The sequence below is a fragment of the Marmota monax genome, unplaced genomic scaffold (genome assembly GCF_021218885.2).
Source record: "Marmota monax isolate L192 unplaced genomic scaffold, Marmota_monax_Labrador192_F-V1.1 WCK01_AAM20220418_F8-fsc00017, whole genome shotgun sequence".
Lineage (NCBI taxonomy): Eukaryota > Metazoa > Chordata > Mammalia > Rodentia > Sciuridae > Marmota > Marmota monax.
Window position 1 is genome coordinate 23,859,765 of NW_026695241.1, and position 119,313 is coordinate 23,979,077.

The following is a 119,313-nucleotide window of genomic DNA, read 5'->3' on the forward strand; positions in this document are numbered from 1 at the left end:
AAAGTTCCTCCACTCATCCCATCCCCCCCCACACACACTATGGATTAGCATCCACTTATCCGAGAAAACCCATTCAGCCTTTGTTTTTTTTTTTTGGGGGTGGGGGGTGGGGGGATTGGCTTACTTTGCTTAGCATGATATTCTCCAATTCCATCCATTTACCTGCAAATGTCATAATTTTATTCTCTTCTATTTCTGAGTGATATTCCATTGTGTATATATACCACAGTTTCTTTATCTATTGAAGGGCATCTAGGTTGGTTCTACAGGTTAGCTACTGTGAATTGTGCTGCTATAAATGTTGATGTGGCTGAGTCACTATATTATGCTGTTTTTAAGTCCTTTGGGTATAGATTAAGGAATGGGATAGCTGGGTCAAATGGTGATTCCATTCCCAGTTTTCCAAGGAATCTCCATACTGCTTTCCTGATTGGCTGCACCACTTTGCAGTCCCACAAGCAATGTATGCGTGTGCCTTTCCCCCACATCCTCGAAACACTCACTATTGTTTCTTGTATTCTTGATAACTGCCATTCTGACTGGAGTGAGATGAAAAACTCATTTTCTTTATTAGTAAATGAGATTAAAAAGAATATCTGTTTCATAGGCTATTTTTTTAAGGGCTTACTATGTTCTTAGTACTGCCCATGTATACCTCGCTCCTTAAAACTACTTTAGAAGGTACATATGTTCTTCCCCCATTTTGTACTCGAGAAAACTGAGACTTAACAGAAAGGTTAGGTAGATTGTTCTAGACCACACAGCAAAGCCGTAACAGAAGTGAGATTGAAACCTAGGCAATGTGGTTCCAGAGTCTGTGTTTCTAATCACTATACTAGCACCTGTCTATAAAAGTGTCTCCTAAATTGTGAAACACAATTTGAATGTTGGCTGCTATTACAATCAATGGTACACTTGGTAGGTAGGTGGCTTCATCTTTGTATACATTAATTGAGGGCACGAGTCAGCGCCTAACCTGTGGCCTGCTACTCAATAAGCTCTCAGTGGCTCTGCCATCCCATAATAAAATAATAAAGAAGCATATCCCACGGCTGTAAGCAATTGCACCCAGAGAACAGGCAAACATCCTAAAGGTCTGACTAATGCAGGAGACTCAGTTCTTAGATCTATGAGCAAAAAATTAACAGCTTTCAACCAGAAGAGACAGAGCCATTTTAAAAAAATCTTCTTTGGGTAGAAATATTAAAAACTACATGCTAAATTGGAAAATATTTTTTTTATTTGAGTCTAAGTGTTTTCTAATCATTATTGTGTGCATGGTAATTTTGTGGAGTTAATGTCTCCAGTGACTCCACTATTATTACTCAATAGTTCTTGGCTGAACTCCAGACTTTGGTAATCTACTGCCTCCCTGACATCTCCACTCAGAGGTAGAACACTGACCTCTGACTTAGCACGTCCCCCACATCAACTTCTCCCCATTCTCCATTAGTGGTGATATCAGACTTTCAGTTGCTCAGGCCAAAAACCTTTTGGCCCCTTTCAGATGGATCAGCAAAATGGGTTGGTCTACTGTTAAAATATATTTTAAAATTCTAGCCTCCTTTCATTATGCCTCATTGTCCCCTCCCTGGTCTCTTCTGCTCATATTTTGACAGGATTATTGAATAGCCCGTCTCAGTTCCTGTGGTGGCTTTCTAAAGTCCACTGTGAACCCAGTAGCTGAGGATCCTGGTACAGCCGTCTGACCACACCACTCCTCTGCTAGGAGCTTCTCAATGGCCTGGCTCAATGAGAGCAGATGTCAAAGTCCTCCCTTGACCTGAAAGGCCCCCACATGAATGAGACCCCCCAAAGCCTCGTGCAGCTCTTACTACCCTTGAGCTCTCATTCTGACTCTATTTTTTCCCCTGGAGCATTTTCCTGCTCCAGGGTCTTTGCACTGTTCTGCAAGCTTGCCTGAGTGGTCTTTCTCCATATCTGTATGGCTGGTTTGCTCAATTCTTTCAGGTCTTATTTACCTCATCAAGGAGACTTCTCTGGTCACTCTGAAATGTAACTCCTTCCAGCATTTCCTATTTCCCTTCCCCATATTTTTTCCTTTTTTATATTTACCCCTTTCAAATGTTATATTTTGCATTATACTTGCTTATGTTATCTATTTCCCACATTGCAACATGAGTTTTATGAGGGGTTTCTTGCCTATTTTGTTCACTATTATAACTGTAGTGATTTTCTTTCTTTCTTTTTTAGGGATTGAACCCAGGAGTGCTCTACCACTGATCTACATCCTCATCCCTTTTTTACTACGATACAAGATTTCACTGAGTTGTGAGGCTGGCCCTCAAACTTGAGATCCTCCTGTCTCAGCCTCTCAAGTTGCTGGAATTACAGGCATGCACCACCTCTCTTGACTAACTCTAGTGATTTTCTACACATAGTATTCATGTGTAAAAATACCTGCTGAATAAATTAGTGAATAAAAAAATCAGGGACTCCCAAATTAGCTATGGACCCTTTCTTTAGCAAGTTATATATCCTGTCTAGACTTTGTTTCTTTGCTTGTGAGATTGAGGAGCAGATGTCCCTGAGTTAACCTGAAAAGTTGGGAGCAGTTGTAGTGCGAAAAGATTGAAGATTTTGGTTCAAAATCCAGTAGTATCACTTGTCTAGGTCTTAGTTTCCTAACAAATTGAAAGGGTTCCACCCAGCGACCACTAGGAAAAAATGTGAAATCAAAGAGGCGCCATACTTCTCAAGACCACACGGTGGCGCATTTGTCTACCATTGTCTCTAAGAGGGTTTTGCTGTGCCAAGTCCATTACCAAACTGCTTAGGCTACTGTAAAATAGTACTGTTCAGGGACAACGGTAAGCCTTTCTGCTATCTCAGATTTTATTGGTTAGCTACATAGCAAATAACAAAAATCTCTGAATTGATATTGTTTCAGATAAGAAGGCATATATCTCAGAAACAAAACAGTGAGTTGAGGTTTGAGCTTAAGGCTTTCTTACCAATATGATTTAATGCCCAAGGTTGAAAAGTTGAAGAATCAAAAGAGGAAGTCTTTCCTTGGTGCTAGGAGAGCAGCACCACACTATGTGAAATTAGTCCACAAGTCTGTCTGCACCCAACCAAGAAGTTCCTTCCACGAGGTAGGAGGGATAGGGAATGCATGATATATTTGGATTCCAGGAACCTATGTTTGCTTAGAAGAAGTTTGAAAGCACTGAAAGATTAAAAAAAAAAAAAAAAGACCATGAACAGTTCATGACACCCAGTGAGCCTGCAATTAATAGTAGCTGTTATCATTATTATTATCACTGTTATCATTATTATTATCACTGTTATCTTGAATCTGGGTTTTTTCTTTCCTCTACTATCTCTTCAGATAACAATAATGCTTTCAGTTGAAATTTATGTCATAGTTAAAAACGATTTTGTAGTTCTTTATTTCAGTTACAGAAGTATAATGTGGTTATGTTAATTATATGAGAAATAAAAGTAAAATGAAGGAAAGAAAAATTGCCCATATTCTACCACTTTGCCCAGACAGTTAAGATTTTGATGCTACACACACCTACACTCACATTTGTGATCATATTGCATAAAAGCTTTTCCACTACTTTTTCATTTACCATTATATTGTGTGAATTTCCTCACATTGAAAACTTTTATACTCATGGTTATTAACATACTGTTCTTTTTTGGGAGCCTCTTTTATTATTATTTTAATTGACAAATAAAAATTGTATATATTTATGCTATAATGTGATGTTTTGGACATGTATACATGGTGGCATGGCTAAATCAAACTAATGAACATAGTAATGACTATGTTTATCTCCATAGTTTTTTTTTGTGCGTGTGTGTGTGTGGTGAGAATGCTTAAAATCTACATTCAGCAATTTTCAAGTTTACAATAGATTGTTATTAATTATATTCATTGTGACATACAACAGATCTCTTGGGTTTATTCCTCTTTCCTAATTGAAATTTTGTGTGCTTTGACCATCATCTCCCCAATCCCTCCAGTCCCCAGCCTCCCACCATTTTACTCTATTTCATGAGTTCTTTTTTAGAATCCCAATATAAGCGAGATTGGTATTTTTCTTTTTGAATCCAACATACTTTTCTAACTAGGACATTTGTACATTTTAATAGTAGACGATACTAAATAGCACTGGGCAAAGAAAATCATTCTTCTAATCCTATCATCTCAATTGGAGTTGATTGCTCTTTGCATTTTGATGTATTTCCCTCAATAATGTTAATGCACATATATTCCACAAAATTAGGACTACATTACATGTGTATTTTTCCTCTTGATTTATCCAATTTATATTTTAAAATTATTTTACTATTATAACAAATATGATTTTTTTTCTTTTCACTTTATGTGATTATTTTCCCAGTCATTACACAGCCTTCACAAACCCTAATTATAGGGATAATCACTTTAATGGAATCTCTCTCATTTGATTGACCTTTTGGGAGTCCTTGACTAAAAGGCTTAAATGAAGTCCTTGCAGACCCTGCATGGTCATAAGCAATGTAATTTCATAGAGAGCTGTCCCAGGGGCTCACTCTGCCACCAGATTGGCTGAAGCAGAAATTCTGTCTGACCTCACTTCTTGATTAAAGACTCTGACCATTGTTAAGCTGGCTCTCTAGAGACGCGACATTCTAAAAGCCCCCATAGTCTGTTCCTTTTCTGAACAAGGCTTTCATGGGAGCTAGGAGGAGAAGAAAGGAGAGAAGATTTCTTAGCATTTTGATGGTAATTTTTAAAATTTATTATTATTATTATTATTTTAATATGGTTGCTGAGGATCAAACCCAGGGCCATGCGCCTGCTAGTCAAGTGCTCTACCGCTGAGCCACAACCGCAGCCCAATACTTTTTTTTAATACCTTTATTTTATTTATTTTTTGTTTTTTTTTTAATGTGATGCTGGAGATCAAAGTCAGTGACTCACGCATGCTAGGCAAGCACTCTACCACTGAGCCACAACCCCGGCCCCAAGCAGTATTAATTCTGAACAGATAGGAATTAAAATACTATCAATTGCAATAAGCACATTTACAAATTAATTGAGCACTTATACATTAAGTACTTCCAGGAGACCCCTTAATTCATCGAATCCTTGCAACAATCCATTTTACACACCCTTGTTTTATGAACAATGAAGTGGAAAGATGGAGTAGCTCACCTAAAGACATGCATGCCTAGGTGGTCAGGAATCTGAACCTAAGTCTGTTTGGCTCCGAAATTTCTATTCCATCAGCCCCACTGCACACTCCCTCAAACTATTCACTTAGAATTATATTTGGTGCAAATGGATTTTATGAATTAGGAACTAGGACTCTTTTCCTGCAATGAGGTGGGTGGGCTGACTTCTTTGGAAAAGGTCAATGTCTGTTACAGGAATTTTAGGCCAAAGTGCTGATTTAAAATATTTCCCAAGGGAACCAAGGGGAGAGTGACTTTCATTTACTAAGTCATATTTTAGGCCAAAATAATATTAAATAATAATAACTAGGTGCTAGATTCTGCACTGAGCACCTAACATCTATCATGCCCCTTAATCATTCCAAGGAGGCCAGAGAGACAGGTATTATTATCCCTAATTTCCCAGATGAGGGATCTGGGGCACAGGGGGGTAAACTTGTCTAACAGAGCACAGTAAGATGGATTTAGATTAATCAGAACCCAAGGCCCCACGTTTGTGCCCCCCAGTCTATATTGCTGCTAGCTTTCTCTCCCTCTCTCCCTCCCTCCCTTCCTGCTTCTTTTTCTTTCTTCTTTTAATTTCCTTACTCCTTTCCTTCCTTTCCCTGTCTTCCTCTCCTTTCTTTTCCTTTTTCCTTCCTTTTTTTTCAGGTGGAAAATGCTAGTTTAACTGCCAGTCGAGAGGCCTCTGATGACTTTTAGGGTACAATTAAAAGGTTCTGGGGGTGATTCAGGAAGGAAAGAAATACACTGAATATTTACCGGGTACCAAGCAGCATGCTTTTGTATGTCTTGTCTCATTGAATCCTATACACATCCATAAAGAGCAGGCTCTTTTATTACAGCTATTTCAAAATGAGGAAATTGGGGTTCGAAATGGTGTCGTGCACAAAGTCACATGTTTTTTAAAGGCTAGAGCCAGGATGCACCAAGACCGGCTCACCTAAGTCTACCGCTAACTTGCATCACGATTGCCATTATTTTCTCCTTGCTCGGTGCTATACTTTTCAGGGTAGTGGAGAAAATTTTTCTTTTTTTGGATGACACTTGTCAACCCCTTGTCTCAGGAACCTAATAAGGGTCCACCTAGATTTCAAAGTCTCTTAATAACCTGTCCTTCCGTTATTTCATTCGTTTCAGCCCTCCTCCCCCCACTCTCTCCTCTCCACTGGCTGGAATTGCTATCGCTCCACCTTTTACATTCATTTCCATTCTCAGGCCTCCTAGTTGACAGACATCGCTCAACTTCAGCATCTCATCATTCAGGTTCCATCTATGCCAGTCCTCACTTGCAGCCCTGATCAAAACCTTTCATCCATAACCCTTTATCTGCTCAATGTACCCAGACTTCCCAGGCTGGCATTCCAGCCAGTCATTCAGTTGCAAATATGTGCTGAGAGTTAATTATGTGCCAGACACTCTCCAGGTGCTGGGAGAACCACCAAGAACCGGACAGACCGGTCACTGCCCTTAAGGTGAACACACTGGTATTAAATAATTACAAATAATCAATTAAATAATTACTTGTATGAATCAAGTAATTACCAGGCCCTCTACCATCTGGTCTCAGCCTATCTTTTCAGAGTCATCCAAATGGGCTGACCTTTCCAGGCTTTCCCACCTTTGAGGCTGTGTCTGCTCCCTCCTTCCTTTTCTGAATACAAGCGCTTTCCTGCTTCACGCAGAATCCCTCCAGGACCAGTTCTGATTCTGCCTCTTCCAGGAAGCCCTGCCAGCCAACTCAAGACTGAAGGATCTCCCCTCATTTCAATTCCTAGCACTTATCCATTCAACAAATATTTACTGAATGACTTGCTGGAATGTTTGATGAGTGACTCTTCATGAGATCCTAAACACATGCTAAGACATTAAAGATTTAAATGGTACAGGGAGTTACAGTTTTCTTATTCATAGGGATCACAGATTATTTTCTTCTTTTCCTCTTTGCGGGGAGGGGAATCCATGAAACTATGTAGTAGATCATATGAGATTACAGATGAGCAAAATGATAATAAAAAATTATTCAGTTACTCGTAATCCTACTAAAGAGACCTACTATTGACATTTTTCTTTCCAGCATTTTCTCTTGCTATTCTCTCTGTCTACACCCAGTTTGTAAAATTCCTTTCCCCTCCAGATTATAATTTTATCAATAAATCTTTTTTCTTATGGTCTTTTTAAAAACATAAAGTACCTTTACCTGAATCCCTGACTTTTTTCTACTTGGGTATGAAATGGTTTTTGTCTTAAACAAAACCTAATTGATAGACATTGTTCAATGCAGTAATACATACATATAATCCTAGCTAGATTAGTGGTAGAGGATCCCTTGGTTCAATCCCTAGTACCAGGGGAGTAAAGTGGGTGGGCTAGGGACATAGCTTAGCGGTAGCCTATCATGTTTGAGGCCCTGGATTCAATCCCCAGTACAACAACAACAAAAACCAAAACGAAAACAAACAAAAAACCCCCAAACCTAGATAATCTACTGAGACTCATCCATCTTTTCCAATTCATTGATCCTATGTACAGTAAGAACTAAAACATTATTTCAGAGCATTTATTTCAGGAAACCTTTCTCTTGACTTTTTCCCCTCCTCTGGTGGTACTGGGAGTTGAACCCAGGGCCTTGTGCATGCTAGGCAAACACTCTGCTACTGAGCTATATACTTAGCCATTTTTATTTTGAGACAGGTTCTCCCTAAATTTCTCAGACTATGTTCCACCTGAGTAGCTAGGATCACAGGCATGTGCCACGCACCTGGCCCAGGAATCTTAAGACCCACTCTGGATGCTCTTTTGTTTTGTGGTACTGGGCACTCATGGCTTTGTGCATGTTAGGCAAGTTCTCTACCACTGAGCCACATCCCCAACCTGTATGCTCTTTTGAACAACACCATTTCACCTCTTTTATTTAAGACTTATATGTGTGGATTGCCTAGGTCTACAGTGTAGCCACATTCATGGGTGAGGAGCCAGGTTCCATCTATGCCAGTCCTCACTTGCAGCCCTGAGCAAGACCTTTCAGCAATAACCCTTTATCTGCTAAATGTACTCAGACTTTCCAGAATGTGCAGACTAGAACACAGGGGATCTTCTGGTCCATGCCCCCACCTTAAGGATGAGCGGGGGCAGTACATGTTAAGCACTTGCCTAAGCTCATGCTCTGCCTGGTTATTTTTCCAAACTGTTTCAGTTTTTCTAATAATAAACTCCATACTAAATTTACACAAAAGAGTAGTCAGTGAAGCACTAACTCTTGCTAAATAAATCCTATCTATCTCCAAAAAGGAAACAGTAATGCAGTTTGGTAGATACCAGGCTTGTTTTGAAATAAAAGAGAACTTTTCTTCTTAGAAGTCAACATTGCTATGATAGGATTAAAGCACAGAAGAAACATTAGGGGCCACCTATCTCATTCTTTCTTTATGTTTGAAAAAACAGTATAACAAAGGGATGTAGGGAAGGGTTGGCCTTTGAGAATGAGTGGCAGCACAGGTTTTATGTATGTTCTGCTTGATCTGATCTCTTTACATGTCACCATGATCCAAGATGGCAATTTTACTAATCAAGAGAAATCCAAGGATTGTCGAAAAGTTAATTATCTTCAGAGACACCAACCCCACTTCATGACTGCTTTCCCAGCCGCAGTGTGAAGCCCCAGTAAGGTGGTCTCTCACCTTTCTTTTCTTTCTTTAAATTTTGAGACAGGGTCTCGCTAAATTGCTAAGGCTGGCCTTGAACTTGGGATCCTCCTTCCGTAGCCTCCCAAGTACCTGAATTACAGACCTGAGCCACATCACCCAGATAGTCTTTTGCCTTTCTGAATTTTAAAACAATAACGGTATTGGAATCTCTTCTTACAGGAACCCCAAAGAGAGAGCCGTGCGCAGTCTTCATTGAGGCGAGAAGTGTAGTTTCAAGAGTTCTTCTAATGAACATTCCAGTGGTCCTGAAAGGCTTAACTAGGAGATGAAAGGCTCTGGGGTAGGGGTGGTGGGGGCGGGTTTGGGGTAGTATGAAAGCTGATCCACCAGGTTGCACTAGGGTAGAGGCAGATCTCAAGAGGTAGAGAATCAACTGAAAAGGAAGCTAGAGAAGATAGCTCTCTCCGGGGGTGCAACCCAGTTCCTTTCTCCTCTGCTCACTTTCAAAAGCCCCTTTAGGATGAAGAAAACCAGTGCTGCCCAGTGGGGCCCCTATCCACCCTTGGTAAACAATGGGAGCGTCTTCCCTTCCAGCCTTTTCGCTCTGAATGAACTCTCAGCGTTACCTTTTAGGACCCACCTTCCCTCCTCACACACCCAATGAGGCCGGAGCCTCTTCCTGCCGGTGTTGAACTCTCCCAGGATATGGACAGGTGCCGTGGACCAATGGTCGGAGCGGCGGCGGGCCAATGGGAGAGAGCGCTGGGTCAACCTGGGGTTTGAGAATAGGAGAGCCCGCAGAGGGGGGCGGTGCGACAAAGGCGCAGGGGGTGGAGGGACCTGCGAGGCGGCTGGCGAGGCTGCCCCAACCAGGGGGAGAGGAACCTGTGGACTGGCCGCCGCCGCCAATGGGAGAGCGAGCTGGTACGGGGGCGGGCCCGGGGCTGACGGCACCGCCCCCCGGGTCCGCAGGGTTGGGGCGGAGCCAGACCCGCGTCAGGTGGTCCCGGGCGTGCGGGCGGCGCGGGGGGCGGGGCGCGGCGCGGGGCGGAGAGGGGAGCGGCAGCCGGCGGGCGGCGGCGGGCACCGGCAGCGCTAGCAGGTACCGGCGGCTGAGGTGGTGAGGCCGCCCCCGGGGGCGAGCGGGCAGGCGGGGAGTCCGGCCCGCCGCGCCCCTATGCTGCGGTGAGCGTTCGTGCTCGGCGCACTTGTCTCCCCGCCGCACCAGCCCGGGCCAGCCAGCTCTCCCCGCCCCGCCACCTCGGGCCCTACCTGCGGCCGCCGTCGGGGGAGGGGGGTCCCCCCAGCTCTGCGGAGCCGCATGAACAATAGGCGGCGGCGGCTCCTGCGGGCGGCGACAGCCCCGCACCCTATGGATCGGCCGCTCCATGGAGCCCTCCAGAGCGCTTCTCGGCTGCCTGGCGAGCGCCGCCGATGCCGCCCCGCCTGGGGAGAATGGAACTGGGGCCGGGGCCGAGGAGGAGGAGGAAGAAGAGGAGGAGGCGGCGGCGGCGGCGGCCCCCGGGGAGCTGGGCTCCGAAGCACCGTTGCCCTACTGGACGGCCGTGTTCGAGTACGAGGCGGCGGGAGAGGACGAGCTGACCCTGCGGCTGGGCGACGTGGTGGAGGTGCTGTCCAAGGACTCCCAGGTGTCCGGCGACGAGGGCTGGTGGACTGGGCAGCTGAACCAGCGGGTGGGCATCTTCCCCAGCAACTACGTGACTCCGCGCAGCGCCTTCTCCAGCCGCTGCCAGCCTGGAGGCGAGGACCCCAGTTGCTACCCGCCCATTCAGTGTAAGATGAAGGCGGGGCTGGGGATCCGGCGGGGAGGTGGAAGGATGAAGCCCTGGGTGGTCGAGGAGGAAGGGGAACCCTTCAGGAGGTTTTTAGGGGTGGGGAACCTGGATAGATAATGATTGACCGGGGTATGGGTGGATGCGCGCGCTCTGGGGCTTGGGGTCTTTAGTTGATGCGGTGGATAAGCTAAAGAAGCCCCAGGCTTTGCCCGGAACTCAGGGGATTGGACTTCTTAACCTTCATCTGACTACCTTAGCAGCAGCTTCTGTTTTCCACATCCTGAAACCCCAGCATGAAAGTCTCCCCATTTCCCGATCCCTTCCTCTTCCAACTTGCCCTCCAAATCTGCAAAGATTTCAGACAAGCTGATGGTTACTGTCTTAACCTTAGTTTCCAAGTCAGGGACCTTGCCGACCTCTTCTATGGGCTGTCCCCGCCTCTTAAAGGTATTTGCTTTGAGAGAGATGGAGGTGTCTCCCGAAGGGCTGGGCTGGCTCACAAGACCCGGAAGCGTGTGTGAACTCAGGGCCAAGTGCCTCCGAAATGTCGTGTTGATTTCTGGGATCCTAATCCTGTATCTCAGAAGTTGTACCTTTAGGAGTCTCACTGAGTATTGTGCTAAGAAACAGGGGAGGGCAAGTGATGGGTGGAGAAATGATTAGAAGGAGAAAAGTATGTCGTTCCCCTTGAAAAGTTAAGGAGCACAGGTACAGTGGCTAAGTCCCAGTCACTCTTTAGACAATACATTTTCTGTTTTCTTCTCACCCTAGATCCTTGCCTATATTTGGAATTGGCTAAATCTCAAGGGGTCCATACCCAGGGTTCCCTCCCAGGGCCTTTCTCCCAGTGTCCTGGTTTTCATCAATTTCCCAGGAGCCCCCCTGTTCCACACCCTGTAATGAAATTTCCTTTGTTTTTTTTTCCAAAGGAGTTAAATTGCTATTAAAATCCCTTAATCAATTATACTTTGTCATTTTAGAAGGAAGGTAAATACCTCCTAGTGCAGTTTACACTGTTTTGTATTTGAGAATTTACATAATTTCCTCCCTGTTACAAAATATTGCTAATATATATTGATTACTGCTTATTCCATATTTTATATACTTAGCATCGTAGTTGACTTAAAAAATCATTACCAAGGGCTAAATTTGAGTAGTCTTAAATTTTCATTCATAAGTTTTATCTTCTTGTCCTGTAACTTATTTTCATCTGAACACTTGTGTTACTTTGTCTTAAGATGTGTTTTAAATACTAGCACTTAATGTCAAAAACATAACCTCTTTCCTTGTTTTTCTGTTTTTCTTTTGGTGGTTTGACTGTTAAAGTAATATTCAAATTTTCACTTCTTGTTCTTTCTTTTTCCCTCTCATTCAATTTAAAACTTCATCTTGATCTTTATAATGGCTGTAAGTGGCAAATTACTTTAAATTTTTTCTGGGTGCTACATCTTCTTGGCTCTGGTATTGGTAAGATGAGGGCCATGCAAAGGTCCTGGCATAGTGTTTTCAAATAGTGTTGAAGATGAATGTGGCCATATGTTGGAAGACATACAAATAGTCTGGCATGTTAGAAAACAGTGTAATTTTAAATGTAAGTCAAATTTTGTGAGTTAAAAATTCTATGATTTTAATTTTAGGGACAGCTAATGTCAGAGTAGAAGAGTTCTATGAAAGTCATTGAGCAGGAACTCAGTTTCTTCAGTGTCTTGTCCTCATGGCTGTCCACACTTAGGAGTGAATGTGTCTTAGAGAGCCAGACATGTCAACAGTGTTCTTACCTACAGGAGCTCTTTTCCTGAAAGGTGGCCTGACCTTATCTTTTTTTGTAGCAAAAGTTACCTTGGATAGAATGGATTCCTAAATCTAGAACCCAAATGATGGGAAAGAAGGCATCTTTCTCTTATGCTTATTGAAAGAATTGACTTCAAGAACATGGTGTTTGAAAGTCCCAGTAAGTGCTCTTATTTGGCCTCATTTGGATCTCTTATCTTGACTGAAATTAATTCTTGATAATTCAGAAATCTTAATTCCAGTCAAAAACTGATTATTGAGTATCTAAGGAATGATAGATACTATGTCAAATGCCAGGGAATAAAGAAATGATAAGATATGAGGTGCTTATAATTTACATGAGGGAAATTGGTGGTGTAAATGTAAAATGTCAGTGTGGTACTTTGATAAGGAGATGTACATCTCTTATCTGCATGCCCTGTCCACCAGTTCAGTTGGGGTCACTCAGAAAATAAAGGTGAATGACAAACCTTGTCTCCAAAGACTCAGAATAAAATTGAGCCACTGACAACTCTTCTTCAGAGTTGCCCTTTTAAACTTCCCTGGGGCATGTATTTTAGCATTACATTCTGGTTCATAAATGGAACACAGGAAGTCAAGCAGTAAAGTGTTCATGATTAGCTTCATAGTATTGTTTCTCAAAATGAGAACTTTGTTTCAAACTTTATTCAGAACTAAAGAGAAAATTACTAAATCTTGCATCAAAGAAAAAATATGATAGTGATAATATAAACCATCTTTCATTTACATAGTGCTTTTATCCCCTCCAATGTAGGTCTTAGAGTTTAGCTCTGAATGGATGACAAATGTAAATAACCTGGGAACACATTCTTCTCTATTTTAGTAAGTGATTTAAAAATGTACAGTTCCAAATGTATCATTCTGGGAAATATAATCCTAAGTATTTTTTTTTTAAAGTTTCTCTTAGGAGAGTATGTCTGCTTTCAAGTAGGGCATACATTAAGGTCAGCATTGATTTACATTATGAATATATGCTTCTTTTTCCTACATCCTCTAGAAATAGAAGGATATATTTTCAGGTGTTCATATGATTTTTAAATGAACAGGATAGATACCACTCACTTGCCTCAAACCCACCAGAATGTGCCTATACATTGTTTCTAAACATGCAATTGAGAGGGAATAACATCTTGACACCAAAAATGAAATAGGTCTTTGTTCCTGGTATTCCTTCTGAGGAAGGATATTCCTGGAAATATCCTTCCTCAGAAACTGAAAAATGTGCTGAATGCAGGTTGACCTGATTCTTGTTTAAAACCAGGTCTTGACTGGAACAGAAGCGAGGAAGAGCCTCACGTACTCACTGCTGCAACTGAAGGTCCGGTTCCTTAACTCCCATCCAGGGGGACTTCTTGGCAGGGAAGCAGGAAAGAAAAAAACAACCTCATTTCCCATCTTCTGTCTTTTATGTTTGAAAGCTGAACTTCTGTTCTATACTTTTCTTGAAGGCTGGTCATAAAGGTTCCTTAACTAAATTAAAAAAAAAAAAAAAGCCTGAGATTTTATGTTCTACCCTAAGAGGTTTCCTGCCTTCTGTGAGATGCTGTTGGAGGAGCTGTCCTTTCAGCACCTTTGTCCTGAATCACATCTTTTATAGCCACACGCATTTAAATAAATATTGAACACCTACTTTGTGTTGACAGTATGTTTCAGACCAGAGGAAAGAAGGAAGACTATATAAAAAAAAATACAACAGTTCCTTCAGGAGAATTCAAAGGCTCCGTTGAGGAAATAAGATAATAAATACTAAGTTGAATACTAAGTTGGAGATGCACATAGCTTTATCAGTGTGAATGCTGGTATGGGGGGAAAAAAAAGAATGATTCCCTCTTTGACCAGAGACTCTAATATATTTCTCCAAGAGGAGGAAGAGGAGGAGGATGATGATGATGATGATGATGATGATGATAATGATGATTGGCACTACCGATTGAACTCAGGGGCATTCAGTCACTGAGCCACATCCCCAGCCCTATTTTGTATTATATTTAGAGACAGGGTCTTACCAAGTTGCTTAGCGCTTCACTGTTGCTGAGACTGGTTTTGAACTCACAATCCTACTGCTTCAGCCTCTTGATCTGCTGAGATTATAGGCATGTGCCATAATGCCCAGCTCCAAGAGGATTCTTAATCTCTCATTAACATAGGCATGTTTTTTCATTCATATAAATGACGTCAGACAAAAATTAGTAATCAGTCAAGATTCATTTTCAGGACTCAGAAATACTCATTTTAAATAAGATAGGGATTTAGCATAGAAAATTAGGTGCTCACGGAATTGTTGGAAGGGCTGGGAGAAGAGGCTTTTGGCTGGACCTCTAGGAAGAACTTCCAGAACATTGCAGAACTGGCCTACCAGGAGACCTGCCACTTCTCTCATTGGGAAGGTTACAGAATCTGGAGCTGCCATGGAAGATGTTGACTTCAAGAACACCGTGCTGTATCTGCAACCAAGAGATTAGGCATCCATTTGGCTATGAAACATTCCTTCCTCCATCTACAGAGCTAGTGATTGAACACTCACACTCGATTGCAGAAAGCCATACTCACCAGAAGGAGCAGTGAGAAGATGGTCTCTACCTCACTTCTGCCTTGCAAACCCTGTGCATCCAGTTGGTGAATTTAATTTGCACCCAGAACTTTAGCTATAAGGGAGCCTGGGAAATGTAGTTTTTTAAGTTTCTGGCATATGCATGCTAGAAGGATTTTGGAATGGCTGCTAGGGGCTAGATTTAGTGTCTTCCATACCATTTATTTTTCAGGGAAACTTCCAGATGAAGTTGAAACATTTTTGTGTGTGTGGTGCTGGGGACTGTACCCAAGGCCTTGTGCATGCGGGGCACCACTGAGCTCTATCCCAGCTCCAAGACAATAACATTTGGCACTTTGGGGGTCAAGATGCTCTCTACCTTCTGTATACCTAAAGGCAGTTACATCTAACATTTCCTCAGCATTTCCTTTGTGCAGACTGTCAATTGTATTGCAAAACACAAATGAATATCAGCTCCAGATAGGATGGAAGTACTATAATTAAGCAAGAACAGATTTTTGAACACCACCAGCATCTGAATGGAGAGCGGGGGTGTCGTGGGGCTGGCCAAGTAAGGAAGGGAACAGCCAGCAGTGGGCAGTTCCTCCATTGGTCTTGCCAAACGTTCAGAAATATATATTTGTTTTCTTAGTTTTTTAGTAAAGTGTGATGATTCTTTGTGTTTGTTTCAGATGGCCCAATTTACTTTTACAGATCAGAATTTGGTTTATTTTGTACTGAGATAGATTAAAAAAAAAAAAATATATATATATATATATATACACACACACACACACATATATTAGTTGTTGATTGACCTTTATTTTATTTATTTATATGCGGTGCTGAGAATCAAACCCAGTGTCTCACTCATGCCAGGTGAATGCGCTACAGCTTAGCCACAGCTGCAGCCCCTGAGGTAGATTTTTGTTGGTGTTATTTTCATTTTATTTCAGTGATCTCTTGGTCACCTACTAAATGTTTGGCACGGTGAATACAGTAGTGAAAAAGGCTAACAGAATATTTGCTCTTTTGAATTTCATGATCTAGCAGGAAAACAGTCATCGGACAAGTATTTAAGTAATTTATAACCTTGATGATTCTTGCAAAGTGGAGATTGTTATCAAAAGTCCAATGGGGGAGGGCTTGACTGCATTGGTCTGGGGGCTAAAAGTTCTTCTATGAAATTGACATTTGAAACTGGAGGAATGAATTTAAATCAGCCAGGTAAAGATAAAAGAGATGGAGGGGACAGAGAACAGGGTTTATGAGAGAAACAGAAAATAACATTTTGCTCGTAACAGCACTTAACACCATAACTAGCCCAAGATTTATAATCACTGGTAGCTATTATTATCTACCCATGAAAACCTTTACAAACAGAGCAAAAGGTATAATCAAGTACCTTAGGTTCAGACTCTGGATTTGGGAAGGAGAATGAGTGTTTGGGTGATACTGGAAGCACTGGGGATTGAGCTGGGGGCAGGTGTCTCTGGAGTAAGATGTCTCCTGTGAGGCTCCTTTCCCATACATGTCAATCATCAGGTCCTGGTAGAACCAAATTCTGCCAGTCTCCCAGGTGGACTCAGTCCTCCCATCCTCACTGCTGCTGAGAGTCAGCACGCTTGAGTCCCCCACAGTGGCTTTCTCAGTGGCCCTTTGCCTTTCAAGTTATACTGTACATGGCTGCCAGAGTTGCCATTCTTCCTAAATCACAGGTCAAACAGCCCTACCCTTCTGAAAACGACATGACTCCTGTTGTTTACAGTGTGACATTCAAGCCCTTCAGATTGGCCTGAAAGCATTTCACTACCTGGTTATCCCCCAAAAGTCTTCGAGCCTCATCTCCTATCCCAGTGCATATGATCCAGGCACACTGGACTCCCTCGGGTTCCTAATATATCATGTACTCTCATGTCCCATGTACTTGCTCATGTTCTTCCCCCTGTCTGATTGTCCTTCACCCTGTTCTCCTTCATCATCTGATGAGATGCCTTCCATGTCAAGTGTTATCTTCCTTGAGACTTCTTCTTCATTCACCTTCTTACTCTCCTGTCCTGTTATGAGAGTCAGTGTGATCAGATTTCTACAAACACTTTTTCTCAAGCTGTGGTAAGGCTGTAGTATGTCTGCCCTGGCCCTGGGTTGTGTGCCTCTCACCACCAAGTACACAGTGAATAGGTCCCAGCTAAGGATCCCTGATGTTCCCTTTAGTTATCGTGGTTGGTCTTAGAGGAGGCTCCCTGGTTTTCCATGTAGAATTTATTCTATGAATATTTATTGAATGTCCACTATGTGTTGCTGGTCACTAAGAATAGTGCAAATGAAAAAAAGAGGTTGATCCCAGTTCTTGCTCTTCTGGAGTTTACTTTATAACGAATGGGGAGACAGAAGAGCCCAGGGAAAGGACAAACTTGTTACGTTCACCCATTGAGGTAAATGAACGGCAAATGTGTTGAGGATGTTCTTGACATCTTTCTTTCTTCCTTTTCAGTGTTAGAGATTGATTTTGCGGAGCTAACCCTGGAAGAGATTATTGGCATTGGGGGCTTTGGGAAGGTCTATCGTGCTTTCTGGATAGGCGATGAGGTAGCCGTGAAAGCAGCTCGCCACGACCCCGATGAGGACATCAGCCAGACCATAGAGAACGTTCGCCAAGAGGCCAAGCTCTTCGCCATGCTGAAGCACCCCAACATCATTGCTCTTAGGGGTGTGTGTCTGAAGGAACCCAACCTCTGCTTAGTCATGGAGTTTGCTCGCGGAGGGCCTTTGAATAGAGTGTTATCTGGGAAAAGGATCCCCCCGGACATCCTGGTGAACTGGGCTGTGCAGATCGCCAGAGGGATGAACTACCTACATGATGAGGCAATCGTCCCCATCATCCACCGCGACCTTAAGTCCAGCAACAGTGAGTAGTAGGAAGAGCTGGGCTGGAGGGTTAATGGCACCTTCACTCTGAGGCCGTGGCCTCAGTAGGAGTGGATTCCCCGTGGAACCTTGCCTGAAATATTCCATTATTGAGTGGGAGGGGATGCGGGAGTGGAATGAGTGCCAGGGAAAACTGGTGGGATAAGTTTGAACTCCAATTAGCAGGAAAGGTTGGCAATATGTAATTCTGATACGTGCTGCAAGAACACGTTTATTTTTCCCACTTGAGGGAAGTTGTGTAGGTAATCAAAGACGGATTTCCCTCTTTGTGGAACAGCAAGTAAAAGCAGACCTGTGCCACCTGCTTGAATTTCTGCCTAAACACCTCAACTTAAGGTACCCACCAGAGAAGAGACCATCAGAAGAAGGGGCAAATTTTTTAAATGGTGAGCTGATTGAGATGACAGTGCCAGTTTGGAGAACATGACCTGGCTGGTAGTGTTACAGACCTCTGGGTAGCCCAGAGATGGCATTAATCCCAAAACTACCTGGTATTTAATAGCAGGGAACTGAGAAGTAACTGTTTATTAAACACCCAGTATCCATAAACTGGATTGTAAAGCAAGTGTTAGGTATAATTAAATAGCAAGTTGGTAGTGATTTCCGTAGTTCACCAGGGCTGAATCAGAGGACCTAGGAATACGCTTTATTTGTGGGATGGTTTGTGTTGTCTCCTGCCTAACCTGACTGTAGACAGCATACAGTTGCTTAAAGGTATATGCTTAAGATCACTTTGAGCATCCTGTCCCAGAGAGCTGGGCATTTGAGTTGAAGGACTTTGGGGGTGACATGGGCCCCAGGGACTTCACTCTCTCTGTGTTCTTCTGTTTTAAGCCCAGAAATCCTTCAGACCTTGTTTTGTTCCAAGTTGTTCCAGATGTGGTTATTTTTCTGTTAATGTTCTTGTGAATCAGTTTACTTTAAAAATTGCAAATTGTTGTAGAAAACTTAGAAAGTACACATAAACAAATAGAAGAGAGAGCTAATTCAGTATTTTCCTTTAGCAAGATCAATTCTTACATTTAGCATATTCTTCCAGACATTTTAAAATCATATGGGGTTCATATATATACAAATCATATAGGGTTCATATATATATACATGTGTGTATATATATGTATATCTATATACACACATATATGTATGTATATATTAAACACATATATGTGTGTGTATACACACACACACACACACAGATATACTTTCCAATTTACTTTAAAATAGCCTTTGTTACTTTTATCTTTTCTACCTGTGTACTCTTCACCCCCTTAATATAGAATCTTCCTTCTTGCAAGAGTATGGAATGTTAGATATTCATTTTAGGTATGATATGTGTAGAAGTTTTTAGTTACATAAAATAAAATCTGTTTTCTCTTTTTCCCTTAACCATTATTTTATCTCTTTATCATGTTCTGAACCTTCTTCCCCAATTCTGTTCTTTAAATGTACTAAATAAATTCAAACTTTTGGTGACCTCTTTCAGAGTACTTCTACCTAGAGATTGCTTTGGATGATGGGATAAGAAGCAGCAGATGTGTTGGTAGAAAATGTGTTATAGAAGCTGAATTTTCTTTATTATTATCATTTTTTTATATATCCTTATCATGCTAGGAGAATTAGGAAAAGTGCTTTAATGTTGCATAATTGAACCTGTTTAGAAAGCTGGGCTAGGATAACCAAATTGTAAAAGTTTATCAGTTTCTTGATGAAGTTTTAATTGAGCCTAATTTCAAGCTAGCCTTACTTTTATAAGGTTTGTGTTTTGGACTCTAGGCTCTTGGAAAGGAAAGGCTGCCCTGCCAAAGTGCTGCTGTTGGTAGGAGAGGGCAGGAGACTTAAATGCCACTCTCTTTTCCAGAAGACAGTGCTTTGATCCTTTCTTTGTCCTTAAGTGTGTTTCGGGATTGCCATGGGAGGACCCTCCAGGTGGCCTGTTGTGGAGAGAGAGGATTTTTACATAGGGTAGTATTTTGAAGGACCTTGTCAACACATGGCCAGAAGTGAGTCTGGTACAGTGTACCTTATGGTTGGTGCTGATGTTTTTTACCAGCTGTAAATCTCACATGTGAGTTGGAGTAGCCCCTTGACATTAGTCTGTGGGTGGATATTTGCCTAGGATTCTATATATCCAATGGGTACCTCGTTGACCCTCATTATTATTTCACTGCAATGTGAGCATGATTTGGAAATGATTTTAAAAATGCTATGCCATTCCTTGCCCATCGCCTTCAATTTGGGAATCATAACTTTGTGTTTTGTAGACCTAGGGACACTGTCCTGTTTCCCTTAGTTTTTATTAAGTATTCTGGAGAGTTGGATTTTGGTCACTGCCATGTAAGGGTAGAATACTAAGAATTGTGTGTTAGCTGACTTTGAACTGATAGAGAAAAAGAGTATGAATATATGGGGACCATCTTTGTGGGAAAAAGAAGGTAGTCAGTGATAATATACAGCTGTTATAAACTCTTAGTAAAAAGTAACGTGTTTAAATGTTTTATTGGGGCTGGGGTTGTGGCTGAGTGGTAGAGCACTTGCCTGGCACGTGTAAGGCACTGGGTTCGATCCTCAGCACCACATAAAAATAAGTAAATAAAATAAAGGAATAAAAAATGTTTTATTATCCTGATCACCTACTTGAAACAGTCATTTTCCATTTACCAGCAGTGAAATGTCTATGGCACACAGTATTCTTTGTGTATATATAATGCACATTAAGTTTAGGTCTGACTGTATATAACCTAAGAAACAAAACAAAATAACAATGACTACAATGAGGTATAGGTCTGGGGACATAGCCCATGGGTAGAGACCTTGCCTAGCATGTGCAGAGCCCTGAGTTTGAGTCCTAGTGCTGCAATAAATAAACAAAAAAATAAAATAAGGTATACATTTATCTTTGAAAAGAAGTCTGAGGATTTTAGGGTAGCTCCATAGGGTTATCAGGGCCCCAGGTTCCTATTTTTTATTCTATCATCCCAGTATGTGGAGGACCAGATATCTGATCCAAGTACAGGCCTGAAGGAGGTGGAAAAGCAGAAGTGCAGACTGAGGTGCTCCTAGTGACTGGGTCAGCTCCCATTAATTTCTCAGAGATCTAGTACAACATGATCACATAAATGTGACTAGCAGCAAAGGAGGCTGGAAATAGATGCTTTTACGCTGGGTGGCATTGAGTCCCACTAATAATCAAGGTATGATACCAAGGACAAACACATCTGGAGGGGAGGCAGCCAGCGGTGTTCATGGAATCTTTTTGTTTATTTTGTGTACTGGGGATTGAACCCAGGGTGCTCTGTCACTGAGCTATATCTCCAGTCCTTTTTTTTTAATATTTATTTTTTAGTTATAGTTGGACACAATACCTTTATTTTACCTATCCATTTTTTTATGTGGTGCTGAGGATCGAACCCAGGGCCTCCTGCGTGCAAGGCGAGTGCTCTACCACTGAGCCACAACCCCAGCTCCCCCATTCTTTTTTAGTTTGAGACAGAGTCTTGCTAAGTTGTCCAGGCTGGCCTTGTACGTATGATCCTCCTGCCACAGCCTCCTAACCAGCTGGGACTATAAGCTTGTGCCATCAGGCCTGGCTTTGCCATGGAATCTTTTTTTTTAAAAAAATTTTAAAATTTTTTAGTTGTAGCTGGACACAAAACGTTTATTTTACTTATTTATTTTTATGTGGTGCTGAGGGTTGAACCCAGGTCTCGCACATGCAAGGTGATCGCTCTACCACTGAGCCACAATCCTAGCCCTGCCTTGGAATCTTAAGGCAGGATATGTATGGGGAAAAACAGTTTACTCCGATATTTAGCATCATACAACCAAACAAATTTAGCTGGGCGCTGGGACATATGGCTCAGACTCCTGGTTTAACTAATGCCTTACACTGCTTTACCACATCAGATCATTAACTTAAACATCGCATCTTAAAACTACTTGTAAAAGGCCACTGGCTATAAAAATGGATTTATGTCTCCCTGCTCCATCAAATCTGGGGAAAACCAGTTATTTGGTTGTTAGTAAAGACATTAGTGAAGGATATCTTTTAGTGGGAAGATTGTCTTTTTTGGGATAGGTTTGTGGATTTTAGGATTTTGTATAGCAGGTGATTTGGCATGAAGGCACTTGGCAGAATAGCAGTTTAATAGTTCTCTTAAAAGTTAAATTAGGCTGGGTGTGGTGGTGCACACCTGTAATTCCATCAGCTCTGGAGGCTGAGAAAGGAGGATCCCAAGTTCCAGGTCAGCCTCAGCAACTTAGTGAGGCCCTAAGCAACTTAAGTGAGACCCTGTTTCAAAATAAAAAGCACTGGAGATGTGGCTCAATAGTTAAGTACCCCTGGGTTCAATTCCTGGTGCAAAAAAAAGTTAAATTGGTGGGACTGGGGGTGTGGTTCACTGGTAGAGTGCTTGCCTAGCTTGCATAAGACTGTGGGTTTCATCCCCAGTAATGCCAAAGGGAATATAAATAAATAAATAAATAAAATGAAAAAAGAGAAAAAAATCTAAAAACTTCCCAAAGGAAAGGTAGTATTATTAACTTTTATTTTTATTATCAAGTAACTGATAGGTATTCCAGAGAATTGTATTTGGCCCCTGTCATGTAAGGGTGTAACACTAGGAATTATATGTTAGTAGACTTTGAACTGATAAAGAAAAAAATATGAATATGTGGGTACTGTCATGGGGGAAAAGGAAGTAATTGGTGATAAACCTCCAGCTGTTATAAAGTCTTAGTAAAAAGCCTCTCCTTCTGGGGCTGGGGTTGTGGCTCAGCCACAGTGCGAGGCCCTGGGTTCAATCCTCAGCACCACATAAAAATAAATAAATAAAATAAAGGTATTGTGTTCATCTACAACTAAAAAAAAAAAGAAAACACAGGAAATCATAAAGTAAATAAATAAAATAAAGGTATTGTGTTCATCTACAACTAAAAAAAAAAAAGAAAACACAGGAAATCATAAAAGTAAAAATTATGTTTTTCTGTGCATTTACATGTATTTATTTTCACTGCTCACATATCCCAATAAACATATTGCTTGTAGCATGCTCTTCTCCACTGATCGTGTCTTGTCAGCGTATGTTCCTAATCGCTACACCATAGCCTGCACAGGGCTCTTAGACAGCTGTGGTATTTCAGCTGTGTTATTTGTCTGGCCCGGTAGTGCTTTAGTTTCAGATAATTAGAAATAATGTTGTTCTGCTCACAAGGCCACAGCCTCCAAGTTTTGTTAATTTTTGATCTCCTGCCTATACCTTCCTTACCTTTCCAGTAACTCATTCTTAATTTATAGCTGAAAAGAGCACAGGTGGTGGAGACCTGTATTTGATTTGGGACTAGCATCACCTGCCTTCCTCTTCTCAGATGTCAGCCTGAAGTTGTTGTGAGGTCTTTGCTGCCTTCTCTTCCTCCTCCTCTAGGGGTGCTTTCCCCTTAAGCCAAGCCTGTCTCCTCTTTGTCCCCAACACACCTGGTGGGTCCAGGCCCTAAGGCTCACAGCAGCCCTTGCTGTGGGAAAAGCCCTGCTTGCAGGAGTGCCCTCACCTCATCTCTCTGCCTACCCAAACCCTATCCAGATTTCTGTGCTTAATCAAACCTGGCTGCACCTCCTCCTGAGAGCCCATTACAGATCTTGCTGTAGCCTCTGCTCAGTAGCTGTTTGCTAAATGCACATTACCTGATGGTATGTGAAAGAATATTTGAGCAACAAGGGACTAGAGCAGCTAGTATAAGGCTGCGATATTTGGTGACAACCATGGGGGAGTGCATGTTCTCCCCTGTGGTATTTATAGAATAGCCACATAGTCACCATGCTGCACTCCTTGGCCTCCTCTTTTTCTTGGCCATGATTTTAGGAGCATCCCTTAGGTTTCCAAATAGATTTTGTGTCTTTTGCTCCTAACATGGTTCCAGGTGCCCTCAGTGAATGAATGTGTAGAATACATAGAATAAATGAATGAATAAATGAGTGAATGGGACATCACTTCAACTGGTTTACTATAGGATTTCAAAATGTGAAAACTCACTTTTTCCCATCTAAAGATGCTATTCATACCTTACTTGTGTGGAATTTGCTTTTCATCCTCATTATACTCCCCAGGCCCTTGATCCTTCGTGAATGTCTTGAGTCTGTCAGTCTGTTTTGGATGCCCACGTGTGGCATTTAACAGTGCATTTCTTACCAACCTTGAAGGCCTCTGCTTCCTTCTGTCTCCACACTGTTCCCAAATGCCAGCCCTGGGAATGGCAGGGAGACATCACCACCAGCCGATATTTTCACAGCAGCCAGATGGCAACTGCCAGGAGTTGTGGGATCAGGCCACCACACTGTGCACCAGACTCTCTGCCAGTCTGCTCTGCCCAACTCAGAGCTTCTTTTGTTCCTAGCTTGGGAATTGCCCCTCATGGTCTTCAGAGTACTTTTCACATTTTCGTTGAGTTGATTGATTGGCTGCGCCTCTTGTAACTGGAGGCCCATGTAGCACCCCTTTGACCCCTAGTTTGTGCCTCCTGGGCTTTGTGCCCATCTCCAGCCTTCCCTTGGAGTTCACAAGGTCAGAAAGCTGGAGATACCTTTTCTTGCAACACAAGGGTGAGAGAGCTTCCATCTTCCTCTTGGCCCCACCTGGCTGGTTCTATTGCTTTAAGCCTGGAGCATACCTGGGCTGGACATTGGCCAAAGCTCCCTCCTGGGTTTCTGGGTAGGATTTCTCATGGCTGGGAGTTTGCTGGCTGCCAGGCCCTGGTACTCTATGACCTGCTGGATCCTGCTCTCTAGTGTTTTCTTCCTGCACGTGTGTCAGAGTGCATTCCTGCCTCAGATAAAGCAGCTAAGGCACGGGTGTGCTGGCCAGGGGCAAAGTGGCATCAAACTTGCTAGAAAAAGGTGGAAGAGCAGCCATCAGGACAGTTTTCCCCATAGGTGAAAAAAATAAGAAACAACAAAACATTCCCAGAGTATATCTGAAAGGCAATGAAGTGTCAGCTAGAGAAACCAGTTTTCCCATCTTGTTGGGAGGTGGATGATGACTTTTTCTGTGCCTCCTGAAAGCATCCTCAAATGATACACTTCCGCTGTACTTGACTCAGCTCCTTCTGACTCTCTTCCCCCATTATTCTCCTCATGGGGTATTGTGTCTCACGACAAACACTCAGGGTCACTCCAGGTGAACGGAGCTGCATGAAAAATCACACAGAGACAGAGAAATACCTTTTTCTTTGGGTGTTGTGATTGCTCCTCTGACCTTAGGGGTCTGTGGATAGAGAGGGGGCTGGGGAGGAAGCCATTCAAATGAGGCAGGGGGTCAGGCTTCAGGGGGCTGAGTCTAGCTTCCTGATGTCTGCTGTCAGCAGGTTGACTAACATCTAGGAAGGCCACACCCAAAGGCAGAACAAGAGAAGTGGACACATAAAGGGAGTTTCTATGGAACATTCTATTCCAAACAGGGCAAAGGGGTAGGATTACAAAGGAATAGGTGAGTGTAGCTCAACCCTAGGGGTATGCCTGCTCCTAGGGCCACACCTTGTTAGCCTTGTTATCTGAGGAGGGAAAAGACCCAGTCACAAGTCACGAGTCATGGCACTACTGTGCCAGACTCCAGTGATCTTTCAGATCCTCATGGTGCATCAGGACTTAAAGGTACTTGTATTTGGAGTGGCTCCCCACAGTGGGGGTTCTTTGCAAGTTCCTTCTTATAGAGAGTTGGAAGATGATGGATGTGTTTTGAGGATTTTTCTGGGCAAAAGTGATCAAAGAATTGGAATTATTTTTTGGTTGCAGGAGACTGTACCTAAGGTTAGCTGTTAGCCACCAATCATTGCCCAGAACATTGTGTTCAGTTGATGGGAAACATTTTCTGTGAATAAAGAGCCAATGTAAATACATACGTGAATAAAGCCACAATGAAGCAAGCAGTCAGCCAGGTGAGTGTGACTCTGCAGAAGAAACCAGTGAGGCCACAGGGCCTACTTACAAGCCTGTCACCTTAGCTCTTCAGTGTGGCCTGGGAAACTCAATTTCCTCTTGGGCCCCCCTGGCCTGCTCCTTTCTTTCTGTATTTACACTTCTATCCCCAATGGCTTCCTTTTGTGTGGAGTCTGACTGAGCACGTGGTGTTAGAAATATAACCCTCAGCAAAACTAGACACAGGACCTGCCCTTAAGGAGCTCCCTGTGAGGTCAGGGAAAAGGATCAGAACACAGTGAAACAAAAATGTCAAGTCAGGACTGATCAGAACCATGAAGGGGAGATGTTGGTGCCACAAGAATGACCGATAAAGGGACGCACCGCAACAGGGACTGCGGAAGGGCTGCCTGAGCACACTTTGTTTCAGATGTGATCTGAAGTGGGGAAGATGGGTGTCGGTGAGACACAATGGGAAGGGAGAGTGGGGCAAGGAGTTTCTAGGCAGAGATCCTCTAAATGGCATCCTCAGTGTTCCCTCTGGATTCTTCCGCCTCAGCCTTTTCCTGTGGTTGGTGGAGCTGAGGGACCATTGAGCAGGGTTCATGAGGGAAATTGAACTTTTTGTGGGACCTTTGCCTTTATCTCTCCAGGGCTGCTCTAGAGCCCTGCCTACCTTTCCATCCTATTTGGTCCCCTCAGGGGCTTCTCTGAAGTTTACAAAGTGGGGCAGGAAGTGACTTGGGACCCTGGGCATGTTTTAGGCACTGATAGAGCTTGTGATGATGTCAGAGCAGAAGCTTGTGTCATGTGAAGGACACTGGGAAGGATTTCTGGACTATGATTACGCCTCAGAGAGTTGTCCAGTTTAGCACAAGGAGACTTTGAAAGGTACGCAGGCTTCCTGGGGATTGAACCCAGGGCCTCATGCATGCCAGGCAAGTGCTCTATCATGGAGCCACATCCCCAGCCCTCCAGACAAATCTTTAGTCTTCCTGTCCTCTGTTTCCTCTGACTGAGCTACTGTTGCTTTGAGAGTTAAACACATTGTTATGTCTTTCCTTGCCAGGTCCCTCTACAAGCAAATGTGGCAGTAGCTAATAGTGATCACCCCTTGCAGGCTGTGGCCCTGTCAGCTCAAGGTCAAGATTTGTACTTAAGGATTCCTAAGCAGACAAAAAAAGAGCCTGCTTTCTCTCCTTTCCTCCACATCTCTTGGAAAAATTTCCTTAACCTGGTGCTTCACCTCTTTCTAAGGAGGTAGTTCAGAATTGCTTTTGGTTAGGACACAAAACCATGATATCAGTGGTCTGGCGGAGCCAAGAGAAGAATGTAGCTTCTTCCTAGGGTGCATGGGTCATCACATGGAGTCCCCTTCAGTACTCTGGGAACCTCTTGTACAGCCATACTTTGTTCCTTTTTGAAAGAAAGGATTGTTAACACAGAGGCTGTGCACACCATGACACCATGGAATCCAAGTAAAATGTGGGCTGGTTCATTTTAGAGGGAGAGGGCCAGAACTTTTATTAATCTACATCTCAAAGAAGGTTATGAATCAAGATTGTTTGTTATAAGAGAATTTAAATTGGGTGTCCGTGTAAGAGGTGGACTGGAGTGGTGGGAGGAACGTGGGCCTAAGTGCTGTCTTTGACACCATCTGGCTGGGTGGCCTTGGTTGCATCTTGTAATCTCTCTGAACCTCAGAGTCTTCATCTGTAAAGTGAGAGATTTGGAGGAGATGGTGTTTATTCCTTCTGGGACTTAAAGTTTGAATGTCAGTGTGTTTGGGATCTGGTAGTGACAAAATAGTTTGTCTGCATCTGTGTGTCAGGCTTCAGTATGCCCAGGTTCCCCTATTCCAGGCTGCCCCTTTCAGGGGCTGAACCTCTGAAAGGGACTCTTTGCCTAGTGATTTAGTGGAGAAATAGTTGACAAGAACCTGCAGGTGCTTCCCATCCCCCATTGCTGCCCAGGCTGTGACAGATGGCCTTGCTGAGGGAAGATGCTCCCCGGTCACATGAATCATGACAAAGATTCACAACAGACCAAGGACATCCTTCATCCTGGAAGCAAGGCCCAGTTAGTTGAATGCTACTTCTGTCCTTGGAGCTAAGCAAAGGGCATCCGGGTATCTTAGAGCTTTGTTGCTTCTTTGACTTACACTTGCCTCTTGCCCGCTTTTCTGAATAAACACAGAGCTTTTTCAGATGAGGTTCAAGACCATGCAGGTGGTTTTGATTGTGCTCCTCTATATCCCACTCACTAATAAAATTGTAGGAAGGCCTGGTATCCTGTGCAGGGTACATACAGAGATGTAGAAATTAGCCATATTAAAACCTATGCATTTCATGTTCCTTTCCCTGACCTCTCCAGGGTTTTTGCTCCTCCTAAGAAAGTTGAAGGTTTTGGTTTGAGAAATAAGTAGTTTTCTCCTTAGGCTGGGTTTTGGGAACCATTATGGTCTCATGGAAAGGACACTGGCTCAGGAGTTTGACAGCTTTGGATTTAACCTACTTTCTTCTTGGGCATCTGACACTGGGCATGTGCTCAGCCTCTCAGAGCTTCAGGAATCTTATCTGTAAAATGTGGACAACACAGAAAAGAGCAGTGTTATTTTAAGATGATGTGAAATGGTGTCAGCCAAGCGTTGCTCAGGCACTGTGTTCAGTAGTAGATGGTTGCTGGGCTTTCCCCCCTCTTTTTAAGGAGTACGAGAAACTTTGTCCTATTCTTTGTTAATTTAGGTGTATGTAGGATATGGTTGGATTTCACTTTTTTAAAGTGCGTGGGGGATTTGGGGGAACCTTCTCCTAAGCCAGCCTGGCATATTTTTACCCCCTCCTACTAAAACAGGCATGTTTATTTTAGCTGAAGCCACTGAAAGGGCTCAGTCCCCACTAGCTTTTTCTAACTGCAGCAAGAGTGTCTTGTGCAAGAGGCCTGTGCCTCTCACTCCCTGGGGACCCCGCCTTCAAGTGCCTGGGCCCATGGAAAATGCTGCCTTGCCCTGTTAGGGCCTTTGGCCTGATTGAATTGGACAGCTGGCCAGTTTATGGCTCTGCTGGACTCTTAGTTGATAATTGAAATGCGTTTGCCCCCGGAGGAAGGCAGGACATTTCTCTCCCTCCCTTCCCTGGTGCAGCAATCTGCTGCTGAGGCCAAAGGGAATGTCTGTCTCTTTCATATTCCTGCCTGGCTTCCCCACAACAGCTCTGCATTCATGTTGCGCAGTCTCTTTTAAGACTCCGGAATATTCAGGGTGGGCTCAAGAGCTCTTATTTTGAGCTTTGTGGTCTTGGTTTGGAAGGTAGTGGAGAGTTAGCCCTATTTGCACTCTCCCAAGTCTCTTGTTCCCAGCACTTAGTAGGTCCTCCTGAAATGTTGGTATGATTTTGATCACTGTGGATTCCAGCACTGTGTCTTTTCCCATGCCATCCCCCTTCTCCCCACAGACATTTTCCAGACACTGCAGAGCCCACATTTAGGCTGCGGACCCCTGTTTCCATTGGAGATGACCCACAGAGCCTGGGTATGCGTACTGCCTGGCTGTGATTTGCTAGCTGGGAACCTTGAACAGATAACATGTTCTCTGTGCTTGAGTATTTGCAAATGTAAAATGGGACTAATTAGAATACCACTTATCTCATAGAAATGAGGATTAAATAAAACAATCTAGGTGAAGCTCTTAGCAGTGCTTGACACTTAGTAGGTGCTCAGTATATTGACCATCATGAGTAGACTTCTGGCTGCTACCTTTGCTCTCTCAGTATTTAGATCTCAATTTGTGCTGTGCTTTTGGTTCCCTTTATCTTTTGTTTGCATGTCCTTAATGTTTTAATCATATTCTCTTCAATTACACTGTAGATTTTAACAATTAAAAATGTAATACACTTACATGGGTAAAAGTAGTACAGAAATGAAAGACAAAGAAAAGTCTCCTTCCCACCCTAAGTTTCTTTCTTAGAAGTAAATGTGGTTGAATTTTTTTCTTCTTCAATAACTTTTTTTTAATGAAAAATAAGAAACTCAATAGGACTCTTCTAATATTCTGTTATTTTCTTTTTTTAAAAAATTTTATTTGTAGAATTTTTGACATCAAAAGTTTTACTATTTTTCTTCCTTTTATCTTCCCTTACTCCCTGACCTCCCCCGACCCACATCGTACATAATATAGGACTTTGTGTAACATAGTCTGTTTGTCAGCAGTTCCACTGTTACTAAGAAATCTTGCCCTTACTTTGTCCCTAGTTCCTTTCTGGATGGACTCAAAGTCTTCTTTTGAACAAGTTGCATTTATTTGCTTTAAGCCTTTGCTTTTATTTATCCATTTCATAAACTTTTCAGGAGCCTGGGACACTAGAGGAAAGTGTTCCTTAGAACAGCTTATGTGATTGGAAGCCTGTTTGCCTCTGGAATTTCCCAGCTGTGAAAGCTCTGACTGTCCCTCCTCCCTTAGAGCAGATCTGGGGGCACTGGAGCAGCAGGCCCTGCAATGAATGATCTTATAAGTTAGCCTTTTTTCTGCAAATCCTTTAGGACTGTATGCAAGCAAATGTGCATGATAAAGCAGTGTAATAGGAAACTGTCACTGAAAAAAAAAAGTCCCAGATTCCATTGTGTGAACATAACTGTTTTTCGTCCTTACATTTGGTTCTCCTGTTCTTGTAGACATAAGTTATCTCCTCCTTCTATTCAAGTCACAGTGTGTATGATGTCTGGACACTTACAGCATTTGGTTTCTGCATTCCATTAACCTTTAAGAATCTAAGAGGAAGGAGAAAAGGAGCATGGTTAGGAAAGATAGTAGTCGCCTTTAGTCTCCAGCCATTCTTAACTTTGTGTTGTGCTTTGAGAGTTTACGGAACCTTATAGCTGTAATCAGGAGAAGTTGTATGACTTGCCGAAGGCCCTGCTGATGGGAAGCTTGTCTCATGAGGATGTTCTTTCTTTCAGCACCTGCATCCCGCTACTCTGCCCAGTGCTCCAACTGAGTCCGAAGTATTGCAAAACATAGTGGGATAAGGATCTAGACCCCACCTGAGGAATCAGGACTATTTGCTCATAAGCCCTGGGGTTAAAGTTTGGGTGTGAAGTCTGCGTGTCTTTCTTGATTACTAACATGAACTTCATCATTTTCTTTTTTGTGCTATGTAGAAGGAAAACATGTTCGTTCTCTTCCAGATGGTATCGTTTTTAGGAAGAGGGGAAAAAAAACAACAGTAAAAACAATTTATTTCTCAAGCACTGGACTCCTGGCTACCTGTGCTTAGGGACAGGAATTCTGGAGTGGATCAATAATAATGTGCACACTGTTGTCACAGTTGTGTGATTTGTTTTCTCTCTCCCTGCCATAGGAGACCTACCCTTTCTAATTACTTGGGTTAAGTTAATAACAAAATTGGTTTGCCCCTCCCAAATGCATGGCAGCTGGTGACAAGGAAAGACATTCTGTCAAACCTAATAATTAGTGGTGGAAAATCAATTAAGGATGTAAGTTTTCCCCATGTAAGTTTCTCTCAGATAATTTTGTTAGAATAATGTGACTTTATCTTAATTTTTCCTTAGCTAATTTTTCATAGGGCAGTAATAAATGGGCCTCATCCTTCCACCCATATTCCTAGAGATGGAGATGAAGAATAATCATGTTTTATATTGGATGTTTCAGAATTTTCTTTTAAACAGCAACCGAGGTTCTCAGGCAAAGGTAGTGGCATCCCCATTTTACAGTAGAGGAAACTGAGACTTAGAGATCTTTAATGCTTTGCCTAAGAATAGAGCTAAAGAACGATGGCGCCTAAACTTGCATCCTGGGCCTTTGAGTACTTATGTGGTGCTCTTTGTACTTTGGACACACACCATAGTAGGAAATGCTTCTCTAGCACATTGTTCTGCAGGGCGGACCCTGAACTCACCAAAATCTGGGTGTGATGGGGCTAGACCTGACTTTCAACCTGATTTTGGTGTCTTTGTGGGGTATGTCATTCCCACATCTGGAATCGCAGATGGGGGATCCCTCACTGCTCCACCCAGGGGCTCTGTCACCTAAAATATACAGGACCTGGGAGCTAGTGTCTCATTTCCCCTTTCCCAGGCTCTCTCCAAAAGCACAATTCGAACCTCAGCTTTACTTCTTGTTAGTGTTTGTCCTAAACCAAAATCATCATGCTTATACAGCTGTCCAGAAGTTGGGCTCTAATAAAAGTTTCTACTTCATTGCGCTCTTGATTTTACTTGTGTTTGTGTTGTGGTTTTGTTTTTGTTCAAACAGAGGAAATGCATACAGATTTCACATAAATTCGCAGATGATTGTTTATAGAACTTTACATTTTTTAACAAAAGAGTGATGTTAACGTTGAACAAGGGTTTGGACACATTTGCTAATGGCAGAGTCCTCTGTGGTTATTCAGATGCCACAACTTTCAGCTCTGCGTCACCTTGGAGGTGAGCAGGCCCTCCTGGGTAATTGCCTTTGCTGCTGAGTGTATTGCCAGATGGACCATGTCTGACTAGCGTGACAGTGTCATTTCCATGAAGGGCAGCTAGGCATGCTGTGTGGTGCCCACTTAGATTTTTAGATTAATAGCATGAAAGATGCTTTTGACTTTACCATTAATTCCTGTTTGAATTGATGACTGGTGGAACAGCACCCCAGCTATCAAAGAGAAACCTGTTGGCTATTTCTTTCTGCCCCACAATGAAAATCTTGACCATGCTGCTACTGGAACTTTTGTGGTGGATGGAAAGGGAGGGGGCAATGACTGAATCTTGCAGATTCAGTCCAGGAGAAACACTCTTTTAAAAGGAATTTTGAGCATGAAGTTTATGAACTCCTTTGTGTAAGGGCAGTGAGTAGGATTTAAAAGGGGAATTTGAAGAAGTGTTGTTGTAGACCCTGTGATTCCCCCTGATTGCTGAAGAAAAATAAGAGTCAGACTAATTTTAATTTACTTTATGATGTTGTCATCCCCCTTCCTCCTGATTGGACACAGTTTTGCCCTGGGATTCTGACATGTGAGCCTTTGATTTTATGTGCATGATGTTAGGTTGCAGAGGCCAGGAATCTGGCCAATTTTAGGTTCCTATTAAGCTTCTTGGTGCTTTATTTGATATTCAGTATATTGGAGGAGACCCTGGGAACAAGAAGAATAAGAATGTCACTGCTCAGGAAGGAGGTATTTAAAGACCTTTCCTCACCTGGGGGTTTGCCGGGAGCTGGGAATAAGGCGTTTGAGCATTTTCCCAGCAGTTTCTAGGTATGCCTGTTAGGCCTGCCTTCCCAGGTAGCAGGGAGGGAAAGGAACAGACTGGCTCTCCCCTGGAAACAGAGGTGTACCACCATGAAAACTGTGGTTTTTAAGTTTGCCCAACCATGGTGAGATCCTTAACTCTCATGGGGAAGAGAGTTTGTGGAGTAACCTTTGAAACAGGTTGGGAAGGTACAACCTTGTCCTCCTCCCTAGTGGGCATGGAGGCAGGAGAGAGGAAATGAGGCCTCCATGGCATAGACTGAAAGAGTGAGTCAGAACAGAGCTAGTCTTAGCCTGAGGAGGTGCCCTAGGTTGGTCCCTCCCTGCTTTTAGACGGAGAGGTTCAGGGTGACTCATAGGAAACTTTAATCCGTGTTTCATAGCTTTCCAGTGCCATTAAGGAGTTGTGGTTTGGAATGGCTGCTCCCAGCGTTTTGAGCCTTTATGGTCTGGGTTTCCTTGACTGCAAGGTGCTGGGATAGAGTTGGTACCTGTGGCAGGGGGTGTTGTTTCCTCTTCTGCCCTAAGAGTCTTTCTCTTCTCTGATACCCTGTGTGAGGTGCAGGTCGGAGAGTCTGCAGTGTTCGGGTTGTGTGTGGGTTATGACTCTCAACCAGTTTACACGCCTAGCAGGTCTTCATGACAACAGGATGTAGCCACTGTTGTACAGATGCTGTAGGAAATGTGATACATCAATCATCTATGTAATATAGACGTCGTTTCTACTGCATTCTTTCTGTTATCAGGAGCCGTATTATGTAAACACACACCGACCTGGAAAGTATGGCACAATATGGAATAACAGACCAGGGACAGGCAATTTGGGGTTCTGGAGAAGGGAAGGATTACTGGAAGGACTGGATGTAGGAGTCAGGCCTTAAAATATGGGTAGGATTCAGGAGGTCCTGGTAGTTGGGCATTTGGGGCCATATCTGTGACTTTCTAGGGAAGGGGCCTGCTCCAGTTCAGTCAAGTGTTTGTTGGTGTTATGCCCCATCACCTGGCTTCTTTTGGAAATTCCCAGGCATGGAATATCGAACAGAAGCACCATGCCTCAGGTGGGCAAGTCTTTGATGTAGAAACAGTTCCCCTATCTATGTGGTCAAAGAGCGAACCATGGTATAGTGCTATTGGCTCTGTATCACTGCTTTGGGCAAAATCCTCAACCTCTGAGCCCATTTTCTCTTCTGTGAGATGAAGACTGCTGGGTTTCTGTTCTCGCGACTAAAAGGCTCAGGGGTCACTCTAGTTAAACTGGCCTAACTGGGCTGCACAAAATAACCACGCAAGAGACACAAATACCTTTTTCTTTGGGGTTGCTGTGATGGTTCCTCTGACCTTAAGGGTCCGCAGAAAGAGAGAGAGTGAGAGATCGCGCTAACCCCTTTTATTGAGGAGAAGCTATTCAAATGAGGCAAGGGGTCAGGTTTCAGGAGGCTGAGTATCTTCATGATGTCTGCTGTCAGCAGGTTGACTGACACCTGGGTAGGCCACACCCAAGGGCACAGTAAGAGAAGGGGACACACACAAGGCACTTCCATGGAAGATTCTATCCTAAACATGGCAAGGGGTTATATTACAAAGGAACAGGTGAGCATAGCTTCACCCATGGGGCTGTAGCAAGATATACCCATGCACGAGACAGCAACCCTTGCACCCAAGAAGGGTGGGGAAAGCTCTGCCACATTTCTGTGACTTAGCACCCAACCGGGGAGTGTGACTCAGTCACGTGTAAGGTTGGTCTCCCACAGAAGACAATCTTCCTGTTAACTCAGAGCATTATAATGAAGATTAAATGAAGTTATGCATATAATAAAGTTTTGCATTAAGCCCTTAGCATGAAGCTGGTGTGAACACTTGGTGAAAGGTGACTTCTCCTTTATTAAAAATTCTATTTCAAAGAGCAGCTGCTTCTCTGGTAGCAGCAGACATGACTAGATTCACAAATTTGTCACCTACTGTTTCCATTACTCTTGCTTCAGAATAAACCAATCCGAATGAGAACCTTTTTTATGATGCTCATGGAGACTGTGGGTCAAAATTTGGAAGGGGCTCAGAAGGGATGGCTTGTCCTGGTTTCTCAACATCTGGGTCTCAGTTGGGAAGAGGTGAAGGCTCAGAGTAATGCCAATAGATGGAATTAGGAATTATCTGAAGGTCATTTACCCACATGTCCAATGTCTGGACTGGGAGATCTTGAAGGTTAGCACAGTGGCACCACCCACCTGCAGTCCTTCCATGGACTGGCTATCTCAGAGCTTTGGCCTTGTGTGGTGGCTCGAGGCTCCAAGCACTAGTGTTCCAAGGAACAAACAGAAGCTGCACCATCTTTTTAGCTTCCATTGGCTAAAAGCTCATAGCATGGAAGGCGTCTCATATGAATCTGAAAGTATATTCTTCCACTCCCATCAACGGAACTGGAGGCAGAGCTTGGGGATACAAGATCCTAGGGAAATGTGCAAGAGCCACACCCCATGTCCACCACCAGAAGAACTGATTTCTGTGGACAGAACCATCAAGGGTCTAATGTGCCTCCTCTTTTTAGATTATTTTTGTCTGGCACATACTGGGTGTGTTCCTTTTAGTTAATGTGGGCTGGGAAGGTGGGAGAACTCTAGGCAGGGAGAACTCTTTAGTAAGGACAGTAGCTGCACCAAATCTCTGCCTCTGGCTGTTTCCTGCTGGTGACATTTGTGTCTGGCCGGGCTCAGGGCTCAGCTGTGTTATCTGAGCTTAATTTGCACAAGATGGCAACAACTGTAGGTGTCCAGGTGGACGTCTTTTGAAGTAGTCATATTTTAGGATGTTAGAGCAGGATGTCCTGCAAACACATGCTGGGAGATTCAGTCAGGGAAATGGCACCTATTTTTCTGTTTTAAACACAAGAAGCTTTTACTCAGCAGAGCAGCATGGGAGCTGTGGGAAGGGGGCACAGTATCCAAAAGGAGATGAGAGTGAAGTTCCCATGGGAAGCTGGGGCTGGCTAAAGGAGTCATTCTTCAAGGCAGATGAATAGAGGCCTATAAATATGTTAGTTTCCCATCATGTCTTCTTCCATCCTCCAGCCCGATAAGGCTGCAGACATCCACACCTCACTGCTGCTGAATCATGTGGCACACAGAGGCGTGGGCGCATTGTGAAGACGGTTAGTGCTCTGATTTGTTTCTTGTGTTCTGGTCCACACGTATACATCTGGTTTTACCCTCACTCTCCGAGGCACATATTTATGGCCACCCAGAATTGGGAGTGGCCTGGAACCCTGGACACTCTTGGGTTTGAACTGAGGCCCTAGTGTCCCAGTCCCGTTAAGTACCCAGCATTCCTGGGCACTGTGTCTTGGAAAGCTCTTCTGTCCATGTATCCTCTCTTGTGTCATTCTTAGCCTGTGCCATTCCCTGAGTTGCCTGCGGGTCCTTGACTGACATTGTCAATACAATGCGCTGATGATCTGGGGGCTCGCCAGTTGTCTTAGATGACTGCAGGAGGAAAACAGTGTCTGGTCTTAGCCTGCGGAACCATGGAACTGTATCCGGTCCACTCAGTACTGGCAGTAATGTGGGAGTTGGTGGTAGCAACCGAAGGTGAGAGAACTGTGCTCCTAGGTGGTTGTGGAGGCTGGAAGGATGGGAAGTTTTAATGCCTGTTGGAAGAGATATTAGCCCAGAAATAGGGAAGTGGGACCACTAAAAGTCCCAATAAATGCTAGTACCTTCTATGCATCAGGTACCCAATTATAGTGAATAGGTGAGGTGATGCCAGAGAGATTTCCTAGGACTCAGTGGTCACTCTCTCTCTCTCCCTGTGTGTGAAATTAATTACTGTCAGATTCTCCCATGACCCCCAACCCCATACCGTAGTGACATGTCTTTCATCATCTTCTGGACAATCGTGTTAGGTTACTTACAGTGTCCTTGCTGCCAGCATTGTGGTTGTTTTGCTGAAACACAAACAATCACACCACTTTCCTGCTTAAAACTGCTTGGGAAAAGTCCAAGGGTAGATTCCAAGCCCCTTGGTGCCACCTGCAGTCTCTAGTCCTGTCCCAGCCCTTCAGCTCCATCTTCCTTCTTTCCTCTTCATATGGATTCTATTTCAGCTACAACAGACTGTTTCCTAGATTTATCAGTCCCTCCCTCTTTGGCCTGCCATCATGTTGTTTCCTCTACAGAGAGTGGTCTTCTCCTGATTATCCTCCGTGGGTCAAACCCTGTCCTTCCTTGAAGGCTCAGGGAGCGGCTGTGTGTTCTGACTGTCTTCTGAGGCACTCCTTTCCTCCGTACATCTGTTACTTCCATAGCAGGTGTTCAGACAAGATGGGCAGATGGGATAGAATAAGGTCATTGTGAGGAGCACAGAAGCCAAAGCCCGTGGTCCCTGCTTGACCACTTGCTGGCTGTGAAACCTTGGGGAACAGCTCAGCCTCAGCCTTTGCACCTGTCAATAAAGGTTAAAGCTACGAGTCCTGTGAGGTTTTTAAATGAGGTAGTGTGCAAAAATGCTTAGCACGGCGCTTGACGTGTAGTAAGTGCCCAGTAAGTGCTCGCAGTGGTTGCAGGTACAGTTGGGCCAGTGTGAATGGAAAGTCCCATCCTATTTTCCTTTGTGGAATCATCTGTAAGTCTCTCTTTCTCTCCCTGCTGCCTCTGCAGGTGAAAACGCTGACATCTTCCAATAACTAAAGCAGTTGACATCTTTTACTTGCCACAATCTGTAGATTCTCAGGCATGAGTGTTGTCTGGGAGGAGTCTTGATTTCTTGGAGTAGCAACATAGATTCTCTCTTGGTTAAAATTCTGATCTGGGATGTGGGTAGTATTTTAGAGGCTTTATCTAACCCCACATTCTTTTCTACCAGGGTGCTGGGGCCTCTTTCCCCAGAGCTGAGTGGAGGCTACAGTCAGTCAGGGCGGGGCCTCGATGTCCTGATAATATATTTCTGAGGGTAAAGCCCAGTGTCTCAAAGGTTGACCTGCTGGGCATGGGGTTGCCTGGTCAGTATATGAGCCTTGTGCTTCAGGGGTCCACCCTGACCACTCCAAGAGCATCAGACTAGTCGAATAGGGGAACCCTGGACTTGATGGAGAAAGGAGAGTCTCCTTTTATAAAAGAACTTTTCCTCTGTTTGGGGGTGAGAAGAATGGTTGTCCTTTCCTGGGGAGAACAAGCAGCGAATAATGTTTTCCCCAAGGTTGATGGAAGCCACCTGTGCACAATGGAGCCAAAGTCTGGAGGTTTGGGAGTTGACACATGTTGCCTTTCTGGTGTGTGAGTCTCAGCCTTTCTTACCAGCTCTAGAGGCCCTTTCTGTGGATGGATCACTGGGTAAGGCACACGTTTTAGAAAAGAAAAAAGATACATGGGTGCTGATTTGGTATGGGTGGAAGCAGAGAGTCTCAGTGAAGGGAGTTGTGAGATAGGCCCTAGGCCAAGTCACAGGACCCTAGTGATGGGTAGGATGTGAAAGGTGGGTTGGTCCAGGCATTTCACAGTTCTTAGAGCTCAGTGTCTTAAAGGGCTGATGGGAGAGCATTCTGGAAATTAAAAATAGAGATTCTGGACCGAGAATGCTTGTTCTGCCCCCATCAGCTGCTGCTAGAACCAAATACTGTGAATACCTATCTTGAGGGTGGAGCTCCAACGGAGAGGGCAGAGCTTTGGGATCCTAGGGAGTCCTCTGCATTATTAGCTCTCATCTTCACACTTTTGAGCACTTAAGTTTCTACCTCTCAGCCCTCCTGCTGACCTTACTGGTGGTTTAGCTGGATATGACAGGTAAAGCATGTGGATCAAAGATCATGGGTGGTATTTGCAAGGTCCAGCCTGTACACAATCTGAAGCAAAACTCAGAATTTCTAAAGAGGATTCAGACCTGGTGTAAAAGGGTTATTTGTCCTGTCCATCAGAACCCTTGCTCCAACCCTCACACTAATGCACTGTCTCAGCCACTTATGCCCATGGAGACCCTGCTGCCAGGAAGCTTTTACCAACACAACTTGCCAGAGCTGTCCTGTTTGATCCTGAATATCTGTGAGTCTCCCAAAGATTTAGTCTTAACTTCCAAAGCTTGTCATTTAACTATAAAAGGTTGGTTCCCTTCCCTAGAAAGATTTATAACAGCACTCTAGTACTAGTTTGTATCAGCCAGAGACACCCAGGGTTCCAGGGGAAAGGGCTGCGGAGGTAGATTGGGTTTGACAACTAGCTTTGGTAGCTTCTCTGCCAGTTCTCCTCTGTTACAAACACAGATTTCCTTTCTTGGCCCTGCCAGTGAGAAGAATCTATCGACTAGTCTGTGCTCTATAGAAAACCACTTTGGGCTGGGTGCAGTGAGGCACGCCTGTAATCCCAGCGGATCAGGGAGCCGAGACAGGAGGATTGTGAGTTCAAAGCCAGGCTAAGCAACTTACCGAGGCCCTAAGCAACTTAGGGAGATCCTCTCTCTAGATAAAATATATAAAGAGCCAGGGACGTGGCTCAGTGGTTCTGTGTCCCCTGGGTTCAATCGCTGATACCAAAAAGAAAAGAAAACCACTCTGGATAAAAAGAAAGGAAGAAAACCACTCTTAGTGCTGCCTCTGTGTCCTGCCGTGGTGTGGGCACTGGTCTATTCAGGACATAGGATGAGGGGAGGTTCCTGCCCAGCTAATTTACAATCTGAGACTTGCCCAAGACAAACAAAAAGAAGATGTATTTCCTACACTGTGGTGGGGAAGAGACCAGTTTTGTAGAGAAGCAGAGGGGATTGTGGAGATGTAACTACTCGTGGAAGGGCAGCGTGGACTAAGGGAAGGAGAGTGGGCTTAGGAGCCAGAGGAGGGGTCCAGGGTGTCCAGTCCGGGCTTTTCCTCTTCCTGGATGTGGAGGAGTTACTGAACCTTCAAGCCCCAGCTTTCTCACCCGTGAAATGGGGATACTGCCTGGCTTGTAGGATTGCCAGGGGGAGTGAGTGAGGCAGCACATGTGTGCAAAGTTCCTAATGTGGTGCCTGGCATGTAGAAGGGACGTGAGAAATAGTAGCCGCTGCCATTATTACTAAAGGAGTGAATTCTCGATCTTCACAAACATGCATGTTTCAAATGTAGATGATTTCAACAGTACAGATGAATAAAAACAGAAAAAAACTTGTTACTTATAATCTCATTATCCAGAGATCACCACCTGTTAGCATGTTGGTATATAGCTTTCAGGTGATTTTTTTCATCCGATAGAATATCCTAAAAACAAACAACAAAGACATGAGATTAAACTATGTATTTTTGAATACTACTGTTTTCTTATAGTTTTGTCACATACATTGTTAAAACTGGCTATTATATATTTTTGATATAATTTTCTTTGAAGTAAGCTACACATAATATAGTTTTAAAAGCCAAATATATTACAAGGTTTATAATAAATGAAGACGGGCCCCTGCTCTGTCCCTTCTTACTCTCCGACTTCCTCCTGCTGGTTAGGCATCTTCCTGAGGGGAGGTACTGGTTTAATTTCTCTTTGAACAGCCAGTGTTTCACGCAGCGCCTGGTACATATGGGCTTCTTGTACACGTGGGCTCTTTTTTTGAACAGTTTAAGTCAATACTTACTTATTATAGAATGTGATTTAATACTTTAAAAATATGCTGCTGAAACATGTTTCAATTTGGTTCATTTTATAGCAGCTCAGGGAGGCTGTCCAAACCTTTGGCTATATTGACTGAGATCTTATTGCCTGGCTGTATTGTACTGAGATCTTATTGCCTGGTTTAGATTTGCAATTTTAGTACATCTATTTCTCTTTTGCCTTAAAGAGGTTTCGTAGTGTTAGAATTGAACCTTGTATTAATTAGATGAGGTTTGCTAGGAGAAACAGACACCTAAAGTAATAATGACTGAAATAAGAAAGAAGTCTGTTTCTCTTGTATGTAAAAATCTGGTGGGAGGTCACCTGTAGTTGACACGACGTGTCCGTTCCATGACATACTCCCCCCTGTGCACAACTATGCCAACTCTTGGGCTTGGTCCTATCCCACGGTCCAAGGTGGTAGCTAAACCTCAGGCCATCACCTTAGTATTTCAGGCAGCACAGTGTACAAAGGGAGGAAGAAGACCAAGAGCCAAAGGGCCTGAGTGGTATCTTTTAAGATGGGTTGCAGAGAGCAGCCACATGTCACTCCTTAGTTGCCTGGCTACATCTTGGAATAAGGAGACTGGGAAGAGTCATTACTGTTTGGCCTAATGCCCATCTTTTTTTTTTTTTTTTTTTTTTAAACACTTTTAATTGTAGATAGACACAATACCTTTATTTTATTTATTTATTTTTATGTGGTGCTGAGGATGGAACCCAGTGCCTCATGCATGTTAGGCAAGCGCTCTACCACTGAGCTACCACACCAGCCCCCGAATGACCGTCTTGAAGTCGTGGATGCTGTTACTGTGAGAGGAGGGGAGAAAGACCATTGTGACTAGCAGTCTGGGTCACAGATTTCAGGCTCTTTTCCTGTGGATAATCCCTTGTCAGTCCTTCCTCGATGTGCCGCTGGGGCTGCAGGCCATTCTGCTGTGTTTTCAATTTGTTCTTTCTCACAAACACTGATGACTTGGACCTTCTACTTTAACCCTTACTTGGAGATTTCTTCCCTGTTCACTCCTCTGGAATTGGAGGCCTTGGGATACCTTCTTGGATGTGAGAAGACAGCAGACAAGTAGAGCCCTTCCCCAGGAGTAAAAATCTGCTGCCTTCTGCCTAATGTGCTTCTGGTTGCAACATTGAGATCAGAGGTCCCCCTGGAGGGACTACTATGCGAGTGTGTAGTACTTTCGTTTTTCAAATGTGCACGGGTGTTACTGTGTTGATAAAACTCAAATTCAGTTGCAAGTCTTCTCTTGAGGCTGTGTGATATGGCATGTTGATCTTTGCCCAACTGTGAGTTCATTCAGACCTAGATTCTATCTGGCCTCTGCCTGTTAAACCTGTGGATCAACCAGTCTGAATTTCAGTCTCCACATTTGAAACTGGGTACAGTAATAGTACCTACCTTCCAGAGTTGTTGAGAGCTTTGAATAAGATCATGGATGTAAATCACTTAGCCCAGGACCTGACACTCAAGCCTCCATAAACAATGGTTGTGGGTATTTTTTTTTCCTTTTCTCAGCCAATATATAATGTAAAAGAACAACTAGGGTCATAGTTACTTTTTTGTTGTTGTTTTTTAGCTGAAAGGATATATTTTAAAAGGTTCAAAATCATTCATCCAGCTTCTTATAGAGAGCTCTTTTGATATAAAGCCCTTGAACAGGTGTTTGGGGACCTGTGCCTGAACTGATCTAATCAGACATGCTTTGTGATGGCTTGCATTCATACATTCAAGACAAATGTTTATTGAGCATCTATTATTGCCTCCTCAGGTTACAGATGTAGATAGTCCGTGACAGTTTAACTTTATTCTGGCTCGGGCACAGGAAAAGGTCACCGAATTGAATGCTTTCTGCCTTTGCCAGGAGCGCTAGCTTTGCACACATCCATTTGCTTTGGTTCGTCATCTATACTAAGAGCAGATGGGTCCTAAATCTGCCCCCAAGGACCCAGTTTTCTTCACCTTTCCAGAATTCTTCTGAGGGACTTTTGCCTGCCTTTGCCTGAAAGCTTGTGGGGAAGCACAGCTTTGCTGGTTGTGCCAGTGAAACACGGTGCAGCTCTGCTGACACCACGGAACCCAGCTGGGGCCTCAGCTGCTGTTGGCATCTCCCAGTCTCCAGGCGACACCACACCTCTGCTGAGGCCCGGAGTCTGGGAGTCTAGGTGGTGAATCATTTGCCTTAGTAAGCAAGTCTGGCCTCTCTTGGCCTTGCCCGGAGGGATGGTGTGGGCAGAGGGCCAGGGCCAGGAGAGGCTGGGGGATGCCTGCCATGCTCTCGTGCCTGGTAGTGGCCCATGAGTCAGGCTGTCTCACGTGGCTCTTGCTGAGTCAGCTCCCAGGGGCCTGCTCTGTGCAGCAGTTGCCCTGTTGGCACTGGGGCTGCGGCTGGGAATGGGGTTGGAGATCATCTTCCTTCCTTCACTGGAGACAGCCTGCTGCTGCCGCCGGAAGCAAACCTCTCAAGTGCTGACTCAGGCGCCTGCAGGCTTCCGTGACTGGGGAATGGGGCTTTTTTCTGGGGTAGAGTCACCTTGCCTAACTCTTCTTTGCCTTTGGGTTTAGTTATTCCTCAGCTCAGAAGAGAGGTGGAGCTGAGCTGGCCCCAGGGAAAGACTGGCAGTGATTTCAGGGAATTACAAACTGTGAGCCCCTCAGTAGGGAGACCACGTAGATGGGGAAGTGGACCCCAGGCATCCCGGCCCACAACTGTTGGTGTTCTCTTGCTGCCTTGTTACAACTCAGAGGAGAAGAAGCTGTACCTTCCTCTGTTACACTCTCCCAGGACAAATTCTGTCTCTCAGGAAAGATGGAAGAACCACGCTCGAGAAGGTGGAAGCCTTTGCAGATTCTTTGGATGCAGATGGTTCCAGTTTCTTTCTTTCTCCTCCAAGAAAGCTCGAAAAACTGAGGCAGGTTCCACATCAGGGTGGCAAATCGAACATGCACAGATGGTGCATCTGCCTTTGCCGTCTCCTGAAATGACAGCAGACTCTCAGATGAGGCACCTGAGACGAGGCAACAGCAACTGAGGTTTAGAAGCTGGAAAACAGATGGAAGGTGCTAACAGATGTAGGGCCTTCAAGAAAGGGACTTTTAAGCTGATGGCCGGGAAACAAAAAACCAATCAATTTATACCACAGAAACCTAAGAAGTCTAGGCACCAGCTGGAATTGGGGGAAAGAGGGCGCTAAAATCAAAAAGACTGGGTAGAGATCATATGCAGTATAGTTGGGTCCCACAGATCTCTTCCTCCTCTGCTCCATGCGATTGCCTGACTGCCAGTTCCTTCTGGAAGAGGTAAAACCAGATTTCTACACTGCAGACACCAAGCTCAGTAGACAATAAGGCAACTATATTTAAAAAATAGAGAGAAGAAATAACTGTTCATACACTGAAGCCTTTGTGCTGGGGACTACCCCACCCCCCTCATGGCCTGATTTCTACTCATATTTACAATATTTGTAAATATTTCAATCCATGCCTTTAAAATGTTAAGGATTCTTTTTTAAACAGAATAACAGTTATGATACTCCATCATGAACAGACTACCAAGGATGACCATACCTCTAAGCAAAAGTATATTAGAGACCAAAACACAAATTGAAAAAAAAAAAAAAAACAGCTGAAACAAACTATACTGGGAGAAAATGAACAAAGAAATAAAAAAGAGCTATTAGTAATACACGTAGGCAAAGGAAAAGACATTATTCCGGTATTGCAAAAACAGATGTAACTTAGCTACATTGGTACTTCCCACTTTAAAAAAAAGTAGAGAATTAAAAAGGAGCTCTCTTGGAAATGATGAAACCATGATAGGGAAATTAAAAAATGCAGTAGAAGAGTTAGGGGACCCCAAGAGTTTGGATCTTTCATGTCCCCTGATGTATTAGGCAATGCAGGAATGTTTAGAAGTGAAATGATGACATGATGAGGGTTGTGACCTCATCTCTGGATTAATCCATTTGATGGGTTGATAATTTGAATGGGCTACTAGGTGATAACTGCAAGGCAGGCTGGGTGAGGCTGGAGGAAGTAGGTCACTGGGGGCATGCCCTTGGCAGTTGTATTTTGGGCCAAGGCATTCTCTCTCTCCCATTCTTTCTCTCTGCTTCCCAACTGCCAGGAGCTGAGCAGCTTGCCTCTGCCACATCCTTCAGCCTCACCTTATGCCCAGAATAAAGGAGTTGGCTGATTATGGACTAAACCTCTGAAACCATGAGCCCAAAATAAACTTTTCCTCCTGTACCTGGTTCTTGCTGGGTATTTTGGTCACAGCAATGAAAAGCCGACTAACACAGAGTGGTATTTCTCAGAATAAAGAGCAAAAGGAAAAAAAGAGAGAGAGAGGAGAAAAGATAATTTGTCCATGTGGAGACGCTCCTCTGTAATCCCAGCAGTTAAGAGGATCGAGAGTTCAAGGCCGGCCTCTGCAACTTAGCCAGACCCTGTCTCAACAAACAAATAAGCAAAAAACACCCCGAAAGGTGTGGGGAGTGTAGCTCAGTGTTAAAGCACCTCTGGGTTCAATTCCCAGTGTCCAAAAATAAAAATAAAAAGGTAATTGAAGAACTAGTCTAGAAAGCAAGGCACATCCCTTTGACATTTTAAAACACTGGGGACCAAGAGAAGAAACTGAAAAATTCCACAGAGAAAAAGACATGTCACAGAGGATCAGAAGGGAAAATGGCTCAGGGCATCTTAGCAGTGTTGGAAGCAAGAAAATAATGCAGTTATAAATGAAAATCTCCAGTCATCTTTATTCCAAACATGGAAGATAGACACTTTCTCACACACAAACATACAAAAATACACACACACACACACACACACACACACGTTCAACTTCTACACATGGAGAATGTACTCTGAGAGAAGAAACCGAGGACCTTGAGGGGAGGTGCTGGGGAATGGCTGTGCCCCAGGCAGGAGGATGAGCAGTTCAGACCCCAACAGCATGACTCAGGCTGTCCTCACCACCTCACCCCCTGTGGGTGTGCCATCGACTTACTGAGGACTGACTTCCCGGTCAGGTTGCTGTCTGCCCTTGGCTGTCTGGCCCCTGGGCTGAGGACAGGCCTTCCTTGCCGCACTCACTAGATGGACACTCATTTTACCTTTACAGAGTGTTTTCTTTGCCCAACCCTGAGAACTAGAGGTAGACCAGAGTGAATTTAGAAACAAAATACTCGAGGAGCCACTGCCCCAGCCATATTCCTGATGGAGGTCCAGCATCTCTTCCTATGGCCAGGCACCCACACTGTGGCTACCTTGTTTCCCAGAACTCATTCATGATCTTGCCTAGGGACTTTCCCAGGGCTCTTATAAATTCTCTGGAACCATAACTGGACACCTGGTTAGCCTGCTTATTGCCTTCCGTGAGGCTCCGTCTGAGAAACTAATGTGACTCCATTTTTAAAAATAAATAAATAACAGCAGCTTCTACCTCAAGGCCTGTCCTAAGGAAGGGGGCGTGACCCTTGTCCTTGGAAAAACCCCCAGAGCACTCCTAAGCACATACCCACCCTGCTGAGTTGTTTGTAAATAACAGGAGAGGTCTGCAGTGCCAGGTGTCCCTGACTCAGTTAGGCTAGGTGAGGACCCATGGCAACCCCCCTAGCAACCTCCAATCAGCATGAGACAGGGAAAATACCTGGGATGCCAGATGACCCCCAAGTAGTTTATGGTGGTTGATAACATGTTGGGAAACCATGTAGTTTAGCACGTACACCCCTCATGGCCTAAACCAATCAGTTCAAATGAATCCTCCTCTTATATTAACCAATTACCCTTACCCAACCTGTTCCCACCAGTGAATGTGCTAATCAATGTTAAGAGTTGTTGTTTGATTTTCCCGCGGTATGGAATGATTTGCTGTGTGATGTTGTGGCACATAAAGTATCCCCCAAAAACCTATAAAATCTCACTGAACAAAGGACTGGGACTCACTCCCTGGGACCGCTGCATCGGGAATGGTTGTGAGTCCAGGCTCCAGCTTGCAATAAAGACTTGTGTGATTGCATCGGATTTGGCTCCTGGAGGTCTATTGGGGTCCCACGAATCTGGCATAACACGTCTAGCCAAGGCAGTATTTTCACTCATACGTTGAACTGTGGATGGAATTGTATCTCCCTGCCACCTTGCAGAAAGTATGCTGAGGTCCTAACCAGTGAAGTTTGGAAATAGTCATCGTGGATGTAGTGAAGATGAAGTCATTTTGGGCCAGGGTGGGCCCTAATCCAGTGACTGTATCCTTATGAGAAGACGCAGACAAACAGAGCATGCTATGAGGACACACAGACAGACACAGAGGGAAGAGCACATTATGAGTCTGGGGGCAGAGATGAGTTATGCTGCCCTGAACCAAGGAGCACTAAGGACAGATGGTGGAATTCTCCCCCACAGCCTTTGGAGGGCGCATGGTCCTGCTGACTTCCGGCCTCCAGAACTGTGAGTGAATGAATTTCTTTTTTTGTAAGCCACCCAGTTGGTGTTAATTTGTTATGGTGGCTCTAGGAAACAAGTGCACGCAGTTCCATTTTTGCTTGCCACTCTTTTTGTCAACAGTAAACCTTATCTTACTTAAGGATGTATACTTAGGTGGTAAAATCATAAAGAGAAACAAAGGGATGAATCCCAGAGGTTGGCATCGTGGAGCCAGGGTGTAGCTCTGTGGTAGAGCATGTGCTTAGCATGACCAAGGGCCTGTGTTCCATCCCCAGCACATACAAAAAAAAGAATGAATGAAGAAAGAAAAAAAAATTAACATCGTGGGGCTGCTGGATGGCATTACATGGGCTTTTAATCTTATTTTTAAAAACCATATACACATTTTACGCACTCTTCTCTATGTGCAATATTTTAGTACATTTAACAGATTAAAAAAGAAAAGACCCAAACAATACAATTGTCAAAACAGATTAGTTGCTTAGTCTAGGAGAGAGGGGGCCAAACAAATCATGTCAACCTAATGAAAGCCTGGGGACGGGGGCCTTGGTGCCAGGATGAGCATTTAGCAAATCAGGGCCCCCTGTGCTAATGGAGATGAATAATAAATAAGAAATCTCAAATTGATAAATCATCTTCCAAAGCTAAGTTTACCATTAAGACCTAATAGGACCACGTCCTCAGCTATGTCAAGTTTTGAGAGCCAGGCCTTTAGCCCAGTGGTATTAGATCAAGCTCACAAAGCCCTTGTGGACACTTTAACCCTCCACCCTGCATTTCTTCCTCAGGGGATGGCCTTGAGTCCATTTAGGCGGTCTGCATTAAATTATGTTGCTCCCATAGAAAGTCACTCCGCTGCCTGTGTCTGTGGAGGATGGGTGTTGTTTTGGTGCTGGTTTGACTCTTCGAGTCTTCCCTTTCTAACAGAGAAAGCAGACTCCGAACTTGGACCAGTAAGTAGTAAGGTCTACAGAAACTCAACATTTATTTATTTACATCATGTTAGAAGAATACTTGGCTTTCCCATTATCAATAGTAACCTAAAATTTCTTTTCTAAGTAATTTTTTAAAAAGTCAGTTTCTAACGAAAAAATTTAAGTAAAAGGCACTAAGGAGTGTTCTGATCTGAAAACAAGAACAATGTTCTTGGATTATTGAACTTTGGAAAAACCATGATGATCTATCGTACTAGTAGTTGAGTATTGGTTCTTACTGGCGCGCTCTTGTCTTGACATGATATTCAGTTTTGTCACACGACTTTCCTCAGAGAAGGTGGAAGGCCCTTGAGGGCAGAATCTCCAGCTCATCCTTCTTTGTGGAACCCCCCCACCCCACCCCACCTTGCGCCAGTGGGATGTGTTAGTCACTGGTGAACCCCAGCTGGGGGTACTACTCATTCTCTCATCCCCGAGACCCATGGCTCCCCCTAATGCCTGGCAGCAAAAGGATGAGGAAGTCCATAGTCTCAGAAGATGTGCAGGTATTCCTTCAGTCCAGTCAGTGGCCAGTAAGGGGAGCCGTCTTCCAGAAACCTGGGTCCTGTGCATGGTTCTGGGTGGGGCTGTGGCTTGGGTTCCAGATGAGAGGGAATGAGCTGCTTACTACCTCCAAGTCAGATCCCGTCATATTCTAGAGCCGAGAATGAGACACACTCAGGTGCAGCGGTTGGGAATGGTTAGAGGAGTGTGTATGGTGTTCAGCTGTGTGGTGTTGGTTTCTGCTGAAGGAAGAATCGAGGAAAAGGGAGAGCAGAGAAGACTTATCAGGACCGCGTTAATGTTGGACAGAAACCGAGGAATGTGTTAAAGGACACAGAATGTTTCTGGCCCCTGGATTGCACAGCATAGAGGTGAAGAATGTGGCTCTGAGACCAGAGGGATCTGAATCCAGTTCCCATCCTCATCCCTCACTGACTGGAGACAACTGGATTGACCTTTCTGTGTCTTTTGGCATGGGTCAGGTGGGGAAGGTAATTACACCTGTTTCACAGGTTGACTTAAGGATGAACAAGGACTTTGTAAGTAAACAGCATTATGCAGCTATAGAGTAAGTAACAAGCTAGCATTAATAAAACATTCCATTTATTTATACAGCAAAATTGATTGTATGGTTATTATGTGTCAGGGACTGCCAGGCTTTCCCCATCAAATACTTGATCGCAGAGTCCCATGTATAGTATATTTCTTCGTAATAATACTAGCTAGCATGTTCTAGGTACCTGTTTATGTGGCAGGCACTCTGCTAGCTTCGGTGTTACTGTAATGCATTTAATTTTTATTCCCATTTTCTAGAAGTAGAGTTTATGGATTTGTCCAGAATCACATAGACAGAGTGTCAAGCCTGGGACTTCAGTTATCTACTCTCTTTGCCTGTTTCCTATGACTCTGGCTACTATCAGCCTAGACCTATAGTCCAAAATTGAACTTGGCTTCCTCAAATGGGCTTTTTCCCCTCAACTTCCCAGTTGGACTACTACCATTCTTCTTGCCACCATAAAAGGCTAGAGACTCTTCTCTTCTCCATCAAGCTCCTGTATCTGGTTAATCACCAGGTCTTTAGTTCAAGTGCATCTTTTTCTTTTTTCTTTTTTTAGTTCGCCTGACCCTGGCCAGGCTCCTATTGACTTAGGCCTGGGATCATTCATTGTTCTCAGTATTTTCTCTACTTCCCTGCACATGAGAGGTGAGGGCTGCACAATATACTCTCCTGGATATGGTTTCTAAGACATGAAAGCACAATTATTTGTTATTGTCACAGCTGCTCATCAGTGGTAGAAACTCATAATGGGCTCACTACAGTGTTACTGATGTATAAACTATTGTGACTATAACCTTTCCCACCTGCCCAGGATAGCATGTTGGAAGAAAACTGTACTCTTTATGTTTTAAAGCTTTCCTCTTCAAATAGTGCTAGGACAGCTGGATAGCCACATGAAGTTGGACCCTTATCTCATATGCTACATAGAAGTTAACAAATAATGGGTCAGTGTAAAAGCTAAAAGTCTTAGAAGAAAACATAGAGGTAAATCTTAATGACCTTGGGTTTGGCATTGGATTCTTAGATATTACACCGAAAAGCATGAGCAACAAAGGAAAATATAGATAAAGTGGACTTCATCTAAATTAAAAACTTTTGTACATCAAAGAAAACTAAAGTAAGTGAAGACAACTTACAGAATGGGGAAAATACTCACAAATAATTTATCAGATAGCAGTTTACAATATATAGAGAATTCTTACAAAAAAAAATCACCTGCTTAAAAAATTGGCTAAAGGATCGAATAGACATTTCTCCAGAGAAGATATGCAAATGCCCAACAAGCACATGAAAAAAGGTTCAGCATCGTTAGTCCATTAGGAAAATGCAAATCCAGATCACAAAGAGACTCTACTTCATATGCACAAGGATGGTGATGATGATGATGACAGAAATATGTGTTCTGAGCATGGTGAGGGTGTGGAGAAATCGGAACCCTCATATTCTGCTGGTGAAAATGTAAAAATGGTTCAGCTGCTATGGAAAACAGTTTGGTAGTCCCTCAAGAAGTCAGATATAGAATTGCCATGTGACACAGCAATTCTATTTCTAGGTATGAAAATTGAAATTGTCGCATAAACATATCTATACGTATTCAACACTGTTCTCAGTAGCCAGAAAGCTGAGATGACTCAAATGTCAACAGATGAATGGATGAACAAATTGTCACATACACACACAAAATGGAACATTATTCAACCATAAAAAGGAGTGTCAAATGCGAGATACAGTGGGGCACAGCTGTGATCCCAGCTACTCAGGAAGCTAAGGCAGGAGGATTGTAAGTTTAGTGCCACCTAGAAAGACTCTGTCTCAAAATAAAATAGAGGACTGGGTATGTAGAGTACCCTTTTGTTCAGTCTCCAGGACTGAAAACCAGATGAGAGCTGTACTGATATAAGCTGTAATACGGATAGATCTTGAAAACATTAAGTGAAGTAAGCCAGATGTAGCGTATTGTGTCTCACTTACATGAAATATTCAGAAAGGTAAATTGAAGAGACAGCACATTGGTGGTAGCTGGGACTGAGGGGAGGGAAGAACAGGGAATGGGTGTAAGACTTCCTTTTCGGGGTGATAACTTTTTTTTTTTTAATATACCCTTATTTTATTTATTTTTATATGGTGCTGAGGATTGAACCCAGCGCCTCAAACGTGCTAGGTGAGTACTCTACCCGTGAGCCATAGCCTCAGCTGCATAAAGATGTTTTTTGAAGGCAGATAAGAAGTGATGGATCTACAACATTGTAAAAATACTAAATGCCACTGAGTTATCCACTTTAAAATGGCAATTTTATATCGTTCAAATTTCATCTCAATAAAAAAGTCAACAAAAACAAAAAGAGGAATGCTTTCACAAATTTATGGGCTTTAATTATTAATAACTGATGCTTTGTAGTTACCGTATTTCAGGACAGTATTGTCTATGACCCTCTGCCAAGATTTCTGGGTGGTTTTTGATTACACCCTCTCTCTTTTGATAAGGTTAGGACTCCTAAACCATGCATTCCTAAAGCAGATACCTTTAGGGGCCCTGAGCAGTTGAGCAAGTGTTTAAGGTCAGCTGGGTGTCAGGCAGCAGGGGACAGTGGCAATTAGTGGAACCTAGCGTAGCCATCCTGTATAAAGGCATTCTCATTCAGACAGACTGTCCCTGGCTTGTTCTTGGCCCATCATTCTGCCACACTTATTAAGCCAACTCTTAGACTAATATGAAACTTCATCCTCCTCCCGCTGTGCCCTGTCCCAGTCACGTTGGGGGGTGGGGTGGGGGGTGCCAGCCACCAACCCCACTGAGTATGAAAGGGGAAGGGAAGGATTCCCTCTGAATCTTCTGTTTATGGGTGGCTCAGAGACAGTCAGCAGCTGGTGGCTGCCTCTGGAGAGGGAATGCAGGGTTTCTTTAGTGTCACTTGCCTGCAGTTTGAATGTCTACTTGACCATTATCTCTGCCACAGAAGAGTCTGGAAAGATCTTTTGTTAATAGATGAGATGGAGAAAGATTTTTTTTTTTTCCTTTCCTTTTCTTTTTGAAAACCTGCCCAAGCATTTGGAGGCCTGTACTCACTCAAGATGCTGGAAGCCTGGGGTGGGGAGGGGTGCATCCAGGGAGGAGGGGGAGGGTGTGGAGGAAAGAGCCTTTGTCCATTAGGTCTGGGGAGTGGCTGTTTTCTTTTGTGCCTCCAGCTCTATAGCTGCTGGTAATCCCTCTGAGCTGCTGCTTTTCTGAGAAGCACGTAGGACACAGATCTTTGACCCACATTCTTTCAATATATAACAATTAAATGGACCTTGATCTGGGGGACAGGCTGTGACTTGAGGCCCCTGCCTCAAATCCATGCCCTGAACTATCTACCCAAAGGAATCCACATGGATTCCTTCCATATAGATATGGAAGGGTTTGAACTCTCACAGAGTCTGCTAATGCAAATACCTCTTAGGAGGTAAAGGTTCAGCCTTCTGAAGGCTCTGTGGGATAACTGGAGAACCAGCCGAGGGAGTTAGAGCTAGTGGGAAGCCCTTTGGAGTACCCTGGCACACATAGGGCTGAGAACTATTTTGTACTCTCTTTGCTGTTCCTTTAGATAGATCTGGCTGGATGGAGCTAAGTCAGCACTTCTTATTGCTATTCTGTCTGCATCAGGTTCCTTTGCCACCCTTGCCATTTGGGCTTGTGTGGCATGGACGAGGGGGGAGCCTTCCTCTTTTCTCTAAACAGCAGCCTGTTGAGCCCTGAATTCCAGGTGCCCTAGTGTCTGACCCATGAGCAGCAGTGCTTGCATGGAGCCTTTGGAACTTTACCACTTGTGAGGATGGAGGCTTGGCTTCCACATGGCCAAAGAGCTGGCTTGCTGGCTGCCCAGTCAGCAGAATTCCTTGGTTTACCTTACAGTACTCTAGTCAAGTAGTGTTTTGGGTCTTTTTAGCAAGATTGGCTCCCACAAGGGCACATTTATCACTGGGATTAGCAACAGGAGGGGGAGGCTGCCTCAGCTGCTGCCCTAGGGGAACCAAGATGGAGCTTCCGTGTTCGAGTTTGGCACCTGTTAGGAACCAGAGTATAACTGCTTTGGTGCACTGGTTCCTCCTTCCTGGGGTACGGTCACAAAAGCATCCGGGGTGTGAACTTGTTTGTGCCTGTAACCTTGCCAACTCATCACTCATTCTCTATTGGTGTTTGGGGGAAGTTACTGGATTATGCCAAAATCTCCAGAGCCTAATAGATGTGCTTTCTTAAGAGTAAAGTAATGTGATCACGGATGCTGTCCAGATACTGTCTGAAACCTTGAAAATCCAATATGTGCCTCCAACCCCTGTGACCTGTGAGTGGTTATAACCTAGGGGTACCCTGGCAAACAAGTAGCTACTCCTTGGAGGGTCACCTGTGATTCATAGCTCTTCCTTCACAAGATGGGATCAGGCTATAGGTGAAGAGAGCAGTCTCTGGAGTCTGGCTGCCTGGGACTCAGTCCTGGATTATTAATTGGGTGACCTTGGTGATTTGTTTAATAATGCTATAGCACAGTTTCCTCATCTGTGAAATGAAGATGGCAACACTGGTTGAGTATTAAAGGTACTTAGGGGTTGGGGTTCTGGCTCAATGGTAGAGTGCTCGTCTAGCACATTTGTGGCTTATGGGTTTGATCCTCAGCACCACATAAAAATAACGTTATTAAAAAATTATTTTAAAAAAGTACTTGGGTCCAGAAGTGTTTCAGATTTGGGATTTTTCTCAGGTTTGGGAATATTTGTTCAGATTTCACTGGTTGAACACTCCTAAATCATACTTGGATTAGGGATGCTCAACCTGAAGAAGCTACCTTTTAAGGTAGTTGTGGGACATCACCTCTAATCCTCTACTGCATTTATGTTTGTACCAATAAAACAGGGGGCTCAAAGGTGAATGCAGTGTAGGTGTTTAAGAGATGGTGGCTCCTGCCATCAGGCTCTGGTAGCACCATGAAGAACCTACAGAAGAGGCCAAGAGGACGGCAGGAGGGCTTTGTGTTTAGTGGTTTCCCTGTGATTAATGTAGACTCTGGTTTCTTCTGTCTTCCTTTCCTTGTCTAGTACTGATTCTGCAGAAGGTGGAGAATGGAGACCTGAGCAACAAGATTCTGAAGATCACTGATTTTGGCCTGGCTCGGGAATGGCACCGAACCACTAAGATGAGTGCAGCAGGGACTTATGCCTGGATGGCTCCTGAAGTCATTCGTGCCTCTACGTTTTCCAAAGGCAGTGACGTGTGGAGGTAAGGACCTGAGGTGCAGAGGTAGTGTTCCCCAGGACTGTTTTGGCTGCACACATTTCAGGACTTGGAGATCTTAGGTCACCCCAAGTAGGCATCCCAAGTAGGTCTGAGTGACACCCTAAGGGCAATCTGTGTTAATTTCCATGGTGCCCAGAGACAGTTTTGGTAGATGTTTCCATCTAGCAAAAATACCGGGTGCAGTGCTGCACGGCTGTAATCCCAGTGACTTGGGAAGCTAAGGCAGGAGGATCACCAAGTTCAAGGTCAGCTTCAGCAACTCAGTGAGACCCTAAGTAACTTAGTGAGACCCTGTCTCAAAATTAAAAATAAAGGACTAGGGACTCAGTAAAGTGCCCCTGGGTTAAATCCCCAATGCCCCCCAAATAAATGAATGAACAAATAGATAGATCACCTCCTTCTAGGCCCCTTTATGTTGGAAATTGCTTCCTGGAAAGGCCAGTAGGTTGCAGGGGGCACTGTGTTCTCTCATCTCTGACCTGGAGGATGGTAAGGGCACTGTTCACGCTTGGAGATCTTCCCCAGGGTAAGCCTAGATTGCTCAACTTCAGTGGCCATTACCGTGGGACTTGGGGAGGGTTTAACCCAATGTCCTCTCTGTAATTTCCCTAGCCAAGGAGTATTCTTTGTGCTGTCTCTTTTTTTTTCTTGGTAGCTTAAAAATGATCCTTTTTTTATGTTATCCAGTTAATCTTTTACTCAAGGCTGTGTCTACTGGACATTGATCTAGAAATGGGAAAAGATGGCCCCTCAGTGTACCCCACGAACTGCAGAGTTACAGACTAGATATGACCAACTATCTCCCAAGTAAAGCGTCAGCCCAAGAGGCATAAGGACATGGATCTAAAAGGTCTTGCCCTGATTAAGGAAGGAGGAGCAACTGCAGAGTACATACACATCTCATGGCCAGGGGATAGTAGTATTGCCTTGTATTCAAAAGCAAGGACTACGGTTTGTCAGCACCTGTCAGTCTATGAAGTTAGTTCTTCCTGATGTGTTATAAGCATCTGTGTGTGTGTGTATGTGTACGTATTCTTTAAAATGACAGCTTTATTGAGGTATTATTCAATACAATAAAACTCACCCTTTAAAGTATGTAAGTCATTGATTTTTAAAAAAATTTTATTTGTAGTTGTAGATGTACAGAATACCTTTATTTTATTTGTTCACTTATATGTGGTGCTAAGGATTGAACCCAGTGCCTCATGCATGCTAGGCAAGCGTTCTGCCACTTAGCTACAGCCCCAGCCCCTAGTCATTGATTTTTTAAAAAAAAAATATATATATATATTTATTGTTTAGTTGTAGTTGGGCACAATATCTTTATTTTATTTATTTATTTTTACGTGGTGCTGAAGATCGAACCCAGGGCCTCAACTCATGCTAGGCAAGTGCTCTACCACTGAGCCACAACCCCAGCCCGTCATTGATTTTTTTTTTTTAAAGAGAGAGAGAGAGAGAGAATTTTTTAATATCTATTTTTTAATTTTCGGCGGACACAACATCCCTGTCTGCATGTGGTGCTGAGGATCGAACCCGGGCCGCACGCTTGCCAGGCGAGCACGCCACCACTTGAGCCACATCCCCAGCCCCGTCATTGATTTTTAATATAAAAAAAGTTGTGTATTGATCACCACTGTCATTAGTTTCCTAGGGCTATAGAAACAGATTAGTACAAACCAAGTGACTTAAAGCAACAGAAATATATTCTTTTATAGTTCTGGAGGCCAGAGAGGTCTAAAGTCGGTGTCTCAGGATCACACCCTCTAGAGACAGTCCTAATTCCAATGAAGAATCTAGATATTAGAACATCAAGATCTTTTTAGGGTACCGTTCAACTCACTACAACCACTGCCTATTTTCAGAACATGTTTTATCACTCAAGAAAAGAAACCCCATATCTATTATCAGTCATTGCCCAATCTGTCCTCCCCCTGCTTTTCAGCAACCACTAACTTGTCTTCTGTCTATGGCTTTTCCTATTCTGGCTGTTTCACATTCATGGAATCATAGGATATGTGTGCTCTTGTGAGTTACTTCTTACATTTAGCCTAATGTCTTCAAGGTTCATCCATCTCATAGCTTATATCAGAAATGCATTCTTTTTACGGTTTTTATAGTATATGAACATATAAATAGGCCACATGTGCTTACCCGTTTGTCAGGAGATGGACATTTGTGTTGTGTTCACTTTGGGGCTATTATGAATATGTTGTGGACATTTGTGTACGAGTTTTTTTGGGGAGCATATTCAGGTTTGTGTACATAAATTCAGTTCTCCTGGGCATGTGCAGAGGAATGCAGTTGCCAAGTCATAGGATATTTTTGTTTAACATTTTTTTTGAGCCCAGAAAATTGTTTTCCTCACAGCAGCACCATTTCTCCTTCCCACGACAGTGTGTAAGGGTTCCAGTCTCTCCACATCCTCTCATCTCTTGTTACTGTCTCTTCTTTTGTTTTGGTCTACAGTGGGTCTCTGATTTAGAATTGCCCCAAGGACTTAAGCCACCTGATCCAATTTGGTTGGTGAATGTGGTGGAAAAACAATTCACCCTTCTTCCTCCCAGTTTGCTCTGCTTCGGTGCTGTAGGATTTCCTTTAAGACACATTTTATTGAACCTATTACATGAACCTTAATCCCTCTCTCCTCAAGCCTACTTATCTAGTGGCTTCAAAAGATTTTCACCTTTATCAGAGGAAAATGTGCGCCCATTGATGTACATATGGCAGTACTTGCTGGGTGCAATGGCCCATATCTGTGATCCCAGTGGCTCAGGACACTGAGGCAGGAGGATCGCAAGTTCAAAGCCAGCCTCAGCAACTAAACGAGGCTCTAAGCAACTTAGTGAGACTCTGTCTCAAAAAAAAAAAAAAAAAAATAGGGCTAGAGATGTGGCTTAGTTGTTAAGTACCCTGGGTTCAATCCTTGGTACACACACATTGATACACACACACACACACACACACACAAAACCAAACAAACATATGGCAATACTTATACAGTGTTACTGTGTCACCAGCTATATGTCCTTGTTCCTGTGCTTTGGGCATCCTCTTCCTGTATGTTGTGCTGTGCAGGGAAAGCAGTGTTTAGAGCCAAGGGCCTCATCCTCCCAGGATGTCTTACCTGTCATATGCGGGACAAAGTGGAAGCATTTTCTGAATCATTTTAAGTTTTAAAATTACAATAATAATTTTAAAATTACAATAATAAAATATGCTCCCTGCAGAAACAAATTAGAAAATATAGAAAAACAAAAAAGAAAAGAAAACACCCTAAAACCATTTAGAGAGATAGCCTATATTGGTATTTTGATATGCTCACTATTTTTTTAAAAAAAATTTTATTCTTTTTAGTTATACATGACAGTAATGCATTTCGACATATCATATATACATGGAGTATAACTTCCCATTGTTCACGTCTATTTGTGTGCTGAGCCACCCATCCCTTAAAATGGGATCATTCTGTTTTATAAGCTGCTTTTAAAATGCAATATAGCAAGGACATATTACCACATAAATGAATGTTATGATGTCACTAGACATAATAACATATATTTTAGCTTTTTTGCTGCTACGACTAAAAGACCCGACCAGAACAACTATAGAGGAGGAAAGGTTTATTTAGAGGCTCATGGTTTCAGAGGTCTCAATTGATAGAGAGCAGGCTCCAGTCCTCAGGACTTGAGGTGAGGCAGAACATCATGGTGGAAGGGTGTGGCAGAGGGAAGCAGCTCACAGGTGATCAGAAAGCAGAGAATCTACTCGCCAGATACAAATATATTCCCAAAGCCATGCCCCAATTCCCACCTCCTCCAGCCACACCCTACCACTTCAGTTAACACTCAATTAACCCCTATCAGGGGATTAAATCACTAATGGGTTAAGACTCTTACAAGCCAATCATTTCTCCTTTGAACCTTATTGCACTGACTCGTGAGCTTTTCGGGGATACCTCACATCCAAACCATAACAGTATACATTGCATACATATGTGTGTTAATAATTTATTGGTTTGAATGAGTTAAAAACCAGAAGAAAAATTATATGTTACATTATAGATTTGAAATGCTTTCAGATGAATTAGTTCAGTAATCGTTGCCAAAGATTATTAGATAGTCAGTGTGGTTCCTGGACTGTGAGATCAGACAATTACCACGTGCAAGAAATTCCCCAGCCCTCCTCATTCAAGGGAAACGAATGATCTACTTTCACAGCACGGCCCAAGCTGGTAGCCTTAGAGATAACCCAGGTTAATAAGAGGAAGTGGTGTCCCTCTGGTTGGGAAGGGTTGTATCCACTCTCATCATTTTCCTCACTTTCAGAAAAATTGAACACCCCTTCCCTGACCGTCTGAAACGGTCCAAGAGATTACTGAACTTCTGGAGGTGGTTAATTATTAATCCAAGAGTGAATTCACAGAGACTTGGGTTCAGCAGTGAGGGGGCTGGTGGCTCTACCTTGAGGAGAGGGACTCAGATTTATCTGAGCTGACCTTTCCAAAGGGTCAGCTTATAAAGGACCTCTTCATTGCTTTCCAGTCCTGGGAGAGTAACAAGGTAGAGTGAGCCTGAGCTCTACTGCACTGACCTCTCCTGCCCACCTACCCTGGTACTCACATCCACCTAACTTGTCTTTCTGCACTTTCTTTCTTGGACTCTATTCCTGCCAAAGAAGTACCAAGTCTTCATTTATTCATTGTAAAAACAAAGAGAACCTTGGCACAAGAAAACTGATGGGTTACATCATCTCCAGAAAGGCTGCCTTTCTGAGTCATGGTGTCCCTCAGCAAGGCTCTCACCAGACTCTGGGGCTCTACCTTATCAGTTCCAGACTCTTCCTCATTTCAGGCCCTTTCCGAGAAGAAATCGCACATATTTACTAGCCATAGATGGTGATTTTGGGGTGGAGAGTGCCTGTTGCTATTACTTATTGCTTGTAACTACTCTGTAAGGTGAATACTGCAGTCTTAAGGAAGACAGATGAGGTGTACAGATGAGGTGACCTTGCTTCCTCAAGGGCATGTGGCTGGTAAGTGGTAGCATGGGCATTTGAGTCAAATGTGTATTATCTTTCTGTGTTAGCGTTGCTCACACTCAAGCAACAGTCCACATGCTTCTCTTAGCTGTAGAGCTCTTTGAGCAGAACAGACAAGCACAGTTAGAGCAGAGCTGCCTTGTCAAAACTGAGAAGGGTAGGATCCCAGGATCCTCCCTCTTCTGGGTGGCCCAAGACATCTCCACAGGACACTCAGGGCTCAGTGTGAAAACTATCACAAAAGAGATACCTGTGAACAGACAGGGAAAGTTGGAGCCTTTGAAGCATTCCCCTGTCTTTCCAGGTATTTAGGGCTCGGAAACTGGTTGTCTTAGACTAGATGGAAGATTGGGTGCTGAGGGGCCTGCCCTGGGGAACTGGAGGGTGCAGAGAAACCCCAATGGAGATGGTTTCAGAGAACAGCATCAGCTTTATTGCACAGCAAAAATAGCTTTTATAGTGGGTGTGTGCCAATTTGCGTATAACAGTCACGACAGACCAGAGGTGATACACAACATATCATCTTATGGGAGTCTAGACACCAGAGTTTTGAAACTGCCACGTAGGCTGACCTTGCACCAACAGGAGAAAAACCCTTTTTCAAAGGAGCAAGAAAATGGTGTTTACCAGTGTTCTGACAGCACTATGTCCCAAAACATAGTGCTCTATGTTAGGACTTCCCTGCTGCACAATGAGCAAGATAAGCATTCCTCCATGAGGGTCCAAGGTCAGGCCCTGTGACAATGGGGGTTCTATGGGACTTCAGTTTTTGTTCTCCAGGATGGAGTGGGCACTGGTGCCAAGAGCAGGCAGCTGAAGGTGGGAGTGGCTCTCACCTTGGAAGCTGGACATCAATGCTGAAGTTTCTTCAAGATCACTCTGTAGAAGTTACTGAGTATGACCACTGTCTGATTAAGTCACATTTAAGGTTTGGCAGGAAGTACACTTGTGCAATTCTTGAGGGTGTGCAAGGCTTACTCTAGCACACCCAGTGCAGTCGGCATTCATTCCCATGCCCTTCTACCAATTCACATGTCTGTGAGCACCTGTGTACAGAGCCAGGCTAGTCTGAGAATCCAAAGATTAAAAACTGCCACCCCTGCCCTCTAGGAGCCCTTCGGCTTTAAACAAACAACTACAGTTCAAGGAAGCCCAAATAAGGGGACGTCAGGAAAGGCTTCCCAAAGTGTCCATCCGCCACCAACTGAAATCTACCTCCTTGTCTAGACCTGCAATTGTCTATTTCCTTGTCAAGATACATAAAGAAAATGATGATCTCTGGAGGCCTTACTCGGGTAAAGGCACAGTCCAAGGAGACCTCTAACTCCAGTGCCCTCGCACATTGGTTGTCACATTGTTTTTTGGAGCCAGGCTTGACCACTTGGGAGTCTTCAGGAGGGAAACCGTGGTCTGGATTGCTCGCCTCCACATGCTTACCCTGTCCCTGCTCTGCTGCTCCTTCCCTTAACAGCAGGGCTTAGCTGGAGGGCCACCTCCTGTTCCCATCCTGGCCGGGTTTTAGTGATCCTCCTTCGGGTCGCAGCATCTCTGTTGTGACTCATCACTCTGTATTCTAGCTGTCATCCTCTTTATCCCTCTCACTAGTCTCTTTTCTGATAAGATCTGTGTCTTGTATCCCAGTGCCTGGCATTGAGCTTTATGCCTAGAAAACATTTACTAGATGTTTAAAACGAATGGGTGAAGGGTGGGGCATTTGAGTTGGATCCTGAAAGATGATTAGCCTTACCAAGCAGAGGATGGTAGAAGGGTGTTCTAGAGAGAGGGAATTGAGAGTTCCCAGGGCCACCGTGATGTCCTCCATGTATGCCACTGAACTTGTCTAGGAATCGCTCTCCTCATTTGCCCGCTAAAGACAGTACTTACTGCACAGGCTTGTTGTAGAGATTCAAGATGATGTTCCTTAAGTATTATAGCATTCTGTGTATACAGAATATCTACTGGGTTTATTATTTTTTTAAATAATATGGTCTTTGTTGCTGGATGCACACTAAAGATGTGTATTACAAGAAATTTGAGGTTGGTGTTGAGTGAAGGACTTTTCACTCTAGCCTTCTGACCATTCATAGCCTTATAGTTTCTTGTTCTGACTTCTCTCTCTCTCTCTCTCTCTCTCTCTCTCTCTCTCTCTCTCTTTTTGATTGGTACTAGGGATTGAATCCAAGGGTGCTATATCATTGAGCCCAGCCCCCCCCCCCTAATGTCTTATTTTGAGACAGGGTCTCACTTAGTTGCACAGGCTGACCTCAAACTTGTGATCCTCCTGCCTCAGCTTCCCAGGTTGCTGGGATTATAGGCATTAATTCTTCAAAGGATTGAATGCTATGTGATTTTGCCTGATTTTGATTGTGAATTCATAGAATAATTCTTCCACTAAGCTTTCTACGATTCATTCTCTATTAGGACCTGAGAAATTCTTACGTGAATCTGAAAGGTAGGGAGGGCACACTGCAGTTCTCACAGCCGACACACCACTCTGCCCTGACCCAGGTCTGCCTTGTGAAACAGAGGTCCCTGTGAAGGACCCACTCATACTGATTTGGGGGCAGGAATCTACTTAACCTTATGGATATTTAAAGAAGCCTTTTATAGGACCAAAATCTGTGTTGAATTGTAAGCTGTTTGCTTTTCTAAAGCTAAAAAAAAAAAAAAATGTGTATCTGTGACAAAAACTGACATTTTCTTGAAACAGAAAAAAATTATGTTTGGGAGATTGCCTGTCTTCTTAGTTTATTTCATTGAGAACAGTAAAATAGCTATGGCCATTGTGCACTTATTTAAAGTTATTTAATTTTGTGACAGCTTTCTGAGACTGATAAATGTTATTGCTCTCGATAGATGAGGAATTAGAGGCTTACAGAGAGACGTAGTAATTTGCCCATGGTGGCATACCTGGGAATGATGGAATAGACTTTGAAATGAAGTGTGCTTGACTCTATAGGTTTTGTTTTTAGCTGGTAGGCTTTGTGGTTTCCCTTTTCTATTTAACTAGTTGGTCTGTTCCATTAGTATTCCTATGGTTAGGGAGAACATGGGGTGCTTGATGCAGGCTTGAGAGCTATTTCATGAGGTTGTAGTTATGATTATTATATCTCTTCTGTCTTCTTCCTGTCCCTAGCTATGGGGTGCTGCTTTGGGAGCTGCTGACTGGCGAGGTGCCCTTCCGAGGTATCGATGGCTTAGCAGTGGCTTATGGAGTGGCCATGAACAAACTTGCCCTTCCTATACCTTCTACCTGCCCAGAACCTTTTGCCAAACTCATGGAAGGTAAGTAGCCCCCGGCCTGAACAAAACTGGAGACAGTTTACCTTTTTTTTTTTTTTTTTTTGGTACCAGAGATTGAACTCAGGGGCACTCAACCACTGAGCCACATCCCCAGCCCTATTTTGTATTTTATTTAGAGACAGGGTCTCACTGAGCTGTTTAGAGCCTCACCATTTCTGAGGCTGGCTTTGAACTCATGATCCTCCTGCCTCAGCCTCCCGAGCTGCTGGGATTACAGGCGTGAGCCACTGCGCCCGGCGACAGTTTACCTTTTGATAGCACTTGATTGATATTGGCCAGTTTCACAAGATCAGTTGGAGAAAGAGGAGATAAGGTATTAGTCATCCCATGAGGAGTCCTTTGGGCCATTGAAAGAGCTACTTCCTGCTGAGGCAGGGCCCTTCTGCCCATGTCCAGTATCAGTAGAAGGTAACTTAGTAACTAAAGCCTGCTGTCCAGTACTTCACGAGCTTATTAATATAAAATAAGAAGATATGGGCTGGGGTTGTGGAGCCCTTGCCTAGCATGTGAGGCACTGAGTTTAATCCTCAGCACCACATAAGAATAAATAAAGCTATTGTGTGTACCTACAACTAAAAAATAAATATTTAAAAAAATATAAAATAAGAAGGTATACTAGCTTTTATTTCAGGACCTCTGAGTGTCTTACTTGTAGAAATGAACATTGGGGAAAAAAGGAACCCTGAAGTCCTCTGGGAAAATGCCCTAATTTTGTAAGTGAGAAATACAAAGCTGATCAGGGTTAAGTGGGTAACTGGCCATTCTGCTAATTCGTGGCTTTTCCTGATTCCCATTTTTATCTTTTCCTTCTCTTCATTCCATTGAGTTGAGGAAGGGCAACTCATGTATTTATGGGAAATCGAGGCCCAGGCTGTAGTTACCTTTGTCAAGACTTGAATTGTATAGTAACATGGTTGATCGTGGTAACAGTACTGTACACAGAAAACTCTTCGGGTTTGCTTTCCTTATGCTTCATTCACATCAGAACTGGACGGGTGCAGAGCAGCTGTGTTTGATTTCCAGTTTTGCTTTCTATGGTTGTGATGCTGGGCAGCCTGCTTAACTCTTGAGTCCTGCTTGGGGTTACCTCAATTCCAGTCTCAGTTTCGGGAAGGAGAAAGAAGAGATAGTTTTCTGGTAAATGAAGTCATGTAATGCCCTAAGTCTTCTGTTTGCCTCAGTCCATTCATGCTTTCTGTTTTCTCACGCTTTCCATTCAGACTGCTGGAATCCCGACCCCCATTCACGACCATCTTTCACGAGTATCCTGGACCAGCTAACCACCATAGAGGAGTCCGGTTTCTTTGAAATGCCCAAGGACTCCTTCCACTGCCTGCAGGATGACTGGAAACATGAGATTCAGGAGATGTTTGACCAACTCAGGGCCAAAGAAAAGGTAAGAGAGAAAAAAGGCACTGGGTCAGTGGATCTTCTCCATCGGGGCCTCTGGACTAAGTCTGTCCGATCACCCTGCTTCTGACCTGACTTGACCACCTTCCTGCTGGGTAGCTATTTAATTGTCCAAGCCAGAGGAAAAACACCACTGGACAGCTGCCAGTGGGGTATCTCAACCTGCCAGCCACAATTACGAGAGGCTTCTGAGAAGGTCTCTTGGTTCTACGGTGGACTTCCAAAAGGATGTTAGCTTCATATAGGGATAATTCAGTATGAGAATAGCAATCAGAACATCCTGCCCAGTGTCTTGGTATCAGACTCAGAAACAGAATACAGGCCAGGAATGCCATGGGTCTGAAATTGTGGGACATTTTTCATGGAAAGGGTTCCAAGCGCAAGCCTTCTGGGGAGTTCAGAGACTCCTGGCCTGCTGGAGATCTGCCTTTTTGTTTTAGTGGCCATTCCCCAAATGGCCCCTCTTTACCTCTTTGCTGTGTCTCTAGTAGTCAGCATCCACACAGGCAGAGCCAGTCGTAAGCAATTGTGTGGCTCACACTGTAAGGGCACACCTAAATCTAAGGGATATAGCGAGGCCCCTGAGGGTTGTCCACAGAGACTTGGTTAATTTCTTTTTCCCCTTTTCACTCTGCACTGTGGGAAGTTGGGAAGTTACTAGAAATATGAAAGCTAAAATTGCATGTAGCTAAAATTGTACATGCTTTATTGTTCCCAGTTATTTTGCTTGGGAGATCTGATGAGACCTTTTTGTCCTGTTTATCCAGAGCCCTGTCACCAGCGTGTAGGGAAGGTATTATTGTTCCCGTGTCAGAGCTGAGGGTCAGTGGCCTCCTTGTCATTAGAGCTAGTAAGTGGGGCAGCAGGACCTTGAACCTTCTGATTCTGAAATCTGTGTTCTTTGCAATATTAAGGTTGTTCCCTTACACAAATGACTTATAAATAATTTCTGGAGCTGATTTGAAGAGATTAGACTCCTATGGTACATAACAATCTGAACCTAGTACAGTTCAATATTGAGTGTTCTGCAGGGGAGTAGAGTAAGCTTAGGACAGATATTGGGTGGCTCTGAACTGGCCATTGAATGGGATGATCACGAGACACTTCTATCATTACTATTCCAGCTAGAACTCCCAGAATGATCAGCTTCTTTTTAGATGGTTAACCAGTGACTCTTGGTTACCTTTCTTTTGGTCAATAAAACTATAATATATATAAATATACATATACATATATATGATTATAAATTATATGTAATTATAAATTATATATGCCAGTAAGAAAAATGAAGACCATATTTTGTCAGCAGGTAGCTATAGTAATTCCACTGCCCCCTTCCATTTTCCACAGTTTTGCTTTCTGTGGTTTCAGTTACCCATGGTCAGCTATGGTTCAAAAAATATTAAATGGAACATTACAGAAGTGAACAATCCATAAGTTTTAAATTGCTTTTCGTTCTAAGTAGGGGGGTAAAATCTCATGATGTCCCAGTAGGGACGCCAGCCATCCCTCTGACTGTGTACACTACCTGCCTGTTAGTCACTCAGTGGCTGTCTCAGTTATCAGATCCACTCATCCTCTATCAGTGCTCATGTTCAAGTAACACTTATTTTACTTAATAATGGCCCCAAAGCATGAGAGTAGTGATGCTGGTGATTTTATTATATTGCTATAATTCTGTCTTATTATTGGTTATTGTTATACATCTTATACTGTGCCTAATTTATAAATTAAACTTTTTCATAGGTATGTATTACAGGAAGAGACATAGTATATGTAGGGTTTGATACTATTTGTGGTTTTAGGCATGCACTGGGGTCTTGAGATGTAGCCCCAAGGTTCAGGGGCACTGTGTTTCTAAGAAGAGTGAAACCCATAATAGCTAGCTTTTGAAGAGCATGTACTATGTGCCAACTGTTATAATTTATATGATTTGTCTTATGCAGTAGGATAATAATTGTTCCCTGTCTATGTTGTCAGTGCTGGTGACTTATGTTATTTGTCATGTCCTCATTGCTCCTCCTGCCCGGTCTCTAGAGCTTGGCCTTCAGTATTAGCGTCTCTGGTTGTATCTCAGGATGGCTGTTCTGAGCCTTCCTTTCCCCATGACTGAGGGTGCTCAGATGTTCACTTACCAGCTCACAGATCAGCCCCCTCTATCCATGAGGCATCATGGGAGAGCTCTTCAGGATGCCGTGTGAGCACCAGCCCTTTGAGCTCTCAGGCCTTACTCCAGAGCCCCTCTGCATGGAGGACCCTGCCCTTCCCTCTGATGGTTCCTCCCATTCTGCAGGAGCTCCGCACCTGGGAGGAGGAGCTGACGCGGGCTGCACTCCAGCAGAAGAACCAGGAGGAGCTGCTCCGGCGCCGGGAGCAGGAGCTGGCCGAGCGGGAGATCGACATCCTGGAAAGGGAGCTCAACATCATCATCCACCAGCTGTGCCAGGAGAAGCCCCGGGTGAAGAAACGCAAGGGCAAGTTCAGGAAGAGCCGGCTGAAGCTCAAGGATGGCAACCGCATCAGCCTTCCCTCTGGTCAGTGGCTGGGGGCCTGAAGTGGGAGGGGAGTGAGGAGCCGGTGCGGCAGGAGTTTGTGGGACCCATGCCCGAGTGTCACCTGTTGTCATGGGCCATTCTGTTCAGTGGAAAGACTGGCTTGCTGAAAATCTGCCCCACTCCAGGGGAACTGCCAGGGGTGTGAGTGAACACAGTGTGAAGACAGACTTGCAAGGTCCGCCTGCTGGAAGTGTGGTGGCCCACCCAGGTGCATCTCACTTCAGACAAACCTGGAGAAGGAGGCTTCTAACAGGGAGAAAATTCCAGGACTGTGTATGTGAAACTAGAGGAGTCTTGGCTCTGTACAGCCCATCACCCCAAGGTTTCTTTACTTAATTAGTTCTCTGAGAATAGTTGAGATTAGGTTTAGTGCATAAGAATTTACATCATAAGGTCTACACATAACCTTTCAAAAATGCACTGGATGAATAAAGGTCCATCATTTGTGTTACTGTAGCCTTGGGGGAAATGCAAGGAAATATGAAATAGAAACTTTGTGATGTATAATATATCTATCAAGGGAGGTGAGTGCTTAAGTATGTTTTGTTTTTAATGGACACAATATTTTTATTTATTTATTCATTTTTATATGATACTGAGGATCAAACCCAGGGTCTCTCACACGTGTGAGGCAAGCGCTCTATACCACTGAGCTATAACCCCAGCCCTTAAATGTGTTTTTATGTAGATAAAAGTGCTCTGAATCTATAAAGCCCCAGGAAGCAAGCTTATAAAAGTGTAGGAACCAAGGAAAAATGGCCTGATGAGAGCACCTGTGGAGGATGGTGAGCCTAGGACGGTGGCTTAGGCATAGACAAGGGAATTCGTTCACTGAAATTGAGAGGGTGTGCCCACAGAACATGTTTGCTGTTTTCTTTTGTACATTTTTTTTCTCTTCACATAGCACAGAGTCTTTAAGCACCTTTTGAGCATCTAGCCTGTGCCAGCATATTGCTGTGGGCTGGGGATGCAGGTATAGAAGCCACAATCCCACCTGCAAAAGGACCACAGTTTATTGGGGAGATCAGGGTACAGACAAGGAGCTGAGTATCATGCCTCTCTGATGGTGAGGGGCTGAAATTCAGAGAAGTGGGTTTTACATTCTGTGTGATGTACCATAACTGCCTTTGGATGATGTTGGAATCAAGGCAACTTGACCACCTCCCTTGGTCCCTGGATTCCCTGCTCTGCCCACACTTAATGAGAAGCATTAGTCTCCCTGCATTGATCCCTGAGAAGATCATCGGAAACAGAATTTTGAGTTCCAATCCCTAGAATAATCAACAAACTCTCATGAGCTCAAAGCTGTTCTCAATGTGTAAATGCTCCATCTGTATACACTAAATAGAGAGCTTTATAAAGACTTTTCTAATGATGTTCACTCAGATAATGAATTTTCCCATCAGTTCATACATTCATCTTGCCATGTCCCTTAGGAAAAAAGAGATGGTTCTGAGAGAGAACATTTCCCAGGTAAACAGATCTTTTCAGGGAACTGAGGCCTGTCTCTCAGGCCTGCCCCAGAAGACGTCACCTCTCTTAAATGAGTTTGATGATGGGATAAGGCTAATGCACATTCCTGTGTTTGTCTTTCCTCAAGCAGATTTCCAGCACAAATTCACGGTGCAGGCCTCCCCAACTATGGATAAAAGGAAGAGTCTTATCAGCAGCCGCTCTAGTCCTCCTGCAAGCCCCACCATCATTCCTCGCCTTCGAGCCATCCAGTGTGAGACTGTTTCTCAAATTAGTTGGGGCCCCAAACATACCAGGGCACCTGTCCCCTGCTCTGTCCAACTGCCAGCTGGTCCAGGCTTGCTCCATGCATAACTTCTGCCCCCAAAACCCCCTCAACAGATGTATATACATGTACATATGTACACAGACCCTCAGCCCTACCCTGTCCCTCCTTCTCCATTAACTTTGCTACTGCCTTCTTTACCTTTTACCCCTGGTTAAATATCAGCAAAGGGATTTCTGGGTGCTGAAGGATTTTTAGTGAGTTACAAAGCAATTTGGAAACTGGTGTATAATGTAGATATAAGTTGTTGGTACCCTGGCTTGGGGACCTAATGTACTTACTCTCTGCCTTGTTTGGGACATCATTGTTTTTTCTTTTGTCCATATTTCCTAAGGAATGGCTTTTCCAAAGTCATTTTCTTAGCTCCTAAGAAAACTTGCAAATACCGTATAGTGGGCCAATCTTAGTCTTATTTTGTTTTTACTATAGTATTTGTTTAAAAAAGTACACACACACACACGTGTGTGTGTTTGTGTATGTAAATGTGGGTGTTTATGAATGAATTGTTTCCCAATTTGAAGATAGATTTCACTTAAAAATCCTGGGTTTCTGACCTTCCTTGAGGATTCAGATCACATCAGTGGGTTACTTTTTTTTTTTTTTTTTCATGTGACCAGAGTTGGCTGGAATTGATAGCAGTTTCCATATGCTTCCTATTTTGCTTCAGTGGCTTCAGTTCCCTGTTTTTTTGGTAGTTGGCTCACTCCATTCATTTCTCATTTGAGCCGTATCTCTATAGCTTTCCATCAGAAGAAGGTTCTTCCTTCCTTATCTTTTCCTTTCCCTCTCTCCTCTTCCTGACCACCTTCTCCAGAGCCTGGAAAGCCTCATTTTCTTCTTTCCAGCCTGTCTTCCAATAGTTCCTTTCTTCCACATTTTCCTTACCCACTGTCTCCACCAACCCCACATCAACCTCTTCATTCCCCCACCATGCAATTCCACTCAGCAAAACAAGTTCTTTCAGTTACATCTGTTTGGAACTCTGGTGTCTGGTTGGCCTGAGCCCCAGCTTTATATTGGACTTGTAACACTTTGGGAAATTTCTCCATGTTTTTATTTTGAGAGTTAAATGGTTGGTAGCTGGGGACTCCGTTGCTTTCTTGTAAGGGTCCCTTAGGCACAGAGTTTCTGGTGAGGTCTAACTTCCCTGCAACTCTAAGTTGTTCGAGTCTGTCTGGTGGGGCAGAGGCTAGTTTTGAGGGGGCCCTGTCTGTTCATTTCTCTGGATCTTATCTGACCTTTGTTATGCACAGTGACACCAGGTGAAAGCAGCAAAACCTGGGGCCGGAGCTCAGTCATCCCAAAAGAGGAAGGGGAAGAGGAGGAGAAGAGGGCCACAAAGAAGAAGGGACGAACATGGGGGCCAGGGACACTTGGGCAGAAGGAACTTGCCTCAGGGGATGAAGGGTAAGAGCCAGATGATATGAAATTCTCTCTAATGTAAAGATGAGTGCATCATTTAAAAATATGAAATGAAATACCTTTTGCTAGCCAGGCACCGTGGAACATGCCTGTAATCTCAGCTACTTGGGAGACCAAGGTAGGACGATCATGAGTTCCAAGGCCAGCCTCAGCAATTTAGTGAAAACTTGTCACAAAAAAAAAAAAAAAATTAGGGGCTGGAAAAAAAGGGCTAGAGATGTAGCTCAGTGGAAGATTGTCTCTGGGTTCTATCTTCAATGATACAAAAAATAAAACACCCTTTTTCTATTGTGTATTCAATTGTAAACCTCGTGGTCTTTACAATTTACAGTTTTTTCCAATCTACTGGTTCCCAGGCACTTCCTAGGATAGGAGTTACCAAACTTTCTTCCACAAAGGGCCAGATAATAAATATTTTAGGCATTGTGATCCATAAAGTTCTGTCACAACAGTTCAACTCCTCTTTTGGAGCAAAATAGCCGTGGACCATGGGCAATATATAAATGAATGCGTGTGGGTGTGTTCCAGTCAAACTTTAGGAAAACAAGGGGTGGGCAGGATGTTGCCCACCAGTGCGGTTTGCTGATCCCTTCAGAGCAAGGAAGAAATACAGGAAGTTCTGTCTGAGTCTTCTACTCATACCTGGCTCTTCCTCTTAAAGGATCCATTCATAGTTAAGAGAACAGAGAGCAGGGGTCAACAGAGGCTCATTCTGAAGCAGGGGCAGACAGAGAAACCAGCACTGATAGAGGTAATAGGCCATGAGAATTTCTTTCAGGCCTCACCCCAGAGTCACACTGACTACACCCCATGGGAAAAGCCCAGGGGGCCTTGGTGCTATGAAAGAACTGTGTCCTCACTTGAGTGCTTGAGGCCAGAGGCCAATTTTCCCCTGAGTCTCAGTGCTTCACAGGCCAGGCACTCATAGTGTAGTAGTGGAGGGCTTGGCTGCTGACTCTAGACTGCCTAGCATGAATCCTAGCTCCACCCAGCTTTCTGTGTGAGCTTGTATAGTCTGTGGATTGGGGATGATATCAGTACCCATCCCACTGATGGGTAGCTGATGTGAAGGTTTTCTGAGTTCTTCTTTGTGAAGTGCATAAATAATTTGCTGGCTCATAGGGAGCTTGTATACATACTGGCCAGGGTGAATATTCCTTACCTCTTGTGTAGTTCTGTTCCATACCCGAAGCATGGCTATCACAGTTTTAACTTCTTAGTGTTCAACTCTAAGCCAGTAGTGTTTTATGACTTATTCTAAGTGTGAGAGAGTCCAGCAGTCCTCTTCACCATTACATAATGACTTTCCAAAGAGTTACTAAGGTTGGCTATTAGGTTTGCGGGTGCCCTGGTTTTGCTAATCTTTCAAATACTAAAATTTTCATGTCTAAAATCTGTTTCCCCACATCAGATCTGAATTCAAGGTGAAAATAAAGGATTGATTTTCTGAAGCCAGGCTTCAGAAATTACTGGATGCCTTTGAATAGCAAAGTTAGACATGTAGGGCAAACTACCTATACTGTGTGTGGCTTCAGGATGAATCCACAGAGGACAGCAAATCACTCTACTCTACCAAGTTCTGTAGGAGCTGGAGCTTCCTAGTTGGTTCTTTGAGCACTGAGCTAGACAGGAGTTGAGCTGGGTTTGAGAAACTTGATGACCCTGAGTCACTTGATATTTCTTCTTTTTTTTTCTTAATATTTTTTTTTAGTTGCCTATGGACCTTTATTTTATTTACTTATATGCAGTGCTAAAAATTGAACCCAGTGACTCACACATGCTAGGCAAGCACTCTACCACTGAGCTACAGCCCCAGCCCATCACTTGATAATTTCTGACATTATAATTCCAAATACCGTTAGCCAGGCTGGTTGTAGATTCCAGTAATTTCTTTGTTTCTGCTTCATTTAAAGATACTTTTTGTTGGGCACAGTGACTTACCTATAATCTCAGGGAAAAGGATCACAAGTTCAAGGAATGACTCAGAAATTTCGTGAGACCCTGTCTCAAAAAATAAAAAGGGGTAGGGATGTATTTCAGTGGTTGAGTGATTCTGGGTTCAATCCCCACTACCTAAAGAGGGAAAGAGATACCTTTTATCTTGGTATTAAATTAACCATATTTCATATTATAGAATATCAACTTGTACTTTTCGTTTTCCTTAAATAGGTTTGTCCTCATACCTTTTTTGGGGGGTGGGGTACCAGGAATTGAACCTAGGGATGCTTAACCACTGAGCCACATCCCCAGCCCTTTTTGTATTTATTTAGAGACAGGGTCTCACTGATTTTTCTTAGGGCCTCCATAAATTACTGAGGCTGGCTTTGAACTCTCCATCCTCCTGCATCAGCCTCCTGAGCCCCTGGCATTACAGGGTATGCACTACCAATTACCTCAGAGGTGTGAGAGAACTCATAACTGTTGAAGCAATTAAAAATATCATATATCTCATGATTGTATATCATGTATCTCATGATTATCAGTTCCTATTAAAGAAATAAAAGTGGATTTCATCTAGTTGTGAGTAAAAAAATCTCTTTGGTGTCAGAATTCTTATTCTTTTGGTACCAGGGATTGAACCTAGGAATGCTTAACTGAGCCACATCCCCAGTTCTTTTTATATTTTATTTAGAGACAGGGCCTCGCCAAGTTGTAATTCTCCTGCCTCAGCCTCCCAAGCTGCTGGGATTACAGAAAATTTTGAGAGCCTCTCTCTATATTTCTAATTTTAGAGCCTGTTGATTGAAGAAAATATGTAATGGCAGTAAGTTATCTTGAATTCAGTAACATTAAGTGAGCGTGTATCTTCCTGCTTTTCACAAATGGTACAGCTCTATAGGACACATACACACTTGTCTCAGGACAGCTTGGTTATCTGGATTCACAGACCCACCCTGCAGTCGCCCTGGGACCTTGGTCCTATAGATAGGAGGGCTTGGGCCTGAAGCAGCTCGAAAGGCCATCTTGTTAAGTTTCCTTCCTGGTGTGGACTTTGCTGACTGGACATGGGGAGGTGACTGGCAACAGAGCTCAAGCCCAGCCTTGGGATCTCGGCTATGGGAGAAGCTGAGCAGGATGGCCTCACTACTGATTCTCTTTATTCATTGAAGATCCCCTCAGAGGCGTGAGAAAGCTAATGGCTTAAGTACCCCATCAGAATCTCCACATTTCCACTTGGGGTGAGTCTAATCCTCACCCTTTCACCAGCTGTGCTGGCAGCAATCATCCTTCCATTTCCTGTTCTCATACCCCATAGAATCAGGTGTCATCACTGCAAAGGCTGAGCTGAGTTTTTTTTTTGTTTTTTTTTTTTAAGAGCAATACCATTGTGCACTTTGGGAAATTTCCTGTGTTGATCTGTCACTTTCCTGACCACTCCAGTATTTGGGATACTCCTGGCACCCTTAGCGTTAGGGAGAAGATCCATGGCTATTTATCCTTTAGACTTGAGCACTGGTGTTGACTTGCTAATCTGGATTTCCTTGGCCCCAGAGCTGGAAGTGATAAAATTACTAGTTAGAAGTCCCAGGCTGTAGGTTTAGCAGCGGGCTCCTCCCTGGCTCTTTATTTTGGTTGAAACCAGTGGACGTTGAGATGTACTTGAATCCACTGGTATGTCTTTCAGCACTTGAAACATCTTGCTGAGGTCAAGGGAAAAGGTCAGACCTTCTTTTGCGTTCAGAGTGGCCTGGGACTCAGGGGAGAGTGGGCTTTTGTTGAATGGGTCTTCAGCATTAAAAAAAGAGCCACCTTTGATTATTCTGTGGGATCCCCCAAACCACGACAGCATATGGATTCCTCAGTGCTCCTATTTACTGTCCTCTAGGGAAGAAGACCAGTGCTTCCTGCCTCTGACTCCCCCATCATATTAGGGGGTTTGTGGGATACCCTGTCTATCCTTGGTAAGATACTGGCTTGCTGAATGAGCTGATCACAGGGATTTGAGAGCAAGCTAATATCCTCTTTCTCTCCATCCCCACACAAACCGAGGGCCGGAGTACAGCATAATGTACTACCCACATAGGTCTGTCCCAAAGTGCACTGGGTCGGTGATGCTTTGTTGGTTGATTTTTTTTTTTTCTTTTTGAAAAATGTATGGCTTTGAAAGTGGCCTAAGCATGCCGGGAGTTTGAAAGGAGGATTGAGCAGTGGCGTGAGTGGGGCGGCCCAGCCCATTTCTGCTGGATCATCTGCCCATGCTTGCTTTGTATTGCAAGTATTGTCTTTGCATTGCGATATTTCTAATGTCACGAGTGTGTTGTGTTTAGTGTTTGTGGATTTTCTCCCTTAAGAAGGGATCAGGCAGGACCCCCATTCACTGGGCAGTCCTTATTCTGTCTGCCCACCCTGCCCCCCAGCTCTCTCCACAGTTCCACAGCATGTGAGGAGGGTGGGTCAAACTGCTGCTTTTCTTTCCCTAGAGCATGTACACTTCTGTTTGTGCAGAAGGTGGGCTCAGTGAGATGCTGCCTGTACCCTAGGTCCTCACTGTGATCAGGCAGACAAGGAAAGGCATTTCCTCAGGCCCTTGGAGGCTAGGTGAGGAAAGTGGCCACTTCTGACAGTCTTCTCATTTCTTCTTCTTCAGCCTCAAATCCCTGGTAGATGGATACAAGCAGTGGTCGTCCAGTGCCCCCAACCTGGGAAAGGGCCCGAGGAATAGCCCGGCACTGCCAGGGTTCACCAGCCTTATGGAGATGGGTAAGCATTGCTCCGGTCTTTGTTCTCTCCCTAGTCGCTCAGGGAATTCTTGGCCATTTCCAGGACTGTTTAAGGACCCCTAATACTACTTAATGGTGTTTGTCTTAGCTTTTACCCAACTCCTTTGTCCTGTACCCGTTTCATTGAATTTCTAAGTCAGTTTTTTCCTGCTGTCATGGAGCCTACCTTTGGCTTCTTATCCCAAGGGGCCAGTTAAGAGTCTCCTTAGGGCAAGAGAAGGGTGAGGCCTTGAATCAGGCATTTCCTGTCCCTGACTCTATGGAGAGGGGAGCCCACAAAGTGGGGGGTGGTGATAGAAGACCCTGCAGCTGTCCTCCCAGGAGGCTTACCAGTGCCATCCTCTGATTACTGAATGATGGGTAAGTTCTCCAGGCTCTCTCTCAGGTGATATTCTTATCTCTGTAGATTTCTAAGGTCATTCCATCCATGGAGCCAATTATAGGGGATTCTAATCCTTTGTGGAGACTAGTCTTAAGTTGCGAAGCTGTCATTCTAGAAATCCAAAAGTCCTTCCAATTTTAAGGTACGAAACTATTAGGAATGTTTCTGTTCTATCCAGTGTTCTAGAGACTCGTGCTTTATTTGTACTAAGGGTTTCTGTGGGACTCAGTGGTAGAGTACTTGCCTAGAATATGAGGTCCTGGGCTCAATCCCTAGCATTGCGTGCGCACGCACATGCGCACACACATGCACACACACACACACACACACACATGAGGTTCAAAGAAGTAGCAAATTACAGATCTTCTTTCCTAAAAATAGGAAAATGGGCTCCGGAATGTGGATTCATTTCCCCGGGTTGGTTGCAACTGCGTGTCGGGGAATACAGCCCTTTTGGTTCCATGTCCATTCCAGGTCCTGCCCGTCAGGCCTTTTGACTTTGGCATCCCTGACACTGAGTCAGGAGGCCTGGGGTCAGGGGAAAGGACCAGATTCTTCTTCTTGCTGCTTTGTACCCATTTCTTTTTTTCTCCTCCACTCCTCTCATCTGCACAGAGGATGAGGACAGCGAAGGCCCAAGGAGTGGAGAGAGTCGTCTACAGCATTCACCTAACCAGTCCTACCTCTGTATCCCATTTCCTCGAGGAGAGGATGGGGATGGCCCCCACAGTGATGGAGTCCATGAGGAGCCCACCCCAGTCAACTCAGCCACCAGTACCCCTCAGCTGACACCAACCAACAGCCTCAAGCGCAGCAGTACCCATCACCGCCGCTGTGAGGTGGCTCTGCTTGGCTGTGGGGCTGTCCTGGCAGCCACAGGCCTAGGGTTTGACTTGCTGGAAGCTGGCAGGTGCCAGCTGCTTCCCTCAGAGGAGCCCGAGCCACCAGCCCGGGAGGAGAAGAAGAGGCGCGAAGGTCTTTTCCAGAGGGCCAGCCGTCCTCGACGGAGCACCAGCCCCCCCTCCCGAAAGCTCTTCAAGAAGGAAGAACCCATGCTGCTGCTGGGGGACCCCTCCGCTTCCCTGACGCTGCTCTCTCTCTCCTCCATTTCTGAGTGCAACTCCACCCGCTCCCTGTTGCGCTCCGACAGCGATGAGATCGTGGTGTATGAGATGCCAGTCAGCCCCGTCGAGGCCCCGCCCCCGACCCCATGCACCCACAACCCCCTGGTCAATGTCCGTGTGGAACGCTTCAAGAAAGACCCTAACCAGTCCCTGACTCCCACCCATGTCACCCTCACGGCCCCCACGCAGCCGAGTGGTCACCGGCGGACTCCTTCTGATGGAGCCCTTAAGCCTGTAGCTCTCCAAGCTAGCAGGAGCCCCTCCAGCAATGGGTTGAGCCCCAGTCCTGGATCAGGTGAGTCCCGGGTGCTTCCTCTCTCCTCTGTCTTTTGTGCCTCCCAGGGAGTGAAGGTGTAGGTGCCTCATTTCCTCTTTCTACTTCTGGATCTGAGTAAGCCCCATTCCATCTCTTACTCAGCCAAGCAAGAATTACCAATCTGAGGTCAGGGAGGTGACCAGGGTTGGATGGGGCCACAGGGCAGGGATCTTTCCTGGCAACCAAAAGAAGACAGGTGGGTTCTTGGAAGAATCAGACCTGGTACCGCACTGTCATGTCTAGGCCCTGGGCCAGGGTAGAGCACTGCTGTGCAGGCAGTGTCCAGAAGGGGCAGGAATCTAGCTTCTGGTTATTTCCGGAGGGTACCATGGATACTAGGAAGGAATGCTGCGCTGCAGGTAGGAGGGCGTTTTCTGCCACGTAGCTGGTTGCAGGTCTCCCATTACAACATCAGCTCAGACACACTCACAGGAAGGCTTCCTTCTGTCAGCTCGCTTGTTAACACTCATTTCTGACTCACCTGCCTCAGCAGACATGGACATGTGTCCAGGTGAGTTACTACCCATGTGCACACACTTACCTGCTGTATCCGACACCTGGGCATACACACACTCAAACCCAGATTTTCCCTGTCACCACCCTTGCTCCCTGGAATATCTCAGACTGACTTAGAGTTGGCTCCAGTCCAGGAGGAGAAGCAGGGAAGGCCATACCTTTAGTGAGATTTAGGTGTCAGTGACAATTATATTTTTACCATTGACTTGACCTTCCTCTTAATACGCTTTTGTATTCTCAGATATAAACCTCTTTGGGAACAGAGACTCTATATTGCTACTTAGACTTCTGTTCTATCATACATTTATTAAATGATGAAGAACGAATGACAGACATTTCCTTAAGTCAGGGATCAGCAAACTGGGGAAGGGTCAAGATAGTAAATACTTGGGGCTTTGCAGGTCATGCAGTTTCTCCTGTAACCCACTCAGCTATGCTGCTCTGGTTGGATAGCAGGCATTGAGTAACTCCAACACATGTTCCATTAAGACTTGATTTACAAACACATGTGGCCCGTTTGTAGCTCTTTTGCCAGCGTCTGCCTTTAGTTAATTCATTGCAGTTAGGACACTCATTACTATTATTGGATACAGGGACCTTGGCCTAGGTACCGTGGTATCCCCAATACCACCCAGCACACTGCATGGCACATAGTAGACATAGTAGGTGTTCGGTAAGTATTTGTTAATTCTTGTTATTCCAAGTGCATAGGGAGATGGCAGGGTGGGGAGAGCAGTGAATATCTGACCCAGAAATACGGTGCCATCATCTGATTCTTCTCCCTTTGTCTTCTTGACCAGGAATGTTGAAAACCCCCAGTCCTAGCCGAGACCCAGGTGAATTCCCCCGGCTCCCTGACCCTAATGTGGTCTTTCCCCCAACCCCAAGGCGCTGGAACACACAGCAGGACTCTACCTTGGAGAGACCCAAGACTCTGGAGTTTCTGCCTCGCCCACGTCCCTCTGCCAATCGGCAAAGGCTAGACCCTTGGTGGTTCGTGTCCCCCAGCCATGCCCGCAGCGCCTCCCCAGCCAACAGCTCCAGCACAGAGACACCCAGCAACCTGGACTCCTGCTTTGCTAGCAGCAGCAGCACTGTGGAGGAGCGGCCTGCACTTCCAGCCCTGCTCCCATTTCAGGCAGGACCGCTGCCCCCCGCCGAGCGGACGCTTCTGGACCTGGACGCAGAGGGGCAGAGTCAGGACAGTACTGTGCCGCTGTGCAGAGCTGAACTGAACACACACAGGCCTACTGCTTATGAGATCCAGCAGGAATTCTGGTCTTAGCGTGAAAAGGGGCATGGGCAGGCAAGGGGGAAGCAGGAGGAGATGGAGGGAGCTGGCTGGCACAGCCCTTTCTCAGAGTTGGACCCCCTGAGATCCAGCCCTACTTCTTGCACTGAAAATGCACTTTGAAGATGGAAGGGATGGAAACAGGGCCACTTCAGAGGGTCTCCTGCCCTGCAGGGCCTTTCTACTCATGTCCACTGGAGGGGCTGCGGCCATCAGCTCTGGCTGTGTAGGGGAGGGAGGGGCGCGTGCATGTCCCCCACCCTCCACAGTCTTCCTCGCCTTTAGGGTGACCCTGCAGAGTCATCCAGCCAAATCTGTCTGCTGCTTCTTCTCCTCAGCCAGTTGGGTATGCCCAGAGTTGGCCTAGGGGGGTCCCTTTGTTAGCCCTGAGTTCAACCTTCCCACACACCAGTATTGGATGTTCTGTGATTGATTTTGCTACTCGTCCACTCCCCCTCAGCACCTGTGAATTGGAATCTTATTTGATGTGAGATGTGAGCTATCCTGTGTCCCAAGCCCTTTTGTGCCAGCTGAGGACTGGGGGCAAGGTAGCCCAGTGTGGAAGCATAAGGGCGGACGGACCTGTCACTACCTACCTGCACTTCCAGGTCCTCCGTCTATGTATCTGAGCACACAGGTGGTAAGAGGAACTGGCTCAGTGAGAATCCAGGAAAGGGGAGGGAGTTAGGGAAAGTATAGTCAGGTTGCAGCGAGGAGGGTGGTGGAGTCTATCCTTGTTTGTTTGTTGGAAACACTCAAGGGCAGAAACCAGCATCTGTTGCAGGGCCCCCATCTGCCTTCCTGGGGTCAGAATATGGTCACACCATGTGCTGAAACAAACATATGCTCATCCAAGGAATAGCTGCTTGGTCTGCTTCCTGGTGCCGGTTCTGAAGTTAGAGAGTTCTGTGTTCATCTCTTTGGTTGTCAGATCTTTATGTGTTACACCCTTCCTTTGGTCTTCCCACTAATCCCTGCAATCAGTGGGCTTCAGGTCATGTGGTTGGTTGGTAGATATCTCCTTGTTGCCCCAGAACTGGGGTAGGCCCTAGACACTGGGAGTTGGAATGGTGGGGATTCCTTCTCACCTGGGCCATTCATTTTTGTGACACCCAAGCCATTCGTAATACCCTTTGTAAATGGATATGGCACAATGATGCTGTTTATAAGGTGTTCAGTGAGCCGTTGATGTATAATAGCCGTCAAGTCCCAAGGACTGGAAGCTGACCAAGGCCACCTCTGTCTCTGTGCACAATTAGCTCTCATGCTGTGCTCTGCACCACGAGCTGGGTAGAAAGGACAACAGGAACCAACCCTGACTTGTCCGGCATTTGTTGCCTGGATGTGAATGTCGAGCTTTAGCAAAAACTTTCTCATGTATTTCTTCACTGTCCTCCTCTGAGGCTTCCGGTGTTGTATGTGAATCGTGATCTTCCTGTGGCAATAACAGCCTGATTAGAAGTACAGCCCTCAGGTCCTGCTCCTCTTCCCTCAAGACTGTAAATGTTGCTCTACTGCCTTTTTGTGTGTGTGTGTGTGTGAAATATTCTGTGGTTGGAGGTCAGTCTGCAGGTTCCTTGTCTGTTGTCTGGATGCCAGGATGGGGAGCTGGTGCAGCTGGCACCAGTGGCAAATCTGGTCATTGCTCTTTGTCTGTAACTATGACAGAAGTCCTGCCCTGCGGAGGACTAAAGAGGGGACCTTGGTTCTCATATTGTTCCTTGCTTTATGAGCCCATTTGCCCTTTGGTTCAAGGGCCCCTCCAAGGCTTGGGGGGCCCCTGGCTCCTGGTGTTGTCACCCAGGATTTTGTTACTGCATCTCATCTCTCTCCTTCTTTTGTTCAGTGAAGTCAATGTGTAACAGATTATTGTTATTATTTCAGTGCTGGGGATTGAAACCAGGGCCTCACACATGTCAGACAAGTTCTGTACCATTGAGACCCATCCCCAGCCCTGTGTGAGATTACGTTTGCCCCCATGCCCTACTCCTCAGCTAGGAGAGGAAAAAATGTGAATCCTGTGAGCAGTTTGAGCCAACCCATGAGGACAATGAGCTTCCCTTGGTCCCTCGAAAACCTCAGCCCCTAAGCCGTGAACATGACTTGTATACCCTTGGCTCCCTTAGGTAGGCTTCAGTCCATGGGTGAGGCAAACCATGCTGGCTCTAAACCTGCTCTGTTGCTCATTGTTTTTTACTTTTTCCATTTTGTTAGTATGCAGTCATCCTTCTTGGAAAGACTAGTGTGATGGATATAGCGTAAACTGTGAGACAGCCACCTGCCCTTGAGTGAGGGTTCAATCCAGTTTTTATTCGTCCATGCAGTGGAAACACAAAGGAAAGCCTGGGTCTTTACTAAGGACATACTTGTACCTGAAAGAAGTGAAAGCAGGGTTATTCTAAAGAGGCTGCTGTGAGCCTGTGCGGGCGGAGATAGAGGAGTTACCATCTCAGTTCCTCCAAGCCTGCTCTTCTGGGCCCCTGCCTGTCACACTCTCTAGGCAGGGCTGAAGGGGGCGTAGAGATCTAGATAGTATTAGTTGGAGTGGGTTTTTTGTCCACTCAGGTTTCCTTGCTCTCTCTTCGTGGTCAGGAGCAGGCTTGAAGCTGTGAAGGAAGCCACATGAGCAGCCAGAGCCAGCCTCCCCCTTTCCCTGTCCTCCTCTCTCCTCAGAGGCTTCTGTCCTGCTCTTACCAGGTGTCACTACATGGAAGATGGTGATGGGAATAGGTAGTATGTGCTCTGCACCATCTCCTTGGATCCTTCAACTCCTATTGCTAATTCTAAACTTGATTGTCCTCCAGTGTCCCCTTGGGGGGATCCAAACCGCTGCCAGGAGCTCTACAGATGTCCAAGTTATCCTTTGTTGCCTACCCTCCCGTCCCCCTCCCCTGCTCCATAAGGCTTTGGTGGATGCTCTTAACTTAGCATCGTTTGGCACCCCCAGAGTCTGGCAGTAACAATGATAACAAGAACATCCTACATTTGAGCAACTCGGAATAGTGCTAGCTGGCTTTGCCTCCTGATCTTTACAGAGTGGCGTCATTTTCCTTCTACATTTGATATGCTGTCTGGAACAGAAGGGGAGAATGCTTAAAGAAGATGATTCCAGTGAAGAGAAATTAAAAGACTGTGGGGACTGATTGCCAAGTCAGGCCACCAGACTGAGCAAGTTAGCTGTTCCCATCCTGCTGTTGCTGAGTGACCTCAGGCTTGTCCCTTAGCCCCTCTGAGTTTCCTTCCTTTAAAAGCTGTTATCATATGCTTCCCTCAAAAGGGCAGTGGGAGTCTCTGGATCAGAGAAGGGCAGTGAGTCTTTGGCTCCCTGCCAGCTCCTAGAGGAAGCTTCCTCCACCTCTGCAGGATGAATTGGCTGAAGTTGACTGTGGTTCTTGCCACCCTGGCCTTAGGGGATTTTGCTTTTGTTTTATCCTTTGGCTTCTGGAAGAGGAGAGGTTTGGAGCTGGCTTAGTGTGACTAATGGGCCCCATGGCCAGCACATGCTCTGCGACCACTTTATGTAGCACTTGGTGTTGACCAACATCTTTCCCTAACCCCCACTTTACCTGGCAGGCTGGCTGTTCTCACCATTTGTGTCTTAACCAGGAAGAAATGGGAAGTGGCAGGTTGGGCCAGCATCTGAGTGACAGTTTGCTCTCTCTTAATTTGGGGGGATCACTTACACAGTTGGATTTGACAAGAGCCACAGTCTGATATCATAAGGCCAGTTCCTGCTGGAGAATCTTGGGAAAGGGTCCCCTTGCCTGTGGGACATCTGCATCACGGGATGGGGTTCCTCACAAAGCCCCTTTCCCCCAGGCCACTGTTTCTCAGGGACACAAGAAGACACCCCCTTTACATCTAACATTCTTAACTCATAAAGTTCACTTTTTCTTGCTCCGGCTGAACCCCAGGAGGTCTACTACTAACCTACATCCCCAGCCCTTTTTATTTTTTATTTTTTAATCTTGAGACAGGGTCTTACTACATTGCCCAGGCTGGCCTTGAGTTTGTGACCCTATTGCCTCAGCCTTCAGAGTCCTTGGGATTGCCCTGATCACAGAGCAAAGAGCAGCTGGTACTGATGGCTGTGAGGGGTTTAACTCAGGGTTGAAATAGCCATCTGTCTGGTGGCCCCCATGAGTGCAGAGCCTTGCACTTTTCCTGATGTATTTTTTTGAGCCTGTGCCTGTGATTGAGGTTGTGAGGGGACCAGGTCAGATGGTTGGAGACACTCAACCATTTCTGGAAGGACTTAAAAGAAGAAGCAAGTCTAGCTGCTTGTGCACTGCTAGACATTTCCTGAGGACGTCACCAGATTGTGAACCTGGGGCAGAGGTGAGTGTAACCCCCCGTGCATTGTGAACACAAGGAAACCTTGTGGTAAGAACCTGGTGATATGAGCTGTCTACTTATTAGCTGTAAATTTGCAAATGTCTTTCTCTCTGGACCTCAGAAGCCCAACTGAACTGGAATATGGCTGCTTTCCCGAGCTGAAGCCCTTTAACTTTAAAATGTATGATCCTAGCTAGGCACGGTAGCATGCACTTTCAGTCCCATCTACTGGGGAGGCTGAGGCAGGATGATTGCTTGAGCCCAGTAGTTTGGAGTCAGCCTAAAAACATATTGGGACTCTGTCACTTAAATGTGTGGTCCTGGAGCTCCAAGTCCAACAGTGATAGGCCTTACCTTGCTAGATTGCTTCCCTTGGTGGAGAAAACAATGTGTGTGACTGTATGTGTGGTCGTGGGTCAAAGGCAGTTGAACATTGGCTACTTCATGTAGTTCACCCATGCTTCATATGGGGTCCCTTGCCTCCTTGACTTGACTGGAGAATGACTTCTTGTCAAGATACAGTTATTATTAGGAGCACGTTTCCAAATGTCTCTCTTTTTCAGGCAAAATGGTGTTTTTCTAGAGCAAGAATTCACACCTGTAATCCCAGCGACTCAGGAGGCTGAGGGAGGAGGATCATAAGTTTGGGATCAGCCTTGGCAACTTAGTGAGATCCTTTATCAAAATAAAAAAAATAAAGAGGAACTTAGTGGTAAAGATCTCCTGGGTTTAATCCCTAGTACCAAAAGAAAAAAGAAAAAACAATGAATTAATTCCAAATTAACAAAAACCCACATATAAAAGGAAACCCCATTACTCCTTCTGAGGAGACCTCAGGCCTAGTCTTTCCCCTGGCATTGCCACCTGGCTGCTCTCCACCTCAGGTGCTGGTGTTGGAAGGTGGGAGGTCAGAGCTGAAACCCTGCTTGATTCATAGGTGCCTAATTAGCCTGACCCAACCCCCAGGCTTTTGATTGTCTCTGCAGGCCAGATGAGTCTCATTGATTTTCTCAGATTGTTTCTAAGTATTCTCTTCATACCCATGAGCTGTCCATTTCTGTTGCTGGATGGACCCTGAACTCCCTAGCTGTCTGGGGAGCCCTGGTCTTGGCTCTTCAGAATGTTGGATTCTTTTGCTGAGCTCAAGCCCGTAGGACTGGTCCTTCCTGATTCTTGCTACCTGTGCTTCCTGCATCCACTCTATTGAACCTGCTTTGGAATTTGAGCTGAAAACTCCAGGCTCAGAGCCCAGCTGGTAACCAGAGCTGGGAGCCTTTCCATACATCTCTTTTCCCTTTGGAAACAGACCCCCCCCCCTTCCCCCTCACCCATCTTCCCTCCTGACTTGTCTGACCTTCTCTTCCTGCAAACACCCACTTCTTAGTTTTACTAGACTGATTAGCAGGCGTGGATGTGACAACTGGATCGGTGTCTCAGGATGGGATACTGGACTATAATTCCAGGGGTTCAAAGACAAGACTTTCCCATTAGGATGTGTGGGGTAGACCCCCTGACATTCTGAACTCCTGGTAAGCAAAGGCCCCATGGACGGGGTGTTACTTGTTCTGTCCTAGCTCAAGTTCAGGTTTCAGAAGTAATGTGTTGCCCACATTTCTGAAGTCTTCAGCAGCATTGTGAAGCAGATTTTGTATTTTCATTTTGTTTTTTTTTTTTCCTGGACACCCTTTCCCTGAGTCCTGAGTGAGGCAGAAGCTCTCTGGGAATGTTCACGCATTGGCGTAACAACAATGCAGCATCCCATTTTCCATCTGGGACCTGTAGTTGGAGGTGGCTTTTCCTTGGCTGCTCTTCAGGCTCTCTGAGGCTAATATGTATGTGTGTGGGTGGTGGTGGGGGGCGGTGGAGTGATGGCGGCAGAGAGGGTCCTGTGGATTCTCATCTGAAACCTCATTGGGAGATCTTTGGATTCCAGGATTCAGAAGTGAATGGAGGTTTTTCTGCCCTCAAATGTCAAGAGCAGTGATCCCTAGCACTATAACTGATAGGGAGCCTTTAAAGTGTTGCCCCCCCACAACCTCCCCTGCCCTCTACCAGAATCTTCTTCACCACCATTATTAAACTCTGTCATCTTTATTTCATTCTCACTATTTATTCAACCTCCCATTTCAAAACCGTGTTGTCTGTGGCCCTTTTCTTCATCTCCATCAGAGTGAGGCATGAATTTATCCCGGCCTAGATATGGAGGCCAATAATAAACTATAAGAAACCATTAAGTTTCTGCTACGTAGGAGGCAATATCCTCAGGATTTATGGACATACATTTTTTTGACTCCTTACAGTAATCCTGGGAGCTGGGTGTTATCCCCACCTAAGGCTGGGTCGACTGAAGCTCAGATGGTTACATGACCTGCTGGTGTCACAGCGGGAAGCAAGTTGCTGACCAAGACTGTTCTGATGTCCTCTTTTTCTCCTCTGAGCATAATTTCTAGGCCACTGCTCAGAAGCCCTGAAATGAACTTAGCCTTGCTCAGGCCAACCTAGGCTTTGAGTTGTCCTCTGTCCAAGGAGGAGCTGTGTCCCTTGGCTTATCTGCCATCTGCCTGTGTGGCTGGGCTCGCCACCTCCCATCACTCAGCTGACTTCTCTGCTCCTGGCGGCTAACTCCGCCACCATTTCCTCTCTACGATACTTCAGGGATTTGTGCAGCACCCCAGAAGGCTGTGGGCCTCTCTCCAGCCCACAGTTGCCCCATTATGGATCTTCATTACAACTTCACTCTGCTTTTCTTTATCTCCACTTAAGCTTGGAAGCCTGATTTTAGTGTGTCTCCTCCTGGGGAACTTGGAATTAGGCCGTTGCCTTTGTGTCACAGTGAGCCACAGGCCTTTGGTACGCAGCTATAGCAAGCAGGTGATAAACTCACTCACATGCCCCTCTGCTTCCCCTCACTACCTATTCTGCACGTTTGTCCACAACCACACTTGTCCACCCACAGACATAGCATGGTCTAAGACTCTTTTCTAGAGGATTTTAAGGAAGGGAGTTGGAGATGGATTTTACTTAGTTCACAGAAATCCTTTCTTTGTGATTTTCTTCTTAGGGCCTTTGAGTCCAGGTAAAGTGAAAGGTCCCATATGTGTTTGCTTTGTTCCTATGTAATTAGCGACTTGTTTCCATCCCAAAATCTTCTTTGCACCAATGTCTTGTCCACGTGTCCTGACCCTGTGTCCTGAATTTCCATTTTTGCTTTGGGATTTAAGTTATTGTATATCATGACAATATTTAAAAATTGAAAAGTCCTGAAGGAAACTTAGTGGGTTCTTTTCTTTGTCTTTTTCTTTCTTTCTTTTTCTTCTTTTTTTTTTCCTCCTATTTTCGAGGTACTGTAAATTGTCAACTAGGGATGCCAAGCAGGCTTGGTTCAATGGCTAAACCTCTTATTGTATTACAGTGTAATGCTGATCTCAGCCTGGTCTCCACGCCAGAGCACACAGAGACTTGAATAAAACTGTTATAATGATTACTTCTGGTTTGCCATGGTCCTTTGTAAACTTGTCCTTTCCCTTTTCTTTTTTAATTAAGCCAGATGTCCAAGTAACTGAGCTGTTCCCAGAGAATTTTTATACGTAGGTTAAAAACTATGAGGAGAGATGGAGATGCAGAGAAGGGGCGGTGAGTGAGCAGACTCTGAGGTTCCTCAATCTCCCAATAGGACCATGGGACCCTTGAGAAAGATGCTGCTGTACCTGTCCAGATGACTTGATTTGACCATAGGTCATGGATTTGGGTTTTCTGAGCCCCTTGTGAGTGTGTGTCACCTCCTGCTCCTTACCACTATACCCTGGCCTTCCTGGTGAGGTTGTGGGGCTAGGAAGACAAACAGGAATGGAGCTGTCAACAGGTAGATGAGATATGCTGGCCGAAAGTCAAGGATCCCTATGATCTGATCCTCTTAATGGCTACTGTCAGCTGTGTGACACTGGGTGAACCACTTCCTCTTCTTCTGGAGCAAGCTGGTCACAAAGCAGCCTTTGTGCTCCCACTGTCCATGACTTTGGGTTCAATGGGGATGAGGATAGAGTGGACAGGACGACTCTTGTTTGGGGTGTTTTTCACCATTAAGTCTACTTCATCGTTCAGCGACAGGCAGAAAAATAGCTTCTGAACTTAAAAATTAAGACAGCTTTGTACTTTAATGCTGTGACCTTTCATTTCAGTCCTAACCTCTTTGCCTCATTTTCTGACACGTGGGGAAGAATGACTGAGGTGGAGTTTTGTGCTGGATGCTTGGACTGTGTGCTGAATCTCAAGGTAAGTTTGATCAGGGTCCAGACAACCTTTGTAAAGCCAACTGGGCAAAGATGAAATGTTGACCAAACTCTGCTGGCGCCATATGGATAGGTGCATCAGCTGTTAGCATGGACAAGATTGCCACATGCTTCTGGAAAGCCGTTGGTCATGTTGTCCTAAGAACTGTAACATGGGCCCAGTAATTTCTTATAATAACAACTAGCCCAATATGCCAAGAACGGACTGAGACCCAAATTACATGTGTTGGTCAGAGGTTTCAGTCCATGGTCAGCTGACTCCATTGCTGTGGCCTCTGGGAGACAGAGCATCATGGTGGAGAAGGCAGTGGAGCAGAGCTGCTTACCTTATGGCAGCCGGAAGGGAGATAGAGGGAACAGGGGCCATGGATAAAGTGTATCCTTCCAGTGACCTACTTCTTTTAACTGGGCCCTACCTCCTACAGTTGCCACTGGCTCCCAATAATGCCATCAAATCATGAATCCATCAATGGGTTAATCCACTGATGAAGATATGGCCCTCATGATCCAATCACCTTCCCAAAGGCCCTACCTCTGAACATTGTTGCATCGGGGACCAAACCTTCAACACATGAGCCTTTTGGGGATATTCCAGATCCAAACCATAACACTACATTATCTCATTTACAATATCTCAGCATGGATTAGAGCAGGCCCATTATTATCTCCATTTTATCTCTTCTTCAAGACAAGAAGGTCAGAAGGTCAATATGCCCAAGACCACACTACTGGCAAATCTTGGAACTGGGATTTGTCTGATTCTAGCATCTACACGTGTGTCAAAAGAGTCAGATGCAGACAAAGATTTATTTACAAGTCAACCTGACATTATTTACTGCCGCAGTCTGGCTGGGCACAATCAGGAGCCACTTGTCAAAAGAAACTAACTTTATTTTTAGAACCACACATGCCAAACAAAACAGCCTCTCAGGAAAAACCCTCAGAGCCTCAACTGCCACCACCGGCTTTCCACAAGCCTCTCTCTCCCACCCCAGCTTCTCTCCACCTCCCACAATCCTCCTGCTCTTGAGGCCGATTGGCTGGGTCACGTGGGCGGAGCCAAAAAAGTCCCCCAATGAGCAGCTCCGTGGTCTGAAAGGGCAGGGAAACAGCCCAATGAGCATCACCGCAGAGGAGCCAATCAGCTAGATGTTGCTGGGGCCGAGGAGCCAATCAGCTAGATGTTGCTGGGGCCAAAGGGGCCCCAGCAAACTTCCAGCTGCCAGCAATTTACAAGAGCATTCAAATTACTACTAATGACTCAAGGCATTTTTTTTTTAATCTACCTCTACCCTCTTCTTCACTCAAGAATGTGAGAAAGAGAGCACAGCAGAACCAGAACGGCTTAAGAAACAGTCCAAATTCTTGGCCATGGGACTTAACCAGGTGTTGGTTAAGGACCTTCTGTTGTCTGGTGCCAGGTAACATTGGAAAGTCATAGCTCATTCAGATGGAGCCCTGCCTCTCAAAGATCTTGTGACCTGATAGAGGAAACTAAAATACAAAGAAATCTGTTTAATGCAATGTGGTCAGTTCTCTCATGTTGTATGCTCAGAGTGCTGTGGGAGCACCATGGGCTGGGGTGAGCCTAAGCTGGGCTTCCTAGGATACTCCATGGAGGACACACCACCTAAGTTGAGTCCTAGAGCATGGGGGTGGGGAGGGTGTGGAGGTGTGAGATGGTAAAACAGCTGCCTCCTGTATCAGGTAGCGCACTTCCTTCTTTTAAAAAATGAACTCTCAATACCTCATTCTAGGTTCCTATCTCTGATTTTATTATCAACCAAATGAGCTATTATGTCGTCACTACCTTAGATTATTCAAGGATAATTAAGGGAACAGTGAAGTGGAAGTTAGAAGGCAGGATAACAAAAATCTTCAAAAAACAATTTGATTCCAGTTATATACAGAAAACATATTTCCATCTTTTAAAGAAAATACACTCACACTTGATAGGAAAAAGACAAAGTATTACCTTTGTGGAGCAGTGTCGTGGATGGTTTAAAAATGTCTTCTTGGAATTTTTCAAACTTTGTTTTTAACAATGAATATTGGTTACTTTTTTTTTTTTTCTTTTTCTTTTGGTACCAGGGATTGAACTCAGGGCCATTAAACCACTGAGCCACATCCCCAGCCCTTTTTATATTTTATTTAGAGACAGATTCTCTCCAAGTTGCTGAGGGCCTCGCCAAGTTGCTAAAGCTGGCTTTGAATTTGCCAACCTCCTGCCTTAGCCTCCTGAGCTGCTGGGATTACGGGTGTGTACCACTCTGCCTGGCCTAGGTTACTTTCCTTTTATTTTATTTTTTAATATTTTTAGTTATAGATGAACACAAATGCCTTTATTTATTTATTTATTTATTTATTTATTTATTTATTTATATGTCGTGCTGAGAATTGAACACAGTGCCTCACACATGGTAGGCAAGCGCTCTACCACTGAGCCACAACCCCAGCCCCACAGGCTATTTTCATATTCAGCAAAACAATGGCAAATGAAGTGGTTTGGGGATACTTTTTTAGAATAGTAGGTTCCTCTACAGATGTACTATAGGCCCAGGCCACTTGTTTTAAGGCTGTTCCTTGCCCTGAGCAAAAAAGAAGCGACTCTAGAAGCCCTTCTCTTGGAAAGTACAACTGGGGCCACGGTTGGGCCAGCTTCTCAGTCCTGATGGAAACTCCCTCACCCTTTTCTTCATCCCTTCCCCCTCATGGAGAGATGGTGCCAGAATGAGTCACCTGCAGACTACAAGCAGAATCTGGTGAGGACATGTGAGCAGAGAAGGTTCTGAGGGAGGAGGAGCTGTGCAGGTCTCCTAGAGGGCACAGCTGGGTGGGAATGCCAGGTCCCGGATGGGAACATGCACCTCCACAAAAGGAGCTGATCTGGGCCTGTGTTCACCACACCCTGTTTACTTGACTGTGGAATGTGCTTCATTCAAGGCTGGAACTGATGTCCTAATCCTCTGAGCCCTCCAGTCCCCACCTGATCTAGTCCAACTAGCTTAAGTTGGAGAACATGTTTTGGCACAGAGGGTGGGGTGGCAGTGAAGGATGGGTGTCTGCTGTTCTGCCTGGCTCCTCCTCCTGGCATGGTCGTGCGCTGCCACCCCGTCAGGAGGACCTGTTGTGCAGACCCAGGGTGAGGCACTGGACACTTTTAATGTTAGGGGCACAGTTGGGACAGAAGATCAGCCTTAGGAAATCTGTATGCTCCTGGAGCACAGGTCTGATCATGTGACACCCCAACGCCCATCAGAGAGGATCTAAGCTCCAACATGACCGGGAGGGCGCTACATGATCTATGCAAACTCCTGTTATAATTTCCCGGCCTCTAGTCCTTGCCCAGCCCTAATACTGTGACCTTCTCTGCCTCCTGTAAGACTTGCTTTCCCAGGAATGGAGGTCTCCAGCTTGAGAGAGTGTTATCCTCCTAATGAGCACTTTCTGCTACCCACTCAGGTGTCTGAGCAGGCTCTAGCCTAATTAAGTGCTCACCTAATTAAGTGGTAGACTTTGGGGGAAAGGGACAAGGGAGAGTTGGGCAAGAGAAAGGGAAAGAGAAAGATGGAACAGAAGTCAGATTCTTCGGGCTGGAGATGTGGCTCAAGCGGTAATGCGCTCACCTGGCATGTGCCGGGCACTGGGTTCGATCCTCAGCACCACATAAAAATAAAATAAAGATGTTGTGTCCACCGAAAACTGAAATATAAATATGAAGAAAAAGAAGTCAGATTCTTCCCCGTGAAAGATGACAGTCTCCCTAGGATGAAAGGAAGATGTTTACCAAGCACCATGGAGACACCTGCAAATGGAAAGAAGCCCCGAGTGCTGTGGTTAGTGGGAGCCAATTAAACCAGCATGGACCCCCGTCTTGGTCTAAGTGTTATACAATCTGGAAAGAAAAGACATGGCCCTCTGAGCCTCTCATTAATATTTACTGAGGCCTACTCTCTGGGATGCAGGGTGCTGGCAATTCCAATTCTGCTTAGGGCCAGACATATTGCAGGTGAGGCCCTCTTAGGGGCAGTAAAGGTGCATGGGGACTAGGGTGGATGGAGAGGCAGGCCCCAGCTACAAGCTTCCACCTAAAACCAATGCTTATAAGCAGGTCACCACTGTGTTTTAAAACCCCTGAGAGTGAAGGAGGCAGAAAATGAGTGTCGCCTTTTTGGTGTTTGCTATCTAGTGGGGAGAGGCACCAGTTAAGGCTCTGAGAATCTGTATGTAAATATCTGTAACTCTCCCTGTCCACATCATTCTATGGAGGGAAGGAGAGAGATCAACAGATGGACAGAGGTGAGAAGTGATGTCTCAGTTGAGACCTGAAAGGTAAGATTTAAATTGCTACTGGGTGCTCATGATAATGAGGATTTGAAGTATTTGGGAACAGCCCATGTAAGTGTTTGTTTGCTTTAAATCTTCTGCCATTCCTCACCTTGCAGGGCACTTTGTTCTGATAGCTTTTTCTTATCATGAGGATTAAGGTTAGGTTATGACTGAGAGAGAAAAAGACATATTTTTACATAGGTGGCAAATAGAGCAGGTTCTCCTGGCGAGGTACTACCTGCTCTATTTAATCTGCCCCAGCGGGAGGAAAATCGGTGTCTCTAAGGAGACTTTTCATGGGGAATCAGGAAAGGGAATGGCCAATGGAAAATAACATGTGGAGCAAGGGGTTTAGGAGGTGGCTTTCATGCATGGGGATATTTTCTTTGCACCTGTCTCTGAGCAAAAGATACTGAACTCAAAATATAATCACCCCTCCCTCCTTGCAACCACAACCCATCTTATGGGGGAGCTTAGCTTAGGAGAATAATGGTTTTCAAAGTTTGGTCCATTGATCCCTGAGGATATGTGAGGACAAAACTATTTTCACAGTAACACTGAACTATTGGCCTTTCGCTGTGTTGACATGATAGCGAAATGTCATGGTACCTTAGCACCTAACAGGACAATCACAACAGCCTGGACAGCGGTCCTTGTATTCTTCACCACCAGGCACTGCGAATAATAGAGATGTCAGTCCACTGAAGCCTGTTCCTGATAAAGCAGTAAGTACTTAGCATTTCAATCACCTGACTCTCGAAATCCTGACCCCTGGCTACAGCACATATTTTTAATGTTCACACCAAGCACTGAGGCTACGTACTGAAGTGCAAGCCCGCCTGTAGGAGGAGCACCTATACTGATGGGCTTATAGGCTGAATTGGTTGCTTTTTTTTTTTTTTCATGGAACATTATTTTTACATGAAAGGATGATTGTCAAGCAAATAATGGTTATTCAGACTCAAGTATTTGGCATATGTTTTCTTGAAAATGAAGAAAAACAACTATATTTGTTGTAAATGGTAAAAATCAGGCTTACAAGTGAAAATTAGGATTTTGGAAAATGTGTATGTCATGAGCTTCACAATCTATTGATACTTAAAAGACTTTTTTTTATCAGATTGTTAGTGATATCAGTGAATGCCATTTGTGGGTGTCATGTAATGGGTTGCTGTTGGGAAGATCTGCACAACTCAAAGAGTGAATATTTTCCAAATGACAACGAATGAAGTTATAAAAATCGTACATTAAAAAATTCCATTCAGGGCTGGGGTTGTGGCTCAAAGGTAGAGTGCTCCTGTAACCCGTGCAAGGCCCTGGCTTCCATCCTCAACACCACATAGAAATAAATCAATAAAATAAAGGTATTGTATCCAACTACAACTAAAGAAGAAATATTTTTTAAAAAATCCGTTTAAAGACTAAGAGATACCAGCGAATTTTAACATAGTATAAAAAGCTCACCTAAGCTTGATGAAACTACAACTTGTTGCGTTTTGGTGTCCTATCAAAGAAGGATATCCACAATTATCTGAAAATGTATTAAAACACCCTCCCTTTTCCATGTGAGGATTTTCTTCATATGTTTCTACCAAAACAAGATATTGAAACACTCTGAACATGGAAATCTAGGTATCTTTTATTAAGCCGGATAACAAAACTGTAGAATAATGCCACTCTTCATAATGTTTTTTTTTTGTTTCAGAAAATATAGTTATATTTTTCATTAAAATGATATTTATTTAAAACATTTAGTGGATTTATTACTGTTATTTAAAAATGAATCAATAGCCAAGTGTGGTGGCACATACCTGTAATCCCAACAACTGGGGAGTCTTAGACAGGGGGGGTCGAAAGTTCAAGGCCAGCTGGGCAACTTAGTAAGACCCTATCTCTAAATAAATAAACAAATAAACAAATAGATAAATAGGTCTGAGGGTGTAGCTCTGTGGTGCTGCCCTCACTTCCCGTGTGCAAGGCTCTGTATTCAATCTTCCAGCACCAAAAATAAATAAATAAAATTAAATTACAAAAAAAAAGTGTTTTGAGTTTTATTTTCGAATAGGATAAAGCAATGTGATAGCTATAACATATACACAGATGCTCTTTGGGGTCTTCCATAACTTTTAAGAGTGTTAGAACATTCTGGGCATTGTGATACATGCCTGTAATCCCAGTGATTTGGGATGCTGAGGCAAAAGAATCACAAGTTCAGAGCCAGCCTTAGCAATTTAGCGAGGCCCTAAGCAATTTAGCAGGACCCTGTCTCAAAAAAAAAAAAAAAAAATGGGCTGGGGAAAAATCAACAGTATTAGAACATGTGAAGTACCACTAGATGGTGCTAATGAGAATAAAAAGCAAAGTGTGTGTGTGTGTGTGTGTGTGTGTGTGAGAGAGAGAGAGAGAGAGAGAGAGAGAGAGAGAGAGGAGAAAAAGCATATAAAGTTGGGATTTGTTGTCCTAAGCTGTATAATATAAGATTTCCTAATATTAATGATATTTGTAGAGTCTATAGGGGAAAAAAGGGACAAACCTGGACTTAATCATTAGGTTTCTACAATGTAAATTAGGCAGGCAGATTTATGCCAAATAATATGTTGGGCTTTTTTTTTTTTTTGGTTACCCCCGCTAACAGAAGCTCAGTACATTCCTTGGAGAAGCTCCCTGCAGCCTTGGAAACTAAGCAGATTAAACTGAAAGGGCTCAGTCTTTCCCGTTTTGTGTTGCTAATAAGATAACATTAATCTCTGGGGTTTAAAAGTAAAATTTCGGCAGTTTTCCCTGGCAGAAAACTTGCTGCCTGCAGCTTATTCACATGGGCCCTTGGAAGGCTGGGTGGGGAAGAAGTAGCTGGGGTGAGGGTGGGAGTAGCTGGGGTGGAGGTGGGAGAGTTGACTTTGGAGATGGCTTTGACTTTGTGTGAGGAACTAGAAACGGAGGAAAGTCTGAAGCCACATTTGTTGTCTCTTCAAAAGCAGTCTGAAGTAGCTGACAAAGGACAAAATTATCTTTCAAAGGTGAAGATTTTATTGGGCAAATGTTCTCAGAAGGGTCACCAGTAAAAAGAGCAAGAGCTCAAACTGGGGGTTTGGCTAGACAGATAAATCAGCTTATGGGCTGCCAGAAAAGTGGTGTGATGTGGGACCCACTCCCTCCTCTGTAGGCCAAGGGTGTAAGTGTGTGTTCCTCTGATATTTACTCATACACATTAATATCTGTGAGGTAGGCACTAAGCAAGGTGCTGGAGTGTCAGCTAAGACTGAAATAGACAGGACTCTTCTCTCAAGTGCACCTTAGGAAAGAAAACAATCAATTCTGAAAATGATCTAAACATCCTCATGCCAATCCTCCCACGCCCACCCCCAGGCTTTGAAGGCTTTCCAGGTCCACTCAGTTTATTCTCTAATGAAGCATGGTCAGTGCCATTGGCCAAGTTGAATGGCACATTTTCCATATGCAGATAAAGAGGCACATGAGGCCAGGAGAGGCTCACAGTGGATGTGGATTCTGTTTAACCATGACTTCCCTTTTCTTTTCCCCTTCCTCCTTCCTTCCTGCCCTTCTTCTTTGCATAACACTCACTGAGTATCTACTAAGTGATAGATGCTGAGGCTACAGAGTTGAACAGATGTAGCCTGGAAAGTGGAGCTTATAACCAACCACCGTGCAAACAAAAACAAAAAACTACAGATTGCAGTTAGCAGGATTCAGGAGCAACTTTAGATAAAGAAGTTCAGATACAGGCCCTCTGAAAAATGAATTTAAGCCAGGAGTCCTCAATATTGGCACTACTAGTGTTTGGACCAGACAATTCTTTGTTGTTGGGAACTGTCCTGTATATTGTAGACTGTCTAGCAGCATCCTTGGTCCGCTAGATGCAGTAGCACCTCCTCTTCTCATTTGTGACAGCCTAAAATGTCTCTGGACTTTGCCGAATGTCCTTTGTGGGTAATGAGTCCCAAGCACCATTGATTGAAGCCGAGGTCTTAAAGATGAGGAGTCCATCAGGAAAGGATACCCTGAGAGTCTTGTAGGCCATGGGAAAGAATTTGAGCTTTATTCCAAGTAGAAAGTGATCAACATTTTCAACCAGGGGTGACAGTATCTATCGCCCTCTATCCTAGCTGGTGACCTATGCTGGGTTCACAAATCTGACTACTCCAATAACTTAGGAAAATGGCCAATAAAGCACACAAACACACAGAAGTGCCTTTTCAATAATCCGGGACAACTCTCTGACCTAAGGGGTCCATGGAAAGAGAGAGCCATTGGAATTCTTTATTCTTATATAGGGGACACATAAAGGGAGGTTCCATGGAACATTCTATCTCAAAAAGGGCAAAGGGGTAGAATTACAAAGGAACAGGTGAGTGTAGCTCAACCCTACAGGGTGCCACCTACTCCTGGAGCCATGCCTCATTATCTGAGCAGAGGTAAAGCCCAAGTTATTGCGGGGTGCAAGAATTATTCAATATCTCTTGCTCAGGACTTAAGGGCGTGTATTTCCAGAGTGGCTCCCAACAGTATCTGTTTTGAATTTTGCAAAGATTATTCAGGCTGAAGAGTGGAGAATGGGTTGGCTGGAATGACAGTCATTGCAGCCATGGCCACTGCAGTTGTCCATCTGACGTTCAAGAAATAATGATGGCTTGGGTTGGGGTCTTAGCACCAGACATGAAAATAAGGAGGAAGGTGTCCATCCATTTTGGAATAGAGCACCCAGGTTGTGCTGATGGATGTTTTTTCCACATTTTTTATTGGTGCATTATAGTTGTATTAATGATGGGGTTTGTTGTTACATATTTGTACATGCACACAATATAACTGATAAATTTGATGTGGAGATTCCATCCTTAAACATACACGGTGCCTCCTTTGTTCCCCAGTGATGTGGAAACATTTGCTCAGGGGTTAAACTTCAAGCCTGACCATATTTCTGCTTGCTAGGGGTTCTCATAAAATGTGTAGTTGGGCTAAATGCTGTGGTGCACATGCCTATAATCCCAGTGATTTAGGAGGCTAAGGCAGGAGGATTGCAAGTTGGAGGCCAGCCTCAGGAACTTAGTGAGAACCTGTCTCAAAACAAAAAATTTAAAAAGGGCTGAGAATGTAGCTCAGAGGTAGAGTGCTCTTGGGTTCAAACTAAAAAAAAAAATTGTAGTTGGGACTGGACTAATGTTTGATTTGAAAGGATGTGTGGAAGTGATTTCAGAGCCCTCAGTCTCCTGTGAATCTGGCTAATAGTGACGCTGGATTGTTAAGTCCCAATTTCTGCTCATAAACCTGGAAAAGCTGATTATGAATGAAAGCTCATCTTGGTTCAATGCTGACATCTCATTTTCAATCTTGGTCCCCTTGGGACCCAGCTCCTCCAACCACACCCTACCTACCTTCAGTTACCACTCTTGATACAAAATCTACTCACCAGCACCCACTCAGTCCTGGATTCTTATGTTTCTCTATTGAGGAAAAATGATAGTATGGTGACTTAGAGGTTCAAGCTGAGAGTAAGCAAAGCCATTGGTCTGGATGGTACCTGACCCTTGGCCTGTTGCCTGAAGTTGGAAAGTGATTGGCAGGCATTTGAGAAGCAGGCACAGGCTGTTTAGTGATAGCAGTGTCATGGAGAAGTGGCGGTAAGAAAAACTTTAGCAAAGTATTAGGGGCACAACGAAGGCTTTTGAGTTACTTATTTTTAATTGCAGAGAACACCGTTGCCAGGATTTTAAATCGTGGAACTGTAAGCACGCAATTAAGCAAGAGGGCTTAGTGGGCACCATTTGGGATCCCAAGTTGTTGAGGCAGCTTAAGATAATGATCTTCTGATATTAAAATTCAGGGGTTGTGTGTGGAGGTGTCCCCAGCCCTATTTGTGTATTTTCCCTCTGGGGCCCCCAAGTTTCAGGCAAAAATAATCAGCCCAGTTAAGTGTGTGTGTGTGTGTGTGTGTGCACATGTGGTTTGTGTGAAAATCACTATCTAGGTCTAAATCTGGCTGTGACAGTGATGTTCAGTTGAAGGAGGTTCTGGATCCAAAACAGATCGAGCATCTCAGCCCAATTATGAGCCATCCCCATTATTACAAATGCTTCATGCAATTCCTTCTGCTTAAAATCATAGGATTTTAGAGCTGAATATGAACATAGTAACTATGTTTCAACTTTCTTTGTGAGAAATCTGAGGGCAAGTTGCATGAACTGACTTGTTCAAGGCCACTCAGCGGATTGGTGGTTCTTGAAAATGACCAGAACTGGATCCCAGGCACAAGGGCCCTTTCTGGAACATCCCTGAGCTCCCTCGTTTGGCTCTAGGGCAACCTCTTCTCCACTCTCCCCACCCGCCTTCCTTTCACCTGAATTCCCATGCTCTTTGACATCTGTGCTTGTTTCTCCAGTCTTTCTGTCAGAAGTGAGGTGATGCTGCTAGAGAGGGTTCGTGGACAGAGAAGAGAACATCATAGCCCAGGTAACCAGCGTGCCTTGTGAAAGGGTAGCTGGCAGCTCACGTTTTAAGTCATTCCACCTTGGTGAAGGCCACTTACTTAGTGGATCCTAATGGCCTGGGAGAATTCCTGCCCCTCCCCAAAGTGAGCAATTTCCTCTGTTCAGCTCTGCCTGCACAGGCCTGTTACACCAGGAAGACCCTGTACGTTCACCTAACAACTATGTGGAGTGGAAGCCAACCCTTTCAAGTGGTTTAATCCATCCTACATCATCATCAGAGGTGGGTGGGCAGTTGGATGTCCTCCTAGGACAAGAAAACCAATGCACACAGAGTATTTTAGTTTGCTTTTTTGCTGCTATAACTAAAAGACCTGACCACGACAATTGTAGAGGAGGAAAAGTTTATTTGGGGGCTCATGGTTTCAGAGGTCTCAGTCCATAGACAGCCGGCTCCATTCCTTGGGGCTTGAGATAAAGCAGAACATCATGGTGGAAGAGTGTGGCAAAGGGAAGCAGCTCACAAGATGATCAGAAAGCAGAGAAAAAGATTCCTCTGGTTAGTTACAAAATATACACCCAAAGTCATGCCCCTAGGGACCCAGCTCCTCCAACCACACCCTACCTGCCTTCAGTTACCACTCAGCTAATGCCATCGGGGGATTAATTGGGTTAAGATTTCCATAACCCAATCATTTCTTCTATAAACCTTCTTGCATTGTCTCACATGTGAGCTTTTGGGGACACCTCACATCCAAACCATAACACAGAAGGTTGGTTCTAAGATTGTCCAGGAATAAGGACTATGACCACCTGCCCTGCTTTCTGCACCTAGACTTTAGACCTTGCTGTTTCCCTGGCAGGTAAAGGATTTTCAAGAATCTCAGTTTCCCCTTTTCAGGCCAATGGAGGTACCTTATTAGAGGTGGCTAAAGATAAAATATCTGAAGATCTTTGGGATCAAAAAAGCATTTTTACTTGTTTAAGGGGCATCTTGGATGCCTTCATTTCAAATATTCTATTTGGTCCTCTTTATATGTTACGTCCTTCTTCAAATTTACATTCTGAAGACAGAGAGAGTTATACTTATTTGCAAATGGAATCTGCCTTCCATCCTTCCTGGTAACTGATTTTTAGCCCCACAAAATCTTCCCTAGCAAGGGTTTGAGAATCAAGTCTGAGTTTAAACCACAGCTCCCAGCACCATATTTTACAGCATTTGCTAATTTTACCTCCCCATGCCCCCTTCGTGTGCTCCTTTATTTTAGAACTCTAGCCTCCAGTCTTTCTTTATAATATAGACATCCTTCAGTGTCTGTGGAGAATTGGTTCCAGGACGCCCCTCACCACACACACACACAGATACCAAAATCCACCAATGCCCAAGACCCTTACATTAAATGGTGTAATATTTGCATATAATCTATGTGCATCCTCCTATCCACTTTAGATCCTCTTTGGATTACTTCAATACCTACTACAATATAAATGCTATACCAGTATAGCATACTTATACTGTATTGTTTAGGGATTAACAAGAAAAAAGTTTGTACCTGTTCAATATAGATCCAAAAAATATTTTTTGTTGTAGCTGGACACAGTACCTTTATTTGATTTATTTTTATGTAGTGCTGAGGATTGACCCCAGTGCCTCACATGTGTTAGGCAAGCTCTCTACCCCTGAGCCACAACCCCAGTCCTAGATGCATTTTTTTCTAAGTATTTTAAATTTTTTTTAATATTTATTTTTTAGTTGTAGTTGGACACAATACCTTTATTTTATTTATTCATTTATTTTTACGTGGTGCTGGGGATCAAACCCAGGGCCTTACGCATGCTAGGCAAGCACTCTACCTCTGAGCCACATTCCCAGCCCACTCTAAGTATTTTTTGATATGTGTGTGTTTGAATTCGTGGTTGAGGATGTGAAACCCATGAATCTGTAGGGCCAGCTGCACTTGGTGCATACCTCAGGGCCTTTGCACTTATATTTCTTTTTCTCTGGAATGTTCTTTCCTCAGGGATCTATGGTCCTGTACCTTTGCCTTCTTCAGGCTTTTCCATGTCCTCATGTAGAACCATAACAATTATCTCTCTGAACTTGCAACTGTCCGCCCCCACCCAACCCATCCCCTTCCTTGCTTTATTTTTCTCCATAGGAATTACTCTCTGGTATTTCATATAATTGACTTATATTTTCTGTTTGTTAGCTCCACGAGGGGAGGGATTTTTGTTACCCGTATTTACTGCCGTATCCCCACAGTCTAGAATAGTGTCCAACCCATGGCAGAAGCTTTACACACATGAATACATAAATTTGAACAAGTAACTTACCTGAATTCATGTCCTAACTCTCTTAAAAGGAGAGTGTGAGTCATTCAATGAGACAATTACTACAAATATAAGTAACAGCATATATCAAATTCTTATTCAGTTTTAAATTGTGTAAAGTGCTTTACAAGGATCACTTTATTTAATTCCACAAAAATCCTATGAGGTGAGTATTCTTTTTACCTTCATTTTACAGATGAGGAAACCAAGGCTTGGAGAAATGGACTTACTTTTCAGGGTCACATACAATTCAGGTCCGTATTCAGTGAGCTCAGAGTCAGCATTCTCGACCCAGACAACGTATTGCCACAGGTGCAGCCACAGCCCAACCAGGACTGTTTCCAAGTTTTGCACATTGGAGCCAACCTGTGTGCTCTGTCTGCCCCTCTTCTTTTGTGGGCCTGACCCCCATTGAAACCTGACATCTTGGAAGCATCCTCTGTCCTCAGGAGCCAGAATGGTGTGGCAAATGAGGTGGTAAGTTTGCTTGTCGGGAGACCTAGGATAGGACACCTCTTTGCCCCTAACTTACTGTGCTATCTTGGACAATTGTGTTCCTTCCTGGCCCCAGATTCTGCTGGTTTAGTGAGCACTGAGGTTTTTCCAGCCCCAACTCCCTAGGAATGTCAGAGGACACCACGGGCTGTGTGGTGAGTCCTTGCAGAGACTCCCCCCCACACACACAAAGGCTATGGCCTTGCCTGCACTTTGAGAGAGATGAACTGCAGTGGAGAAGGCCCAGAGCATGAAGAATTCTTTTGCCAGACTAAGGAATTTGGAATTTTGTACTAGGCCAATGGTAAGTCCTTAAAAAGTTTTAATCAGGAGAGAGATGTGATTGCATTTATGTTTTAGAATATCAGTTGGATTGAAGAGGAAAGTGGATTAAAGGCAAGTGATTTAGAAAGAAGGTTGTTTTTTTCATCTAAATGACAGACGACAGTGGCCCAAAGTCAACTGGTCAGGGATATAAAGAGGGCTAGGATGGAGCTCAGTGGCAAAGCGTCTGCCTTGCATTCACAAAGCCCTGGGTTTAACCCCCCCAAAAAGAGACAAAAAAAAAAGATTTAAAAAAGATTAAAAAAAAAAGAAGTATCAAGAAGGAGAAACCAATAGGATTTGGGGGTTGGATATAGGAGTGAGGGAAAGCTTAGTCCCAAGGACGTGATGATGTGGTTCTCTGAGATGAGAAGCTCAGAGAAGGGTGTGTGTGTGAACATGTGTGTGTGTGTGTGTGTGTGTGTGTGCTGGGAGCATGGAGTATCCTGTGGAGAAAACCAAGGAGGGTGCTGATAAGTGCTGCAATTGGGGGCATATTGAGGTGACGGTGCTAGTGTCATGCCCAGATAGCCCTGGTAGTGATTCAAAGGAGCCATTCAGAAGAGGTCAGGGTGGAAGTGAGGGATCTGAGAACCACCAGGTCGTAATGATCAGGGCAGCTGTGGAGTAGTGAGACCAACGCAGAGAGACGGAAGAGCGAGGAGAAAAGATCTGGAGAACACTCAGTTTTTAAAACGATGGCCAAAGGTAGAGGAACTCACAAAGGAACTGAGAAGGAACAGCCTGAGAAGGAGAAGCAAGAGTGCGAGCAGAGTCTGAGAATCCAAAGAGGAGGCCAGAGGAGGAGTAACCAGGGCAAAAAGAAGCAAGGGATCCTGGCGCAGAGGTCAGCCATGGGGTGCAGCAGTCAGCCAGGGGCTCAGCCTTTCCCTTTCAATCAGATTGTAGTGGCACCCCCTCCCCCACAGGGAATCTTAATTAAGCTTTTCCACACCATAATTGATCTTACTACCATCAGCAAAAGAATCTCCACAAAAGAGTTCAATGTAGTTAAACTTCCTATTTCCTGCTGCTCTATCTTACTTGGCTGGACGCCCCTTTACTAGTGTTTCACAACATTTATGGACTATCTAGTATTGTAATGATATATACTAGTTTATAAAAGTTTTCAAGCAGGAAGTGTTTGCAATTGCAAACTGGGATTCACAGAGATGTTTCCATTTCAATAAGAAGAGAAAATGTTATTAATTGGGCTCCACGGTGACAGCTGGCAGAGGAGAAGAAGCCCTCCATGTCTCAGGCGCTGACCTTGAAGGGTTAACTTGCCCAGAACAGTGAAAGAAAAAGCAGCTTTTGTGTGAGCTTCTGCAGACTGTGAACTTCTAAGTCCCTTCTCCTACACACTGGGTATAAAGTTCTGAAACTGCCTGAACTAGAGGTTCAGGGGGATTAGTTGTTTACAGCAAGAGCTTTTCCCTCTGAACCTGGTTGCAACCATAAATAAACAATAAATCTGCTTCCTGCTGTCTTCAGTGTCTTGCCTTGTCTGTCCCTACAACAAGAAATATTTCCTGGGCATCTACGGTATGCTTGTTATGGGCTTAAAAATTGTGCCTATCGCCATCCCAATTCATACTTTGAAGCCTGCTATGGTTGGAACATCCCCTCCAAACTCATGTTGAACTTGAACTGCACTGTGATGGTTTTGAGAGGTGGGACAGTTAAGAGGTGGTCAGGCCACAAACAAGGGTTTCACCCTCTTGAAGGGGTTAATGCAGAAGTGGGTTCCCGATAAAAAAGGATGAGTTTGGCCCAATTTCCTCTCTGCTTCACTTGAGAAACTTCTGACTAGTTTAATCCATTGTTATTTTATATGTTCTAACTAATACATCCAGGATAGGGCTCAATGGTTGTGGAATCTCTGATTTGTACTTTACATGATGATAACCACCAGAGCCTTTTGTATGAAAGAATGGAGACTAAGAACAAATCATTAGGTGTGTTAGAACAGTTTTATTTAATTTTTACCATAGCTTCATCAAGTAGGTATGATTACCCCTGAATTCAAGGGAACACAGTGAATAGGTGACAGAGTCGAGATTTGAATCTGGGACAGTGGTTCTTTTTTTATTTTTAATATTTTTTTTATTAGTTTTTGATGGACCTTTATTTTATTTATTTACTTCCATGTGGTGCTGAGAATCGAACCCAGTGCCTCATACATGCTAGGCAAGAGTCCTACCACTGAGCCACAACCCCAGGCCTGGGTCAGTGGTTCTTAACTAGAGGCAATGTTGTCCCCCAGGAGACATTGTTGATGTATGAGAAGTTTGTAGTTGTCACAAGTGGGAGTGTTGAGGGAGGGATAGGTATGTTGCTAAACATCCAAATATGCACAGGACAGCCCCTGTGATACCAAATTATCCGTCCCAAAATGTCAACAGTGCTGAGGTTGAGAACCCAAAGTTCCAGTCTGTGAAACACTCATCTCTTTTTGTTTGTTTATTTATTTAAATTGAAAAAAAATATTCTCTAGTTTTAGGTGGACACAATATCTTTATTTTTATTTATATGTGGTGCCAAGGATTGAACCCAGTACCTCACGCATACCAGGCAAGTGCTCTGCCACTGAGCCACAACCCCAACCCCACTTTTTGTTTATTTATTTAAAAATTTTTTCAGTTCTGCAGATTGCATCCAGGAGCACTTTACCACTGAGTTACACCCCAGCCCTTTTTATTTTTTATTTTGTAACAACATCTTGCTAAGCCTCCTGGGCTGGCCTTGAACTTGCAGTCTTCCTGCTTAGCCTCTCCGGTAGCCGGGATTATAGATGAGCACCACCCTGCGGGCCGCGCATATCTTTTTATTACACCAAATTGGGGAATTAAGAGGGGAAGTTATAAAACAAATGATCATAGGATAAGAATAATGGCATGCAAAAATTATTTTAGGAAGCTTTCCAAGAGTGGTGAGAAAGAGGAGCTGCAGATGAGAGAAACTGAAGGTAAGAAGACAATTGGAATCGCGGACACGTCCAGGGGAGAGACAGGAAGGACCTGGAGGGGTGGTGGTGGGGGTTCATGGCGTACAGAATAAATGCCAGTAAGGAACTTGCTTGGTGGAGCACACAATCAATCAGGAGGCAGGAGAAGTGAAGACACGTCAAGGGTGAGTCCACTTGGCCCTGTTCTTCCCCTCCTCCTCCGGCCTCCTCCTCTCCTCCTTTCCCTGCCCTCCCTTTTCCTTTTCTTTCCCCACATCTCCCCTATCTGTCTCTGCTCCCCTGTCTTCCTTCCGACTCCCCCTTCTCTAACTGGTGTGCTCCGTTTTCCCCCGACCCCGGGCTGTGAGTGCAAGCTCCCACGGCCTCAAACACAACGTGGAAAGATCTGTTTCCTGAACCTTGCCCACAGTGACAAGAACCAGCGGGCTCCCTGAGCAGTGGACTCTGACACATCTTTTTAATCTTGCCTTTTGTTCCATTTCCTGTTTATAAGGTGGTTTAAAACTTTGACCAGCGTCTAGGATTGTTACAAAGACAGACTCATGGCTCCCGAGAGGACCTCCAGGGAATTCCTAACGTGAGGGAAGAGGAAGGAAATCCTTTGTCTCACTCTTGCCGTTCCTGCTGGAGCATTTTCCAAAGGACATTGGCCTGTTGACAAGGCATCCCAGTGGCTGTGGGGGTGGCTCTCCTCCCTGTCCTTGCCCCTGGTCTGTGCCTGTCCCAGCAGTCTGCTGCCTGCTTCGGGGCCAGGGAATCAACATGCCAGGCCCTGTGGGCAGGAGCATTCATACTTGATCTCTAGCTCTGTTGCCCCACTCCTCTCTTCCCCAGGACTTGCGTAGGTCTATTGAGAGGCTCTTGGCATCTCGTGCCTTTAGAAAACTTTGGTCCAGCTAGGTACAGTGGCATACATGAAGTCCCAGCAACTCAGGAGGTTGAGGCAGGAGGATCCCAGGTTCAAGGCTAGTCTTGTTCAACTTAGCAAGACCCTGTCTCAATAAATAGGGCTGAGGATGCAGCTCAGTGGTAGAGCACCCCTGGGTCCAAGCCCCAGTAAGACAAAAAAATAAACAAACAAATTAATCAATTACCTTTAATTTAAAATTTTTGATATGCTAGGGCTCAATAAGGAGTCCTACTGGTAGGAGATGCCCCCTTTCATGCCATGACACTCTGAATCAATGGGTATGGCAGGGTGACTAGGCTAGGGAGGAGGCCAGATCAGTGTCTGCTGCCATCAGAATGGCCAGGCCAATGTTAGCGATGATCAGGAAATGTGGAGCCAATGCCCAAGTCAGCACAGTAGGCTTGAGACTTGAAGACCACCGTGGAGAAAAGAAGCATATGTGAGATAGGAATAGAAGGCAGGGTCTGAACAAGCAGGGCGGGTGTGATTTCAACAACCACTGGACCACAGGGCAACCATCAGGCCCAGCATCTAGGAGAACAGAGAGCACAGGCTATTACAAGAAGAGGGCTTGAATGGCCCCAGGAATCTGTGTGACGATGAGCAGGCAGGACCTGCTGCACAAGCAGGCTGATTGCTAATAAAGACCATTTAGGTGTGTCACCTCCCTCCTCTGTTTCTTGTGTCCTTGATTAGATCCTCACTACAACCCAGGGGCCCTTGTTTCCACTTCAGGGAGAAGCTCCTTGAAAAAGCCTCTGGGCCCCAGGCCCCGGTGCATGAGATCAAGGCACTCTGTGTCTTCTCTGCTTTTGCTACAAGGGAGAGATGGAAAATTCTGACTTTCATTAAAGAAACAATCTCTTTATCCAGCAGGAGGGCAGATGTTGGAGGTCTAGGACCTCCTTTGTGGTGTCCCTGCAGTGGCGGGGCTTTTGTCCCAAGGAAGGAGCAGCAGATGGCACACAGGGCTTGTACTCAAGGATTCAGGGGCACCATTCACCCTGGAGCCTCGCCCACACCTGTGATCCCAGGAGTTGCCCAGGGTGCAGACTTGCCTGTGGGCCCTGCCTCATCAGGGATCTGCCTCGGGATCCTCTCCTCCCTGTTAGGGCTCTTTGGTGAAGGGGTGAGGGTCAGAGGAGGTGATTGTGGGCAGTGGGAGCAATCGAATTGAATTGCAGGGATGAGAGAGGCCATTGCTGTGGGTAGGAGAAGTTGTAGCGGAGGAAAGAGCAGATCCCAGCTTCCTTCCCCTTCCCAGGTCTCACCTCAGGCATCCAAAGGATCTGAGGAGCAGCAGAACCAGTCCACCATTGGTTCATTAGGAAGAGAAATGCCTCAGCCACAACTTCCAAGAACCAACTCTAGGATTCTTTTTCTGGCACCTTCTAAAGCATTGCCAAACTAATGGCAAGATCCAGGATATCTGATGCTGAAGGTTGCAGGAAAACCAGGAGCTCCCAAGAACACTTAGGTGTGCACCTAGCGTGGTGGCAGCATCCGTGTCCTGAAATAGACCATGTGGTCTCTCCGGCTCAGGAAGGAACAAGACTCCCACATAACACTCAGTCACAGTCACGTGGCTGGGCAGGGCTGGGCCCCAGCCCCAGTGACTCAGCAGAGAGACAGTTCCTGGCAAGGATCTAACCTGAGGAATATCTGAGGCCAGTGTATAGTGTCTGGGTCTGTTTTCTCCTACACGTTGTATCAGCAATGCCCTGCCTGCTTCCCCATTCATTGATAGGGTTGTTGTGCTTGTCAATCTCAAGGAAAATGCTTTGCAAAAGTATACTCAAGCCAAGTTCCCCAGCCCCTGGGGCTAGTTTCATAATAGTGCCAGACATTAAATAATTTTATGGCAGGCAATCAAGGAGGTCCTCACGTTCCGGGGAAGGGGCCTCAGGTGGCTCAAGGAAGTGCTATTTACCAGCCTGGAAGAAAAACCCTTGAATATATATATTTTTGAATCTATATTTATACATACATGTTGGCTGAATGTTAGCCCTGCTTGTGTAGGAACTCTGGGAGTTGCTTACTTGAACATTAAAGAGATCCCATTCCTTATCTCCCAATCCTCTATGGTTCTTTCCCCAAGATGAGTTCCAGGAGACTGGACTATGAGAAATCTCTCTGCTTTGGCCAGTGTTTTGGTCAAGGCCTCACTTATCAATGCCACTGTGGCTCCTTTCCAATGAGCTCAATCTCAACTAGTGCCTTTCATACACCACATACCAGCCGAACGGAATTTCTTGCTGTTTCTTTTCAAACACACCCGCACATTCCCATCCACATGCCTTTGCTCCTGAGGTTTTCTCTGTGTGGGACATCTTTTTCTCTTTCATCATTGGGTCTCACTCACACCCATTCTGTTCAAATGCCACCTTCCCCAGCTATGTCAGTCACCAACTATTCCTCTGCTCTGAAATAATCTCCCTCTGTCCTCTGACACTTAGAATCTTATTATCATCATCAGCATCAGCATCATCAGCAGGTAGGGTTTGTCGAGAACCTACTATGTGCCATGAAAATGTTTTGTGCTTCACAGCCTCGTTTGCTTTTCTATTTTGTAAAATAGTTATTCACGCATGTCTTCTTTCTTTCCAGGTTGCACTAATAAACCAAATGGAATTTGGAATCAAACCGATTTGGACTTGGACTCTAGTCTCATCATTGGCTGTGACACTTTGGGAAAATTAACCTCTTCAAGCTTCAGCTTTCTTGTTGGTAAAACACAGATAATAATACTTGCCTCATAAAGGGTAATCATATTACATGAAATAATAATCACCATTGTTGAATGCATATTATGTGCTGGGCAGTGCTCCAAGTACCTTTTCTGTATCATCTTATTTAATAATTTAAATCCTCTCAACAATAAAGTAAGTAGTAGTATCCCAACTTTACAGAGGGTGGTCCAAGACCAAGAAGCCAGTAAGTGGGAGAGCCAGAGTAGGAACTTTGACTTTAGAATCCCAACTAACATCTTAACTTTAGAAACATTACCAGCAGCTGCCCCTTTGGTGTGGACAGTGTCTAGCACAGAATGGAGAAAGTCCGTACCATATTTAGCCCAGTAAGCATTTCATAAGTGGTCTCTGTTATTCTTAGTCTGAGTCTTATTGTTGAGGGCTGGAGTCTGTCCTGTGCTTCTCTGCTTCCCCTGCACATCTCATAACAGTAATAGCGTGCTGTTGCTAAGCATGGTTCATGGGCCCGCCATTATGCTACCGACTCTAGATCTAAAAAAGGAATAAATGAGTAAGTGAACAAAACTTCTCTAACAATGGGCCAAGGTTATCTGAAAAGAGGGTTGTTTAGTGAGGCAGGAAGATGCTGGGGTGGAGGAGAGGCCCCGGGGAACTGACTTACCCAGTATTCATCAGTGTTTTCATTAATGACTTGAAAGATGGAGTGCAGAGTGTGCTAATCAAATTGGTGAAGCCTGCGAGGCGAAAGAGAAGCTGAGCGCTTGGGAGGCAGGCTGCAGCTTGCAGACAGTACTTGACAAATTAGAGAAATAAACAGAGTCAATAAACAGAGCTTCAGGAGCTTCAGACTTCAAGTGGCTCCAAGGGAGCAGCTGTTGCTAATAGCTCTGCCCAGGGAAGCCTTTGACCCACTTTGCTTGGGGCTTCACCTGGCTGGAAGGCATCTTTGGACTGAGACTGAATGAGAGGTACAAGGTAAGGGAATGATTCGGGCCTAGAAGCCTCGTGGATGAAGTCCCCCCATTCCAAAGGCTAAGCTGTCCGGACACTCCTTCCTGGCCACTCCTCTCTTCACCCCACCCATCTGTCTAGCTGTGTCTCTGTGGAGAGGAAGAGCTGGCTTCTAATTTCTCCCTCAAAGACCCCACACTCAGTAAAACCTGAAGTTACCCCATGAATCCCACCCCTACCCAAATGGTGCTGTCCTTTTCTATCTCTTCCACTTTCTGCTTGTTGACTTCTTTTTCCATTAGAGGCTGCCCTGCAGGGTATTTCAACCTCAATTTTCCTTAGGAAGATGTACTGGGTGTGGAAAGAGGTAAAATGAGGCCATAGGATCTGGTGGGGAAGCCCCACAGTGTTCCTGCCAGCCCAGAGGATGCATTAATGCAGAACAAATCTGCATTAATTGGTGTTTACAGAAATGAATGGGCCTTGGAGTCCCTGCTCATTCTTGGGGTGTGGGGTAAGGACCTGACTTCTCTGAGACAAGCTTCTTTGATTACAAATTATTAAAAGTCACTTGATTCATCTTAATCAAAATGGAGTGTTTAATTGGAAGAATAAGAGAGGGTCTCACAACACCTGTGCGCTGGAGACTCAGGTGGGCCTTGAAGGACAAGGTCTGGTGTGAGCCTCTATGGATCAAGGCCTTGTTTGCCTTTTTCTGGAGTCATACAGTTATCTGTGATGGTTAGCACACTTGAAGTCTTTTCTTTCATGACCGGCCTAAGGTGTTCTGGTCCTACTTTATGAAGGACATGTGTCTCTGAATCCGAATTCTACATTTCTGGGAAAAAGAAATGGACCATCCCTGCTGGGATCTGGTTTCTACCTTGACCCCATCTGCCAGGGCTGGCCCAAGGGGTGGAAGGTGGAATATATTGGATACCAACATGCCAGCCACAGCCCACCTTTGTGCATAGGTGGGAGTTTCTCAAAGAAGAGAAAATCACTCAATTCATTGTTGGATGCCATCTCTAAGCTTCAATTTACCACGTCAAAATGGGGATGATATTGCCTATCTCATAAGGGACTAAATAAGAACTCTATATGAAATGCTAAGCATCGTGACTGATACATGGCAAGTGCTACCATTTGTTGAATAATCACTATTATTCAAGGTGAATTTCACTGAGTTTGTAAGAAGATCCCTGAGGTGGGTTGGGTTTGGGCAGGGAAGGAATTCAGAATGAACAGGCCAAAGGGGTGTGAGTCCTGGGAATGTGGCTCCATTCTTTGATCTATGGAGGGACACAGGGCTGTCAACAATTGGCATTGTGGATGCTCAGATGTTATTGCTCTCAGGAGGCTTGACTTCTAATTCTCAGCTGGAGAGAAAGTCACTGTTACCATGAACCTAAACTATCCTTTCATTCATTCTCAGTTGAGTACATATTGTGTGCCATGTACTGCTCTAGTGCTGGAGATTCAGCAATATTTGCATTCAAGTGGGAAAGACAAGCAATAAACGAGACAAATAAAACAGACAATGAAGAGTGCTAAGGCTGGTGCAGTGGCACATCCTGTAATCCCAGCAGCTTGGGAGGCTGAGACAGGAGGACCACAAGTTCAAAGCCAGCCTCAGCAAAAGTGAGGTGCTAAACAACTCAGTGAGACCCTGTCTCTAAATAAAATACAAAATAGAGCTGGTGATGTGGCTCAGTGGGCAAGTGCCCCTGAGTTCAATCCCTGGTAATCCCCACCACAAAGTGCTAAATGCTAAGAAGAAATAAAGTGGGGAACTAGATATATGAAATGTCAAACAGGTGGGAGAAGTTGGGTAGCCAAGAGGGCCTAAGAAGGTATCTTTTTTTTGGCCATAAAATGCACCATTTTAATTGTACAATTCACTGGTTTACATATATTCTCAAGGTGGTGCAGCCGTCACACTAATTCCAGAATATATTCATCACCACCTCCAAGTAAGTCCTGTGCCATTAGCAGCCATTCCAGATTCCTCCCTCCCTCCCTCAGGCCCTGGCAGCCACTAGGATTTGTCCACAAAGGTGTTTTGCATAGATGAGGTTATGCAGGGGGTGGTCCTCTGTGACTGGCCTCTTCCACTCAGCATGTTTTCAAGTTCATTTTTTTAATATTTATTTTTTAGGTGTAGATGGACACAACACAATGACTTTATTTATTTATTTTTTTATGTGGTGCTGAGGATCGAACCCGGGTCCTGCCCATGCTAGCCAAGTGCTCTCCTACTGAGCCACAATCTCAGCCCTCTCCATTCTTAGTTGATGAACTCTTGGGTTGTTTCCAGCTTTTAGTTATTGAACGGTGCTGCTGGAAACCCCAGCATCCCTTTCTCTCTGAATTTTATTTGTAGTTAATTATTAAGGTAATGCAAACTGGCATAAACATTTAATTTTTTAAAAGTGTTTTTAGTAAAAAAAATAATCTTTGTGTCTGTTCTCCATGGGTGAAGACACACACATACACACACACACACACACATTCTCTATACATTTCACAAAACAAGGATTATGTAGTTTATATTGTCCACAAACTTTCTCCTCTCTGTACAGAATATCTTGGGCTATCTCAGTGTCATACATAACATGGACATAACATAATTGTTTAACCATACCCTCTACTGATGTATACTTACAACTATTTCTATATTTTACTGTTACAGAATGCTCTCCAGTGAATATTCTTGTTTAGTTTTCTATGTCTGTGTAGAATAAATTCCTGAAAGTTAAATGGCTATGTCAAAGGGGATGAGCATATGATTTTTTTAATAAAATTTTTTTAGTTGTAGATAGGCACATGTCTTTTTAAAATTTATTCTGATTTGTATGCATGATGGCAGAATGCAGTTCATTTCATATTACACATATAGAACACAATTTTTCAAGACACTGGTTGTACACAAAGTATTTTCACACCATTCATGTACTTAGAGTAATGATATCTAACTCATTTCACTATCATTCCTACTCCTTTGTCCCCTCCTTTCCCCTCTCTCCCCTTTGCCCTATCTAAAGTTCCTCCATTTCTCCGCCATCACCATTATAGGTCAGCATCCTCATATCAAAGAAAACTTCAGCCTTTGGTTTTTAAGGATAGGCTTGTTTCATTTAGCATTTTATTTTCCAGCTTCATCCATTTACCTGCAAATGCCATGATTTTATTCTCTTTTAATGCTGAGTAATGTTCCATTGTGTATACATAATAAAGTTTCCCTATCCATTCATCTACTGAAGGGCATCTAGGTTGGTTCCACAGTTTAGCTATTGTGAATTGTGCTGCTACAAACATTGATGTGGCTGTGTCCCTGTACTATGCTGTTTTTAAGTCCTTTGGGTATAGACTGAGGAGAGGGATAGCTAGGTCAAATGGTGGTTCCATTCACAGTTTTCCAAGGAATCTCCATACTGCTTTTCAGATTGGCTGCACAAATTTGCTGTCCCACAAGCAGTGTGTGAGTGCGCCTTTTCCCTCACATCCTTATTGTGTTCTTGATAGCTGCCATTCTGACTGGAGTGAGATAAAATCTAAGAGTAGTTTTGATTTGCATTTCTCTAATTGCTAGAGATGTTGAACGTTTTTTTGTTGATTGATTGTATATCCTCTTCCAAGAAGTATCTGTTCAGTTCCTTGGCCCATTTATTGATTGATTGATTATTTGGTTCTTTTGGTGTTAAGGGTTTTGAGTGCTTCATATATCCTAGAGATTAGTGCTCTATCTGATGTCCTTGTGGTAAAGATTTGCTCCCAATCTGTAGGCTCTCTATTCACCTCACTGATTATTTCTTTTTCCTGAGAAGAATGTATTTTTTTGTTTGTTTGTTTTGGTGGGTGCTGAGGATTGAATACAGGGATGCTCTACCACTGAGCAACATCCTCAGCCTTTTTTTAAAAAATAATTTTAGTTGTTAATGGACCTTCATTTTATCTATTTATTTATATGTGGTGCTGAGAATCAAACCCAGCACCCCACATATGCTAGGCAAGTACTCCACCACAGAGCCACAACCCCAGTCCCATCCTCAGCCCTTTGTATTTTTTAATTTTGAGACAGTCTTTGCTAAGTTGCGCAGGCCGACCTTGAACTTGCAACCCTCCTGCCTTAGCCTCCCAAGTTGCTGGGATAACAGGCGTGTGCCACCATGCCTGGCAGAAAGTATCTTTTGATTAAAGACCTTAGGAAAAAAAGTTATAAAACTAGCCATGTTATCTGGGGTGGGTGGGGCAGAAAATTCTGAATAAGGGGAACAGCCAGTGTTGAGGCCCTGAGGCGGGAGGCAGCCTGGCATCGTCAAGGAATCTCAGGGAGGCCAGTGTTGCTGGACCAGATGGACAGTGGCAGGTAATGAAATCAGAGTATCATAAGCACCAAATTATGTTGGACTCTGTAGTTCATACTAAGGAATTTAGCTTTCACTCTGGGTGTGAGGGAAGTGATCAGAGGGTTTTAAGCAGAGGAGATATGATCTGAATCGAGTTTTACTAGGGTCACATTGTAATAGACTGCAGGAGTCAAAGACAGAGTAGTGAGTCTAGTTGGAGGGTATTGCTAGGGAGCTAGAATTCAAGTCATGACTTTGATCTGAGTGGTGATAGTAGGAGTGGAGAGAAGGGGTCAGATTCTAGATATATTTTTAAAGTAGAACTGACAGAATTTGCTCAACTACGGCTTTGCCCTGCTAGCAGTGATATAAGTTCCAACTGCAGGCCCTCAGAATACAGCTTGGCACAGGTCCTTCTTCATGCCAACCAATCAGTCCAAAACATGTCTCTGTCAAGTATGCTCAGGGGTTGCTCCCTTTTCATGAAGACCCAAGGGTTAGAAGATTGCTTGAGGTCACAACCATGATTACTGGGGTCAGGAAGCTCTGTATCCTGTTTTTTTTTTTTTTTTTTTTTTTTTGCTGTTTGTTTTTTTAAAGAAGCATTTTTGTGTGATTTTTATTGTGGCTCTTACAACGTAGTTGCCACTTCTTCCCCTTGTTAGTTTTAAAGTACAAACTTAAGGGTCTCAGGATTGAGTTGCCAACTCAGAAATGTGTAGAAGGATTGGGGCCATTGAAAAACACTAACTCAAGAGTCCCAGCCCTGTCCCCATGGGCCTTACACTGCTTTCAAGGGGAATAATTAGATCAGCTTCTTTCCAACTCCAAAGTCTTTTATTTGACCCATAAAAATGCTTTTTTTTTTTTTTTTTTGGTCTGAGATATTTCTTTCTCTGTGCTTTGGCTTGTTTGGAGTCCTCATCCTTGTTGAGCATCCTATAAATCAAGAGAGAGAGATGAATTGCATTTTTCCAAGATGGCGTGATGATAGAGGATGCCTTTGAGCTAGACTTCCAGGCCGGGGCTTGGAAACTCATCACTGTCCGACAGATGGGCCTCACCTTTGAGTCGGAGGAGAGTTCTTGTCTCTGAGGCAAGCAGGAGTGAGTCAGCAGAAGTGCTGGGCCAGGGAAGGTGACACCTGGAGAATTTGACTTCCTTGTTCCCAATTGTCTTTATTCTCGTTTTTCTTGGGAGTTGTCTTTTCAGAAAATAAACAAAACTTCTCTATCAGCTCCACGGCTCTTAGGTGTGACAAAGGCAAAAGTGACTTTTAGGTGGGAAGAAGTGGGCTGTTCACTTTTGGGGTGTTTCCTGATCACCCTTCCCTCCCTAGCTCCATTTGGGCCATCAGCCTGGTGGGAGGGGCTGTGGAGATCTGAGCTCTCCTGGCTGTGGATGGGGGATTTCTCTTCTGTGGTGACACAGATGTCCTGGCAGCCATCTTGAAACCAGCTCAGGAGCAGCTCCTTCAAGCCGAAGATATGAATGTCCAAATTCTCACTCCAGTCCTCCTGAACTGGACACCAAGGCCCCATATGGACGCCAAGACCATATTTTCTGAAGGCCCCTGTACAACAGACACTGGTTTCCTGGATACTCTGTATGGGGTTATTGGAGGAGGAGACACACCACACAGTTGTTTTTCCCAACCGAGACTTAAGGTGGTCAGAATTAGAGCCTGGAATTAGAGATCACTCAGGGATTTTTGCTTTTGGGTGCAAAACCTGTGTGTTAGACTGTTAGAGTCTGTAAACAAGTCTGGATGGCGCCTGGCATTTTGCCAGAGGGAGTAGTTTATGAAGTAACACCAGCGAGCCATTAAGTGTGGAGATTCCTTATTGGTTGACTGCTGTATCGAGTTTATGTTAACTAAGATAAGCTGTGTGGAATGTATATATACCGCTCCGGTTCTACAATAAACGGCTCCTACTCCTGCTGCATCAATCTACACAAGTTTTTTGTCACCCCCGGTTATTTTGCTGCAGTCGGACTGCGGCATTAGACGATAAGGAGATATGTGAGACAAAGTCAGCAGTGGAGACCCAGGAAAACTGGGCTTTCACTAGGGCTACTTGGGAGCAGTCTGCCCTCACCTTAGGTTTGTGCAGAAGTGGGTGACGGGGAGGTAAGCAGCTGCCTTTTCCCATGATCTTTATTAGTGTGACCTTCCCCCTGTCTATTAAATGTTGAGAGGTCCCTGGGTTATGGACACTGTTATTCACAGATCATCAAGGATGCAAGATCGAAAAGACATATGATCTCTGTCCTTGAGGGACTCCCATAAGGGGACACAAACATGAGAACTCGTAACTACATGCTCAATAATACTTTGCTGAATGCTAGAAACTACTTAAAACAAAATTCAGGCTGGCTATTCTTAGAATAAGCTAGGTTTTTTTTTTCCATATTTTTATTTGTTTTTTTAGACGTACATGAATGTATTCTTACATATTATGCCTATATGGGGTATAACTTATCTAATTAAGATCCCATTCTTGTGGTTGTACATGATGTGGAATTTCACTAGTCATGAATTCATATATGAACAAAGGAGAGTTATGTCCAGTTCATTCTGCTGTCTTTCCTATTCCCATCCTCCCTTCCTTTCCCTTCATTCCCCTTTGTCTAATCCAATGAACCTCTATTCCTGCCAACCTTGTTATGCATTAGCATCTGCATATCAGACAGAACATTTGGCCTTTGGATTTTTTGGGGATTTATTTCCTTAGCATGGTAGGCTCCAATTCCATCCATTTACCAGCAAATGCCACAATTTCTTCTTTATGGCTAAGTATTATATACATATATGCCAGAATATCCATTCATCTGTTAAAGAACATGTTGGTTGGTTTCATAGCTTAGTTATTGTGAATTGAGCTCTACAAATTGATGTGGCTGCGTCGAGATAGTATGCTGATTTTGAGTCCTTTGGGTGTATACAGAGGAGTGGGATAAGTGGGTCAAATGGTTCCATTCAAAACTTTCTGAGGAATCTCCATACTGCTTTGTAGAGTGGTTGCTCTAATTTGCAGTCCCACTATCAATGTATGAATATACCTTCCTCCAACCCCCACCTCCTCATCAACATTTATTGTTACTTATGTCTTGATAATTGCCATTCTGACTGGAGTGAAATGGAATCTCGATAGTTGTTGTTGTTGTTATTATTATTATTATTGTAGTGGGGATTGAACCCAGGGATACTTAACCACTGAGTCACATCCCCAGCCCATTTTAAAGTTTTATTTAGAGACAGGGTCTTGCTGAGTTGTTTAGAGTCTCATTAAGTCACTGAAGCTGGCTTTGGACTCCTAATCCTCCTGCCTCAGCCTCCTGAGCCACTGGGATTACAGGCGCGTGTCACCACACCTGGCTCTTATGTAGTTTTAATTTGTATTTTTCTAATTGCTAGTGATGTTGAACATCTTTTATATATTTGTTGACCATTAATATTTATTCTTCTGTGAAGTGCTTGTTCAATTCCTTTGCCATTTACTTATTGGGTTATTAGGGTTTTTTGTTTGTTTTTTTATTTTTTTATTTATTTTGTTTTTTAAATTTTTTATTGTGGGTTGTTCAAAACATTACAAATTTCTTGACATATCATATTCCACACTTTGATTCAAGTGGGTTATGAACTCCCACCTTCACCCCATACACAGATTGCAGATTCACATCAGTTACACATCCATTGATTTACAAATTGCCATACTAGTGTCTGTTGTGCTCCGCTGCCTTTCCCATCCTCCACCCTCCCCCCTCCCCACCTCTCACCTCCCCTCCCCTCCTCTCTCTCTACCTCCTCCACTGTATAACCCTGAGGGTCTCCTTCCATTACCGTGCAATTTCCCTTCTCTCTCCCTTTCCCTCCCACCTCTCATCCCTGTTAAATGTTAATCTTCTTCTCCTGCTCTTCGTCCCTACTCTGTTCTTAGTTACTCTCCTTATATCAAAGAAGACATTTGGCATTTGTTTTTTAGGGATTGGCTAGCTTCACTTAGCATAATCTGCTCTAATGCCATCCATTTCCCTGTAAATTCTATGATTTTGTCATTTTTTAATGCAGAGTAATACTCCATTGTGTATAAATGCCACATTTTTTTTATCCATTCGTCTATTGAAGGGCATCTAGGTTGGTTCCACAGTCTTGCTATTGTGAACTGTGCTGCTATGAACATCGATGTAGCAGTGTCCCTGTAGCATGCTCTTTTTAGGTCTTTAGGGAATAGACCGAGAAGGGGAATAGCTGGGTCAAATGGTGGCTCCATTCCCAGCTTTCCAAGAAATCTCCATACTGCTTTCCAAATTGGCTGCACCAATCTGCAGTCCCACCAGCAATGTACAAGTGTACCCTTTTCCCCACATCCTCGCCAGCACTTGTTGTTGTTTGACTTCCTAATGGCTGCCACTCTTACTGGAGTGAGATGGTATCTTAGGGTGGTTTTGATTTGCATTTCTCTGACAGCTAGAGATGTTGAGCATTTTTTCATGTACTTGTTGATTGACTGTATGTCCTCCTCTGAGAAGTGTCTGTTCAGGTCCTTGGCCCATTTGTTGATTGGGTTGTTTGTTCTCTTATTGTCTAATTTTTTGAGTTCTTTGTATACTCTGGATATTAGGGCTCTATCTGAAGTGTGAGGAGTAAAGATTTGTTCCCAGGGTGTAGGCTCCCTATTTACCTCTCTTATTGTTTCTTTTGCTGAGAAAAAACTTTTTAGTTTGAGTAAGTCCCATTTGTTGATTCTAGTTATTAACTTTTGTGCTATGGGTGTCCTATTGAGGAATTTGGAGCCCGACCCCACCGACTGTAGATCGTAGCCAACTTTTTCTTCTATCAGACGGCGCGTCTCTGATTTGATATCAAGCTCCTTGATCCATTTTGAATTCACTTTTGTGCATGGCGAGAGAAAGGGATTCAGTTTCATTTTGTTGCATATGGATTTCCAGTTTTCCCAGCACCATTTGTTGAAGATGCTATCCTTCCTCCATTGCATGCTTTTAGCCCCTTTATCAAATATAAGATAGTTGTAGTTTTGTGGATTGGTTTCTGTGTCCTCTATTCTGTACCATTGGTCCACCCGCCTGTTTTGGTACCAGTACCATGCTGTTTTTGTTACTATTGCTCTGTAGTATAGTTTGAAGTCTGGTATCGCTATACCGCCTGATTCACACTTCTTGCTTAGCATTGTTTTTGCTATTCTGGGTCTTTTATTTTTCCATATGAATTTCATGATTGCTTTCTCTATTTCTACAAGAAATGCCGTTGGGATTTTGATTGGCATTGCATTAAACCTATAGAGAACTTTTGGTAATATCGCCATTTTGATGATGTTAGTTCTGCCTATCCATGAACAGGGTATATTTTTCCATCTTCTAAGATCTTCTTCTATTTCTCTTTTTAGGGTTCTGTAGTTTTCATTGTATAAGTCTTTCACCTCTTTTGTTAGGTTGATTCCCAAGTATTTTATTTTTTTTGAAGATATTGTGAATGGAGTGGTTGTCCTCATTTCCATTTCAGAGGATTTGTCGCTGATATACAGGAATGCCTTTGATTTATGCGTGTTGATTTTATATCCTGCCACTTTGCTGAATTCATTTATTAGCTCTAATAGTTTCTTTGTAGAGCCTTTTGGGTCTGCTAGATATAGAATCATATCATCTGCAAATAGTGATAATTTAATTTCTTCTTTTCCTATTTTTATGCCTTTAATTTCTTTCGTCTGTCTAATTGCTCTGGCCAGTGTTTCGAGAACTATGTTGAAGAGAAGTGGAGAGAGAGGGCATCCCTGTCTTGTTCCAGATTTTAGAGGGAATGCCTTCAGTTTTTCTCCATTCAGAATGATGCTAGCCTGAGGCTTAGCATAGATTGCTTTTACAATATTGAGGTATGTTCCTGTTATCCCTAGTTTTTCTAGAGTTTTGAATATAAAGGGATGCTGTACTTTGTCGAATGCTTTTTCCGCATCTATCGAGATGATCATATGGTTCTTATTTTTAAGTCTATTGATGTGGTGAATAACATTTATTGATTTCCGTATATTGAACCAGCCTTGCATCCCAGGGATGAATCCTACTTGATCATGGTGTACAATTTTTTTGATATGTTTTTGTATCCGATTCGCCAGAATTTTATTGAGGATTTCTGCATCTAGGTTCATTAGAGATATTGGTCTGTAGTTTTCTTTCTTTGAAGTGTCTTTGTCTGGTTTAGGTATCAGGGTGATGTTGGCCTCATAGAATGAATTTGGAAGTTCTCCCTCCTTTTCTATTTCCTGAAGTAGCTTGAAAAGTATTGGTATTAGTTCTTCTTTAAAGGTTTTGTAAAATTCTGCTGTATACCCATCCGGACCTGGGCTTTTCTTAGTTGGTAGTCTTTTTATGGTTTCTTCTATTTCCTCAATTGATATTGGTCTGTTTAGGTTTTCTATATCCTCCTGACTCAATCTGGGCAGATCATATGACTTAAGAAATTTATCTATGCCTTCACTATCTTCTAATTTATTGGAGTATAAGGATTCAAAATAGTTTTTGATTATCTTCTGTATTGTTTGTTTTTTTAGTGTTAAGTTTTTTGGAG

At 44.2% G+C, this 119,313-nt stretch overlaps 1 protein-coding gene across 3 annotated transcripts; it reads left to right on the forward strand.

The window, feature by feature from the left end:
* The first annotated feature begins 9,971 nt into the window (after nucleotides 1–9,971).
* Nucleotides 9,972–86,117, forward strand: Map3k9 (mitogen-activated protein kinase kinase kinase 9). Of its 3 annotated transcripts, none has more exons than XM_058577737.1 (12): nucleotides 9,972–10,634; nucleotides 17,473–17,886; nucleotides 54,222–54,402; nucleotides 62,597–62,745; nucleotides 63,984–64,159; nucleotides 66,467–66,707; nucleotides 68,332–68,454; nucleotides 69,780–69,933; nucleotides 73,059–73,127; nucleotides 74,537–74,649; nucleotides 75,667–76,470; nucleotides 77,808–86,117. In XM_058577737.1, the coding sequence occupies exons 1-12, from the start codon at nucleotides 10,229–10,231 to the stop codon at nucleotides 78,290–78,292; spliced, it is 3,315 nt and encodes a 1,104-aa protein (XP_058433720.1). In that variant the 5' UTR covers nucleotides 9,972–10,228; the 3' UTR covers nucleotides 78,293–86,117. The 3 variants fall into 3 exon arrangements, with proteins under 3 accessions (XP_058433720.1, XP_058433721.1, XP_046296950.1); XM_058577738.1 differs by having other exon boundaries at nucleotides 77,896–78,137; XM_046440994.2 differs by lacking the exon at nucleotides 73,059–73,127 and having other exon boundaries at nucleotides 9,973–10,634.
* The last annotated feature ends 33,196 nt before the right edge of the window (nucleotides 86,118–119,313 follow it).

Bases quoted from the DNA above. Each gene is read 5' to 3' on its own strand.
- Map3k9 (XM_058577737.1), top strand. From the start codon at position 10,229: ATGGAGCCCTCCAGAGCGCTTCTCGGCTGCCTGGCGAGCGCCGCCGAT. The intron at 69,934-73,058 runs GTAAGAGCCAGA...TATTCATTGAAG, and splicing joins CTTGCCTCAGGGGATGAAGG to ATCCCCTCAGAGGCGTGAGA. The intron at 76,471-77,807 runs GTGAGTCCCGGG...CTTCTTGACCAG, and splicing joins GAGCCCCAGTCCTGGATCAG to GAATGTTGAAAACCCCCAGT.